Source organism: Lynx rufus, unplaced genomic scaffold, assembly GCF_022079265.1.
Source record: "Lynx rufus isolate CCGP_SWC_20201006 ecotype Redwood Valley unplaced genomic scaffold, mLynRuf1.p SCAF_11, whole genome shotgun sequence".
NCBI classification, from domain to species: Eukaryota; Metazoa; Chordata; class Mammalia; order Carnivora; family Felidae; genus Lynx; species Lynx rufus.
In genome coordinates, this window is record NW_025814825.1 from 11363765 (window position 1) to 11494016 (window position 130252).

Below are 130252 nucleotides of genomic sequence, written 5' to 3' on the forward strand. Positions count from 1 at the left end.
TCTTTCGGATACAAAATAGGTAAATCAAGGTTCCTAGCTCAAAGATATCACAGAGTATAAGTTAAAGAAAGAGTTGCTGTAGATTTACATAAGTTTACCTGTTAAAAAATTGAGACTGTGAAACATCAAGTAACAGTTTTATGTGAAACATGAAAATTTTCCATTGAACTGTCATTTTAAAATGTGCAGTAAATACAGAAATAAAACTTCTGCATTTACCTTTGTCATAAAATGATTATATTTTAAGTTCTCTTTCTAAACACCTACAAGTTTTAATGGCTGTCATTTATTGTGCTTTACGTGCCAGACACTGCTAATCCCTTTTCATTCATTATCTTACTTAATTTTCTCAGCCCACGAGAAACTCATTGATTTCTCCTGATTTCATGCAGGAGAAACTCAGGTTCCAATTAAGTAATGTGTGCAAAATCAGAGAAAGACCAAGCAGTGCAGGCTTTCAAAGCCAGGCATGATTTCAACGGATTTTTAAAAATTATTCCCAATTCTTTGGATCACTAGTTCTTCAGAGTTTAGTGACATTGTCATAGATCATTCTATGGATGATCATGGACCACTTTCCTCAACTCCTCGAATTAGTATATTGCCCCAATTATGCAAGATTTAGAGACCTGTATTTTTAATTAAAAATTTTTTTACGTTTTACTTAGAGTGCAAACAGGGGCAGAGAGAGAAGGAGGTAGAGCATCCAAAGCAGGCTCTGCACTGACAGCAGTGAGCCCGACCTGGGGCTCGAACTCACGAACCCCCAGATCATCACCTGAGCCGTCCCACGTTCAACTGCCTGGGCCACGCAGGTGCCCATAGAGCCCTGTATTTTCTTATAGAGGTCCGTGTGGTTTGGGTGCTCTTCCTACTGGTCCCAAGGACGGTTGGGGTGCCTCTCTGTGTCTTCAGAATAACTGATACTCCTCTATCTTCCAACAGTCTATAAAATTTCTTTATGACAAGTATTGTATATTCTCTGTTAACTGAATCCTAGCCTTGTTTCTCCTGACACCTGACACTGAATGCTTGGGGGATGTTTACGTGCATGCAATTAGGAATGACATATCCGACTGAATTCTAATTCTTATCCAGGCTTGCGAGTCTGGGCAGCTCCTTTCAGTGTCGACGTTTCCACAAGGTGATCAAGAAGACACATTTACCGCGTCTGTGCGTGAAAGGATCTTGCAAACTCCAGCAATCTAATATATACCCTGAAGAGACACCACGGAAAAACAAGTTATTTATCAGGTCGGGGGTTGGGGGAATCTGACTAGTGTTTACTAACTTTTGTGGTTCCTCCCAGTTGGTTGGACTCCTCAGGCGTTGTAAGCGGTCAATTCACTACTCGCAACCAGCGGGAGCACCACAAGCTCAGGCGCTACCGCGTGGGCCGTGGCGTCTCTGGGACTTTCTGCTTCCGCAGGAAATGCTTTGCTTCCGGAAGTGACGAAAGTGGGTGGGCTAAATGGGTAGTAGTGTCTCTTCCTCTCCACGCGGTGGAACTGACTGGTCGGCCTCAGTTGCTTGTGCTGAAAGATGCCGGGGAAACTCCTTAGTGACGTGGATTTGGACTCAGACACGGCCATGGAAAAACTGGAGACACCGCGAAAGCAGAATGCGAAGGTGCCATCGGGGGCTGAGGGTCCTAGGGTGCTGAGAGGAGTGGGGTACAGGATGGGCGGGGGTCCGGCTAAGGAGCCCGTGGCGCACACGCGGACCCGGCGCGTCCAGAGCCCGGCCGTGGGGCGCCGGGGAGCTGTGCCGGCGACGGGCGCAGGCGGACCCGAGCTGGGGTGAGCACCGCTCCCATGTGGTTCTGGAGTCTGGGCGCCCCGCACCTGGTGCGCAGTAAGATGTTCACGGTTGGGCCCCACGTTGCTGGCTCAGGCTCAGACCTGACCGGGTTTGAGCGTGCGCGGAGGGAATTGTCAGTCCTGGTAGAGACTGAAGCTTTAGCCTAGACTAGCCACACCTCAAACCCACCTGCACACGTGGGCGGCGTGAGCAGTGACATTTTACTGTAGTAGTTCGGGAAATACAGCTTTTCGGTAAGCAACCTTTAGAAGATGAAGTAATTCAGTTCGGTTTAAGGTCTATTGACCAGATTTCCCGTGGAAATGTAACGTGTTGTGGTGCTAACGGCACACCGTATTTTTGATAGAGGCCAGCAGTGCGTAGTGGTCTTAAGTTACCTTGATACCTGTCTGCCTCTTTACTGTTACTTCCTTAGCGATTTCACTTGTGACTGGGTGTCTGTTCTGAAATAAGGTCAGTCAGTGAGAACAAACATTGTCCCTGAATTTGTATCCTACATGATTTAGAATTTCCTTTCCTTGGCTGTTTATGGGTGGGGAGGAAGTGGTCCTGGTTTGCCTCCACAGGTGGGGAGGAAGTGGTCCTGGTTTGCCTGCTCAGCGTCAGTGAGGGTATTCAGTTGTGGGATGGTCAAGTGAAGAGGGACGCGGCCAAACTCCATTACATTCCAAGAGAGGCCACTGAGTTAGGAAATCCTCTTACTTAGTGGAGCGAAGGGATGAGAGAACTGAAATCTTGTGGGGAGACCAGATTATTTTTCAGATGTCTGAAAGATGATCATGTGGGAAAGATCACCCTCATCTGTGATTTGAGAGTGGAGGCGGGGCCTGAAGTTTCAGGGAGGCTGATTTCAGCTAAATGTTCTAGTCTTCATATTTCTGTGATTGGCCTTTCAGAAAGGTTTTAACAGAGGCTAAGCACCTGTCTATTTGATTTCAGTAATATTAAGTAATTAACTTTCAGGAATAGGAAAAGTTGGAAAAGGTCACACATTTCAGGTAGGAGCCGTAGTCTGATTTGGCTTTGAGGTTTCACCCATTCCATTTCCTAGTAACTTATGCTTTTTTATCCTCTTTAAATTAGATCATCTTCTTTATCTTATCGCGTGATGATTGTGGGGTGATAGATTGTGGGATTTTATAGCTTTTTGGTTCATAAAGTGTCTCTGTAAATTCATTTGCACTTGTCACATAGCCAAGACAGATATTATGAATTCTAGCAGAGAAAGAAATCTGCTTAATATTGTCCATCTGTGGACATATGTGGCCTTATTGCTCTATTAGAATTAAATTAAACTGTACTTGATCACTTTCTGTAGTTGTACCTCTTGACGACTCTTGGAGCATCCCATAAGAAACCCCAAATCTCTTATGAAAACTTGATTTTACAACTTGTTCAACCAACATGAATTAAATAGTTGCCAAGAGGCATTCTCTTCTGAGCTCATGAAGTCATTGATATACAATGTACTTATTTCCATATAACTAAGAAATGGTACTAAAAAGCATAGTGTTTTGTCTTATTGAAAGGAGAAGGTACAGACGTTGAAAAATGCCCCAAAATTGTGTTCTTCATAATTACATGATCTTGAAATAATCGAGAATTGATGCATCATACAAATGTATACATGCTTTGCTCAGTAGTTTGTATTTTTTAATTTCTTAGAAGGGTAAAAAAGAGAAGCCAAAGTCTAATAAGACTGAAGAGGCAACAGAAGTAAAGGAAGAAACTATTTCCCCCAAAGCCAAAAAAATTAAAAAGAAAGCCGAGTCTTCTGAGATTGACGTGAATTCTCCTAAATCCAAAAAGGCAAAAAAGAAAGAGGAGCCATCTCAGGATGACATTATTTCTCCTAAAACCAAAAGTGTGAAGAAACCAAAGGAGTCCTTTGAAAAGAAAGTTGTTTCTCCTAAAACCAAAAAAGTAATGAAAAGTGAGGAGCCTTCTGAAGAAGAAATAGGTGCTCCTAAGCCGAAGAAGATGAAAAAAGAAAAGGAAATGAATGGAGACATTGGAGAGAAAAGCCCCAAACTGAAGAATGGATTCCCTCATTCTGGACCTGTCTCTAACTCCAGTGAAGAAAGTAACAGTGAATTAGAGCAGGTAAAGTTGCATTTTCATATGTAGAGCGTATCTTTCATTGTGGTTTCAGATAAATAAGTAGGTAATTGCTACCTAGAGGCAACAGAAGCAGGAGAAAATTTGATGTGTTGACACTTTATGGGGGGTCCCTTGAGCTGCATGCTGCCTGCATTCAGGGTAAGACTTCATCTTAAAAATAGCTTAAAGTTAGAATGTTTCCTTTGCAAAGAAACAGACCTATTTAAGTTTAGGGAATGTCTTCTCTCCACGTCTGCTTATTTGCAAGTCAGAAATTAAAAGGAGAGATTATAGTTATGCAGATAGGCCCTAGCTTCCCTCTGAGGGGTTTCACCAAAAAATCTTAATTAGTAGAGCTACTGAAAAGGATTTTGTTTGATTTTGCATAAGTTTTTGTTTGGCCATTAACTCAAGTTGAACCCGATGATTGGATGTCCACTTGGAAGTAGTTCTGTTACCTTTCAGAAACTCAGTCATCAAAGAAATCCTAATTCTAATAATTTTCTGTTTGCCATAGGTCATAATCAACATCTAAATTTTTTTTCCTTGGTTCATATCCAGGTGCCCCTCAAAATAAATAGGTAAATAAATAAATTTTTTTCCTGATTATAAATAAGTGATTTACAGAATTAGGAAAATATAGAAATTTGGGGCACCTGGATGGCATCTGACTTTGGCTCAGGTTCTGATCTTAATGGTTCGTAGGTTTGAGCCCCAGGTCAGACTGTACTGACGGTTCAGAGCCTGGAGCCTGTTTCTGATTCTGTGTCTCCCTCTCCTGCTGCCCCTTCCCCACTTGCTGTCTCTCTCTCAAAATAATAAAAAACATAAAAACATTTTGTTTGCTAAAAACAAAAAGTTCCCTAGAATTTCAGCATTCATTAATTCAGTAAATATTAAATACTCATTAGGTATAGAGGTAACCTGTTGTTGAATGCTGTTTCTTTACAGTACTATATATATATATATATATATATATATATATATATAGTTATATAGTTATATAGTTATATAGTTATATAGTTATATAGTTATATAGTTATATAGTTATATAACTATATATATATATAACTATTTTTTATCAGATTAGGATTGTACTATATGCAATCTTGTCTCCTGCCTTTCCACTTTTATTTAAACATTATATTCTATTTTTTTAATGTTTACTTTTTGAGAAAAAGAAAAGACAGAACATGAGCGGGGGAGGGGCAGAGAGAGAGGGAGACACAGAATCCGAAGCAGGCTCGAGGCTCTGAGCTATCAGCACACAGCCTGATGGGGGCTTGAACCCATGAACCGCGAGATCATGACCTTAGCCGAAGTCGGCGCTTAACCGACTGAGCCACCCAGGCACCCCTAAATAATAAATATTTTCATTGGTTCCATAATCCATTATATAAATGTTTAGAAAAATCACTTAATTCCTGTATTGAGCATTTAAATTTTTTACTATCAAATAATGCCACAGTGACCACTTTGTCGTAAATGTTTGTTTCTTATTTTCTGTGAATGTATGTGAAAGATGTGGCTATGCAAAAGGGTTAATGACCTGTTCAGCAGTATAGTAGTCCCCCCTCATCTGATGTTTTTCTTTCTGGGGTTTCAATTGCCCCCTGTCAACCACGTTCAAGGGTAAATGATTCTCCTCCTGACACATTGTCAGAAGGACAGTAGTAGCCTGATGCTGCATCACAATGCCTACGTCATTCACTTCACTTCATGTCATCACATAGGCATTTTATCAATCCAGTATCATCACAAGAAGTATGAGTGCAGTACAGGAAGATATTTAGAGAGAGACCACATTTGCATAATTTTTATCATGATCTATTGTTATAATTGTTCCAGTTTATTATTAGTTATTGTCATTAGTTTGTTACTGTGCCTAATTTATAAGTTAAACTTTATCTTGGGTATGTGTGCATAGTAGAAAACAGTATATTTAAGGTTCTGTACTATTCAGGTATCCACTAGGGGTCTCCCCTGTGGATAATGGAGGACTCCTATATATTGGTATGGGATGGCAACAGAATAGTTCTTAGTTGAGACTGAATCTGCCTTTACTAGCCACACATAGTATATCCACAGTATATATTTGCATTTTCCTTTTGTTAGGGTTTTATAGATGATTATGATTTCCTTTTTGGATCTTAATTTACCTACCAAAGTTTCTCTGTCTTTGTGGTTGATTTGGAAGAGATGTTTTCGAATAGGTTCTTTTGTTTCTTTCTCAGAAGGCGTCTCTGTGACTACCTGTGGGATTAAAGTTACTGATTTCTTTCTGTGGCCCTTTACTTGATAGGAAATACCTGTGGAACAAAAAGAAGGAGCTTTCTCTAATTTTCCCATATCTGAAGAGACCATTAAACTTCTCAAAGGTAATATTTTGGAACTATTGTATAATGTTACTGTATATTATTTGGAAGCACTCCACTATTATTGTTGAGATGAAGGACAATATGTGGAACCGCATAACAACTTAGATCTGTATATATAGTATAGGACCATACTGGTGATGGCTTTGCTGTCTCTTAAATAGGTGATTAAATTTTATTCAAACCAATGTGTATATTCAGAAGTGTGAGGACTGATTGTTCTGGTACAAATAAATGGTTCATGCCATTTATTTGTATGGTTCGTATTTTCTTTGTTACTCTCTCCCGCTTCGTGAGGCATCTCTTCATAATACCAACTTGACTCAGAACTCAGCCTAGCGGTGTGCCTCTGAACAAACTAGGTAGTCACATGTGTGGGTAGGTGTTTTCTGAATCAGGTGTGGCATAGTCTGGACTGCACATCCAGATTTGGGGCTTCTGTTGACCTATGGATGAGATTACACGACAAGTAACTAAATTCTAAAAAAAAATGTTTGCTATAATTTGGTACTTTAATTTTTTTTTATTTTTTAGAGAGTGCAAGAGTAGGGGAGGGAGGCAGAGGGAGAGAGAGAGAGAGACAGTCTCAAGCAGGCTCCATGCTAAGCACGGAGCCTGATGTGGGGCTCAATCCCAGGACACTGGGATTGTGACCTGAGCCAAAATCAAGTTGGACGCTCAACCAGCTGAGCCACCCAGGCACCCCTAATTTGGTGCTTTAAAGTTTGTTGATATTTTTCAGTCAAGCAGATTCTTCACTACCAGAATACATTGGAGCCTGACTTTGTAGATATTGACAAGAAAGTAGAATTCTTTAATTCTCTAGGACCAGAAACATGGCTGGGATTTTAAGAACTGCAATGTCAGGTAACATGGTAAATTTGTTCACAGGCCGTGGGGTGACCTTTCTGTTTCCGATACAAGCAAAGACATTTCACCATGTCTATAGTGGAAAGGACTTAATTGCACAGGCACGGACAGGAACCGGGAAGACCTTCTCCTTTGCCATCCCTTTGATTGAGAAACTTCAGGGAGAACTACAAGACCGGAAAAGAGGCCGTGCCCCTCGGGTAACTATCTTTAACACAGACCTCAGGGGCTCCAACTCTGTAGTATAGTTTTTTTCTGGGTTCTCCTTAAAGTGTTTTTTCCTTTTCCTTTCCTTTCCTTTTTTTTTTTTTTTTTGGTATCTTGAGATCTTTATTTGAAGCTAAAGCAGGATTATTCTCTTAAGATTGTTGGCCACAAACCTGTGTATTTAAATATTGTAATCTGCCCCATGGTTGTGACTGCCTGTATTATTAATGCTCTTTGTGTTCCCTTCAAACTATTAGATGCCCCTGCAGCTCACAGGTTTGATCAAGTGTCTGACCATTTTTGCCTAGATGGAGAAAGCAGTTTTAAGTAGAGATGCATGAGTAGAAGGAGGGGTACTCAAAGAGGTGAAGAGGCCAAGCTTCCTTGTCAGGCTGGTGCTCATCAGGTTCATTTCTGGAGAAACTGGCATTTGACAAACCTTAACCTCACTGAAATGCCAATGTGGTCATCATGGTTATGGGTTCTTGTGCTTGACTTTCTGGCCCTGCCCCATTTGTTTACTGGCCTTCCAGTGTCCATACTCACCCCTCATTAATTCATTGTTTATTGCTGTAAACAAATGCAGCATTAAACAAATGAATTATTCCAGCACTTGGAGTTATTCCAGCCTACACGTAGTGGATGTTCAGTAAATATCTGTTGGGTGAATGTATCTGATGAATTAGTGAACATTGTTCTTAAGTCACACTTGCTTCATGCTGTTACCCTACTTAAGGATCTGTAGTAGTTTCACGTTTTATGTCTTGTTGGGTCAAACTCCGACTGCTCTGGGATTCAAAGCCCCTCACCATGTTGGTCCTGCCTTAACTTGTCTTTGTTCTACTTTAAGTTTACTGTAATGTAGAGGTTCAGTCGACAGGTTTTGGAGCCCAGCTGTTTGAATTTAAATCCAGGCTTTGCTTCTTAGCCTTTTGGTTCAAAATCTTGTGTGTGTTTACTATAGGTACAGTTGTCAGGTAGGTCAGTAACTTGTGAGAATTACAGAAGAATGTGTAGTAAGCGTGTAGTAGAGCCTGAGACAGTAAAAGCTCAAAGATTAGCTAATGTTGTTATCCTCAGTGGTGTTACTCCTTGCTCGAGTTGTTGCTTTTCCTGGAGTGGTTTTTTTAAGTAGTAACAGCTCCACGAAACTCCCCACTTCCTCCAGCCTACTCTGGGCAGCCCTCCTGGAGCACCACAAGTTTGGGCATCTACTTCTCTTCTGATTGGTAGGATCACAAACTTTTCTTCTGAGTAGATTTGTCAGGGACTGTATTACATTTATGATCCTTCCCCACACGAAACTATGTTGCAAAGCACATAATAGATGTTTTGAGAATACTTGGTAGGATGAGTTGAACCTTCTGATGAATTTCAAATTTGTTAAGAAACAAGTACTTCACGATACTTTGAATTCAATGATTAGTTTTTCCTTTTCAGGTACTGGTTCTTGCACCCACAAGGGAGTTGGCCAATCAAGTAAGCAGAGACTTCAGTGACATCACAAGAAAGCTGGCAGTGGCTTGTTTTTATGGTGGAACTCCCTATGGAGGTCAAAGTAAGTAAATCGAAAAGTGAGGGAAGGAAAATGTCAACCATTGTTGGGTGCCCTGGTAGGCTTTCTCTGACCTTGACATCTGTCTTTACCTGGTTTAGTCATTTATAGTAGTTTTCTTTTGTCATCATTCTTTTTAAAAAAGTTTTTTTTAATGTTTGTTTGTTTTTGAGACAGAGAGAGACAGAGTGTGAATAGGGGAGGGGCAGAGAGAGAGGCAGATACAGCACCAGGCTCCAGGCTCTGAGCTGTCAGCATAGAGCCCAATGCGGGACTCGAACTCACCAGCCATGAGATCATGACCTGAGCTGAAGTCGGACGCTCAACCAATACCACCCAGGCGCCCCTCTTTCGTCATTACTGTTTAAAGATGATCAAGAACATCGTCCTGCATAATGATGCGTAAAATCCTGTATATAGTTCTTTGGAGTTTTGTGTTATTTGCCTATGTTTATCTAAAGGAGGCTACAAAGGTATCTTACTGAACCCAAGAGGATAGAGTCCAGGGGGCTCTTAGAACTAGAAGGTCATGATTCAGAGTTACTCTTTTTAATCTGTCAAAGAGGATGGATCTGGCTGTTTTGGGGTCTTTGTTTCTTTCTTGCTGTAGGCGGGCCTTCCTCTGAGCCCAGGGGCCAAATGTTACAGGCCCCTATTGTAGGATTCCATTACTTACCAGTTCAAGACCTGGAAGCTTTATTAGGTAGAGCAGATAATATAATTCAGGAAGGGATTTAAGGCATTAAAAATGTTAGTATTGGCATGCAATGCTTGTGACTATTTCTTTCCAGCTTTGATTGAGTGAACTAGGCTTTGGCATCAGAAAAGTGTACATTTGAATTTAGACTCTGCTCACTGTGATTTGAAGTTCAGGGTGCTTGATTTTTCTTTTCGTTTGCTTGTGTGAAAAAATAAGTTTAGTGAATTCACCCTGCAGGGGTGTTATGAGGATTGAATTGGAGAATGTAGAGTGCCTGGTGAGACCCCTAGACTGCAAGAGCAGTTGAGTAAAAAATTGCATTATTAACCACCTCACCTCATTATACTGAATTCCATTTTCTTGAACATCTCTGTGCCTTCTGGGAATACTTACCCTTCTACCCTGTCTCATTCTTTCTATACCTGATTACCCTACTGTGTATACAGTTCTTTCTTCCTTTTTTTTTTTTTTTTTTTAATTATTTTAAAATTTACATCCAAGTTAGCATATAGTGCAACAATGATTTCAGGAGTAGATTCCTTAATGCCCCTTACCCATTTAGCCCTTCCCCCCTCCCATAACCCCTCCAGCAACCCTCTGTTTGTCCTCTATGTTTAAGAATCTCTTATGTTTTGTTTTTGTATTATTTTTGCTTCCCTTCCCTTAGTTCGTCTATTTTGTATCTTAAATTCCTCATATGAGTAAAGTCATATGATGTTTGTCTTTCTCTGACTAATTTTGCTTAACATAGTAACCTCTAGTTCCATCGACATAGTTGCAAATGGCAAGATTTCATTCTTTCTGATTGCTGAGTAATACTCCATTGTATATATATACCGCATCTTTATCCATTCATCTGTTGATGGACATTTGGGCTCTTTCCATACTTTGGCTATTGTTGATAGTGCTGCTATAAACATCGGGGTGCATGTGCCCCTTCGAAACAGCATACCTGTATCCCTTGGATAAATACCTACTAGCACAATTGCTGGGTCCTAGGGTAGTTCTATTTTTAATTTTTTGAGGAAGCTCCATACTGTTCCAGAGTGGCTGCACCAGCTTGTATTCCCACCAGCAATGCAAAAGAGATCCTCTTTCTCCGCATCCTCGCCAACATCTGTTGTTGCCTGAGTTGTTTATGTTAGTCATTCTGACAGGAGTGAGGTGATAATCTCATTGTGGTTTTGATTTATATGTCCCTGATGATGATGATGAGCATTTTTTTCATGTGTCGCTTGGCCATCTGGATGTCTTCTTTGGAGAAGTGTCTATTCATGTCTTTTGCCCATTTCTTCACTGGATTATTTGTATTTTGGGTGTTGAGTTTGCTAAGTTCTTTATAGATTTTAGATACTAACCCTTTATCTGATATGTCATTTGCAAATATCTTCTCCAGTTCCGTCGGTTTTCTTTTAGTTTTGCTGATTGTTTCCTTTGCTGTGCAGAAGTTTTTTATTTTGATGAGGTCCCAAGAGTTCATTTCTGCTTTTGTTTCCCTTGCCTCTGGAGACGTGTTGAGTAAGAAGTTGCTGCGGTCGAGGTCAAAGAGGTTTTTGCCTGCTTTCTCCTCGAGAATTTTGATGGCTTCCTGTCTTACATTTAAGTTTTTCCCATTTTGAGTTTATTTTCTTGTATGGTGTAAGAAAGTGGCCCAGGTTCATTTTTCTGCATATCACTGTTCAGTTTTCCCAGCACCATTTGCTGAAGAGACTGTCTTTACTCCGTTGGATACTCTTTCCCACTTTGTCAAAGATTAGTTGGCCATAAGTTTGTGGGTCCATTTCTGGGTTCTCTGTTCTGTTCCATTGATCTGAGTGTCTGTTCTTGTGCCCATACCGTACCGTCTTGATGATTACAGCTTTGTAATGCAGCCTGAAGTCTGCGATTGTGATGCCTCCAGCTTCGGTTTTCTCTTTCAGGATTGCTTTGGCTATGCGGGTCTTTTCTGGTTCCATACAAATTTTAGGATTGTTTATTCTAGCTCTGTGAAGAATGCTGGGTTATTTTGATAGAGATTGCTTATATTTCTTTAAGATTCTCATTCTAGAGGCACCGGGGTGGTTCAGTCACTTGGGTGACCAACTCTTGATTTCAGCTCAGGTCATGATCTCATGGTTTGTGGGATTGAGCCCCATGTTGGGCTCTGCTCTGAGAGCGTGGAGCCTACTTGAGATTCTCTCTGCTCCTCCCCCACTCGTGCTCGCTTGCTCTTTCTTTCTCTCTCTCTCTCTCTCCCCCCCCCTTCTCCCACCCTGTCTCCTTCAAAATAAATAAACTTAAACAAAAAAAAGATTCTCATTCTCAGTTTGTCTGTGAAACCTTGACACTTTGTGTTACCAAGGAAGTCCTTCTTTCCTGGTGCTTCCATCTCCCACTGGTGCATTTTTCTGGACTGTCACTTCTTATCTGTTCTTCCCACTAGATTAAGGAGTGCCTTGAGTATCTTTATCTTTGATACTTAGCATATTACCTTGTATTGTAGTTAACATTTTAGAATAAAAATATATTTAATTGGTACCTGAGACTAATAAAAGGATTTAAAACCTAGTATATCTTATTGATGTTTTTTATAGTTGAACGCATGCGGAATGGGATTGATATCCTGGTTGGGACCCCAGGTCGTATCAAAGACCACCTGCAGAATGGCAAGCTAGATCTCACCAAACTTAAGCATGTTGTCCTGGATGAAGTTGACCAGATGTTAGATATGGGGTTTGCTGATCAAGTGGAAGAGATTTTAAGTGTGGCATACAAGAAAGGTAAGCTCCAAATTCAAGGAAGTGATAAAAGGATTACAGGAAGGGTGGTGATTAAGTGGTCTTCTAAGAGTTAAATGAAGCCTTAAATTGGAGGATGATTTATTTTATTTAGGAAACTTAAAAAAAAAAACCCCATGATTTATCACATAATAATGGGGAAAGTAAAAGATAAAAGAAGAAAATTTGATACTCTGCCAGCTTGGCGTGTTTTGCTTTTGGTCTATTTCTTCCTGACTTTGTACTATTGTTGCATATGTGTGTGTGTTAATTATAATCTTATCGTGCATATAAAAATTTGGCATTACACTCCATGAAGAGGTTTTGCCATGATTTAATTCCATCTGTGTATTTTGATTTTTAGATAATACAAATAATTCTGCCTATAGACATTTGTATGCAAATAGCTTCCTTCACGTCTCAGTATTTGGAATTTATTTTTTAGGGTAGATGTCCAGAAATGAAGTTACTGAGTTGAAAGTTATAAATAGTTCATGTTTCTCGATGTACATTGTCAAGTTGCTCTCCAAAAGGGCTCTACTTATTTACCCCACCATTTGAAATACTGTATGAAAATGCAGTGTTATTCAAAGAGCAAACTAAAAAAGGGGGGCTGGGGTAGGGCTAGGGAAGTTTTTTAGTACCTGACCTGAAAGAATGAATAGACTGGAATTCTAAACTCAAAATACTCAGGAAATGCTAGAGAGTAGAGACGAATATAGAATCTAATCTGTGTTGGTGTTTATTGTAGGTTATTTACTTAGTGATCTAAACGAGGTGGTTACTGGTCTTGATGAACAGGTGTTTTCCAGGTGACAGGTCTCATAATGGACAGATTTCCTTCGTGGTTCATAAAGGCCAGGGTCAGAAAGCAAAATAATTTTAAAGTACTTTTGGTATTTCAGGTCTCCTTTACATAAATTACATAGGAAGTATTTCTTTGCCCATTAGGAATCTTTGTGTCTTTCATTTCTGTGTCATCAGTGCCTGGCTTGGCCTCAGGCGGTTGCTGTTGCATGTTGATTGGGGAAGAACTGGGTGAGGTGGAGTACTGTGTAGGCTTATTTGGGTTATTCATACTGACTTTTTTTCCCCCCAAAGATTCGGAAGACAATCCCCAAACATTGCTTTTTTCTGCAACCTGCCCTCATTGGGTATATAACGTTGCTAAGAAATACATGAGATCTACATATGAACAGGTGGACCTCATTGGTAAAAAGACTCAGAAAACGGCAATAACTGTGGAGGTAAATGATTTATTCAGTTAGAATTTTGTATATCATTTTTTCCTTGTCTGATAATATTAAGACTGGAAAATACAAACTGTTTTTCCAGATAAATACTAAATCCATGTGAGGATCCAAGTAAAGATCTATTTCTGTTTGTGTTGTGTGTGGTTATCTGTGTTCTCTAAGTTTCATTATCTGGTACTCTGATTTCAAAATCTTTCGGAATCTATCTGTCTGAATTTTGTAAATAGAAAGAAATTACACTAGAATTGATTGACTTTTTTTTTTTTTTTAAGATTATGTTTTTAAGTTGTCTCTACACAAAATGTGGGGCTTAAACGCACAATCCCGAGTTGCATGCTCTACCAATTGAGCCAGCCAGGTGCCCCAACACCTAGAATTTAAACACTCAAGGGCAGCAGAGATATCTAGTACTTTGTTTTGTAGCTATTTTCATTTTAGGGCCCAGCACCTAGAATTCCTTTCACCCAAGGAATAGACATGCACGCTAACTGACTAATCGCAGTTTTAAGTGGATGAAAGGACAAAAAAAATACTGAAATTTTTCTCTGGTCAATTCCTTGGTTTCCTGTAGGAATCAAGGGAATGGCATTTCTTCTTTTGTTTTCCTGGTTAGTTCAGAAAACAGAGGAACCAGATGCTCTTTGGAGAAAGGGGAATGGCTCCCTGTGTTAATGAGTTTGGGTTTTCTTCTCTACACAGTGGTGGCGGCAGTCTGCTTTAGTCCATATTAAACAATTGCTTCTAGCACCGCTAGTGTTGAGCAGGTGATTTCCGGTTCCAGGTGGGCTTTACTAAATAGATCTTTTTTCCACTCCTATAAGCACCTGGCTATCAAGTGCCACTGGACTCAGAGGGCAGCAGTTATTGGGGATGTGATCCGAGTATATAGTGGTTTTCATGGACGCACTATCATCTTCTGCGAGACCAAGAAAGAAGCCCAGGAGTTGTCACAGAATGTGTCCATAAAGCAGGTTGGTTCTTCCCCCTTTTTCCTGTAGGGAGGAAGCATCTTTCAACTGATAGACCCCATTAACATTTTAGAGTTCACCTGATCTGACAGTCTCCTCTCACAGATGAGGAAACAGTGTCTCAAACCCAAGGTTACACTGACAAAGTAGGTTTGATCAGTCTGTCTAGTGTTTTTTAACTAGTAAATATAGCTGGACACAGTTGATCTAACGACCAAGGAGTAGAAAAAATTTGAGGCTTGTCTGTGTAAGGCGTATGTTTTTCCCTTTACGTTATTTTCAGCAGAACTATCACCAAAATCCGAATGTCCTTACAGGCCTGATTTGTTGTGTTAAAAGTAGCTGGATTGTTGGATCTGGTGTTCTTATGCCAGTTTATTTCTTTGGCAGGATGCCCAGTCATTACATGGAGATATTCCCCAGAAGCAGAGAGAAATCACTCTGAAAGGTTTTAGAAATGGTGATTTTGGAGTTTTGGTTGCAACCAATGTTGCTGCTCGTGGGTTAGACATCCCTGAAGTTGATCTGGTTGTACAGAGTTCTCCACCAAAGGTAAGTGTTCTGTACTACAGTTTTGTTTTGTTTTGTTTTGGTTTTTGGGGGGAGAGGATACTAAAACAAATTGGAAGTTGTATGGTCTAGTTTCATGTGGTTAGTAATAGCTGTCTCTTTTGAGTGCTAGGAAGCTGTGGTGATTTTTAAAACAAACCTCTTCTGAGGTCCTTCTCTCAGAACTGATAGTTGAGTGGAAATGTGGTCAGTGGCCAGAGGCTGGAAAGATTGTTTCTTGTTGAAGGGAATTTTGGTTGGCTCATGCAGGTAGTGCAGTTGTGAACTGGGCTTTGAAGATGGGTAGGACTCCAGCGGGGTGAGGGTAGCATAAACCCATGAACTACAGGATAAAGAAGGGAAAAAAGACCTGTGATTAATAGCCTCTGTGGGTGATGAGAACCTCTTAGGGAGGGGGCCGAAGCATCAGGTTATGTGGTATGAACAGTGCTTCCTGTAAGTAAAAGTTGGTCTGAAGGAGCCTGCTCTGCTCCCATCACTTCAAACGTGAGGACCCCCACAAATTGGCAGATTCCTCAGGATTAAAGGTTGTTTTACAATGATAGAAAAAATACCTGATTACTGTGAAGTCACCAGTTCTTACAAAGGAAGTCTGATTAGTGTGTGACATACATGTTGTTTAAGGGAGCCTGTAGAACTGTGCTGTCTGATTTGATGGCCACAGCTATGTGTAGCTGTTCAGCACTGGAAACAGTCTGAATTGACATGTGTGTTCTAAATGTAATATACACATTGGGGTTTTGTTTATATTTTAAACTTTCTATTATGTACTCTGGATTTTGAAGACATACAAAAAAAGAATGTAAAATATCTCAGTGATCTGTTTTTCTATGTGGATAGTATATTGAAGTGATATTGAGTTAAAGAAGATATATCATTAAGTTGTTTTTTTTTTTTATAGCTTCTTAGTGGGTTACTACAAAGTTGAAGATTGAAATTACTTACGTGGTTCTGTAGTACAGTACTATTTAGATGATGCTTTTTTCAGATTTGCCCATAGAATAGGAACTGCTATTCTAGAGATTTTTTAAAAAATGGTCACAGTTCTTTAATTTAAATTGAAGTGCTAAAGAACCGCACACTCTGGGTGTAGATTAAAACCCCACACTTGCCTCTGCATAGACCACTCAGGTCTTTGTCTCTTTTTGTTCAGTGTCACTCATGTCTCTTACTTCAATAGGATGTGGAATCCTACATTCATCGTTCTGGAAGGACGGGCAGAGCTGGAAGGACGGGGATTTGCATCTGCTTTTATCAGCACAAGGAAGAATATCAGTTAGCACAAGTGGAGCAAAAAGCGGTAAAACTGTGTTCTTAGCTTTTCATTCAGCAAATGTTGAATTCTAAAGTCAGTCTTTGTTGTTATTCGATTTTTATTAATTTTAAGTTTTTATTTCTAGCCTGTTGCCATAACTGAAAGCTTGTTAGGTACATGTTGTTTTATACATTGTACTATAACATAAAGCCCCTTTTGAATGAAATAAGTTTGCATTTGAAAGCAGTGGTTTTGTTTTTATATTTACAATTGCATGGGTTATTTTTATGTTTGAAAGGCAGTTTTCAGACAATGATAACATGAACACACCCCAAATATTTAAGCATAGATTAGGGGGTTATAAGAATTACTTTAAAACCAAAAGGATAAATTTAAAATGGAGAGAGGAGACTGATTTTTCTGACAGATTAATCTCTCCCCATATCCAGACTTATGGAGGAGAGGAGCACTTTACAGTGCAGAAAGCAAGCACTCCCCAGCCAGGGTGATTGTCATTAACAGCAGTGATTAGCATATGCCTTGAGAATGATGTGATGAGACAGCATTCATCTCTGGTTTTCTTCCCCCAAATCCATAATCTCAGTGTTGAGCACGCAAAGAACCTGAGGCAGCCTCACAGTGAGGGACAGAATTCTATAAAATACTTTGCCAGCACTCCTTAAAACTGTCAAGGTCATGAAAAATCAGGAAAGGCAGAAACTGCCAGAGATCAGAGGAGACTAAGAACATATGATCACTGAATGTAATGTGTCACTGGAACAGAATAAGGGTATTTGGAGAAAAACTAGTGAAATTCGAATAAACTCTGGAATTCAGTTAATAGTAATGCTGCAGTGTTGGTTTCTTGCCTGTGGCAAATGTACCATAGTACTAATAATAGGGAAATTCGGTGCATAGTGTACAGAAACTCTGGGTACTATATTTGCAACTTTTCTGTAAACCTAAAACCATTCTAAAATTAAAAGTTTATCTTTTAAATGTGTAATAAGTATGTTTGGTAATATAAAAAATTAGAGAATTTAATCTCAGTGAAAACAATTGATGGCCATATTGTATATTAAACTATGGTTCTTTTTCTTGTAGGGAATTAAATTTAAACGAATAGGTGTTCCTTCTGCAACGGAGATAATAAAAGCTTCCAGCAAAGATGCCATCAGGTATGTTTCCTACCCACTGCTACGTCTGTTGTAGTGCTTGTTCCATTTACTGCCTAGCTTTGTGCAGAAATGAGATTTGGCTATCGGATTTATGTATTGACAACTTAAAACCTATTTGTTACAAAAATAGACTGTGCTTAAGTAAAATTTTACAAAACAAAAGTCCTAATTTGTATTTATCCCTACCCAATCCTGTTCACCAGAAGAAACCATTATTAATAGTTTGGTTTGTCTTGGGCGTTTTAAGGAACCGTATCTTAGATACAGTATGGGCACTTACCGTGTGGAGATTGATTAGATTGGGTCACAAGATTATACTTCACATCATCATCAATCTAGTTCCTCAACTGGTGGGAATGAATTGATTATTTCTTTAAGTTACTCCGAGATGGTGAGGATTAGATTAACTAACAGTGTTTGTTACTGGAGGTGCTACTGGCATTGGGGGCAAGAGAATTATTTCGTGAGATTGTGCTACAAATTGATGGATAGTTAGTTGTTTAGCATCTCTGGCTATGCGGTGTATGCTGGGGGGCGAGTGGGGTTGGTATTACGAAAACCAGAAGGTCCTGACTATTTTCCAAACGTTTCCAAATGGTGGCCTACATTCTCTGCTTAAGAGAACCACTGAATCTGGGGGCGCCGGGGTGACTCGGTTGGGTGTCCGACTTCAGCTCAGGTCATTAGAGCCCTGTGTTGTGCTCTGTGCTGACAGCTCAGAGCCTGGAGCCTGCTTCAGATTCTGTGTCTCCCTCTCTCTCTCTCTCTCCACTTCCCCCACTCACACTCTCTCTCTTCTTCAAAAATAAATAAACTTAAAAAGTAAAAAAAAAAAAAACCCCACTGAATCTGAGGGGCACCTGGGTGTCTTAGTCGGTTGAGCATCTGACTTCGGCTCAGATCATGATCTCATGGTTCGTGGGTTCAAGCCCTGCATCAGGTTCTATGCCAACAGTGCAGAGCCTGCTTGAGATTCTTGCTCTTTCCTCTCTCTCCTGCTCCTGCTTTCTTTCTCTCCTTTGACCTTCCCCTGCTCCTGTTTTTTTTTTTCTCTCTCAGAATAAATAAAACTTAAAACAATTTTTTTTCAGAGTTTATTTAGAGCATGTGCACTCTGTCTCTCAAATAAGTAAACATTTTTTATAAATAGAAGTCTGTGATCAAAGGAAATGCTTTGTGTTACCATATTAATTAATGGCTCAGGAAAGTTCTCCAAATGAAAATAATTTAACTCCGTAATTTTCAAATTTTTTTTTAGCATGGCATACTTTCAGTATTCTGTTCCCTATGACACTACTTAAGGAAATTTGGGATTAGATGGCCAGGAAGGAGAAAAGAGGACAAGCTGGTGTTGTATGTAAGATGTCCTGTAAAGGGGCAGTCTTGCTGAAAGAGGCTGCCTCGGGTGGCCTTGTTCATTTGTGTCCTTTTGAAGATGTGACATTTATTATCACCAAGATAATAGTGATTCTCTAACAAGTGTGTAGTCTCATAAAAAGTCCTTATCATTTTTAACCTGATTTAGAAGTCTTTTTTCCTTTTTATTGCAGAATGGAGGGGCCTCTGGGGGGCTCAATTGGTTGAGCATCTAACTCATGATTTCTGCTCAGGTCGTGATCCCAGGGTCCCGGGATTGAGCCCCACATCGGGCTCCATGCTGAGTGTGGAGCTTGTTTAAGATTCTCTCTCTCCCTCTGTTCCTCTACCCTGCTTGGGTGCGTGCACGCTCTTTCTCCGTCTCTCTAAAATTAAAAAAAAAAAAGTTAAAAAAGGGGCGCCTGGGTGGCTCAGTCGGTTGAGCGTCTGACTTTGGCTCAGGTCACGAACTCGTGGTTTGTGAGTTCGAGCCTCACGTCGGGCTCTGTGCTGATAGCTCAGGGCCTGGAGCCTGCTTCTGATTCTGCGTCTCGCTCTCTCTCTGCCCCTCCCCCGCTCATGCTCTGTCTCTCTCTGTCTCTCTGTCTCTCTGTCTCTCTCTCTCTGTCAAAAATAAATATTAAAAAAATAATAATTAAAAAAAAGTTAAAAAAAGAATGGAGATAGCTATAGTATTTTTTGATCCGTAAAGTAGCATATGCTTATTATTGTAAGAAATGTTCAGGGGCACCTGGGTGGCTCAGTCAATTAAGCATTGGACTTTGGCTCAGGTCACGATCTCACGGTTCATGGGTTTGAGCCCCATATTGGGCTCTGCACTGACAGTGAGGAGCCGGCTTGGAATTTTCTTTCCCCCTCTTTCTCTGCCCCTCCCCCACTCATGCTTTCTATGAAAATAAATAAATAAATTTAAAAAAGAAAAGAAATGTTCAACATCTTTAATATCACTTTCAGTAGCAGCATGGAGTTCCATTATATCTGTCTCATGGTTTATTTAACCAGTCCCATTTTCTTACATGTTTTGTACCCTTTAAAAAAATTTTTTTTTAATGTTTAGTTTTGTGAAAGAGAGAGTCCACGTGCCCAAGCAGGGGAGGGGCATAGAGATAGAGGGAGACCCAGAATCCAAAGCAGTCTCCAGGCTCAGAGCTGTCAGCATAATGCCGGATGTGGGGCTGAACTCACAAACCATGAGATCAAGACCTAGGCCAAAGTCAGTATACTCTTTCTATATCATAAATAACACTGTGGTGAACATCTTGATATTTGTTCTGTTATTTCCTTGGGATAAAACTTTGTTTAATTAATTTTAGAGAACATGCGAGCAGGGGAGAGGGGCAGAGAGAGAGGGAGAGAGAATCTTAAGCAGGCTCCATGCTCAGCGCAGAGCGTGACACAGGGCTTGAAATCATGACCTAAGCAGAAATCAAGACTCGGATGCTTAACCAAGTGAGCCACCCAGGTGCCCCAGAATGAAACTTTTTTTAATTTGATAGTAAAATCAAATTAGATGTAATCAAAGGGATGGCTTTCTTTCTTTTATCTTTTAATTAATTTATCTCTTTTGAGAGAGGGAGAGGGAGTATAAGCAGGGGAGGGGCAAGGAGAGAGAGAATCCCAAGCAGGCTCCACAATGTCAGTGCAGAGCCTGACATGGGGCTTGATCTCACAAACTGAGATTATTATCTGACCCGAAATGAAGAGTTGGATGCTTAACTGACTGAGCCACCCAGGCACCCTAAGGAATGGATTTATTTTTACAGAAATGTGGTGATTATACATATACATTGCATCAAAGTGATGTGTGTTAGATATATAAAAGATTTGGTTTGGAAGTTACTGATTTATCTTGAGATGCTATTGTCTTGAAAATGAAATATGTCCGCTCTTTCCTTTCTCCTAACAAATATACTCAATCACACCATAGGCTTTTGGATTCTGTGCCTCCCACTGCCATTGGTCACTTCAAGCAGTCAGCTGAGAAACTGATAGAGGAGAAGGGAGCCGTGGAAGCCTTAGCAGCAGCACTGGCCCATATTTCAGGTGCCACGTCAGTAGACCAGCGCTCTTTGATCAACTCAGATGCGGTAAGGCTTCCTGTCGAACTCTGACACTTGGGGTAATTTTGAGTTTGAGCAGGATTTAAAAGGGTTCAGTTAGACTTCCCAATTGTTTTAACTTTTGTATGAAGGTAGGTATATATACATATATATATATAAACAGATCCCATGGAGAAAGAAAGTAGATTACTCATTTCCACTGTCTCAGTTGGGGGCAATGACATTGACTGCTAATGGGCATGTGGTTTATTTTTTGCGTAATAAAACATTTTGGAATTTTAGTTAGTGGTGGTGGTTGAAACCTTGTGAATATACTGAAAACCCGTGAATTGTATACTTTAAAATGGTGTACGATATGGTATGTGAATTGTATGTCAGTTTTTTAATCCTCCAAAGAAAACCTCAACCACTTAAAGACCTAAAAGCATATGATACATTTGGTCAGTATACCTAGAAACTTAAGGTGTATGCATTTTTTCCTTTTTTTTTTTTTAATTGAAATTTTTGAGACAATTGTAGGTTTACATGTAGTTTTAAGAGGTAACACGGAGAGATTCCTTTGTACACTTTGTCCAATTTCCCTCCGTGGTATCATTTTGCAAAACTATAATGTCACAACTGGGGTACTAACATTGGCACAAACTGTCAGTCTTGTTCAGAGTTCCCAGTCTTACTTGTACTAATTTATGTGATTGTGTTGGGAGAGTGGTATATGCTTTTAGGAGGAACTTCTCCAGAAATAGTTTAGAAACATGAGAGCAATTTTTTTTATCAGTTAGGTTTGTTTTTGAGACTAATTTTGTTCCCCTCTTTTCTCTAAGGGCTTTGTGACCATGATCTTACGATGCTCGATTGAAATGCCAAACATTAGTTATGCTTGGAAAGAACTTAAAGAGCAGCTGGGTGAAGAAATTGATTCCAAAGTGAAGGGAATGGTTTTTCTCAAAGGAAAGCAGGTAAGTAATGTTGTGACCCTGCTTTGGTTCAGTAGCTTAATGTGGACAATAAAACACCAAATGTAGGCTTCTCCCTGTTGTGTGGGGATGGTGCATCTTTTTGCTCTGTATATAGTCTTCCCTGACCCTCAGTTGCCACTTAGTGATGGACAACTACCTCATCTGGTATCTTTAGCCTGAACTATCTGCGTGCAGTGCCGGACATGAAGTCCCAGCTGCTTCCCTGACATTTCTACTCAGATGGGGTTATTAAACAACATAAAATTATTCAAAATTGAATTCAGAATCTTTAATTCAAACTTAAAATTTTAATTAAAAAAATTTTTTTTAATGTTTGTTTATTTTTGAGAGATAGAGACACAGAGTGTGAGCGGGTGAGGGGCAGAGAGAGAGGGAGACACAGAATCTGAAGCAGGCTCCCGGCCCCAAGCTGTCAGCACAGAGCCCAACGCGGGGCTCGAACTCACAAACTGTGAGATCATGACGTGAGTGAAGTCGGACGCTTAACCAACTGAGCCACCCAGGCGCCCCGAAAACTAAAATTTTAAATCTTGCCTTCCAAACCTGGTGTTTTTTCTTCTGAGTCTTGCTGTCAGTTAATGGTAGACCAGCACAGCAGTTCTCAAACTGTTTGGTCTAATGACCCTTTTACATTCTTAATGAATGGTGAGAGTACCAAAAAGCTTTTGTTTGTGTGGGTTGTATCTATTAGTGTTTACTGTGTTAGAAATGAAAACTGGAATTCGAAAACCAAAGAATACCGTTCCATTTGCCATCAGAGCTGTGGTAGCATCACGGGTAAATGGTCTCCGGGAAACTCCACTTTGTGCTTATGAGAGCGTGAGAGTGGAAAGGACACATATTTTAGTATTAGGAAAATTGTTTTCACTTTGTGGAACCTCCGCAAAAGATCTCAGGTTTCCCGGGGGGCGTAGACTGTACTTTGTAAACCACTTGCTTAGAGCACCAGATCTGGTTTATCATCACCTCGCTGCATGTCTGTGTTTACCTCCTTAAGGAACTTAAGTATGGGTTACAGTCTCAGCTTTCACATGGCGGATGAGTCTTCACGAGCAGGCTCCTGCTCCCCTTACTGCCTCCTCACTGCTAGTACCTCCACTCTAGCAGTGCCAAGTACACCTTGCTTTCTGTCATTCTAAGTGGCTCAACCCGGTGTTCATAGTATTTTTTTTTCCTCCACATTATTTATGGTGTGGCTTAACCTTGAGTCTCCCTGTGAAGCTTTCCCTGGCCATACAGTAGAGTCGGGGGCACCATATCCATACTTCAGGGTTTTTAGGGCGTGCCTTTATTCAGGCAAATTTTATCTTGCTGGGCTTGCTTATTGACTGAGAGCCTTGAAGCCTATGATGTACTCAAGGGCAAAAACGATTTTTTAGTTATCTTTATACTTCAGTGAGTGGCTGGTGTTAAATACGTAATAATTTTGTGAATGATGATCCCCACAAGTGGCAAAATCCATCAGTACCTGATGCGACCTGTGGTTATGGTTGGGTGAGTTGTTGGGTGGAAGTGGGGTGTTCCTCATAAAATGTTGCAGTTAAAGATAGCTAGGGAAGAGGAGTGCCTGTGTCCGTTGCAGGGGTGGTTCTAACTACATTTGTGGAAACCAAGAAATAGGATCTCCTTAACTGGAGGTGATGGCACTGCTATGGTCCTATAAAGTGTTTATTTTTGTATTTTTAATATATATTTTTAAGTTTACTTATTTTTAGAGACAGAGAGAGCAGGGGAGGGCCAGAGAGAGAGGGAGAGAGAAAATCCCAAGCAGACTCCACGCTGTCAGCCCAGAGTCCAATGCGGGGGTCGATCCCATGAACTGTGAGGTCGTGACCTGAGCTGGAATCAAAAGTTGGATGCTCAACCAACTGAGGCACCCAGGCGCCTGTATTTTTTTGTTTAAAAAGAAATGTTTATTTTGTGAGAGAGAGCCTGTGTGCATGCAGGGCTGGGAGGGAAGGGCTGGGGGGGGGGGGGGGAAGGAAGGGAGGGAGAGGGGGAGAGAGAGAGAGAGAGAGAGAGAGAGAGAGAGAATGAATGAATGAGAATATGAATCCTAAGCAGGCATCATGCTGTCATCACAGAGGCTGGAACTCAGAAACCTGTGACATCGTGACCTCAGCTGAAATCCAGAGTCAGGCACTTAACCAACTGAGCCACCCAGGTGCCCCAAAAGTGCTATAAAAACCTTTTTATTAGAGCAAGGTGAATTGTGAAAACCTAGAAAATTAACAATGGAAAATCATTTAGTTTTCTACTTTTAGTTAGGTCATCCTGAATAGTAGACACTTTTTCTTACAGAAAGCAGTGTATTTTAATGTAGACCATTGGTTTTGGGGCCATACTGAACAGATGTTTAAAACCTGCTCTATTTCCCAGCTGGGGGCCTTTGACTTAGCCTCTCCAAACCTCTGTTTCTTCAGCTCTAAAATGTAGCTAATAGCTACTTGAGGAATTAGCAGTATGATAGCCAAGAATGATCTCTAGCCAGTTCTAAATCATTTTGACTCCCTTTTTAAAGTATCCTTGGGTTTTTGCTGTTGTGCTTTTGGGAGGTATGATATGTGTTGGCATTGGTTGAAAGTCCCATCTAAAATTCATACCTGGAGGGTTTTTTTGGTTTTGTTTTTGAATATAATTTTGAATATTATATGGTCTTTTGGAGCACACTGACAATTGTGGTGAAAGGCTGAATTGACTTGGCATTTGTTTTGATTTCCAGGGGGTTTGCTTTGATGTCCCTACTGCAGCAGTAACAGAAATACAGGTATTCTTTCTCTTGGATTTTGAAGTTAACATTTAAGTTATAAAACGTTCATTATTGAAAACACAGAATAATGGAAAAGGAATCAACAGCTCTAGTCCCTTTACTAAAAGACAATTAAGAGTTAATGAAGTTTAGTGTTTTTTTTCTCCTAGCCTTTTTATTCATATATTTTTCTTATTCAGCCTGTTTTCCTTCTTTCCTTTATCTATAGAGTTATGAACAGTATCTAGCTTTTTCCTCCCGTGTATGTTGTATGGGGTTTACATAGACATCTTCAATTGCTCTATCTTCATTTAGTACTGCTGTGAGATACGGGTTTGTGGTATATTTGCATGTTTTACTACCTGACAGCTGGGGATACAGACACTTAACTGACTCAGCCACCCAGGCGCCCTGAAGGTTGTGTTATTTTTAACCAGTGACCTTTTATTTATTCTTATTTTTATTTTATTAAAGAAAGCTTTTTTTTGATGCTTATTTATTTTTGAGAGCAAGAAAGAGAGCAGGGAAGGGGCAGAGAGGGAGGGAGACAGAGAATTCCAAGCAGGCTTCGCGCTTGTCAGCTCACAGCCTGGTGCGGGACTCGAATTCCCAAACCGCAAGAGCATGACCTGAGCCGAAATCAAGAATTGGATGCTTAACTGATTGAGCTACCCAGGTGCCCCTAACCAGTGACCTTTTAAATTCTAAACACTTAGGTTATCAATCTGGTTTTTCTTTAGAGAAAGGGCAAAAATACTGTCTTTCTCATGCTTTATAAAATCAAGTTCAATAAAAATCAGAGCAGTTAAATAATACTATCTCTCCACAGGAGAAATGGCATGATTCACGTCGCTGGCAGCTATCTGTGGCCACGGAACAACCAGAGCTAGAAGGACCACGGGAAGGATATCGAGGCTTCAGGGGACAGCGGGAAGGCAGTCGAGGCTTCAGGGGACAGCGAGAAGGAAACAGAAGCTTCAGGGGACAACGGGAAGGAAATCGAAGCTTCAGAGGACAGCGATCAGGAGGTGGCAACAAAAGTAACAGATTCCAAAACAAAGGCCAGAAGCGGAGTTTCAGTAAAGCATTTGGGCAGTAATTTCAAATAGAGGATTCATACGGCAACATGGAACTGAACACTGATTTTCCTATGAAGTTAAAAGCACATGTGTTTCCTTCTTGACCACTTGCCTTGTCCCCATCTCTCCCAGAGAGACAAGCTTCATGGAAATTATTTCCATCTGATGATTATCACTTGTAACTATTGCTGTTTCTGTATTAGGTTTGTCTTTTGAAAAGATGTATGAATTCGTAATATTTTTATTCTGATGCATTGTCTGTAGGTTAAAGACCAAGTCAAGCATGTATTTGCCCATACTTTTTAAGTTGAGGTGTCTCTGTATTTAAATAGTGTCCTTCCCTGAATACCTATGGGGAATGCAGCAGTCTCTGGAGAGGCACTCTGAGCAGTCGAGGCTTACCTGTAATTGGCATTCTTCAGCCACCTGCCTAACAGTGACTCACGTGGTCCTGTAACATGTCCTCTGAGAAATAGTACTGAGCAATGTTTTGAAGCAATATTTCAAAATTGCTGGGATGCAGTACATTTTATGCCAGCATGTGCTCTAGATTTGAAGAACAGTGATAAATTTGATGGGAGACATTATGTAGATTAGCCATCATTATGTACATTTTGATACATTTTTAACTCTTCAATGTAAGCTGAATTCATGCTTCAGGAATTCTTCACAGATTTTATCTATTTATGTATATATAAAGAAGTATTTTAATAAAAAACAAGTGTCTTTAAGGAATTCCAAATGTATAAGGTGGCCCTGTAACTTTCTTTGTAAGTAAGGAGGCTGAATAATAGGTGCTTGATGATAATGTACTCCACTTCCTGTTGGAAGATTAACATTATTTACCAAGAAGGAATTAAGGGAGTGGGGGGCAGAGATTTGCATTGATGACAAGAGTCAGGAAATCCACTGAAAATATTTTTTACATCTGAGAAAGAAACATTCATCTCAAGAGCAAAGAAAGGAGCAAGTGAAAATACATGAAAAGCATTCTTTTCATGGTAAACAACAGGTCATTAATGTTTGTAGAAATTGACTTCTAATGGGTAAACTGGAGTTTTAGGTAGAATGATCCAATGGTTTCTCAGAGGCCTAGTTCCTATAGTCACAGTATAGGATCTATTTCTGTTAGACTGCTATTCCATTGAAAGGTTTTAGCTGCTTAGAGACTTCCTTTTAAGATAATCTGTGTATGGTTATTTTTGGTTGTAGCTTTGAGGGAACTGACAAATTTTATATAGCCCCTGGTCAGGTAACTCTGTGAGTTCTCAAATACTACGTCTTTGGGAAACTTTCTGCATGGTGCAGGAGCTTAAGAGTGGCATTGTTTTCTTGCCTTAATTCCTAGAAATTCTGGACTGGGACTCTCAGGGAATAAACTCTGATAGGAGAAGTTAAAATACATGGCCTGTCTTGTTTTCATTTGATTATTTTTGAACAATTGAAGTCTTTCTAAGCCCTGGTTTCTTTTGCTCCATCAGATCTCTTTATCCAACTGCATTTTACTCTGTCATCTTGCAGTAAGGGGTTCAGATAGCCAGCTCAACTCTTTAAATGAAATTAAAAAAAAAAAAAGTTTTAACATTTATTTATTTTTGAGAGACAGAGAGAGAGCATGAGCAGGGAGGGGGCAGAGAGGGAGACACAGAATAGCAGGCTCCAGGCTCTGAGCTGTCAGCACAGAGCCTGGCACAGGGTCGAACTCAGGGACCACAAGATCATGACCTGAGTCAAAGTCAGATGTTTAACCGACTGAGCCACCCAGGTACCCCGCCAGCTCAACTCTTTGATGCTTGAGGCAATGTGTCCTTTCTCTGTTTGGACTTCAGTTCTGTCCTTCAGTCCTAACTGGATGTCTCTGTGTTCTCAGCAATTATCTTGGCTTTTATTTCTTGATCCTCTTGTCAATTTTACCATTTTCCTCCCATTCCTCATGGCTTCCATCAAGCCACAGGAGAAGGTGTTTGATAACAGACAACTCATGTGTCTTGTAGATTATAATTTATTAGATTTCAATTTTGCTCAAAATACTGAGCATATTTTAATAACAACCAAAGTATTTAATCAAGCAGATTCAGAGGACACAGTACCTGTCCTTTAGGGAAGAGCAGTTAAAACCTTGATGTGGATTAGCCCACAGAAAAATAATCAGGCATAAATCAAGAGTAAGGGAGAAGTTTAGTGGGAATTGCACTTGACACAACTTAATTTTATGGAAAACATGGCTGTTTTCAACAAATGAAGCTAAAGTTTCTCCTGGATCCCAGAATTCAAACCGTATTTGTAAATATATAATTCAGCTGTTTGATTTAAATGGGCTTGTTAGGCTGGGAAATATTACAGTTTTTACTATTTTCTACAGAGAAAATATTTTCCAATGTATCAGACTCAATGAACTTTTAAAATACAAACCATTTTTACATTGGAGTTATCTGTGCAGCAGTTTCTTTACAATTGTACATAAAATGCTATAAGTTAATGTATAAAATACTGCTTTATGCCAGAATAAAAATACTAGTATTTACTATTTAAGTTTTTGGTGGCTTTTTTCCTAAAAATGAGAATAGCATGAAATTTTTATTTTAAAAGTAATAAATTATGGGTGAAAAAATCCAAACATAGAAAAAATAATAGTCACTCCATAACCTTTTTGTGAGCATCTCTTGCAACAATTTATTTACGAGATTTGAATAATTCAGCTTTGTGAATTGCTTTTTTCCCTCAACGTGTGCATGCTTCTCTGTAAGTACAGATTTTACAATATTGTTTTTAACGTTTATTTATTTTGAAAGAGAGCGCACCCGTGCATGCAAGCATAATAGGGACCAGAGAGGGAGAGAGAGAGAATCCCAAACAGGCTCTGAACTACCAGTGCAGAGCCCAATGTGGGATTTGATCTCACAAACTATGAGATTGTGACCTGAGCTGAAATTAAGAGTCAGTCGCTTAACAGACTGAGCCATCCAATCTTGCTTTTTTTTAATGTTTATTTTTGATGGAGCACAAGGAGAGGAGGGGCAGAGAGAGAGAGGGAGAGACAGAATCTGAAGCAGGCTCCCGGCTCCGAGCTGTCCGCACAGAGCCTGATGTGGGGCTTGAACTCAAGATCATGACCTGATGAGCCAAAGTCAGACACTTAACCGACTGAGCCACCCAGGTACCTCTCAGTCTTGCATTTTTGATGACTACATGGCATGTAGTATAGAATGGATATGTAAATATATATTTATTTAACCAGGACTCTAGATGGCCATGTTATTTATAATTTTTCAATATTCTAAAATTTTTTTTTTTAACGTTTCATTTATTTTTGAGACAGAACATGAACAGGGGAGGGTCAGCGAGAGGGAGACACAGAATCTGAAACAGGCTCCAGGCTATGAGCTGTCAGCACAGAGCCCGACGCGGGTCTCGAACTCACGGACCGTGAGATCATGACCTGAGCCGAAGTCGGCCGCTTAACCGACTGAGCCACCCAGGCGCCCCAATTTTTCAATATTCTAAATAAAATTAATGTCCTTGTATAAATCTTTGCCTATTTGTCTATTACCTGGAAATGCAGAAGATCTCTCTGGGATAAAGCTTAGGAAGCAATCCTAAGGAATATTAACATTTAAAGGACAGACTGGGGGCGCCTGGGTGGCTCAGTCCGTTAAGTGTCTGACTTTGGCTCAGGTCATGATCTCATGGTTTGTGAGATCAAGCCCTGCATTGGGCTCTGGGCTGATGGCTCAGAGCCTGGAGCCTGCTTTGGATTCTGTGCCTTCCTCTCTTTCTGCCCCTCCACTGCTCGCACTCTGTCTTTCTGTCTCTCTGAAAAATAAACATTAAAAAAAATTATTAAAAAAAATAAAGGACAGATTATTTCATTTATCCCTTAAAATAATTGTTTCCCCCAATGTTAACATTTTACATAACCATAGTACAAAGATCAAAACCAGGGTATCAATAGGAAGGGTATTCTATAGATACTTTTTGGCACTTTGCTTTTTTTTTCTTAATGGCATATCCTGGAAATCACTACATCAGTTCATAGAAATCAACTTTTTTGTTTCATAACTGCATTGTACTCCATTGTGTGGAGTATCATAGTTTATTTGACCATTTTCTTACTCTTAATGTATGGGCACATAGATTATTTGCAGTATTTTGTAGTTAACAATGCTGCAGTGAGGAACCTGGTGTATAGTATTTTCATACTGTTGGAGTTCTGTCTTCAGGGTATATTCCTGGAAATGGGATGGCTGGGCCAAAAGGTAAGTACATATATAGTTTTGAAATTGTATTTTGTATGTAGTTTTATTATATATTGGCAAATTCCTGCCCTGCAACTTATTTTTTGAAGAAACCAGGCCATTTGTTCTATACATTCTGCCACACTGAATTTTGCTGACGCATCTGTCATTTAACAAGTTCCTTTCCCCCCTGTATTTAATGTAAGTTGATAATTAGATATAAAAAGAAGGCCAAGAAAGGAAATACGCCCCCCAAATGGCAGCCAGAATTCTTCTATTGCAAGTTTCCTAGTCTCACGTTTGTGTTTTTTACTGCAGCTGTGTAAGGATTTTCCAAAAATCTCCATTTTAGTTTTCATCTGGGTGTTGTTCCAGTTAGATGTTTTAGAGGTCAGCACCATATGTTGGAGGGTTATTTATTGAGCTCCTACTAGGGCAGTATAGCATACTAATTGAAGAATGTGGGCTCTGGAGGGGTGCCTGGGTAGGTCAGTTGGTCAAGTGTCCCATGCTTCACCTCAGTTCTTGATCTCAGAGTTAGAATTAGGAGTTCTAGCCCCTGTTGGGCTCTGCGCTAGGTGTGGTATCTACTTAAAGAAATATTGGAGGGAGCATGGCCTTCCCAACCCCTTGATTTTAAGGGGCACCTGGGTGGCTTAGTGGGTTAAGCATCCGACTTTTGATTTCAGCTCAGGTCATGACCTCAGGGTTGTGAGGTCAAGCCCCACCCTGGGGGCGGAACCTGCTTACAATTCTATGTACCCACCCCTCTCCCACTGGTTCCTGTGTGCTTGCTATCTCTCTCTCTTAAAAAAAAAAAAAAAAAAAGTGTGGGCTCTGGAGCAAAACTGCCTACTTATATATATGGTAAGTTATTACCTATCTATATATATATTTGGTAAATTATTAACCTCTTGGACCTCGATTCTTACTTTGCAGGATGGGAATAATAATAGTATCTCAGAGTTGTTCTGAGGATTAGATGATTTGTTTTCCAGTTTTTATTTAAATTCCAGCTAGTTAACATACAGTGCAATATTAGTTTTGAGGATTAGATGATTTTAATATATAGAATGCTATTTGGCTCATAGGAAGTGATTAGCTACTATTATTAACCATGCCAATTGCTTTCCTTTTTTTTTTTTAATGTCGATTTTTGAGAGAGGAAGTGTGCGAGTGCAAGTGGGGAAGGGACAGAAAGGGAAGGAGACAGAGGATCCAAGCATGCTCCAAGCTGTCAGCGCAGAGCCTGATGTGGGGCTCGAACTCATGATCCGTGAGGTCATGACCTGAGCCGAAGTCCAACGCTTAACTGATTGAACTACCCAGGTGCTCCTCCAATCACTTTCCTATTCATGAGCAGATAGGTACTGAGCACCTACTATGATTATTACAGTAGTTTCTTCACCAGTCTCCCTGCTTTTTCTCTGTTCCCCCTTCAGTTGTCTTGAGAATAATCCTCTAGGGTGCTGGGTGGCTCAGTTGTTGAGCATTGGACTCTTAATTTTGGCTCAGGTCATGATCTCACAGTTTGTGAAATCAAGCTTTAAGGTGGGCTCAACGCTGACAGTTTGGAGCCTTAGGATTCTCTCTCTCTCTGTCCCCCCCCCCCACACTCATGCTCGCACTCTCTCTCAAAATAAATAAACATTTAAAAAGAATAATCCCATAAATCAGATTTTGTCTGTCACTCCTTCAAAAACATCCAATGGCTCCCACCTCACTCAAAACATCCAAAGTCCCTATAAATGGCCTTATGAACCCTAAATAATAGGGCCCACATTACTTCTCTGATTTCCTCTCCTACTGCCCTCTCCATTCTCTCTGTTCCAGGCAAGAGGTCTCCTTGTTCCTTGAACACACTAGGCACACTCCTGTGTCAAAGCTTTCATATTTGTTATTCCTCTGTCTGGGATATACTTCCCCTAATGTCTTCATGGCTCACTCTCTTACCTTCAGATCTTTACTCAAATATTTGACAGTCCTCAAAAAGGGCATTTCCTGTTTAAAAACAGCAACCTTGCTTCACCTGCTAACACTCCTTATCTCCTCTTTTGTTTTATTTCCATCCCATACTTCCTCTGACATTACTGTATAGTTTTTTTTGACATATTTAATGTCTTTCCCTATACTGGGGCAGAGATTTTTGTCTGTTTTTAACTGCTGAATTCTCAGGGCCTAGAACAGTGCCAATTAACTGGCAAATTAACAGACAACTTTAAATATTTATTGAATGAGTGAATGAGTCATTTGAAGTGTTGTGGAAAATGCACTGGTAGGAAACCAGACTGGCAGCAAGGTTACCTATTAAAAGTCATTCAGATGGTGGTTGGTCTAAACTACTGGAGATGAGAAGTAAACAGATGTAAGCTATTTAGGAGGTGGATTGGCCAGTACTTGGTTTTGCATTTAAGGATGAGAGGAGAGAGTGAATGCAAGGAATCAGCAGCTCCTATAGTGGTGTCATTCACTGAGATGTAGAACATAACAGCTAATGTGTTGTGGGAGGGAGGGGGCAGGTAAAGAGGGAAAGAATGGTTTCCAATTTCAACACACAGTGGAACAGTCACTATTTTTTAAAATATTTATTGAGTTTTAAGAGAGACCTTGAGCAGGGCAGGGGCAGAGAGAGAGAGAGAGAGAGAGAGAGAGAGAGAATCTGAAGCAGACTTGGAGCTATCCGGGCAGAGCAAAATGAGGGGCTCCAACTCCAGAACCATCAGATCATGACTTGAGCTGAAAGTCCAATGCTTAACAGAATGAGCCACCCAGGCGTCCCTAGTGGAACATTTAGGTGTGGTGGTTCCAGTTGGGAGATGGATATTACAGTCTGGAGCTCCAGAGAGTCATCTGGCCTGGAGACCAAGTTTTGGAAGTAAACAGGACATGTGATAGAAACGGTGGAAATGCATAAGATCTCCCTGGGACAACGTTTACGAAGGAGTCCCGGGGGAACACTAACATTCTTCCTTAGGATAATTCTGTAGAGCTAAGTAATATTATTATCACTTATGTTTTACTGTGAGAAACCTGAAGCTTAGAAAAGTTAACTTATCAATTAGAAGATCTGAGAATCAAATTATGTCTATGAGCTTCTAAAATCGGTCCTCCTTTATATATCTCAAAGCGCACATAGCTATCAAGCGCCTAGTAGTTAAAACCTCTGCCCAGCCCTTTCCACCCACCCTTCGCATTTGACTTCATAATTTACGAAGGTGTGTAATGGAAAAAGCCACGCGTCAGGTGGTTTGTCACAGCTCTGGGACTTCTGTGTTACTTTGGGAAGTTGCACACATGCCTCCAGCCTGTACTCCAGGGCTGAAGGGAAAATATTGGTCGATCATTGAGTTCTTTTTACATAGTGAAAGCTATCTTTCACTCAAGAAGCTATACGTTAATAATAAACGAATCCTTGTTACATTTTCGTCCAGTCATGGGTTGAGTTACACACTAATATCAAAAGGTTTCTGTCATTCAGTGTATACCAACTAACGAGAGTAGTTAGCTATGTTTCTAAACACTATTTCCATGTGTCATGTTAAAGTCAGCCGATACTTATATGTAGGTAGAACTTCACGGGGTCACGCGAGAGAATCCACCACCGCAGAGGGCAGGGCTGGAGGTGTGGCTGCCCTCATTGACAGCTTCGTTTCTACGACAACGGTTGCTGTGGTGCCTACTACGCCTTTCCGTTGGTCACTGCAGAGCATATTGCGGTTCCTCTGGAGGACCTCATTGGTTACGGTTCTGCTGTGTCGGATCTGTCGGGGGCCGTAAGTGAAGTGTCGCAAAGCAGAAAGAAGGCGGGAGTCCGATTGCAAACATCCATCGAGGACGCCCAGGCCGTAGAGGCCGCTATGGCGAGTGCTCCGTGGGCCGAGATTCGTGAGAAATTCCAGGCCGCGCTGGCTTTGTCGCGGGTGGAATTGCATAAAAACCCCGAGAAGGAACCGTACAAGTCCAAATACGGCGCCCGAGCACTGCTGGAAGAGGTCAAGGCGCTGTTGGGCCCCGCGCCTGAGGACGAGGATGAGCGGCCTCAGACCGATGACGGCGTGGGCGCAGGGGACCACGCCCTGGGGCTGCCGGCTGAAGCGGTGGAGGCCGAGGGGCCCATCGCCCAGGGGGCAGTGAGGCTGGCGGTGATTGAGTTCCATCTCGGGGTGAACCACATCGACACCGAGGAGCTGTCGGCGGGGGAGGAGCATCTGGTGAAATGCCTGAGGCTGCTGCGCAAGTACCGGCTGTCGCACGACTGCGTCTCTCTCTACATACAGGCTCAGGTGAGAGCGAGCCGGGCCCGCTGTTGTCGGCCAGAGGCGAGGGATGGAGAGGGCCCCACTCTCGCCAAGGCCAAAGGCAACTGTTATGAGGCACGGTTTGGCCCCGTGTTTTGAAGCTTTGGAATAAACAGCTTGCAAACTCCGACATCACTTGCTGCTTCGCTTAGTCGTGGTCAACACATTGGTTTCCTGAGACCCTACTACATCATAAATGCCCTTTCCAACTCTTCTCCACCAGTCCAAATCCTGTTCATTCTATTAAGAAGAAATGCAGAGTAATTTAAAATCTTAATTTAAGGTCTCAAGGAAATGACAACGAATGACCCGAGTGCATGCTTAATTTAAAACAAATTGTTTAAAAATCTTAGCAAAAAAATATATATTGCAAATATATATACTTGCAATATATATAGCAAAAATATATATTACAAATATATATTTGCAATGTATATATTGCAAATATACATATATTGCAAATATATATTTGCAAATATACATATTGAAAATACATATATTTGCAATAATTGCAATGTATATGTATATTGCAAAAATAGAAACTGAAGATTTTTAAACAATTTGTTTTAAATTAAGCATGCACTCGGGTCATTCTTTGTCGTTTCCTTGAGACCTTAAATTAAGATTTTAAATTACTTTGGTCCCCCTCTCTCTCTCTCTATCTATCTATATATTCCTTTGCTTCCCAGGGAATTCCTGCCCATTCTTCCAAACCCATCTCAAAACAAATCTCATACTTTAGTAACTTTCTTTGAGCATTTTGTTCGAACTTGTATCTTTGAGTTCTTATAATACTCACTGTTTCCCATTTATATGGCACTTGGTTTTTTAAGAAATAAATCTGACATTCTCTTCAGGAACCTAACACTGCAAAATACAAATATGTATGAACTCTTTGTATGTGCCAGGAACTTGGGGTAAGCTCACAAACCAGTTCTTAATACATGTGATCCAGGAACATTTACCAAAAATGATGATGTGACAAGTGGGCCACAAAGAAAAACCTCAGAATTAAAAAGGAAATTGTATATGTCATTTTGTTTTATCATGGCTCAATAAATTTAAAAGCTACATAATCACAGGAACTATATATCTTTTTGCACACTATTTGTAACTTAGTACCTCCCTCCTAGTAGGCCATTCTAAATATTTGTCCATTGGATTAATGATCTAATGAAATTCATAAGAGATTAAACTCAAACAAAACCTCAATTATTTGAAATTTTCTTTAACCAGATGGCTGCCTGAGATCTTCATAAACATTAAACAATTTCAACATAGCAAGAAGAGAATTAGAAACCTTCCTAAATGTAATATAGAGTGCCCACTATTTACTGTATTTTTATTCTTTTTTTTTTTTAAGTGTTTATTTATTTATTTTGAGAGAGAGAGAGAGAGTACGAGCAGGGGAGAGGCAGAGAGAGAGAATCCCAAGCAGGCTCTATGCTGTCAGCACAGAGCCAAAAGTGGAGCTTAATCTCATGAACCATGAGATCATGACCTGAGCTGAAATCAAGAGTCTGTTGCTTAACTAACTGAGCCACCCAGGTGTTCCAGCTGTATTTTGATTTTATTTTATTTTTTTAATTTTTTTTTTCAACGTTTATTTATTTTTGGGACAGAGAGAGACAGAGCATGAACGGGGGAGGGGCAGAGAGAGAGAGGGAGACACAGAATCGGAAGCAGGCTCCAGGCTCTGAGCCATCAGCCCAGAGCCCGACACGGGGCTCGAACTCACGGACTGTGAGATCATGACCTGAGTTGAAGTCCGACGCTTAACCGACTGCGCCACCCAGGCGCCCCTGTATTTTGATTTTAATATGCACACTGCTTCATATCTTAGTATGTCTAAAATCAGGATGCATCTTATAGCTGTGTCATAATTTACCTGGCAGTGTTTTCTTGTTGATAGATAAAATAATTGTGTCTTATAGATGTGACATCTTACATTCAATAAAATACAGTATTTCAAACAGTCAACCTTTTCTGAAGAGTGAATTATTTTAGGAATTCTTACTAAAATCAGGAACAAAACTTTGATTAGAACTTCTGACCGTTGCAGTTATATAGAAAGCCATAAGAGTTATTAATTTTGGAAAAAATAATTTATCAAAGTAACCATTTGCATATAGGATCCTTGTATACCTAAAAACTAAAGTCATCAACTGAAAAACTATTAGAATGATCAGTTAAATAAAGTGGGGGGATATAAAGTAAATATATAATATCAGTAGTGTTCCTGTATATAAGAAACAGTGGTTAAAAGATATTTTTAGAAATTGCATATTATCGGGTAGTAGAACTGATAATTCTAAAAGGAGAGATATACCAAGTCATTGGCTTGGTATGAACATAATGGCTAAACACAATAGTCATTCTGATACTCATTTGTAGGTTTGTTAGTTTCTGCCAAAATCACAATAATTTTTGTCTTAGAGCTTGACAAAATGAATATGTTTATCTGAAAGAACAAAGAAGAGTGAACATAAAAATATAATAAGAAAAATAATGCACTAAAACTACCCTACCTGGTATTAAAACTATACAGCAGTAGTAATTTACTTAGATTCTGTTTGTGCTAATATGTTTCTGAACTCTGCTGTTCAGTTGATCAGTTTATTCCAATAGCATTACCACACTAGAATTTTATTACATCTAGTATTTGCTATACATGATGAGAGATTTGATCTCACTAATAATAAAGCAAACTAAAAGAATGAAATAGAAAAAAATTGTATCAGATTGCAGAGTTTATTAAAGATACAAACTAAAAGAATGAAATAGAAAAATTGTATCAGATTGCAGAGTCTATTAAAGATACCGCTTATACTTGTCATTGGAGAGACTATGAGGAAACAGATACTATCCATTTGCATTATTATTAGTGGGAATACAAATTCACAGAACTTTTCTGGAGATCAGTAGGTATTGAAATTCTGGAGTCAAGACTTTAACTTAAAAATTGCATATCAGTATCCTAAAATAATATTGGATCAGGCATGCAAAGGTGTGTCAAAGTGGATGTTCATCACAGCATTGTCAATTAAAAAAAACAACAGCATTGTCAATTTTTAAAAAATGAATGAAATAAGTATCAGTCAATAGATACATGGTTAAATAAATATGGATACATTCATCCAGAAGGACAGTGTACAGCCATTAAAAATAATGATTTATAGGGGCGCCTGGGTGGCTCATTTGGTTAAAGTGTCAGATCTTGATCTCAGCTCAGGTCATGGTCTTATGGTTCATGGGATCGAGCCCCACTTGGGATTCTCTCTTTCCCTCTTCTCCCCCCCCCATCCCCCCCACCACTTGCGCATGAGCTCTTTATCTTTCTCAGAATAAATAAACCTTAAAAAAAATAATGATTTATCTTTGTTAACCAAAAATATCAATATTAAGAGGGAGAGGGAAGAGCATAGGCATGTTTGGAATTAGGTAGAATGATTCCATTTTGTAAAAGACTACATGTGTGTGTAGGAAAAATTTTGAAAATAACACTTCATGGGAATTTATGATATTCTGACTGCTTTGTCTTAACCTGATATTTACTTCCTGGAAAACTACAAAAATACAAAACCTGGATCCACATTAGATTATTAAAAGAGACTATCCCTTTCTATCTTTGCTGAGTTCTGATGCCTTTAAGAATGATTTTTCTCCAGGTTTTCTTCTAGTTTAAAAAAAAATTAAGTTTATTTAATTTGGGAGAGAGAGAGCATGAACAGGGGAGGGGCAGAGAGAGGGAGAGACAGAATCCCAAGCAGGCTCTGTGCTCAAATCCACAAACCATGAGACCTGTGCCAAAACCAAGAGTCCGACACTCAAGTGACTGAGCCACCCAGGCGTCCCTGCAATTCTTGCTATCAGCAATATATACTTGCATTATCATGTTTTTTTTTTTTAATTAAAAAAAATTTTTTTAAGTAGCCTCCACACCCAACGTGGGACTTGAATTCATGATCCTTAGATGGAGAGTTGCGTACTCTTCCCACTGAGCCAGCCAGGTACTCCTCATCTTGAGTGAAATTTAACTACTTCACTTTGGTAAATTCCCTAACAAATTGGTAGATTATTCTCTCCCACTCCCAGGATATATATGTATAAAGAACATGCTGTGTGTGTGTGTGTGTGTGTGTGTGTGTGTGTGTGTGTGTGTAGCTTTATTGAGGTATAACTGACTTACAATAAACTGTACATATCTAAAGTGTACAATTTGATGAATTTTGACATATGTATATACCGATGAAACACTTGGTGCAATCAGCATATTGACCATATCCACTATCACTACAGGTTTCCTGTGCTCCTGTGTGATCCCTCCCTCCCTCCTTTATTCTCTCTTTCCCTTCTTGTTGGCCCCTTCCCTACATTTTCTGGAATTTCATAATGGAATCATGGAATGTATACTCTTCTTTGGGTCTGATTTCTTTCACTCTGCAGCATTATTTCATCCCTGTGTCTGAGACATTCATTTTTTTTTTATTTTTATTTTTTTCTTTTTTAGTCTGTTAATATGGTGAATAACCTTGATTGATTTTTCTGGTGTTAAAACCAACCTTTCCTTCCTGTGATAAACTCCACTTGGAGTTTGTACCAAGTAAAACTTGGGTGAAGTATTACCCTTTTTATGTATTGTTGGACTCAATTTGCTAAAATTTCAATAATTTTTTGTATCAGTGTTCATGAAGGATATCAGGCTATGGTTTTCTTGTTATGTCTTTGGCTTAATATGAAATGGAAAGTGTTCTTTCCTCTAGTCTTCTGGAAGAAGTTGTGTAGAGTTAGTATTATTTCTTCCTTACATGCTTGGTAGAATTTACCGGTAATACCTCTTTATATTTTATTTTATTTTTATTTTTTTTATTTTGTTTTAATTTTTTTTCAACGTTTTTATTTATTTTTGGGACAGAGAGAGACAGAGCATGAACGGGGGAGGGGCAGAGAGAGAGGGAGACACAGAATCGGAAACAGGCTCCAGGCTCCGAGCCATCAGCCCAGAGCCTGACGCGGGGCTCGAACTCACGGACCGCGAGATCGTGACCTGGCTGAAGTCAGACGCTTAACCAACTGCGCCACCCAGGCGCCCCAGCTGTTTTTATTTTATATCTAACTTTTTTCCTACCTAGTCTGGTATCCTGAGGCAAGAACATGATGATGCTCTAAATGATATAATAGTTTCTTGTGTATTTTAGGATTTATATTATATTTAAACATAATTTATGTAGAATGTCAATAGTAATTATCTTTGTGGAATAAACATTTAAAAAAAACCCACTAACATGTGTCAGTTATATCTCAATAAAAAGAATTGCAAAACACTAACACTATTAATTTTGAAAAATCAGATCAATTCCAGATCTGTTGCATGGTCCTTCAAGATCTCAAGCAGGTTATAGTTGAAAAGAAAAACCTTAAAAAAGAAAAAAAAGAAAAGAAAAACCTTAGTCATTTCTAGACACACTCTAGGGTTCTCTTTATCACACACCAGAGTCACTGCTTTCTGTGGCACAGCCTACCATGCATCTAGCAGGTTAAATGCATGACCATTCATCAAAATAGATGTGGCCAACTAGTTCTTGGTACTAGTAAATCTCTAGGTGAGATTTGATGTCTAGGCAAGATATAGTATGCTGGGGTTAGGCTTAGTGGTGTCATGGCTAAATGGAGTTTCTCGATGACTGTTGTCAGGAAAAATAAGTTGAACTAGAGAATTAGACAAGGTGACTTGTGGATCCATTTCTAAGATGACAGAATGAACATTAAGGGAGATTATATTCTCTGAGCCTGGGTGAGCAGAATAATCAGTAAAGTAAATAATCAGTGTGCCAGAGCCCTTCAGATTTCTCCAGTGTCCTGCAAAGGACTTTATAAGTAATAAAGAAGAGAGAACTGTCTAATCTCAGTATGTTATCCCTGTGACCTACAGTGTCAGATACTGAGGACTGATCACTTCACCTAAAAAAATTATAGAATACATACATTATATGAAGCCAGAAGACCAGAGGTCTGCTGTATTCCAGAGTAACGATCAAGTCACCTTTAAGCTGTAGGGTTTTTATTTTTTTTATTTTTTATTTTTTTTAAATTTTTTTTCAACGTTTTTATTTATTTTTGGGACAGAGAGAGACAGAGCATGAACGGGGGAGGGGCAGAGAGAGAGGGAGACACAGAATTGGAAACAGGCTCCAGGCTCCAGGCTCCGAGCCATCAGCCCAGAGCCTGACGCGGGGCTCGAACTCACAGACCGCGAGATCGTGACCTGGCTGAAGTCGGACGCTCAACCGACTGCGCCACCCAGGCGCCCCAAGCTGTAGGGTTTTTAAACACTTTTTTGTGCCATGTGCCCCTTTTGCGGTCTAGTGAAATCTGTGTTTCATAAAACAGAATAATGATTTTTTTTTAATTTTTTTAACGTTTATTTATTTTTGAGACAGAGAGAGACAGAGCATGAATGGGGGAGGGGCAGAGAGAGAGGGAGACACAGAATCGGAAGCAGGCTCCAGGCTCTGAGCGGTCAGCCCAGAGCCCGACGCGGGGCTCAAACTCATGGACCGCGAGATCGTGACCTGAGCTGAAGTCGGACGCTTAACCGACTGAGCCACCCAGGCGCCCCCAGAATAATGATTTTAAATGCATAGCATAAACTGTAAAGAGTATAAAAGAAACTGATAATATAGAAGTTTATTGAAATGTTTTTTAAAAATGCATTATATATGTTTCTTTATTCCCACATTAAATATCTAATGAGTTATTTGATAACTCCCATAATTTTAATGTAGTAGAGAATGTAGATGGTATGTTTGAACTATTTGCACATGAAAAATTTTCAATTCTGTAGGTCACAAAATCTCAGGTATTATAATACTGTTGCATTTTGTTTCCTGCATTTATAATGAAAAGAAATGCCAAATTTTAGAACACAGTGAAATACATTTGTCGTGTTTTGCCATCCATGTTCATAGACTCTGAATTTTTCTTTCTTTTCTTTTTCTTTTTTTCACAGAAGGAGTTATTCTAGATTCTGAACTTTTCTTCATGGATGGGCCCATGAGTCCCAGGTTAAGAATCTGCATTAAAATTTTATTTAAAACAAACAAACAAAAAAAACACCCCTGCTTCTTTATACTTTTCTTATACATACTTTCCTATATATCCCTTTCCTAGGGTAGTAGCCAAAGGTGGTAGAGGTATCAGAAGTATTCCTTGTGTCTGAAGCCCCAAGGGATGAGAGACAGTATAGCTCTTGTCTAAAGGGAAGCTAGGCATCCAGTCTTGAGTTCTGACTAAACAGGCCTAATTGCCCTGTAGAAAGCCTGATAGTATAGTCATGTAGCAGGGGACACACTGGCTTTGTTTTCACAGTGTTATTTAAGATATAACCTGTGTCAGGGCGTCTGGGTGGCTCAGTCGGTTAAGCATACAACTCTAGATCTCAGCTTAAGGGCTTGATTTTAGGGTTGTGAGTTCAAGCCCCACATTGGGCTCTGTATTGGGTGTGAAGCCTACTTAAAAAAAAAAGAAAAAAAAGATATAACCTTGTATCTAATCAGTTTCTCCTTAGCACCTTCATGATTCCAGAAAGAAGTTGGTGCTATGGAAATCAAAAGGAAGTGATCAACTCAAAAGGAAGTGATCAATACAAGAAAAGACACTATAAATGAGGCATCTTTGATTGAGTGGATATAATTATAAAGTTATATAATTAAAAAAATTTTTTCCTTTCCTTTTTATTTTTATTTTTTAATTTACATTCCAGTTAGCATATAGTGCTCAGGAGTAGATTCCTTAATGCCCCTTACCCATTTAGCCCTCCCCCCCCCCCCCACAACCCCTCCAGGAACCCTCTGTTTGTTCTCTATCTTTAAGAGTCTCTTATGTTTTGTCCCCTTCCCTGTGTTTATATTATTTTTGCTTCCCTTCCCTTATGTTCATCTGTTTTGTGTCTTAAATTCCTCATATGCATGAAGTCATATGATATTTGTCTTTCTCCGACTAATTTTGCTTAGCATAATACCCTCTACTTCTATCCATGTAGTTGCAAAGGGCAAAATTTCATTCTTTTTGATTGCCGAGTAATACTCCATTGTACATATATACCACATCTTCTTTATCCATTCATCCATTGATGGACATTTGGGCTCTTTCCATACTTTGGCTATTGTTGATAGTGCTGCTATAAACACTGGGGTGCCCCTTCAAAACAGCACACCTGTGTCCCTTGGATAAATACCTAGTAGTGCAATTGCTCGGTCGTAGGGTAGTTCTATTTTTAATTTTTTGAGGTACCTCCATACTCTTTTCCAAAGTGGCTGCACCAGTTTGCATTCCCACCAGCAGTGCAAAAGAGATCCTCTTTCTCCGCATCCTTGCCAACATCTGTTGTTGCCTGAGTTGTTAATGTTAGCCATTGCCATTCTGACAGGTGTGAGGTGGTATGTCATTGTGGTTTTGATATGTATTTTCCCCTGATGATGAGTGATGTTGAGCATTTTTTCGTGTGTCGCTTGGCCATCTGGATGTCTTCTTTGGAGAAGTGTCTATTAAAAAAATTAAAGCAAGTGTCTTTTGCCCATTTCTTCGCTGGATTATTTGTATTTTGGGTGTTGAGTTTGCTAAGTTCTTTATAGATTTTGGATACTAACCCTTTATCTGACATGTCATTTGCAAATATCTTCTCCAATTCCGTTGGTTGCCTTTTAGTTTTGCTGATTGTCTCCTTCACTGTGCAGAAGCTTTTTATTTTGATAAGGTCCCAAGAGTTCATTTTTGCTTTTGTTTCCCTTGCCTCCAGAGACGTGTTGAGTAAGAAGTTGCTGCAGCCAAGATCAAAGATGTTTTTGCCTGCTTTCTCCTCTAGGATTTTGATGGCTTCCTGTTTTACGTTTAGATCTTTCATCCATTTTGAGTTTATTTTTGTGTATGGTGTAAGAAAGTGGTCCAGGTTCATTTTTCTGCATGTTGCTGTCCAGTTTTCCCATTTGCTGAAGAGACTGTCTTTATTCCATTGGATATTCTTTCCTGCTTTGTCAAAGATTAGTTGGCTATATGTTTGTGGGTCCATTCTGGGTTCTCTATTCTGTTCCATTAATCTGAGTATCTGTTTTTGTGCCAGTACCATACTGTCTTGATGATTACAGCTTTGTAATACAGTTTGAAGTCTGGAATTGTGATGCCTCCTGCTTTGTTTCTCTTTTTCAACACTGCTTTGGCTATTTGGGGTCTTTTCTGGTTCCATACAAATTTTAGGATTGTTTGTTCTAGCTCTGTGAAGAATGCTGGTGTTATTTTGATAGGGATTGCTTTAATTTTTTAAATATTTATTTTTGAGAGAGAGAGAGTGAGTGAGCACAAGCAGAAGAGGGGCAGAGAGAGAATGGGAGACACAGAATCTGAAGCAGGCTCCAGGCTCTGAGCTGTCAGCCCAGAGTCCAACGCGGGGCTCGAACCCACAAACTGCGAGGTCATGACCTGAGCCGAAGTCGGACGCTTAACTGATTGAGCCACTCAGGTGCCCCTATAAAGCTATGTAATTTTAAGAACTTTGGAAAATATAAACAAACATTTTGTTGTTTGAAATGGTAAACATTAGGAATGTTGACTTAACTGATAATGAAAGGTATAATAGCATCTTCAGATTTTCATACCATATAATTTTAATTGTTGGAATTTAAGAGCTCATCACTCTTGCTTCAGGCTTCGACCAACCAGTAATTGTTGGGATACTCCTTTTTAGAGAGGTCCGTGGAAGAGATTGTAGATATTTTGAAAGCATTTTATGTGTCTGACTCATCTTTGTCTCTATGTATATTATTACCTAGGTAACATTTTACCCCCAAATTTAGCAGCTTGAAACAACAAACTTATATCAGGAATCTAGGCATGGCTTTGCTGGTTTCCTCTGTGTAAGGTCTCTCATCAGATTATTTGACTGCTGAAGCTGCACTTGAAGGCTCAGCTTGGGGAGATCCACTTGTAAGCTCATTCACATGGTTGTTGGTGTGATTCAGTTTCAGTTCCTTACAGATTGTTGGTCCGAAGACCTCAGTTCCTTGCTGGCTGTTGACCTCCCTCAGTTCTTGCCACGTGCGTCTGTCCATAGAGTGGCTCACAACATGTGGTCAGCTTCCCTCAGAGAGAACAAGCAAGAGGGATAGAAGATAGAACCGTGATGCTTTGTAACCTAATCTTGGAATGGACTTCCATTTACTTTTGTCAGAAAAAAGCCACTAAATTCAGCCCATACCTAAGAGAAAGAGATTATACGAGGGCATGAATGTTAGGAGAATCATTGGGGATTCATCTTAGTGGCTGTCTACCACACTACATAGGACAATATTATTATGAGTAATTAATTCATTGTTAATCTGACTCTAGTATTATTTGATAGGTAAATACTGACTTTGAAACTATGAAAGTTTGGGGCGCCTGGGTGGCTCAGTCGGTTAAGCGTCTGACTTCAGCTCAGGTCATGATCTCGCTGTCTGTGAGTTCGAGCCCCGCGTCGGGCTCTGGGCTGACGGCTCAGAGCCTGGAGCCTGCTTCAGATTCTGTGTCTCCCTCTCTCTCTGCCCCTCCCCCGTTCATGCTCTGTCTCTCTCTGTCTCAACAGTAAATAAACGTTAAAAAAAAAAATTAAAAAAAAAAGAAACTATGAAAGTTACTCTAATTGGAAGATTTATGTTGTCATTATTTCTCTTTTCTTTATTTTCCAGAATAACCTAGGTATCTTGTGGTCTGAAAGAGAAGAAATCGAAACTGCACAGGCTTACCTAGAATCATCAGAAGCACTGTATAACCAGTATATGAAGGAGGTATGTTGTATATCATAATTTTAAAAAATGTTTATTTTTATATATTTTTTAATGACATGTCTTCTTTTTAATGTTTATTTATTTTAAGAGAGAGAGAGAGAGAGAGAGAGATAGTGAGCAGGGGAGAGGCAAAGAGAGGGAGAGAGAGAATCCTAAGCTGGCAGCACAGAGCCTGATGCAGGGCTCAAACCCATGAACCGTGAGATCATGACCTGAGCCAAAACCGAGAGTGGGATGCTTAATTGACTGAGCCACCCAGATGCCCCTGTCACGTACATTTTAGATTTTTATAGGAACTAGTCAAGAATTGAAGGCTTTTATTCCTCACTTACATTATTAGTAGTATACTCGAGGACCTCTGTGTAGAGCTGTCTAGGTGGTCACCTAATAGCTGAAATTATTTTATATTAAAGACTTCAGGGTTCTTAAAAATAATCTTTAGTTAGGATCTAATGGCAGTCTTAATCCAAATATAATTGTACAGGAAATATTCTGATTTATCCTAAAATACTGATGTTGGCATATTTTTATTTATAATCTAAAAATTCTATTTTGATTTCCACTGAGAATAAGAGTGCTTAAAGGAAAGCAAACAACTACTTAAGTAAAGTATCTGAAATCTTTGTGGCACTGGTTTTCAGATTTCAGCATGCATCAGTGTGGAGGGCTCTGGAGGGCTGTTAAAAACAGAATACTCACTTCCAGACTTTTCAGTAGGTCTTGGTTGGGGCCTGAGAATTTGCATTTTTAACAAGGCCAGGTGATGTTGATGCCGCTGGTCAGGTACTGCACTTTGAGAACCACTGCTTCAGAGAAAGGTTTTCAGTGATTTTTTTTCCTACCTGTGAAACCCTTTTGAAATGCAATTTGTAGAAAAACTCTTCAGCCACTGTGGTAAGCAGGTCAGCAGTACCGTCAGCTCAGTCCATTACAGATACCTCCCTATCTCCCTACTGCGGTAGTACAAAAGAACTTCTAGGGCTCCAGGGAGCAGAGACGGAAAACTTTTACTGTAGAGGGTCACAGCCCTCAAGAGGGGGCAAATTATTGTGTTACCTTCCATTCCTTACCAAATTTTACCTACTAAAAATTGGCATGTGTGCAGGCAAGGGAGTATATGGGGAATCTGTATCATCAGCTTAATTTTTCTGTGAACCTAAAACTGCTCTAAAAAATAAAGCCTAAGTTTTTAAAATGTCGGCAGTCTTCCTTTTTAGAGAGAGAGAAAGAGCACGCGAGCGTGAGCTTAGGGGCAGAGGGAAAGAGAGAGAGTCGTAAGCAAGCTCCATGCTCAGTGTGGAGCCCATCTCAGGGCTCCATCCACAACCCTGGGATCATCACCTGAGCTGATCCCAAGAGTTGGACACTCAACTGACTGAGCCACCCAGGCACCCCTGAATGTTGGCAGTCTTCTAAAATTAAAATGGATTTTAGTTAATTTTGTTTTGAGAGTATGTGTAGCAGTGCTTTAAATAACCAGATATTTTGAGGTTTCTCACATTCAGAGTTAAGAGTTAATGTCTTTTTGGGGCATCTGGCTCAGTCAGTAGAGCATGTGACTCTTGATCTCTGGGCTGTGTGTTCGAGCCCAACATTGGGTGTAGAGATTACTTAAAAATAAAATCTTAACACTCATGTGTGAGGTGAGCAGAGCCAGTGTCGAGACCAGAGGCCAAACTTGCGATCTGACAAGATGGTCGGGCTGCCCCACAGGATTATCAAGGAAACCCAGCGTTTGCTGGCGGAAACAGTCCCTGGCATTAGAGCAGAACGAGATGACAGCAGTGCCCGTTATTTTCATGTGGTCATTGCTGGCCCCCAGGGTTTTCCTTTTGAGGGAGGGACTTTTAAACTTGAACTATTCCTTCCAGAAGAATACCCATTGGCAGCCCCTAAAGTGTGTTTCGTGACCAAAATTTATCATCCTAATGTAGACAAATTGGAAGAATATGTTTAGATATTTTGAAAGATAAGTGGTCCCCTGTACTGCAGACCTGCACGCTTCTGCTGTTGATCTCGGCCTTGTTAAGTGCTCCCAATCCAGATGATGCATTAGCAAGGATGTAGCAGAGCAGTGGAAGACCAATGAAGCCCAAGCCATAGAAACAGCTAGAGCATGGACTAGGCTGTGTGCCATGAATAATATTTAAAATTGGTCTGATCATCAAGTGTGCATCACTTCTCCTCTTCTGTCAAGACTTCTTCCTTTTTTGTTTGCATTTAATGTACACAGTCTTAGGAACATTACAGAATAAAAGCCCAGACATCTTTAGTCCTTTGGTGATTAAATGCACTTTAGTAAATCTGTGTTTTGTCCTGATTCACTGTTGTAAAACATGAACAGAAGCTAGAAGTATGATCTCAATTATTGTGAAACAATAGCATTGGCCCCTTTCTGCTTTTATTCATTTCCCCTGTCGTGGTTTAAGTATAAAGCACTATGACTGAAGGTAGTTGTCTTGGTTAGCTGCAGGGGTGTGGGTGTTTTTATTATTATTATTTCATTATTGTTTTTGAGGGGAAGAAGTAGTTTTATTTCAATTTTATGGGCTCCTTTCCCCCTTTTATGGTGATCTACTTGAATTGGTTAAAAGCAGCTAACCAGTTCTTTAGAATATGCTCTCTAGCCAAGTAGATGGACAAACTTGATGGTTTGAAACAAAATGGGGACATTAAACAAACATCACAGCTCTCACTAATAACACTGATTTTGCTGTCAAGTGTAGAATCCTTCCTTCAAGAAAAAGCTTGTGACCATTTTGTATGGCTTATCTGGAAACTTCTGTAAATCTTACATTTTAGTAAAATATTTTTTGTTATTCTACTTTGCCTTTGTATAGTTTATTTTGCTGTGTTTATCTCATTTTCCCAATGTGACAGTCATACTTAAAAATTACAACTGATGGGGGCACCTGGGTGGTTCAGTCCGTTAGACATCCAACTCTTCGTTTCGGCTCAGGCCATGGTTTGTGGGTTTGAGGCCTGTGTCAGGCTCTGCCTTGCTGGTGCAGAGCCTGCTTGGGGTTCTCTCTCTCCCTCTCTCTCTGTCCCTGCCCTGCTCATGCTCTCTCTCTCTCAAAATAAATAAATAAACTTAAAAAAATCATTAAAAAAATAAAAATTGCCATCTGACAAGTTGAATGGCAAGAAGTGGATTTTGCCAGTTTCTTTTCACGAATGAACATTTGTGCTAACATTTCATGTAAGCTGGCCCTGAGCATGCATAAAGCATTGGTATCTGCTATTTTTTCAAAATTTCCTAGAAATTTGAAATAAATGTGTTTGTGTTGTCTGAAAAAAAGAAAAAAGAAAAGAAAAAAAAAAGAATCAAGGTCTTACCAAGTTCACCAGTGCTTTATATGTTTCTAAAATTAGTGGTAAATTTTTAGTCCTCATCTTTTTTCACCTATCAGTAGCATTTGACGTAGTTGATCAGTCTAGCATTTGGCACAGTTAATTAGTCTCTCTTCCTTGAAACACTTTTTTTACCTACCTTTCACCTCTTTTTCTTCTCAGTCTTTGAGGCTTCCCCTCTATTTCCCCAGCCTCTACACTGGAGTACCCAGAGTGTAGTCTTTGAACATCTCCTCTTTCCATCTTCATCCATTCCCCCCTCCTTTTTTTTTTTTTTTTTTTTTTTTTAGTTTATTTAATTAGAGAAAGAGCGCATAGTGACAAGTACAGAGAGAGAGGGAGAGAGAGAATCCCAAGCAGGATGCGTGCTGTCAGCACACAGCCTGATGCAGGGCTCGATCTCACAAACTGTGAGATAGTGACCTGAGCCAAAATCCAGAGTCAGATGCTTAACCAACTAAGCCACCCAGGTGCCCCTGCATTCATTCCTCTGTTCTAAATATCATCTCTTCTCTGATGACTCCCAATAATATTCTAGTCTGTACCTGTTTAATTCCAGACTTGTCTGTCCTACTGCTGATTTGACATTTGCACTTTTTAAAAAAAATTTTTTTTTTCAACATTTATTTATTTTTGGGACAGAGAGAGACAGAGCATGAACGGGGGAGGGGCAGAGAGAGAGGGAGACACAGAATCGGAAACAGGCTCCAGGCTCCGAGCCATCTGCCCAGAGCCCGACACGGGGCTCGAACTCACGGACCGCGAGATCGTGACCTGGCTGAAGTCGGACGCTTAACCGACTGCGCCACCCAGGCGCCCCAACATTTGCACTTTTTAAGGAGCAGTTGTCTCTAAAACTACTAACATAGAGCTTCTGATAACCTTCCTCTTTCCTCCTCCCTTGCTGTAAATACCAACTTCTTTCTTCCAATTACTGAGGCCTAAACCTTGGAGATCCCTCTTCTCACACACTGTGTAATCTACAGCAAGTCCTGTTGGCTTCACCTTTTTTTTTAAGTTTATTTATTTATTTTTGAGAGAGGGGGAGAGAGAGAGAGAATCCAAGTAGGCTCCTCACTGTCAGTACAGAGCCCGTACTGTGAGATCATAACCTGAGCCGAAACCAAGAGTGGGACGCTTAACCAACTGAGCCACCCAGGAGTCCCAGCGTCACTTTTAAATTATATCTAGAATCAGATCCCCTGCTATTACCTGATCCAAACAACCACCCTCTCTTGCTAAGATTATTGCTGTAGTATCATAACTGGCCTCCTTCAGTCTGTTTGCAACCTGTTCAAAGGGAGATTACATCACATCATATCACATCACTGCTTCCCTCAGAGTCTGCTAATGGCTTTCCCATCTTATTCAGAGTAGACCCCAAAGACCTTATGAAGACTTCAAGTACATTATCTGATTTGGCTACCATTACTTCTCTAATTTTATCTTTTTCTGTTGTCTCCTGTCTTGTGCTCTAGCTACACTGGCCTTCTGGCTGTTCCTGAAACACACCAGACAAGCTTCTGGTTCAGGGTCTTTGCACTGAACTGTTTCCTCTGCTGAGACTGCTCTTCCCTCTGGGATCTACCTGGCTCACTCGCTTATTCCCTTCAGCTCGTGACTCATGTCTCCCATCCAGTGAGGACTCATTGGCCACTCCGTTAATGCTACAGACCACCCCTCCAACACTTCCTGTCCTCCTTTTCTACTTTATTTTCTGCTTCACACTTAACATTATCTAACATAAGGGTCATTTTAGTGATTTATCTTGTTTATCACCCATCTTCAGTACTAGAATGTAAGCTCCCTGGGGTGCCTGAGTGGCTCAGTTGGTTAAGTGTCCAACTTGATTTCGGCTCAGGTCACGATCTCACGGTTTGTGAGATTGAGCCCCATGTCAGGCTCTATGCTGACAGGTTGGAGCCTGCTTGGGATTCTCTCTCTCTCCCTCCCCTCTTCAAAATAAAAACAGACATTAAAATAAATAACTAAATAAAATGTGAAGATACCAAACACCTATAATATTTCATTAAAAATTAGTATTAGTATGGAACATAAAACATATATCAAACTCTTTGTACTCAATTATACCTGTGTTTTAATTCAGAGAAGAGAGTGCTTTGACTTAGGGTTATATATGACATGTGGTAGTCCTAACAGTGAAATAGGTACAGAAAACAATACATTCATTCCTTTCATCAAAAAAGAGTAAGCATATTAAACAGTCCTCAAAGTTATTGAGGAGATCTTAGAAGAATTACTTATCTATTGTGTGTGCCTTGGGCCTTAATTCCTGTTTTAGCCATTTTTACTTTCTGTGAATTCTAGGAACCCTAGTTGTGATACTTTTAGCATTTGCATTCAGAATGTAAAATCACATTTTTAAAAATGGAAGACATTTTTGCTATTTGGAGTTTAGTGAATTCACTTTAAAGCAAGGCTGGTCTTGCGGATGGGACTATCCTCATAGAAGTAGAATGAGGCAGAGGTTAAGTAGGTCTGCTTTTTGGAAGGCTTAAGATGGCATCATAAGTGATTTACACATAATAACTCATTGAATCCTCATAACGAAATTATGAGGTAATTTTATAAATGAGGAAACAGAAGCACAAGAGATTGGGTGACCTGGCCAAGGCAGTAAACAATAGAATCACTGGTTTTAATGTCTCTGTATTGAAAGTGGGTAATCGGTATATGTTTCTTATTCTCTCAAAAAAATTAATGGAGCAAATATTTAAAACTTTGATTTGATTTTCATTATTGAGCAGTTTATTGTATTCATTAAAACAATTTTTTTTTAACGTTTATTTTTGGGAGAGTCAGAGAGAGCGAGCGAGCATGAGTTGGGGAGGGGCAGAGAGAGAGGGAGACACAGAATCAGAAGAAGGCTGAAGGCCCTGAGCTGTCAGCACAGCTACTTATGGAGTTGTTTTTTTTCTAAGATTTTATTTATTTATTTATTTATTTATTTATTTATTTATAATGTTTATTTATTTTGTAAAGAGAGACAGAGTGTGAGTGGGGGAGGAGCAGAGAGAGAGGGAGACACAGAATCTGAAGCAGGCTCCAGGCTCCAAGCTATCAGCACAGAGCCCGACACGGGGCTCAAACTCATGAACTGCGAGATCATGACCTGAGCTGAAGTCGGATGCTTACCGACTGAGCCACCCAGGCGCCCCTTAAGATTTTATTTTTAAGCAATCTCTATACCCAACATGGGGCTTGGACTCACAACCCCAAGATCAAGAGTTGGGTGCTCTACTGACTGAGCCAGCTAGACATCCTACTTACGTAGGTTTTTATTTGTCGGGTTTTTAAAAAAGTTTTATTTACTTATTTTTGAGAGAGAGAGAGAGAGAGAGAGAGAGAGAGAGAGAGAAAGAGAGAAAGAGAGAATCCCAAGTGACAACATGGAGCTTGATTTGGGGCTCAAACTCACAAACTGTGAGATCATGGCCTGAGCCGAAATCGAGAGTTGGATGCTTAACTGACTGAGCCACCCGTGCACCCTTGTAGGTTTTTAAGAGATCTTTTTTTTACCAAACAAAATTAAGACTTAAAGTAGTTGAAGAATTATGAATCTCTAAAGACAAATTGGTAGAATTTTTTTTTTAGTGTATTTGAGGTTTACCTCCAACAGCAGTTAAAATTTTGTCAAGTGTGAGCTTGTAGCAATCTCCTTTTATTTGTTTGACTCTCTAAAATTTTATGGTTAAGAAAATTACTTCTTGGGTAAGGTGAAAATGAACTAGTAAAAAAAAATGAAGTATACTGGTTTTTAAAATTTTGATTTCTCCAGTTTCCCCAGAAGAGGGCGCTTGGTGTTCACAGTTTAAAATTTCAGAGTTTTGTTTTTCTTTAATTGTAGATTGGGAGTCCTCCTCTTGATCCTACTGAGCATTTTCTTCCTGAAGAAGAGAAACTTGCTGAACAAGAGAGATCAAAAAGGTGAGTAGATACAGAAATTAGCCCTCACAGGTAATTCTACATAGTATAGATAAAATGATTATTTCAAAAAGCACAGTATTTTCTTTTGAGACCCTCTGAAGGTAATAGAATGTGGTTTCTGAGATGGATTTAAAAACCTCCATTTACTATTTACTAGATATGTGGCCCTGTTCAAATAGGAGGCTCTGTTTTCCTTATCTGTCAAATAGATACAATAGCCATACCCAACTCAAAGAGTTGGTAAGAAGATCAAGGTAAATATATATGAAAGTTCCTTAAAAAATGTAAACCATTATGCAAATATTCACTTTTTCTTCATAGATTTGAGAAGGTGTATACTCATAACCTCTATTACTTGGCTCAAGTCTACCAGCATATGGAAATGTTTGAGAAGGCTGCTCATTATTGTCACAGTACCCTAAAACGCCAACTTGAACACAATGCCTACCATCCTATAGAGTGGGCTATTAATGCTGCTACCTTGTCACAATTTTACATCAATAAGGTAAGCTTCTCAAACAGTTATCTAACAAAGTTATTGATAGTGTGTATAAAAATACTACGAGAGAGAGAGAGAGAGAGAGTAGTACCTTGAAAATGTCATCTTTTAAAAACAGGTAGCTTTTATTTTATGGTTTAAACTGGACAGAAAAAGGCAGCCCAGTTTGCCAGTATAGTAAACTTTTGTAGCTTTCTATTGCATTAATCCTTTTGAATTGTAAAATACTGAGTTTTATCATTGTCTTACATGCTGCTAGCCCTAAAAATTACATGTTACCTAAGACCAATTCTTTTTTGATATAGCACACTATCAGTTCATTCTAGTGAGATGTTACCTTAAATTGCAGATTTTATCTGATAGATAAAACTTTATTTTTTATGCAGCGGTAATCTGGTAACTATGAGGATTTGTCTGAGGAAGTTGACTGTTAAATGTGGGCTTCGATAAAAGCATGTGATGCATTTCAGTTATTCTTTAGAATTAACTCCTCTGTAGTAATTTTTCCATGTTGGAAATATCTCTACTCAGTTCCAGAGTTGTAGCTCTTTATGATACACTTCTTCTGGAGTATCCCACAGGAACAAACTTGAGCTTCATGGTTGTTTATCAGAATTATTCAGAATCATGTTGGTATACTTTTAATTGGTCTGTTTATTCCTTTAGTCCCTAAGAGTTTTAATGCTAAAACACTTTTAAGCCACCTTTCCCAGCTAGATTTTCTGTTAATCCTCAATAATATATTCAGCAATAGAAATTACTTTTATTTGTATTTCTAATTCACTCTGAACTTTTGGTAAATCTTTGCTTATCAGAGTTCCTTCTTAAATCTCTCTGGTTACCTGCTGCCGTATCCTTACTGGGCCTTTATCCTTTCTAAGCTTTTTGTTAGTGCTGGTTCTGTAAATGCGCCCTATGTTTAAAGTATTGTCCCACAGAATTTCATTCAGAAAAGCTATTAGCAGGCGAGAAAGGGCTATGGTGACTGCAGCATCGCTTCTAGGACTTTGGTCTAAGATCAAGCGTGTAAGTAACGCTATTGCATATATTGGAGCATTCGGTTAAATCTAACTCTCATGAATCCATTTCATTGTGGTCATCATCAAAAGTGTTACCCGGTGCCTCTGCTTGTGGCACCTTTTTTAATAGCTTCCAGAGGCCCCTTTGTTTTGTTTAGCAACTTTAAAGCTACATACTCACTGTGATTTTAATTAAGAAAACTCCATCAATATTAATAGTACTAAGATACCTAGATATTAATTTAAAGCGTAATAAAAAAATTTAAAGTTGTTAAGCATTGCTTATGTGGAGCATGCAGTAATTTTCATGAGTACCTCCCCCACCCTGTGCTTTTTTTTTTTAAGCCAAAATGTTTTATAAGTTTTTGTTACAACTAGCTGATTTATATTGCAGAGATTTGAACCATTTTTACCAAAAAAATGCAGTTGTCATTTATATCATTCTCATCTTCATCTGGTTCCAGTGATGAGGTTTTGCTACTTGATGTGTCCATACCTGGCAGGTGCTAAAGTCCCACATTTACCAGCCACCTAGAGGGCACAAAGCACTCGCTGTTCTAGCAGTGGTTGCTTGCAGGAAGGCAATCTGGACAAAGCTGAAGTGATGGGTAAAGGATTGCAGAGGGACAGTTAAAGCTTCTTTATGTAAACTGTAACTTTCTTTGGGTTTTCAAGGTTTAACACCTTCATTTTGGTCTATAGATGTTGCTGGGCTAATACTGTACGTGGTACCCAGCTATTCGCAAGGTGGCTTCTGATTTGCTATAACAGAGAGATGCCTTTTGTGCTGAGATTTTAAAGTCCTAGCCAACCATTAAAAATCTTCTTAGCAAAATCAGGTATTATTAATATGAACTAGACATTTAATTAATGAGGGTGGCTTCCAACTAAAAGTTGGACTTTAACTTTGTATTTCTGCTGGGTTGGTCCTGTGACTTACATGATAAATGCAAAGTGTTTATATTAACAAGGAGATCTTCTCTAAGTGTTTGAGAACTTTACCATGCCCAGATTTGAATTAGGAAGTCTTCAAGTGTGTTGGTAAAGCAGTTCTATAAAGTTCATCTGTGGAAATCTGTTAACTTCAAAACTTGGTGGGAACCCTCATTCATCACATGTAAATTCCAAAAATTCTAGCAGACAGGAATCTCTTCCTATCAAAACTTACCCTTTTTGCCTTTGAATGACGGGATGTATGAAGATATCGCTAAGAAAATTAAATCTTCAAGTCCTCTGACAGGGTGTGAATGGTCTACAGTTTATCATGCATGGCATTTTGGCTATGTGGACTGAACCTGAAGGACTGTCTGGAACATTCTAAGTCTAGGATTGTAGCCGCTCCTGTGTTGTACCTACTGGTAACCTGAAAGAGCTAACTTTCCATCAGGAGTTGTTTTGCAGCCAGTTTGGATTATTATTAAGAGTTTGGGGGCATTGTTACTTGAATCTTTTAGGTAGCTTTTTAACCAGAGAAAACATGTCATCTACTGTCTTAATGTTCAGCAACCACACAGGGTCTCCTTAGTGGTTTTTACCTGTTTTTGTAGCTTTTCCCATACTAGACGTCTTTATATAAGTATTAATTGCAGATACGGCTGTGTGATAATTGCATTTACTCTTGTTTATTTCCTCAACAGCTATGTTTTATGGAAGCCAGGCACTGTTTGTCTGCTGCTAATGTTATTTTTGGTCAAACTGGAAAGATCTCAACAGAAGACAGTAAGTTCATAATGTGCATGTTTTATTATACAACTTTTAAAAAACAGTTTGAAATCATTTTAAATTTTAGAAAATTCAAGAACAGAACAAAGAACTGTCATATACCCTTCTAAATTCACCAATTCTTAGGGGCGCCTGGGTGGCTCAGTCGATTAAGTGTCCGACTTCGGCTCAGGTTGTGATCTCGCGGTCTATGAGTTTGAGCCCCGCGTCAGGCTCTGTGCTGACAGCTCAGAGCCTGGAGCCCATTTTGGATTCTGTGTCTCCCTCTCTCTCTGCCCCTCACCCACTCGTGGTCTGTCTCTCTTGCTCTCAAAAATAAATAGAACATAAAAAATTTTTTAATTCACCAGTTTTTAATAGTTGCCTCATTTGCAATCACATTTTATTTTTCATTCAGAACCATTTGAGAGAAGATTGCAAATATTAGGCTCCTTTACTCCTTTCATATTTTAGTGTATATTTCCTAGGAATATTTTCCTACATAATCATAGAACAGGAAATGTAACATTGATACAGTTCTTTTCTCTATAATGCATATTTCTATTTTATTAACTATCCCTGTCATGACTTTCACAGTAATTTTTCTAGTACTAGAGTATCCAGTTCATGATTTCATATTGCATTTAATTGTCACATCTCTTTATTGTCCTTTAAAAAAATTTTTTTTAAAATTTTATTTATTTTGAGGGGCACCTGGGTGGCTCAGTCGGTTAAGCGTCCGACTTCAGGTCAGGTCATGATCTCGCAGCTTGTGAGTTCGAGCCCTGCATTGGGCTCTGTGCTGACAGCTCACAGCCTTCAGCCTGCTTCAGATTCTGTGTCTCCCTCTCTGCTCCTCCCCTGCTTGCACTCTATCTCTTTCTCTCTCAAAAATAAATAATAAACATTAAAAAAATTTAATAATAAATTTTATTTATTTTGATAGAGTGTGCATGCATGCACATGCATGTGGGGGAGGAACAGAGAGAGAGGAGAGAGAAAATCCCTAGCAGTCTTCGTGCTATCAGTGCAGAGCCCGACACTGGGCTCAGTCTCACAAACCGTGACATCATGACCTGAGCTGAAATCAAGAGTTAGCCACTTAATCCACTGAGCCTCCCAGGCACCCCTCTTTACTGTACTTTAATCTGGAACAGTTCCTCAGCCTTTCTTTCTCTTTCATCACACAGATATTTTTGAAAAATATAAGCCAGTTATTACACTGGATTTCCATCAGTTGGTGTTTGATGTTTCCTTAGGCTAAGAATCAGAGTACAGGGTCACCTGAATGACACAATTGGTTAAGTGTCCGACCTTGGCTCAGGTCATGATCTCTCAGTTCATGAGTTTGAGCCCCACATCAGGCTCTCTGCCGTCAGTGCCAAGTCTGCATCGGATCCTCTGTCTTCCTCTCTCTCTGCTCCTCTCCCACTCGTGCGTGTGTGCGTACATGCTCTCTCTCTTGAAAATGAACATTAAAAAAAAGAATCAGATTATACATTTTTGGTTGGAATACTACATAAGTGATCTATCCAGATGTCTAGTTTTTTAAGTATAGTGTTTTATTTAGTCTTAAAAATCACAGTTAACATGTGTATTTGAGCACATCAAAACCACAGTGTGATACTATCTCATAATTGGGAGAATGGCTTTTACGAAAAAGACAAGAAATAACAGGTATTGGCAAGGATATGGATAAAAGGGAACCCTGTGCACTGTTGATGGGAATGTAAATTGGTGTAGCCACTGTGGAAAACAGTATGGAGGTTCCTCAAAAAATTAAAAATAGAAATAACATATAGTTCAGTAATTCCACTTCTGGGTATTTACCCAAAGAAAAAGAAAACACTAATTTGAAAAGATATATGCACCTCCATGGTTATTGCAGTATTATTTACAATCACCAAGACATGAAAACAACTTAAGTGTCCATCGATGGATGAGTGGATAAAGAAGATGTGGTGAGGCAATCCCTATCAAAATAACACCAGCATTCTTCACAGAGCTATAACAAACAATCCTAAAATTTATGTGGAACCAGAAAAGACCCAAATAACCAAAGCGATCCTGAAAAAGAAAACCAAAGCTGGAGGCATCATAGTTCTGGACTTCAAGCTGTAGTACAGAGCTGTAATCATCAAGACACTATGGTAGGCACAGAAACAGACACTCAGATCAATGGAACAGTATAGAGAACCCAGGGGCACCTGGGTGACTCAGTCGGTTAAGCGTCCAACTTTGGCTCAGGTAGTGATCTCATGGTTTGTGGGTTTGAGCCCTGCGTTGGGCTCTGTGCTAACAGCTCAGAGCCTGGAGCCTGCTTCAGATTCTGTGTCTCCCTTTCTCTCTGTCCCTTCCCCGCTCACACTCTGTCTCTCTCTCTCTCTCTCTCAAAAATAAATAAACATTAAAAAAATTTTTTTTAAGAATAGAGAACCCAGAAATGGACCCACAAACATATTTGACAAAGCTGGAAAGAATATCTACTGGAAAAAAGACAGTCTCTTCAGCAAATGGTGTTGGGAAAACTGGACAGAGACATGCAGAAGAATGAACCTGGACGACTTTCTTACATCATACACCAAAATAAACTCAAAATGGACGAAGACCTGAACATAAGACAAGAAGCTGTCAACATCCTAGGGGAGAAAACAAGCAAAAACCTCTTTGACCTTGGCTGCAGCAACTTCTTAGTTGACATGTCTCCAGAAGCAAGGGAAACAAAAGCAAAAATGAACTGTTGGGACCTCAGCAAGATAAAAAGCTTCTGCACAGCGAAGGAAACAATCAGCAAAACTAAAAGGCAGCCGACGGAATGGGAGATCGTTGCAAATGACATATCAGATAAAGGGTTAGTATCTAAAATCTATAAAGAACTTACCAAATGCAACACCCAAAAAACAAATAATCCAGTGAAGAAATGGGCAGGAGCTCCTGGGTACCTCAGTCAGTTAAGCATTTGATTTCAGCTCAGGTCATGATTTCATAGTTCGTGAGTTCAAGCCCCACATCGGGCTCTGTGCTGACAGCCTAGAGCATGGAGCCTTCTTCAGATTCTGTGTCTCCCTCTTTCTGCCCCTCCCCTGCTCACTTTCTGTCTGTCTCAAAAATAAATAAACATTAAAAAAAAAAAAAGAGGGGTGCCTGGGTGGCTCAGTCAGTTGAGCATCCAACTTCGGCTCAGGTCATGATCTCACAGTATGTGAGTTCGAGCCCCACGTCGGGCTCTGTGCTGACAGCTCAGAGCCTGGAGCCTGCTTCGGATTCTGTCTCCCTCTCTCTCTGCCCCTCCCCCGCTCATGCTCTGTCTGTCTGTCTGTCTGTCTCTCTCTCTGTCAAAAATAAATAAACATTAAAAAAAAATTAAAAAAAAAAAGAAATGGGCAAAAGACATGAATAGACATTTTTCCAAAGAAGACATCCAGATGGCTAACAGACACATGAAAGAATGCTCAACATAGCTCATCATCAGAGAAATACAAATCAAAACCACAATGAGATACCACCTCACACCCATCAGAATGCCTAAAATTAACAACTCGGGCAACAACAGGTATTGGTGAGGATGTGGAAAAAAGGGAACCCTTTTGCACTGCTGGTGGGAATGCAAACTGGTGCAGCCACTCTGGAAAACAGTGTGGAGGTTCCTCAAAAAATTAAAAATAGAACTACTCTACAACACAGCAGTTGAATTACTAGGTATTTATCCAGAGGATACAAAAATGCTGATTCAAAGGGGCACATGCACTCCAATGTTTATAGCAGTACTATCGACAATAGCCAAAATATGGAAAGAGCCCAAATGTCGATTGACTGATGAATGGATAAAGAAGATGTGGTATATATGTTCAGTGGAATATTACGTGGCAATCAAAAAGAATGAAATCTTGCCATTTACAACAGCATGGACAGTGTATTATGCTAAGCTAAGTAAGTCAAAGAAAGACAAATATCATATGATTTCACTCATGTGGAGTTTAAGAAACAAAACAGATAAACATAGGGGAAGAGAAGCAAAAATAATACAAAAACAGAGGGAGACAAACCATAAGAGACTCTTAAATACAGAGAATAAACCAAGGGTTGCTGGCAGGGTGATGGGTGGCGGAAGGGCTAAAGGGGTGAGGGGCATTAAGGAAAACATCGGTTGGGATGAGCACTGGGTGTTACATGTACGTGATGAATCACTAAATTCTGTCCCTGGAGATAATTGAATGAATGAATGAATGAATGAATGAATGAATGAATGAAGTGTGATGTATATATACAGTAGATTATTATTCAGGAAAAGAAGGAGAAAAAAAATCCTGTTTAGTGGAAGGTATAAACTTCCAATTATGATTAAGTCATGGGATGGTAATGTACAGCATGGTGACTATAGCTAATATTGTATTGAGTATTGGAAAGTTGCTAAGAGGGTATATCTTTTTTTTTTTTTAATTTTTTTTTTTAAGATTTTATTTATTTTTGAGACAGAGAGAGAGCATGAACGGGGGAGGGGCAGAGAGAGAGGGAGACACAGAATCGGAAGCAGGCTCCAGGCTCTGAGCCATCAGCCCAGAGCCCGACGCGGGGCTCGAACTCACGGACCGTGAGATCGTGACCCGAGCTGAAGTCGGACGCTTAACCCACTGAGCCACCCAGGCGCCCCTATCTTTTTTTTTTTAAGTTTATTTATGTATTTTGAGAGGTAGCAGGAGCAGGGGAGGGGCAGAGAGAGAGGGAGAATCCCAAGCAGGCCTCACGTTGTCAGCAGGGAGCCTAATGCGGAGCTCAAACCCACGATGTGTGGCCCAAACTCACAAACCATGAGATCGTGACCTGAGCCAAAATCAAGAGTTGGATGCTTAATGGGCTGAGCCACCAAGGCGCCCCTTATAGTAAGACTTTAAAGATATACCTCTTGGTGTGCCAAGAGTTCAAGCCCTATGTCAGGCTCGGAGCTGACAGTGCAGGGCCTGCTTGGGATTCTCTCTCTCCCTCTCTCTTTCTCTCTGCCTGCCCCTCCTCCGCTTGTGCTCTCTGTCTCTTTCAAAATAAATAAATAAATAAACATTAAAAAAAAAGGTCTCATTACAAGAAAAACTGAACTGTGTATGGTGAGAAGTATTAACCAGACTTACTGTAATGATCATTTCACAGTACATACAAACATCAAATCTTTGTGTGTATAACACTATAGTTGATCCTTGAATAATGTGGAGTGTCAGGGTGCCTATCTCCTGTGTAGTTAAAAATCCATGTATAACTTTTGACTCCCCAGAACTTAAATCACTAAGAGCTTACTGTTGACCAGATGCCTTACCATAACAATTAACACATATTTTGTATATGTATTATATACTCTAATCTTACAATGAAATAAGCCAGAGTAAAGAAACTGTTAAGAAAACCATAAGAAAGAGAAAATACATTTACAGTACTGTACTAAAAGAATTCATGTATAAATAGGACTGTGCAGTTCAAACCTGTGTTGTTCAAGGCTCAACTAAAATGTCATATGTCAGTTGTACCTCAATTAAAAAAAAATTCGTACTTTTTATTATTATAAAATCAGTAACATACTTACACAGGGCCCCTGAGCACATTTTACTAAATTTTCAACTGGGTAATTTTTGCTTCCAAACCTTAACGAAGTCAAGTACCCAGATCTACAAGCTATTTCTGAAAAAGAAAGAAAAAGGACTTCATATCTAAGTACAAGTTCCAAAGTGTAGTCAGTCCTCATTATTTATCGATTCCAAACTCGCAAATTCACCTGTTGCTACAAATAACTTGTAACCCCAAACACAGTACTTGGGGCACTTCTGTGGTCATTTGCAGACATTTGAGTCACCTGAGATGCACATTCCCAGCTGATGTTGAACAAGGCAACACTCTGCCTTCTTGTTTCAATTCTCATACAGTAAAGAAATGTCCTTTTTGTGGTTTATTTAGTACCCCATTTTTCACATTTTTGTGTTGTTTTTTTTTTGTTGGCGATTTCACTGTTTAAAATGGCCTCCAAATGGAGTGCTAAAGTTGCTGTCCAGTGTCCGTAAGCACATGAAGGCTGTGATGGACCTTATGGAGAAATGACAGTGTTAGCACAAGTTGTAGTGCTGTTGGTTATGAGTTCAATGTTAATGAGTCAACAATATATATTAAATAAGGAATCTTTAAACAGAAACACAGTCAAAATAATCAGTTAATAAAAATGTGACCAGAAGCTCAAAGGAGTCTAACCGTGTATTTTCCTGAGGAGCAATGTTTTAGCATTTGCTAATTCAGTGTTCACGGTGACTTCTTGGAACACGACTACCACAGATAATGAGAATCGACTGTACGTTGTTTCCTTAGTTTTACTGGTGGAGACAAAAACTACTTTTTCTGCTGAAACAAATGTTCATCTGAAGGAGATAATCAAACCATCAGTGACTTGTTTCAGTGCCATGTTTCTGTGTTGCACAGGATGTAGTGACTTGATTCTCTCCTTGGAGAGCTGGATACTGGGTTCGCTGTACTTGGTGTTGGTGGCACACCGTGTTGATGGGAAAAGGTGGACTACAGAGGAAAGTACACAGATTCATAGTAATATTGCATTAAATCTAATGTGGTGGAAAATGTTGCTTCACGTTACAAAGGATGTTACAAACTCTGACCCAGTAAATTCTCCTTCTAGGAATCTGTCCTAAGGAAATAATCCAAAATTCAGACAGATTTATGCACAGAGATCTTTCTGTTTAGACTTGCTTGTTATAGAAGAATTGGAAACAATGCATGCCCAGAAGTAAAAGAATGGGTGTATAAAGTAGGGAGCATCTCTTTAATTTTATATAATGCTGTACTTGAAAATGTTAGAGTTGATAAGATATGGGTAATTGTTAGTGGTATAATATATAAGGAAAAAGCTGTATTCAAAATGGAATATACAGTGTGACCTTAGTTTTTGCCTACAGATAACACATAAGAAAAAATTGGAAAGAAATGTACAAAAATAATAGCAGAGATTATTCCTACTTCCTCTGGTAGTAGGAATTTTGGGTGGGTTCCCCCCCTACCCTCCCTCCCTGTTGCTTCAGTGAGAATCTGTTCCTTTTAAATTCAGGAAGAAGTGGTGTAAAAAGAATGTCATACACAATGCAAATTACGATTGTGACCATTAACTTAGATAAATCATGTTATGTGATTTTAGCTACTGAAGCTGAAGGAGATGTGCCAGAGCTTTATCATCAAAGAAAAGGAGAAATAGCAAGATGCTGGATCAAATATTGTTTGACTCTCCTGCAGAATGCCCAGCTTTCCATGCAGGTAATGCCTTTTCTTTCTTAAATAAGCAGGATGTAAGTAAAAGCCTAAACTGGGAATTATGCCCATTGGGCTCATTGCATGTTTATTATGCAAAGCATGCAGAATGCTCTCAAATATTTCTAGCTCTCCCATCTCTGCCTTTTAGAATCTTAGTGTTCAAGGTCCATCTCAAATACCACTTCTTCCTTAGAGACTCTTCTTTGGATAGAATATAAATTTCTTGAGAGGTGGGGACTGCATCATATTCATATTATCATTATCTCCAGGCATTATAGGTTCTCAATAAATTAATTATTCAGTGAGTAATTCTTCATATTGTACAGATATCATTTCTCTCCTTTAAACTCCATAGAACTTTCATTGCCTTTCATAAATCACTTAGGTTTTGCTTTGTATTAGCTCTGTTCATATTTGTATCTTATTCCTTCACCTCTTTTTAGACTATAAGCAATTTGAGGGTAGGAAACAATTCTTACTAACCTTTATACACTTTATACAGTATATAAGTATATTTATATTATTTTTATAAAAATATATATCTGGAAACAGCCCTGCCAGTTTATAGCTGTATGTGTGTGGCAATTTGCTTAAACTCTCTTTGTCTCAATATTATCACAAAGAAGATGGAAATAATAATAGTACTTACTTAGGGCGCCTGGGTGGCTCAGTCGGTTAAGCATCCAACTTTGGCTCAGGTCTTGATCTCATGGTTTGTGAGTTCGAGCCCCATATCGGGCTCTGTGCTGACAGCTCAGAGCCTGGAGCCTGCTTCCGATTCTGTGTCTCCCTTTCTCCCTGCCCCTGCCCTGCTTGTGCTCTGTCTCTCTCAAAAATAAGTAAACATTAAAAAATTTTTTTAAATAATAGTACTTAATATTGTTATCAGAGTTAAATTAATATATATGCAAAGGGCTCAGAAAAGTGCCCTAGACATACTAAGTCCTCAATAAATGTTAATGGTTATCATCATCATTACTAATCCGTACTGAATCCTAGTTTCTAACCACTAAGGAGAAAAATAAATCATTTGGTTGCAATATACTAAGTGTAGATACATAGAAGACTTTCCTGGAGGAGTAACGCTTTTTTTTTTTTTTTTGCATGCATGCATGCATGCATTAAAGTACAATAAGTTTTACTAGCACTAATATAGAACCTATTAAACCAGTAGATGAAATGAAACTAAACAAACAAATCACAAAACCCCAGAAGGATATGTCGTGCAAAGATTAGAGCATTTTAGAGGTAGAGGGTAAAGATGAGGCATATTTGGGAAAGAAAGGAAGTGGGGAGAACTGGGAGTCTTTCGTCTAGAGAAGTTGGAGCCAGGAAGAGCTGTCGGTTTTCTTCTGCTCAGAAAGTGGTCTAAAAAACATGTAAATAAACATCCTGAAAGCAAGTGAGTAAATACAATTTTGGAGACTTAGGGCTTGGGTTTGAAATAATTGTGTGAGGTAAAATACACTGTAATTTAACTCATACCCTTCATTTAGTTGATATTTTCCAGACTGGACACTAGAACTTATCACCTGCTTACTTTAAACTCAAATAGTTGCCAGCTATTGAATTACTCAGATTTTCCTTAATCTGACTGTTAGTTTGATTTCATCCTTCGATCATCTTTTTACCTGAAAAGTGTTCTTCAATCCAAGCTTAAGACCTACACAAATTTATTTATGCCAGCTCTATGCTAGTCATTGTCCTGTGATGAAGAAGAATAGACCCGGCTTTTTACTTCACGTAAAAGTGCAACTTTGATAAGTCCACAGAGGAGAGACCCATGATGGAAGACATAATAGGAGGAAGTAACATTTGAAGGAAGCTCTGGGAATGAGTAGAAATTAGTTAGACTGGAGAAAAGAAGGCACAGCATTCCAACCAGCCGAAACAGCATGTTCTGTGGCACAGGGAGTGTGAATTAGACAGGATGGAATTAGACAGGCCTGTGAGTCTGGAGTGGAGTGAGAGAGCAGGTGATATTAGACAGAGGCAGAAAGGAGCTGGAATGAGCAGGGCCTTCGAGGAATGAAGACTTAAAGGGTTTTGGGACAATCATTTAGGTAGCAGAATGGAGAATAAATTGGGAAGCAACAGTGGAGGAGGGTGATTAGTTAGAAGACCACTGGAACAGTCTAGGTGAGATGTGAAGGGAGCTTGATCTAGGGTGGTGGCAGAAGAGATAGAAGAAAGAATGGATTCCAGAGGTATTTAGGAAGCAAAATGTGAAGGACTTGGTGATAGACTGAATGTGAAGGATAAAGGGGAGAGCAGAGGGACATCTCAAGGAGGATTCCTAGGTTGTTGGATGTCCGTGTTCATGGAGGCTTCTTCACTAAAACAACACTAGGACAGGAAACTGCTGAAGAAGAATAGAGTTCCATTGTGGACATCCCGTGGATGCAGAACCCCTGAGTGTTCTTAGAGGAGAGGTCATACAGGGAGCTGTAGTTACCGGTCTGGAGCGTGAGAAGAGGTGTGGGCTGTAGCTATACATTTATAGCTATACATCCTCCCATAGATGGCAGTTGCAGCCATGGGTGTGAACAGAGTCACCTGTAGAGCAGCGCTGTCCAATAGAAATAGAATACCAGCCATGTATGTAATTTTCAAAAATTTTTTTGGTTTATTTATTTATTTTGAGAGAGTAGGGGAGGGGCAGAGAGAGAGAATCCTGAACAAGTTCTGTGCCCTCAGCACAGAGCATGATGCAAAGCTCAAACCCACAGACTGTGAGTTTAAGACCTGAGCTGAAACCAGGAGTTGGACACTTAACCAACTGAGCCACCCAGGCAGCCCTGTAATTTTCAATTTTCTAATAGCCACGTTATAAAAGAAAAAAAGGTGAATTAATTTTATATTCTTTAAGCCCAGAATATAAAAAAATTGTTATTTCTATAAGTCATCAGTATTAAAGAGATTTAAAATTATTTTTGTATTAAGTCTTAGAAATTGGGTATATATTTTATACATACAGCCCACATCTCAGTTTGAACTTCCCACATTTCCAATGCCCAGTAGTCATCCAAATGTGGCCAATGGCTACTGTTCTGAACAGTGCAGATCTAGGGACAATGTTGAGTGGAAGGAACAAAGGGCTTGGGGGTTGAGCACAGAGGGATCTGATGTTCATGTTCAGTTTTATTGAGGAGGATGAGCTTAGTCTATCTTTTTTTTAATTTTTTTTGTTAACGTTTATTTATTTTTGAGACAGAGACAGAGCATGAACGGGGGAGGGTCAGAGAGAGAGGGAGACACAGAATCGGAAGCAGGCTCCAGGCTCTGAGCCATCAGCCCAGAGCCGGACGCGGGGCTCGAACTCACGGACCGTGAGATCGTGACCTGAGCTGAAGTCGGACGCTTAACCGACTGAGCCACCTAGGCGCCGCAAGCTTAGTCTATTTTTTAAACCATTTTACTTTTTTTTTTTTTCCCTGAGAAGTAGGGGAGATAACTTTAACTATGATGGTAGATTAAATTGTATCTTCAACTTTAGTGTCTTTGAGACCTAGAATGTTTCTCTGTATTTCACTGAATACCTTCTAGCATAAATATCATATCATTAATCTTAATGGCGTCTCTGCGAAATATTTAAAAAAATTTTTTTAATGTTTTTTTTTTTTAATTTTTTTTTTTTTTAACGTGTTTTTATTTTTGAGACAGAGAGAGACAGAGCATGAGCAGGGGAGGGTCAGAGAGAGAGGGAGACACAGAATCTGAAACGGGCTCCAGGCTCTGAGCTGTCAGCACAGAGCCCGACGCGGGGCTTGAACTCACGGACCGTGAGATCATGACCTGAGCCGAAGTCGGCCGCTTAACCGACTGAGCCACCCAGGCGCCCCTTTAATGTTTATTTTTGAGAGAGTGTGTGTGAGCAAAGGAGAGCAGGGAAAGAGGGAGACAGAATCAGAAGCAGGCTCCAGGCTTTGAGCTGTCAGCACAGAGCCCAACACGGGGCTCGAACTCATGAACTGGGAGATCATGACCCATAGTCTTTTTTTTTTTTTAATTTTTTTTTTTTTCAACGTTTATTTATTTTTGGGACAGAGAGAGACAGAGCATGAACGGGGGAGGGGCAGAGAGAGAAGGAGACACAGAATCGGAAACAGGCTCCAGGCTCTGAGCCATCAGCCCAGAGCCCGACGCGGGGCTCGAACTCACAGACTGCGAGATCGTGACCTGGCTGAAGTCGGACGCTCAACTGACTGCGCCACCCAGGCGCCCCTTTTTTTTTTTTTTTTTTTTTAATTTTTTTTTTTTTTCAACGTTTATTTATTTTTGGGACAGAGAGAGACAGAGCATGAACGGGGGAGGGGCAGAGAGAGAAGGAGACACAGAATCGGAAACAGGCTCCAGGCTCTGAGCCATCAGCCCAGAGCCCGACGCGGGGCTCGAACTCACAGACTGCGAGATCGTGACCTGGCTGAAGTCGGACGCTCAACCGACTGCGCCACCCAGGCGCCCCCATGACCCATAGTCTTACATATGTATAATGTTTCAGAGTCTCTAAAGTTCTTTCATATGCATTTGTCTTACCTGAAGAAGAAACTATAAATGAGTTTTAGTTCTCCAAAGAGGAAAGTCATATATAAGCAGCTTAATTTATTTAAATAATTTTTCCTATTTCTTACATTTTTAAAAATGTTTATTTGTTTTGAGAGACAGTGCAAGCAGGGGTGGGGCAGGGAGAGAGGGAGACACAGAATTCAAAGCAGTTTCCAGGCTCTGAGCTGTCAGCACAGGGCCTGATGCAGGGCTCAAACTCATGAACTGCAAGATCATGACCTGAGCCAAAGTCGGACGCTCAGTGGACTGACTAAGTCACCTAGGCGCCCCCTCTTACATTTTTTTAAATTTACCACTTTAACCATTTTTTAAAGTTTATTAATTTATCTTGAGAGAGACAGAATGAGTCGGGGAGGGATAGAGAGAGAGAATCCCAAGCAGGCTCCACACTGCCAGCGCAGAGCCTGATGAGGTGCTCAAACTCAGGAAACTGTGAGATCATGACTTGAGCCGAAACCAAGGGTTGGACCCTCAACCTACTGAGCTACCCCAGCACCCCTGTTTCTTACATTTTTAATACAATTGAAATATAATTAGAAGAAAGTTTTAAAAGGTATTTAAGATTATAGTACTTCCTGGGGTGTGTGGGTGGGTCAGTTGGTTAAGGATCCAACTCTTGATTTCAGCCTAAGTTTTGATCTCACAGTTTGAGTTCAAGCCCCGACTCAGGCTCTGTGCCGACAGGGCAGAACCTGCTTGGAGGAGTTCTCTCTCTCCTATCTCTCTGTCCTGCCCCCTGCTTGCATGCTAGCATGCATGTGTGCGCTCTCTCTCTCTCAAAATAAATAAACATTAAAAAAAAAAAAAAGATTATAGTATCTCTTTAACTCCAGCTGGAAGAGGGCTTTCTTTTCTTTACTCTTAAGTTTGCCATATTGTTTGAGAGCAGGAGATCAGTGTCCTACCTAACCATAATTTATGTTTTTGTTTCAGGACAACATAGGAGAGCTTGATCTTGATAAACAGTCTGAACTTAGAGCTTTGAGGAAAAAGGAACTAGATGAGGAAGAAAGCGTGAGGAAAAAAGCCGTGCAGTTTGGAACCGGTGAGCTGTGTGATGCCATCTCTGCGGTGGAAGAGAAAGTGAGCTATTTGAGACCTTTAGATTTTGAAGAAGCCAGAGAACTTTTCTTATTGGGTCAACACTATGTCTTTGAGGCAAAAGAGTTCTTTCAGATTGATGGTTATGTCACTGACCATATTGAAGTTGTCCAAGACCACAGTGCTCTGTTTAAGGTGCTTGCATTCTTTGAGACCGATATGGAGAGACGGTGCAAGATGCATAAACGTAGAATAGCCATGTTAGAGCCCCTCATTGTCGACCTGAATCCACAGTATTACCTGTTGGTCAACAGACAGATTCAGTTTGAGATTGCACATGCTTACTATGATATGATGGATTTGAAGGTTGCCATTGCTGACAAGCTGAGGGATCCTGATTCACACATTGTGAAAAAAATAAATAATCTTAATAAGTCAGCACTGAAGTACTACCAGCTCTTTTTAGACTCCCTGAGAGACCCAAACAAAGTATTTCCCGAGCATATAGGGGAAGATGTTCTTCGCCCTGCCATGTTAGCTAAGTTTCGAGTTGCCCGTCTCTATGGCAAAATCATCACTGCAGATCCCAAGAAAGAGCTAGAAAATTTGGCAACATCATTGGAACATTACAAATTTATTGTCGATTATTGTGAAAAGCACCCTGAGGCTGCCCAGGAGATAGAAGTTGAGCTAGAACTTAGTAAAGAGATGGTGAGTCTTCTTCCAACAAAAATGGAGAGATTCAGAACCAAGATGGCCCTGACTTAATAATCCTTGTTTTTAATGAAAGAAAATGTGCAATATTAAAGAGAGTTTCTCCCTTAGTCAAACAGGCTCAATTCCATTGTGAAGTTTACCTTTATAGCCAAGTGAGTGTAGTTTGAATTTGAGATAACAGACCAATTGAGTTTTTGCTAGGACCTTAATCAACATAAAGATAATAATTTATACCTAATTATGTAAATTGCCTTGTTAAGGTGATGTGTGATTGGTATGTTAGATTGCTTATTTCCTATTTAAGTAGAAACCTTTCTGACTCAGTTTTCTAAAGGTAGGTTCTTTGTTGGCTAGTACTTGATAGCTTTATTAAGAAGAAAAATTCTGTAGTTATATACCGGTAGACAAGCCTGTTAATTGAAAAGTAACTTCCTGTAGTTATTCTTCCCCAAATATTTACTTTCCTAATTTCCAGAGAAATCTTTCGTTTTCTGAAAACATCAAAAAACTAAGTTATGTTGTAAAGTACTGTAAAGTAGTCGTCTCATTTATAGAGGGAAAAGGCCTTGCTGGAAAATAATAAATTGACTTGTTTCACTAATAAAAGCTTCCATTTACTCTTTTGTTTTCTTACAAGAATTAGTTTTATTTTTGATACTTCAAAGGTATTCCTTTATTTGAAGCCAAAGAATGATATTTCTTTGGCATCATTGCACAGTTAGAAAACACTAAAATCTCATCCATTGAAGAATATTTGAGATCCTGTCTGTGCCAGAAAAATCTTATTGGTTGAGTTTCTTATCAGAGAATTTTGGTAAGTTTATAAACTTTTAAGCACTATTAAACAAAGGATATGTACTGCAAAATAACATTGATAATACTTGTTAGTCATTTCAAGAAATGCAGAATTGAAATGGAGTCCCTATCCAGCATAAAAATCAAGATCAGTTGTAAGATTTGATACAGAGGATAGCTCTGAATTTGCCTCCAGAAAGCCTAGGATTCAGTCAACTCTAAGATTCTGTAACATTTATGTATGTGTGATAAACACCTTGCTTTTCCTCTGAGATCAATTTGTCAGGAAAAAAAATCTGAGTATAAAAGCAATGTGTAACTCACTCAATATTTAATATTCATTATTAAATGTTTACTGTGGATCAGGTACTGTTCTCACTTTTCTAAGCATAAAGGATACAGTGATGAACAAGATAAAGAAGGTCCTGCTCTCATGGAGCAAGCAAACAAATAAGCAAAATGATTTCAGGTCATGAGTGCTGCTAAGGAAGGAACCAGAGTGATGTGGTAAACATTTAATGAGAAGGGGTGCCTACTTTAGCTATAGAGATCTGGAAAGGCCTCTGAAAATGTAGAAGGTGACACTGAGAACTAAATGGGGAAAAAAGGCAGTAAAGATTCTTTGGTAGAGTATTCCAGAGAGTGCTAGGCCCTCAGGCTGGAACAAATTTAGGAAAGGATTTGGGAAAGGCCACTGTGGCTAGAACAGATGGGGGTTGTGGAGTGAGGTGGAGTGGGGCAGGAGGAGAGAGTCCAAATAGAGACGGTTTTGTAGAGGAGAAGTTTGAATTTTATTGTAGGTACAGTAGAAAACCTTTGTAGAATTTTTAAAGGAGCGTGGCATGATCTGATTGGCATATGTAAGAAACCACTCCAGGCTGCTGGGGAGGGAATAGATTGGAGGAGTAGGGGAAGACACCAGAGAGGTAAGAGGGAGACAAGCTAGATTCTGTTAAGATTAATCTGAGTGGTTTGGACTAGGGTGATAAAGTAGGAATGGAGAGAAGTGGATAAATTCGTTATGTACTTTGGAAATAGAATCACATGACATGTTAAAGGATTAAATGTACGTCATGAGGGGAAAAGAAGAATCAAGAACCATATTAAGTTGAAGTGTGCAGGAGAAGCATGTTTTTAGGAGGGAATGGGGAGTTAGAATTAAAGAGTTCTGCTTAGGTCATGTGGAGTTTAGGATGTGAAGATGCTTGAAATAAAATGATTTCTGATAATATTCCTTAATTAGACTTGAAAGTGAAGAGGATCCAGATGGGAGGGAGGGTTCCTGGGGGTAGTGACAATGAGTCTGGATCTCAACTACTCTGAGTTCTTCAACTCTCTTGTGAGAACTGATTCTAGAACAGATCCCTCTGTTATAAGCCTCTCTTGATCTAGCCATTTTGCTACCAACCTTATTCAACTTTGTAACTTCATTTATCTAGTCATTCATTATTTGTTTAACAAATGCTGAGGTCTTTCTGTGCACTAGTCATTGTTTTAAGCCCTGAAAATGTGGTCTGTAAAGACACAGCCCCTTCAACCTTGATCATTCTTCTTCTTCGCAACTGTGTTTTTCAGCTTGAGTTCAAAAGATAAAACTCAGGGCGCCTGGGTGGCTCAGGTCATGATCTTGCAGTTCATGGGTTGGAGCCCTGCACTGAGCTCTGTGCTGACAGCTCAGAGCCTGGAGCCTGCTTCAGATTCTGTCTCTCTCTCTCTCTCTCTCTCTCTCTCTCTCAAAAATAAACATTAAAAAAATTTTTTTTAAATAAAATTCAGTTTTAACAGGCACTGGTTAAAACCAGTCTTTATCCTACTAGCCATCAACATACTCTACTATTTGTCATTTGCTGTCTGCAATGACTGTTCATATTTTAAAACTGCGTCCTTAGTTATCAGCAGAAAAGCTAACTGGCTGTTTTGTGATCCTGTATTCTGTACGCATGGCCTCCTCTACAAACTGCTTTTCCTGAGCCTGGCTTCCCAAAGACAGCTGTTCATTATTCTAGGCTAATTTTACAAAATCTTACACGAAATACTTATAACCCAGAATCCTTAGCAGTGTTGGCAGCATGATAGAATTTGGGCTAGAGGCAGTGACCTATCAAAGCCATAGATTTATTTCAAATAACCTTTTATTCCTCTTTTCCTTGTCCCTAAAACCAATTACTGGGGGCAAAGACTACATGCTGAATAAAAAAATTGTAGGGTTTGGGTGCCTGGGTGGCTGTCAGGTGGGCATCCAACTTTGGCTCAGGTCATGATCTCATGGGTCGTCAGTTCGAGCCCCATGTCCCTCTCTGTGCTGACAGCTCAGAGCCTGGAGCCTGCTTCAGATTCTGTGTCTCCCTCTCTCTCTGCCCCTGCCCCCCTCATGCTCTGTCTCTCTCTCTGTCTCTCTCTCTGTCTCTCTCTCTCTCTCTCAAAAATAAACATTAAAAAAAATTGCAGCTTGGGCTCCTGGGTGGCTCAGTAGGTTAAGCATCCCATTTCAGGTCAGGTCATGATCTCTTGGTTTGTGAGTTTGAGCCCTGCATTGGGCTCCACACTGTCAGTGCTTGGAATTCTCTCTCTCTCCCTCTCTCTCTGCCCCACTCCCGTGGCCTCTCTCTCTCTCTCTCTCTCTCTCGTTCTCTCTCAAAATAAACTTAAAAAAATAAAACTTTAAAAAAATTGCATTTTTTTGGGACATAGAAGTCCTTTGCAATTGTCTTTTCAACCTTGCTAGATTTAGACAACTAGTAAGATAAAGGCATTGTTCATTCATTCACTTATTCAACAATTGTGTATTGAATGCCTGCTATCAGAAGACTGCATGGTACCTGTCAGTCCTGAACAGTCATCTGAGAAGAGCACTGAAATCTATATGATTTTAGGGTCTTCCAGACAGTATAGGTTATGCTTTGGGGGAAATCCTAGTTATTAAGCACAGGTATTTTCTTTTATTCCAGTTTAGTTAACATACAGTGTTATATTAGTTTTAGGTGTACAATATAGTGATTCAACAATTCCATACATCGCTCAGTGCTCATCATGAAAAATGCATTGCTTAATCCCATTATCCATTTCACCTATCCCCCCCCCCACTTCTCCTCTCCTAACCATCAGTTCTCTGTTAAGAGTCTGTTTCTTGGTTTGTCTCTTTTTCAATTTGTTTGTTTTGTTTCTTAAATTCCACCTATGAGTGTGAGTGAAATCATACTTGTCCTTCTCTGACCAACCTTTTCTATTCAGCATTATACACTCCAGGTCCATCGATGCTATTGCAAATGATAAGACTTCCCCCTTTAAAAAACAAAAAAAGATTTTAACAATTATTTTTAAGTAATCTCTGTACCCAGTGTGGGGCTCGAACTCAAAATCCCAAGATCAAGAGTCACATGGTCCACCAAATAAGCCAACCAGGCTCTAAGACTTTAACCTTTTTAATGGCCGAGTAGTGTTCCATTAGATAGATAGATAGATAGATAGATAGATAGATAGATAGATAGATAGAGATATATCTCACATCTTCTTTATCCATTCATCAATCAGTGGGCACTTAGGCTGCTTCCATAACATGGCTCTTGTAAATAATGCTGCAATAAACATAGGGGTGTGTATATCCTTTCAAATTATTGTTTGTAAATGTTTATATATTTATTTTCAGAGAGAGAGCAAGCACACCTGTTCAGGTGGGAGGGTCAGAGAGAGGGGGAAAGAGAGAATCCCAAGCAGGCTCTGCACTGTCAGCACAGAGCCCAATGTGGGGCTTGATCTCGCGAACTGTGAGATTATGACCTGAGCTGATACCAAGAGTCGGATGCTTAATTGACTGAGCCACCTAGGTGCCCTGCCCTCTTTTTGAATTCTTTGAGTAAATAACCAGTAGTGGAAAAAGTGGCTTATATGGTAATTCTATTTTTAATATTTTGAGTAACCTCCAAACTCTTTTCCACAGGCTCTGCACCAGTTTGCATTCCCACCAACAGTGCCCGAGGACTCCTTTTTCTCTACATTCTCGCCAACACTTGTTGTTTCTTGAGTTTTTTTTTAGCCATTCTGACAGGTGTGAAGGTGATCCCTCACTGTGGTCTTGATTTGTATTTCCCTGATGATGAGTGATGTTGAGCATGGGAACAGGTTTGTTTAAATGCTATTCTCATACCTTTGCTGTTATTCTCAGGGAGACTTCCTTTTCCCTTGCTGCTCCTTGGAGAAAGTTTTGTTTTTGTTTTGCTTTGTTTGTTTATTTGTTTTGTTTTGTTTTTTTTAGAGACAGTATGAGTTTGGGGAAGAGGGGAGGAAGGAGAGAGACAGAGAATCTTAAGCTCCACCCTCAGCATGGAAACTGACTTGGGGCTTGATCCCATGACCCTGGGATCATGACCTGAGCTGAAATCAAGAGTCGGACACTCAATCGACTGAGCTACCCAGACATCCCTCGGAGAAAGTTTTTGCAATTGTCTATAACTTAGTGGAGTTGTCTGGGTTATCTATATTTGTTCATCTCTGCTCCTCAGATCACAATTAAAGGCAATGCTCAGTTTCTCCCAGAATCATGTGAGAGGAAAGGCTTGATATGTATTTTTCTTTTTCACTAGAAAATAGACCTGTCCACATTTCAAATGCTATTTTGTCCAACTAAATTTCTTCTTATACTCAGGGGTTGGCAAACTTCCTGTAAAGGGCCAGACGGTAAATATTTTAGACTTTTTCGGTCGTATAGTCCATTGCAACTATTCAATTCTGCTATAAAAGCAGCTGTAGACACTACGTAAATGAATAGATGTAGCTGTGCTCTAATAAAACTTTACTCCTAAAAACAGTGGCAGCTGGATGGGCATGGTTTGCCAACTCTTGCTTTTACTGGTTTATTTTTGGAGTTTCTTCATACCTTATATATAACATACCTATAAAAGCTAGTGTTACCGAGCACTATCTAATAATCTATATCAGGGGTCCTCTAGTAACACTTTATATACATAATTTAATAGAATTGCCTCAAGAGCTTTATGACATGGATACTATAACCCTCCTTTTACAGAATGTGAAACTGAGGCTTAGAGCTTTAATGACTTACCCAGGGTCACATAACTCTTAAGTGGCAGAGCTATTATTTAAACTAAGGTCAATATTCGTATGTTTTACAAAGTTCACAAACTGCTATCAGTTTTAGTTTGAATGAACAACTACATTTCAAGTAAAACTGCTGATAACCCATTAAATTAGTCAGATTAACCAAAAATCAGATATGTAGTTACATCTATATAGATTTTTTAAAAATTCTCTATTTTGGGGGTGCCTGGGTCGCTCAGTCGGTTAAACATCCGACTCATGATTTAGGCTCAGGTCATGATCTCACAGTTTGTGAGTTCAAGCCCCACATCAGGCTCTGTGTTGACAGTGCAGAGCCTACTTGGGATTCTGTCACCCTCTCCCTTTCTACCCCTCCCCCACTTGTGCCATCTCTCTAAATAAATAAATAGACTTTTAAAAAGGTATAAAAAAATTGTCTACTGTAGCAGTATAGCTGTTGCGGTATTTCCAAACTTTTCAGAGCTGCCCACATTGCCTGTCTGTTTTCGATTATCACAATCAGTTACTAATGATGAGATATGAAGAGAGAAAACTCAAGTATGTCAGGGCAACAATATTTTCGAAATGTCCTAGTTGACATAGGTGTACTCGTATTGTAGGTGGCAGTATATAAATAGGCCTTTAGTCCTTTTCCATTCCAGAGACGTGTAATCTTCTTAGGGAGAAAAATCAATTGAGGGCCATAATATCTGTTCAAATTGTTTTTATTATGACTTATTATTATTATTGGTCTTTGAAAATACCTGGAATGGGAAGACATTAAAGAAGGCATCCAGGAACTATGTGTCAAGGAGGAATCCCAGAAAAAGTACAGCTCTCATAAACCCTCACCTAGGTAACCCATACAGCTCGTGTAATCCAACCAGACTGTAAGCCAGTAACTTCTTTCTCAAGAAAGGTCATGACCTAATATGAATTTTTCATCTACAGGAAGTGACAAGAACATGTTCTGTATGAAAATAGGGTTCAAAATTATAGTTCAGAAAATCAAAAAACCAGGGTGCCTAGCTGGCTCAGTCATTGACGCACATGACTCTCAATCACATGACTCTTGTAGGTTTGAGCCCCACATTGGATGTAGAAATTACTTAAAAATGAAATCTTAAAAAAAGGGAAGAAAGAAAACCAAAGAACCTACTGGATGATAATGAGTTTCTGAGTCAGACATGACCCATGGCAGCACCAGCTATCAGCACCGAGCTCTTTCCCCCCAACTTCCTTCTGAATTATCTCACTCACTTTTCTCCACTGGTTATCTTAATCACTTTGCCTGTCCTGTTAACATCCTCAGTCAGGTTTGGTTATCAAAAGACTCATCACCCTTGAAAGTCATCTATAATCTCATTTAGATGAGTTTTTATGCTTTTAATTTTCATCCAAAACCTATTGCTTGGGCACTAAGAAGATGGTACAGTCATGTAAGGAATTGTAAAAATGAGAAGAGAATAATCTCAATCTGTTCTACTGATTATGCAAAACTGTGGGAAGGCTTTATGTAAAGAACTTATTGTCCTTTTAGACTCGAGTTTTAAACTCTGCTTCTGAATATTTAATCCTTCACAGGTTTTTCTGTGCATGGAGACCATAAAATCTCATTATGTTTATCTTAAAAACAAGGAGAAATGACTCCCAAGTGCCTCTGGAAGAATAGCTTAAGTTTCAAAGTTTCACTTGAGGACATGCCAGAGTGTTCTCTCTCTCTTTTTTTTTAAAGTTTATTTATTTTGAGAGAGCATGCGAGCAGGGGGAGGGGCAGAGAGAGACGAAGAGAGAATCTCAAGCTGTTAGCTCAGAGCCCAATGTGGGACTTGATCTCATGAACCTTGAGATAACGACCTGAGCCAATATTGAGAGTTGGATGCTTAACCAACTGAGCCACCGAGGCACCCCTGTGCCAGAGTGTTCTAAGTTGTAATTAATTCTATGGGCCTGCTTTTACCTTCTTACTTTGAAAATAGTATGCATATCTTATCACATGAAGTCAATAGAGCATGTATACCAAATATAGAAGGTATGTTTGGAATGATCTGACCTGATAAACGATCATGCATTATAAATCATTATAAATAAAAGTCCCTTTGGGATTCCTTGGGGTGCTTAGAGAACTAGGCAGACACCCTCCAGGGCAGCTGATAAGGTAGGAGAGGCCTGGGTGACTACTGTTCAGCAGAAATGGTACTAAGCAGCCAGAGACAAAATAAATAGGTTTCACATATGAGCTCCATATTCAAGTACTGATTGCTAATTAAGCAACTTCTCACATGGCAGCTGTGTTGTTCTGGGGTCAGAAGCAGGAATTTAGGGGCGCCTGGGTGGCGCAGTCGGTTAAGCGTCCGACTTCAGCCAGGTCACGATCTCGCGGTCCGTGAGTTCGAGCCCCGCGTCGGGCTCTGTGCTGACTGCTCAGAGCCTGGAGCCTGTTTCCGATTCTGTGTCTCCCTCTCTCTCTGCCCCACCCCCGTTCATGCTCTGTCTCTCTCTGTCCCAAAAATAAATAAACGTTGAAAAAAAATTAAAAAAAAAAAAAAAGAAGCAGGAATTTATTATTTTTATTTATTTTTTTTTTAATTTTTTTTTTTTTCCAACGTTTATTTATTTTTGGGACAGAGAGAGACAGAGCATGAACGGGGGAGGGGCAGAGAGAGAGGGAGACACAGAATCGGAAGCAGGCTCCAGGCTCTGAGCCATCAGCCCAGAGCCCGACGCGGGGCTCGAACTCACGGACCGAGAGATCGTGACCTGGCTGAAGTCGGACGCTTAACCGACTGCGCCACCCAGGCGCCCCAGGAATTTATTATTTTAATGATAGTTGATGAGTGTTGAATAATTGGAATCATTATACTTAAGATTGTATTTTTAAAAAAAAATTTTTAACGTTTATTTATTTTTGAGATGGAGAGAGACAGAGCATGAACAGGGGAGGGTCAGAGAGAGAGGGAGACACGGAATCTGAAACAGGCTCCAGGCTCTGAGCTGTCAGCACAGAGCCTGACACAGGGCTCGAACTCAAGGACCATGAGATCATGACCTGAGCCAAAGTCGGACGCTTAACCGACTGAGCCACCCAGGTGCCCCAAGATCGTATTTTTAATAACAGGTTGTATTAGCATAAGCTGTAGGGCAGTGTTTCCTAAAGTCCCAGGACCACCTACATCAGAATTATTTATAGGTACTTAGTAAAATGCAAATTCCAAGGCTCTAGCCCAGAGCTAATCTGAAACTCTGGGGGTTGGATCCAGGATTTTACATTTTAATAGAACTCCATATGACTCTTATGTGTGGTATATGCAGGAACCCGTGCTCTTAGAATTAAGAGAAGGAAGCTAGAGTGTACTGGGGCAACTTTTCAGGGAAAAGCATCCAGAACCAGAAAGTTATTCTGTGCCTTTGGTTCCCAAGGAGAACCCAGCCTAGGGACAGAGGGACAAAATGAGCATTCCCAGCAGTTTTAGGTGACCAAGAAGCTGCAATTCTCTCTTCCCACTTCCTGAGCACATCCCTGCAGTAGGAGAATTCTGCTGGGTGCATGCCAGTGACGCATCAAAACTGGTAACCACAGCTGTAGTTCTCTCAGGGCCCAAGGGGAAGCCTTCTAGTTGAGAGTTAGGGACTTTCTGATGACCCTTGAAGAATACTCTCGAATGCTGCTAGGGAGGTGAAGAAAAGGAAAGGAAAGGTTTTTTGGCAAGCAGCAATTCTTGGAGGATTTGAATGGAAATACCCAAATGGTTTTTCCAGTGGTGTGATATTAGCTATTCTGCATATAGAGCCAGGACCCTGTCTCAGGAAACTGACAAGTTTAGGGTGAAACAGATACACAGATTACTTCAGTCTCATATCCTAAGAAAGATTGTGTTCTGGTGACTTCTGGTTAAAAAGAAAATTGAGTGCCTGCTTATGAGGATGCAATCCTTTCTCCAATAGTAGACAGTGTGGCTTTTCCCTTGGGAAACCCCCAACTTGCAGAATGGAGACACAGGTTTGTAACTTGGACCTGCCATTAATACTGTCGGGTTTTTTTTGTTTGTTTGTTTTTTTGTTTTTTTTTGGAGGGAAGGAGATTCACATGCCAGGTGAATGAGAGCTTAGTACACTGTGAATGAGAAAAATACAATCATCCCCTCATATTTCTGTAGCCAGGTAGTCCAAGACACCAATATACACACGTACAATCACGTACAGTGCATATAATTCAATATACCAATATATGTGTATGTAGTATATGGTGGACTTAGCCATTGACCAGAAATCTAGGGACCTCCATTCTGCTGAGCCCAATGGAAACTTTTCAGTCTTCATCACTCCTGACTTCTTGCTAGTATAGCATTTGACAGACTGACGTTCCCTCCTTGAAACACTTCTGTCCCCATCCCTCCACAACACTGCACTACTTGTACCCTGCCAGCCATTTCTTGTGTTTTCTTTAACAGCTTTTTATATTTCTCCCTTCAATATGATGATGCTTAGGGTTTGACCTAGGTTCTCAGTCTCTCCAGGCTCCCTGGGGCAATATCATCCATTCTTAAGATATTGCTATCATCAATGTGTAGTTCTTAGTCTTTTTAGTTCACTGACTGCCGAGTGTTACTTACACTCTTACACAATTGCATTCATTTCCTTTAAAAAAAAAGTTATTGTTATTCTTTTACAAGTTTTTATTTATTTTTTTTTATTTTTTTTTTTTTTAATTTTTTTTTTTTTATGTTTATTTATTTTTGAGACAGAGAGAGACAGAGCATGAACGGGGGAGGGGCAGAGAGAGAGGGAGACACGGAATCGGAAGCAGGCTCCAGGCTCTGAGCCATCAGCCCAGAGCCCGACGCGGGGCTCGAACTCACGGACCGCGAGATCGTGACCTGGCTGAAGTCGGCCGCTCAACCGACTGCGCCACCCAGGCGCCCCTTTAATTTTTTTTTTTAACGTTTATTTATTTTTGAGACAGAGAGAGACAGAGCATGAACGGGGGAGGGTCAGAGAGAGGGAGACACAGAATCTGAAACAGGCTCCAGGCTCTGAGCTGTCAGCACAGAGCCCGACGCGGGGCTCGAACTCACAGACCGCGAGATCATGACCTGAGCCGAAGTCGGCCGCTTAACCGACTGAGCCACCCAGGTGCCTCTACAAGTTTTTATTTAAATTACAGCCAACATACAGTGCAGTATTAATTTCAGGTGCAGAATTCAGTGATTCATCACTTAAATACAACACCCAGTGTTTGTCACAAGTGCCCTCCTTCATACTCATCACCCATTTAACCCATCCCCCCCACCCACCTCCCCTCTGGTAATCATCAATTTGTTCTTTATAGTTAAGAGTCTGTTTCTTGGTTTGCCTCTCACCTTTAACCCTCATTATGTTCATTTGTTTTTTTAATTTCACATGAGTAAATCATGTGGTATTTGTCTTTCTCTGACTTATTTCACTTAGTATAATACTCTCTAGTTCCATCCACGTCATTGCAAATGGAAAGATTTCATTTGTGTGTGTGTGTGTGTGGCTGAGTAATATTCCATTGTATATATACCACATCTTTATCCATTGATCAGTTGATGCACATTTGGGCTCTTTCTGTAATTTGGCTATTGTTGATAATGCTGCTATAAACATCTGGGTGCATGTATCCCTTCAAATTAGGATTTTAAAAGTTATTTTAAATACTACCTTAAAAAATCAATTTAAGAAATATGCTTGGGCACCTGGGTGGCTCAGTTGGTTGAGCATCTGACTCTTGGTTTCAGCTCAGGTCATGATCTCAAGCCCCCATGTTGGGCTCCATGCTGACAGGTTGGAGCCTGCTTGGAATTCTCTCTCTCCCTCTCTCTCTTTCTGCCCCTTCCCTGCTTGCACTCACACATACACTCTCTCTCTCAAAATAAATAAATAAACTTTAAAAAAGAAAAGAAATATGCTTAGTTTAAAAAATAGTTTCAAGGAGTTTAAAATGAAAAGTAGCAGTCCCTGGTACTGTCCTTGCCCACACAACACCCTTAACCACTCCCAAGAGGGAACCTGTTTAACTGTCTTTTGGTGGCTACTCAGATATGTGGTAATAAAACCTTCATATCACCATTTCTTGATTTATCAATTTACAGCATTATCTATTCGCTTATTCCAATGACAGTGAAGAATTTAGCTCACTTACAGCACCTTCTTCCCTTCCTCACCTCCTTAATATCTCTCAGTATTACACTGTTTTTGGTTAAACTGTATATGTATTACAGGTGTACCTTAGAGATATTGTGGGTTTGATTCTAGACCATCACAATAAAGTGAGTCAAATGAATTTTTTGGTTTCCTAGTACAGTATAAAAGTTATGTTTATATTATTATGTAGTCTACTAAGTGTGCAGTAGCATTATATCTAAAAACAAAACAAAACCCCAAAACCCCAGTGTCCACACCTTAATTAAAAAATACTTTATTCCTGGGGCGCCTGGATGGCTCAGTCAGCTGAGCATCCGACTTCAGCTCAGGTCATGATCTTCCGGTTCGTGAGTTTAAGCCCCGCAACGGGCTGCCTGCTGTCAGTGCAGTGCCCGCTTCCGATCGATCCTCTGTCCCCACCCCTCCCCCTCCCCTGCTTGTGCTCTCTCTCTCCCCAAAATAAATAAACATTAATAAAATACTTTATTGCTAAAAAAAATTCTGACCATCATCTGAACTTTCATCGAATTGTAACCTTTTTTTGCTGGTGGAGAGTCTTGCCTCAATGTCAGTGGCTGCTGACTGATCAGGGTGGTTGTCGCTGAGGTGGTGGTTGCCACAATGATTGACTTCCTTTAATGGATGATTTCTCTGTAGTATGTGATGCAGTTGGATAGCATTTTATCCACAATAGAACTTCTTTCAAAATTGGAGTCACTTCTCTCAAACCCTGCCCCTGCTTTATCAACTAAGTTTATGTAATGTTCTAAATCCTTTGCTGTCATTTCAGCCATCTTCACGGCATCTTCACCAGGAATAGATTCTGTCTCCAGAAGCCGCTTTTCTTTGCTCATCCCTAGAGAGCAACTCCTCATCTTCAAGTTTTATCATGAGATTGCTGTGATTCAGTTCCATCTTTGGGCTCCACTTACTGTTCTCTTGCAGTTTCTGCCACATCTGCAATTACTTACTCCACTGAAGTCTTTTTTTTTTTTTTTCAATATATGAAGTTTATTGTCAAATTGGTTTCCATACAACACCCAGTGCTCATCCCAAAAGGTGCCCTCTTCAATACCCATCACCCACCCTCCCCTCCCTCCCACGCCCCATCAACCCTCAGTTTGCTCTCAATTTTTAAGAGTCTCTTATGCTTTGGCTCTCTCCCACTCTAACCTCCTTTTTTTTTTTCCCTTCCCCTCCCCCATGGGTTTCTGTTAAGTTTCTCAGGATCCACCTAAGAGTGAAAACATATGGTATCTGTCTTTCTCTGCATGGCTTATTTCACTTAGCCAGTTCTCACACTCTCCAGTTCCATCCATGTTGCTACAAAGGGCCATATTTCATTCTTTCTCATTGCCACGTAGTACTCCATTGTGTATATAAACCACAATTTCTTTATCCATTCATCAGTTGATGGACATTTAGGCTCTTTCCATAATTTGGCTATTGTTGAGAGTGCTGCTATAAACATTGGGGTACAAGTGCCCTTATGCATCAGTACGCCTGTATCCCTTGGGTAAATTCCTAGCAGCGCTACTGGGTCATAGGGTCATAGGGTAGGTCTATTTTTAATTTTTTGAGGAACCTCCACACTGTTTTCCAGAGTGGCTGCACCAATTTGCATCCCCACCAACAGTGCAAGAGGGTTCCCGTTTCTCCACATCCTCTCCAGCATCTATAGTCTCCTGATTTGTTCATTTTGGCCACTGACTGGCGTGAGGTGATATCTGAGTGTGGTTTTGATTTGTATTTCCCTGATGAGGAGCGACGTTGAGCATCTTTTCATGTGCCTGTTGGCCATCCGGATGTCTTCTTTAGAGAAGTGTCTATTCATGTTTTCTGCCCATTTCTTCACTGGGTTATTTGTTTTTTGGGTGTGGAGTTTGGTGAGCTCTTTATAGATTTTGGATACTAGCCCTTTGTCCGATATGTCATTTGCAAATATCTTTTCCTATTCCGTTGGTTGCCTTTTAGTTTTGTTGGTTGTTTCCTTTGCTGTGCAGAAGCTTTTTATCTTCATAAGGTCCCCATAGTTCATTTTTGCTTTTAATTCCCTTGCCTTTGGAGATGTGTCAAGTAAGAAATTGCTATGGCTGAGGTCAGAGAGGTCTTTTCCTGCTTTCTCCTCTAGGGTTTTGATGGTTTCCTGTCTCACATTCAGGTCCTTTATCCATTTTGAGTTTATTTTTGTGAATAGTGTGAGAAAGTGGTCTAGTTTCAACCTTCTGCATGTTGCTGTCCAGTTCTCCCAGCACCATTTGTTAAAGAGACTGTCTTTTTTCCATTGGATGTTCTTTCCTGCTTTGTCAAAGATGAGTTGGCCATATGTTTGTGGGTCTAGTTCTGGGGTTTCTATTCTATTCCATTGGTCTCTGTGTCTGTTTTTGTGCCATCCACTGAAGTCTTGAACCCACAAAGTCATCCATGAGGGTCAGAATCAATTTCTTCCATACTCCTGTTCATGTTGTTCATGTTCATACTTTGACTGCTTTCCATGAATCATGAATTTTTTTTTTTTAGATTTTTAAAGATTTTTTTATTTTTAAGTAACCTCTACACCCTATGTGAGTCTCAAACTTACAGCCCGAGATCAAGAATCACATGCCTTACTGACTGAGCCAGCCAGGCGCCCCTAGTATGAATGTTCTAAATGGCGTCTAGAATGGTGAATCCTTTCCAGGAGTTTTCAATTTATGTTGCCCAGATCCATCAGAGGAATTTCTATCAATGGCAGCTATAGCCTTTAAGAAATGTATTTCTTAAATAATAAGACCTGAAAGTTGAAATGATTCCTTGACCGAGGGCTGCAGAATGGATGTTGTGTTAGCAGGCATGAAAATAACATTAATCTCCTTTTACATCTCCATCAGAGCTCTTGGGTGACCAAGTGCTTGTCAGTGATTACCAGCAATATTTTGAAAGAAATCTTTTGCTGAGCTGTAGATCTCAACGATGGGTTTAAAATATTCTGTAAACCATGTTGTCATCTAGGCTTTGTTGTTCTATTTATAGAGCACAGGCAGAGTAGATACAGTATAATTCTTAAAGGCCCTAGGATTCTCAGAACAATAAAGGAGTATTGGCTTCAACTTAAAGTCACCAGCTGCATTAGCCCCTAACAAGAGAGTCAGCCTGTCCTTTGAAGATTTGAAGCCAGGCATTGATTTCTCTATGAAAGTCCTAGATGGCATCTTTTTCCAGTAGAAAGCTCTCTTGTCTATATTGAAACTCTTGTTTAGTGTAGCTACCTTCATTAATTATCTTAGCTGGATCTTCTGGGTAACTTGCTGCAGCTTCTACATCAGCACTTACCTTGTACTTTTATATTATGGAAATGGTTTCTTTCCTTAAACCTCATGTACCAACCTCTGCTAGCTTCAGACTTTTCTTCTGCAGTGCCCCTGTCATAATCAAGCTCTTATATCTTTGTAAGATTCTAAAAGTTAATGAATAAACTACATTAGGGGCCCCTGCATGGTTCAGTTGGTTGAGCACCCATCCGACTCTTGATTTCGGCTCAGGTCATGATCTCCCGGTTTATGGGTTTGAGCCCTGCGTTGGGCTCTGCGCTGACAGCACAGAACCTGCTTGGGATTCTCTTGCACACGCTCTCTCTGCCCCTGCCCTGTGTGTGCTCTCTTTCTCCCTCAAAATAAATAAATAAACTTTGAAAAAAAAATAAACTACATTACAATGAGTATGTAACATCACCCACTGCAGAATTAAGTAAAATATACTGTGATTATATTCTTTTTTGAGGGGGTACAGATTTATGTTCTTTTGGAGTTTCTAATGCCTTCCCTGCCCCCCATCAGTATCTGCCCTTATATTCTGGTTGTCAGACTCACCATCATAATCATCTATTCATTCTTTTTCCCCTCAAAGACCTCCCTCCAGGATCCCTTCTTCCTGCTTCAGTCTGCAGGGATTATTCTTCAGATTCCATGCTCAGCTGTCATCCCTGGACATTCTTCGGTGCTTTTTCAGGGTGGAGCCGCTCTTTCCTAGGTCCCATATCTGCCTTTTTCTTGGTTTATTAAATTTTTTAAATTAAAATAATAGACGCTGGTTATAACCAGTCAAGTATGGAGACAAATGAAAACCTCCCTTCGTTTTTCTCCAGCCTTGAACTCCTGAGGGAATCTAAGTTAACTGTGGTGGGTGCCCTTCTACCCCTATCTATGCTGAAGTACATATATTCAAACATATGAACACGGATGCAAGTTCCTTCTTTTTGTTCTTCTACAAAAATGGAATCATACCTTTTACTCTGCAACTTGCTCCTCCCCCCAACTCAATGATTTATCATAAACCTTTCTCCAGCTCAAGACAGATTGATACAACTTTTTTTTATAAGCTGCATCTGATTTCATAGCATGGATATAACTTGTCTATTCACCTGTTTCCCTTGGTGAACAGTCAGGTTGTTTTCAGTTTTTATGTAAACCAATCAACGTGCTTGTGAATGAATCCTTACGTATTGACACATATTGATGCTTTTATTTTTATAGGATAGATTTCTAAAACTAGAATAACTGGATCAAAGGAATTGTATATATTATTTTAACTTTCTATTGAAGTATAACGTATGTACCCAAAAATGCATCATAAGAAATGTGTGATTTAATGAATTCTCACAAATAGAACACAAAAGTGTGATCAGAACTCAGATCAAGAAGCAGAACAGGGGCACCTGGGTGGTTTAGTCAGTTAAGCGTCTGACTTTGGCTCAGGTCATGAGCTCATGGTTTGTGAGTTCGAGCCCGTGTCAGGCTCTGTGCTGATAGCTCAGAGCCTGGAGCCTGCTTCAGATTCTGTGTCTCTCTCTCTCTCTGCCCCTCCCCTGCTCACACTCTGTCTCTCTCTCAAAAATAAATAAACATTAAAAAAAAAAAAAAGCAGAACATTGGGGCGCCTGGGTGGCTTAGTTGGTTATGTGTCCAGCTCTTGATTTCGACTCAGGTCACTATCTCATGATTCATGGGTTTGAGCTCCACACTGGGCTCCGCCCTGTGAGTGCTGAGCCTGCTTGGGATTCTGTGTCTGCCTCTCTCTCTGCCCCTCCTTCTCTCTCTCTCTCTCTCAAAATAAATAAAAATAAAATAAAAGATAAAAATAAAAAAGAAGCAGAACATTGATTCAAAGCAATCCCTGTCAAAATACCAATAGTATTTTTCACAGAACTAGAACAAATAATCATAAATTTTGTGTGGAACCACAAAAGACTCCACCAGCCAAAGCAATCTTGGGAAAGAACAAAATGGGATGTATCACAACCCCAGATTTCAAGATATACTACAAAGCTATAATAAAACAGTATGGCACTGGCACAAAAATGGAGACATAGATTGATACAATGTAATAGAGTCCAGAAATAAACCCATGCTTATATGGTCAATTAATCTATGACCGAGGTGGCAAGAATATGCAGTGGGGAAAAGACAGTCTCTTTAATAAATAGTGTTGGAACAACTGGACAGCTACATGCAAAAGGATGAAACTGGACCACCTTCTTCAATCACACACAAAAATAAATTCAACATGGATTAAAACCTAAATGTGAGACCTAAACCCATAAAACTTCCAGAAGAAAACTGAGGCAGTAATCTTTTTGACATCAGCCTTAGCAACATTTTTCCAGATAGGTCTCCCCGGGCAAGGGGAAATAAAAGCAAAATAAACTATGGGACTATACCAAAATAAAAAGCATTTGCACAGTGAAAGAAACCATCAGCAAAATGAGAAGGCAACCTCCGACTGTGTGGGAGAAGTTCTAAGCAAATGATATATCTGATAAAGAGCATCCGAAATATAGAAAGAACTTATATAACACTAACAAAGCAAATAATCTGATTAAAAACAGAGGACCTGAACATTTTCCAAGGAAGACATACAGATGGCCAATAGATACATAAAAAGATGCTCTACATCACTAATCAGCAGGGAATTGCATATCAAAACCACAGTGAGATATCACCTCACACCTGTGAGAATGGCTAGTATCAAAAAGACAAAGAAATAACAAGTGTTGGCAAAGATGGAGAAAAAGGAACGCTTGTGCACTGTTGTGGGAATGCAAATTGCTGCAGCCACTGTGGAAAACAGTGTGGAGTTTCCTCAAAAAGTTAAAAATAGAAATACCATACAATCCATTAATTCCACTACTAGGTATTTATCCAAAGAAAGAAAACAAAAACATTAATTTGAAAGGATAAATGCACTCCTATGTTCATTGCAGCATTATTTACAATAGCCAAGATATGGAAAAACCTAAGTGTCCATTGATAGAAAAATGAAGAAAGAATATGTGATATGTGTGTATACACACACACACACAATAGAATATTATTCAACCATAAAAAGAATGTAATCGTGCCATTTGTAACATGGGTGAAACTAGAGGTATTATGCTAGGTCAGAGAAAGACAAATACCATATAATTTCACTTATATGTAGGATCTAAAAACCCAAACAAATGAACAATAATAACAACAATAACAAAGCAGAAACAGACTCATAAATACAGAGAACAAACTGATGGAGGGAGTGGTTAAGGGGATGGTCAAAATGGGGGGAGGGGAGTGAGAGGTAGAGGCTTCCAGATAAGGAATGAATAAGTCAGGGATGAAAGGTACATAGGGAATATAGTCAGTGGTATTATAACAGCATTGTATGGTGACAGATGGTAGCTACACTTGTGGGGAACACAGCATGATGTATAAATGTGTCAAATCACTGTTATATACCTGAAACTAATGTAACATCATGTGTCAACTGTACTTCAAAAATAAGATAAAACAAATCCCCAGAACATTGCCAGCACCTGAGGGGCCTGCCTTGTCCCCCTGTGGGTCAATAGTCCCCTAACAGTGCACATATTTTTCATTTTAAGATATTGCCACATTATTCTCCCCAAGAGTTGTAGCAATTCACATTTTCACAAGTAACACACAAATATATCAATTTCCCCGCATCTTCTCTGTTAGATGTCACTTTTTGCAGCTTTTTGCTTATCTGATGGATGAAAATGGGATCTCAGTGTTATTTTAGTTTGAATTTTTCCGACCAAGCTGTGAGATGGAACACACAGCACAAGCTCCTGACCTTACAGATGGGAAAAACCAAGGTCCAGAGAAGAGCACTGATTCTCCCAAGTCACTTTAACTTAGGCTTCGTTTCTGTGGTTAGTGGTGTCGTGGGACTCAGGAAGAATCACAGATCACTCCCTGGTTTGCAAAGCATCCATCATTCAAGCTCTAGAGGGTACAGGGGAAAGAGGACACACACACACCTCATTTTACTCTGCTGGGCCTGGAAGACAAAACTCCGTTCTGGTCAAACCTGTGATTTTGTAGACTTCACTCAAGGGGCCGTTTAGGGCACAGAGAAGCTTAGTCTCCACAGAGATCACTAGGCTGGTCTGAGCCTCACGTGGAGCTGCTCAGGCTGTTGTGTCACCATGTGGGGAGACTTCCTTCCTGAAAGCAGAGGTGACATGAGGAAAGCAGAGCCCACAGATGCAGTCAGATTCCTAATGGTGATGGTGACACCCAGCTGAACCCAGCTGTGCCTGAAGCCCCGATTCACCCAACAAATTGCCTCTCATGCTTAGATTGAGTATCCATCATCTTTTAAATTTAGAAGAGTGCAGACCAATAATAATAAGGACTCCTTATGCCATGCCCATGGAGGAGGAAGATATCAACTCTCAGTCACCAACCTCTTTGAGCTACCCATGTGTTCTCTAAGCTTCTCAGTTCTGGTGTCCAGCTTGAATGAGATGATACTGCTGTGCACATGAAGTTCATGTGAAGCAAACTGTGTATGGCAATTTGATTTAATAGAAAATTTAAATTGGAAGTTATTTCCTTAAAACAGTGGTTCTCAGAGTATGGTCCCTGGATCAGCAGCAGTAGCAGCACCTGGAAACTTGTTGGAAATGCAGACTCCTAGGCCCCACCCGGATCTACTCAATCAGAAGCTCTGGGGTGGGGCCCAGCAATCTAAATTTTCATCAGGAGACTCCCCCAAGAGGCAGCTGAGAGGCGGCGGGGACAGGGGTGCAGGGTTGTTGGAAGCAGGGGCAGAGAGGTGCAGAGGAGCGTGGGGCCACAGCCACAGGCCCTTGGAGGGGAAGGGCCAACACGGCAGAGCAACATGGAAGTTTTCTGCTTCTCTTGTCCCTGAAATGCAGCTAGATCAACACCAAACCATCTTGCACACCTAGAAAATTTATCTGAGGATTAACACAATAATCTACACAACTTGAGCCACAGAACTTGGCAGGTACATGGCACAGAGAACTGGTGGAGAGAGAAGCCATGGAGGGTAGGGAGCTGTTTTTGCTTGTGGAGAGAGGATGGAGACAGGGGTGAGAGTACAGGAAAAGCACTTCCCCTGAAAGTACCTGGAGAGAAAGAGTGGAAACACCCATAAAGGACTGAACAAGAAAGGGAGAAAGGAGAGGGTTTAAATACCATTAAGACTCTATAAACAGGGGAAGTGCAGAGTCTGAAACTCTGCAGCCTGAAACCTGGTGGAGCTCTGCCGGGAAGGGTGAATCCCCAGGAGCAGACAGCGAGGTCTGAGGGGTCCTCGGGCCACATGGGGAAAGGTGGTTCCCTTGCTGAGAGGACATATGGCAGAGGCTGTGTGGCCTCCCTACAGGCAAAGGTCCCAGCGGACCCTGGAGAACAGCCACGTTTGCTCGTGTTGCAATAAGAACATTAGCAGGTGGTGAAGACTCACACTAGATGTGTGTCGTGATTTACCATAATCCCTGAAACGCTGCTACTACATGATCGTGTGAACTTTTTCTGGGGCAGGCTGGCACCCAACCCACAGTCTCTGGGCATCTGCAGCAGCAATGTCAGGTGAACGTTCCTGTGGGCGGCTGGCACCTGGCAATTGCTCCACGAGACTCTCCCCCAGAGGGTCAGAGGCCCGTCAGAAGTGAGGGGTTTGGAAGCACATCGCCATCTGAGATAAAAACTCAGGAGGGAGGTGCCGTCTGGCAGGCTGACAGCTTAGTGGTGGACAACATAGAAGCAGGGAGTGGACAGAAGCCAGGGACAAAGGAGGGGTGCTTGATTGCCAGTGAGCGAGAGCATGGAGTTCTGATGGTAGAGACTGAGTAGTTGGGTGATGCCATTTTCACCTCTCTGGAGCATGGACATACATGCATACATGTGCCACAACTACCCACCCCAGGAAGCAAAGAAGCACCATCTAGTGGAGAATGGAACCGTTACACCAAGCCCTATCCAACTGTGCCAACTGTGCTCTAGAGGAAAACCACAAGTCTCTGCCTGGATAGTTTATGGACTATAAACTGCTTCATAGTTTGACTTCTAGGGAAAACTGGATGTAATTTCAATTGTATTTCATTCTGTTTGCTGGTCCATCTATTCATTTTTTTCCTTTTTCTTTTCTTATTATTGAATACAGAAAGAGAAAAAAATTATTTTCATTTTCCTTTTTTATAAAAAAGATTTTTATTTAATTTTTTATACTATTTTTTGTAAATTTTCAATTCTATTTTACTTTAATCATTTCATTTTATTCTATTTTATTGTATTCATTTTTAAATTTTCAAAGTTTTCCTACTATTTTTCCCTTTTTTCCCCTGTTCTTTTCTTTCTCTTTTTTCTCTATTCTACCAAGCTTCTTTCAACAAGCAGACAAAAACACACCTAGGATCTAGCATCCTTTATTTAATTTTTGTGTGTGTGTGTTGTTTTTAATTTTTTAATTTTAATTTTTTATTTTATTCTTTTCCTTCCTCCAAAATGATGAAATGAAGGAATTCACCCCAAAAGAAAGAACAGGAAGAAAATGACAGCCAGGGACTTAACACAGAAACAAGCAAGATGTCTTAACCGGAATTTAGAATCACGATAATAAGAATACTAGCTGGGGTTGAAAAAAGCATAGAATCCCTTTCTGGGGAGATAAAAGAAGTAAAGTCTGGTCGGGATGAAATTAAAAATGTTGTAACCGAGATACAATCTCGAATGGGTGCCACAGTGGCAATGACAGATGAAGCAGAGCAGTGAATCAGCGATATAGAGGACAAACTTATGGAGAATAATGAAGCAGAAAAAAGATGGAAACTAAGGCAAAAGAGCATGAATAAGAATTAGAGAACTCAGTGACTCATTAAAAAGGAAAAACATCCAAATCATAGGGATCCCAGAAAATGAAGAGAGAGAAAAAGGGGTAGAAGGTTTATGTGAGCAAATCATAGCAGAAAACTTTTCTAACCTGGGGAAAGACACAGCTATCAAATCCAGGAAGCACAGAGAAGTCCCATTAGATTAAACAAAAACCGTTAACAAGGCATATCATAGTCAAATTCACAAAATACACAGACACAGAAAGAATCATGAAAACAGCAAGGGAAAAAATGTCCTTAAACTACAAGGGAAGACAGATCACGTTCACAGCAGACCTATCCACAGAAATTTGGCAGGCCAGAAAGGAGTGGCAGGAAATATTCAATGTGCTGAATTGGAAAAATATGCAACCAAGAGTTCTTTATGCAGCAAGGCTGTCATTCAAAATAGAAGGAAAGGTAAAGAGTTTCCCAGACAAACAAAAACTAAAGGAGTTTGTGACCATTAAACCAGCCCTGCAAGAAATTTTAAGTGGGACTCTCTTGAGGGGACAAAAGATGAAACAAAACAAAACAAAAGACCAAAAGCAACAAAGACTAGAATGGACCAGAGAACACCACCAGAAACTCCAACTCTACAGGAAACACAATGGCAATAAGTTCATATCTTTCAGTACTCACTCTAAATGTCAATGGACTAAATGCTCCAATCAAAAGACACAGGGTAACAGAACGGATAAGAAAACAAGATCCATCGGTATGCTGTTTACCAGAGACTCATTTTAGACCTAAAGACACCTTCATATTGACAGTAAGGGAATGGAGAACCATCTATCATGCTAATTGTTGCCAAAACAAAGCCAGAGTAGCCATACTTATATTAGACAATTTAGATTTTTAAAATAAAGACTGTAACAAGAGATGAAGGGCATTATATCATAATAAGGTGTCTATCCACCAAGAAGTCCTAACAGTTGTAAACACTTATGCCCCCAACATGAGAGCACCTAAATATGTAAATCAACTAATCACAAACATAAAGAAACTCATTGACAATAATGCCATAATAGTAGGGGGCTTCAATACCCAATTACAACAATGGACAGACCATCTAAACAGAAAATCAACAAGGAAACAATGACTTTGAATAACACACTTGACCGGATGGACTTAACAGATATATCTGGAACATTTCATCCTAAAGCAGCAGAATACACATTCTTCTTGAATGCACATGGAACATTCCCCAGAATAGGTCACACACTGGGACACAAATCAGCCCTCAACATGTACAAAAAGATTGAGATCATAGCGTGCATATTTTCAGACCACAATGCTATGAAACTCTGAGTCAACCACAAGAAAAAATTTGGAAAGACAACAAATATTTGGAGACTAAAGAACATCCTGCTAAAGAATAAATGGGCTAACCAAGAAGTTAAAGAGGAAATTAAAAAGTACATGGAAGCCAATGAAAATGATAACACCACAGCCCAAAACTTCTGGGACACAGCAAAGGTGGTCATAAGAGGGAAGTATATAGCAATCCAGGCCTTCCAAAAGAAGAAAGAAAGGTCTCAGAAACACGACCTAACCTTACACCTTAAAGAGCTGGAAAAAGAGCAGCAAATAAAACACAAAACCAACAGAAGACAGTAAATAATAAAGATTAGAGCAGATATCAATGCTATTGAAACAACAACAACAACAACAGTAGAACAGATCAATGAAACCAGGAGCTGGTTCTTTGAAAGAATTAACAAAATTGATAAACACCTAGCCAGTTAGATCAAAAAGAAAAAGGAAAGGACCCAATAAATGAAATCAAGAATGAAGGAGCAGAGATGACAACCAACACTTCAGAAATACAAACAATAATAAAAGAATATTATGAGCAATTATATGCCAATAAATTGGGCAATCTGGAAGAAATGGACAAATTCCTAGAGACATAAACTATCAAAACTGAAACAGGAAGAAATAGAAAATTTGAACAGATCCATAACCAGTAAAGGAATCGAATTAGTAATCAAAAATCTCCCAAAAGACAAGAGTCCAGGACTGAAATGGTTTTCTGAGGGAATGCTACCAAACATTCAAAGAAGAATTGATACCTATTCTTTTGAAGCTGTTCCAAAAAATAGAAATGGAAGGAAAACTTCCAAACTCATTCTATGAAGCCAACATTACCTTGATTCCAAAACCAAAGACCCCACTAAAAACGAGAACTATAGACCAATTTGCCTGATGAAGATGGATGCAAAAATCCTCAACAAGACACTAGCCAACAATACATTAAAAGAATTATTCACTATGACCAAGTGGGATTTATACCTGGGATATACAGGGCTGGTTCAATATCTGTGAATGAGTCAATGTGATACATCATGTAAATAAAAGAAAGGACAAGAACCACGTGATCCTCTCAATAGATGCAGAGAAAGCATTTGGCAAAATACAGCATCCTTTCTTGATAAAAACCCTCCAGAAAGTAGCAATAGAAGGAACACAACTCAAGAGCATAAAAGCCATATATGAAAGACCCACCACTAATATCATCCTCAATGGGGAAAAACTTAAAGCTTTCCCCCTAAGGTCAGGAACACAACAGGGATTTCCATTCTTGCCAATGTTATTCAATGCAGTATTGGAAGTCCTAGCCTCAGCAATCAGACAACACAAAGGTATAAAAGGCAACCAAATCAGCAAGGAGGAAGTCAAATTTTCTTTTCACAGATGACATGATACTCTGTATGGAAAACCCAAAAGTTTCCACCAAAAAAACTGCTAAAACTGATCCATGAATTCAGCAGTTACAGAATATAAAATCAATGTACAGAAATTGGTTGCATTCCTATACACCAATAATGAAGCAACAGAAAGAGAAATCAAAGAATCAATCCCATTTACAATTGCACCAAAACCCATAAAATAACTCGGAATAAATCTAACCAAAGAGATGAAAAATCTATACACTGAAAACTATAGAAAGCTTATGAAAGAAATTGAAGAAGACACAAAAAGATGGAAAAATATTCCATGCTCATGGATTGGAAGAACAAATATTGTTAAAATGTCAATACTACCCAAAGCAATCTACATATTCAATGCAATCCCTATCAAAATAACACCTGCATTCTTCACAGAGCTAGAACAAACAATCCTAAAATTTGTATGGAACCAGAAAAGACCCCAGATAGCCAAAGCAAGCCTGAAAAAGAAAACCAAAGGTGGAGGCATCACAATCACGGACTTCAAGATGTATTACAAAGCTGTAATCATCAAGACAGTATGGTGTAGTAGACTCTGGGTCTGGAGTTCTCTCTTGTCCAGCAAGAAAGCGGGACACAGGATTAAAAATGAGAGAGGCTAATGTCCAGGAGAAGACAACAGCCCTGAGTAAGGGTCCTTGCTCTGTTTTTATTAGGATCAGAAGGCTTACAAACGTGGTGACGGGCGTGTGCAAAGAGACAATGAAATCGTGAACAATTAACTCATGAGCATGAGGGAAAGGGAGTTTTGGAGATATGCGGTGTTAGTGGTTTGGGTTAATACAAAACAAAATCCTGGCACCAGGCAGAAGATTGGTTACAGCAGACATGAAGCACCACCTCTGTTTACCTAAACTGGTTTAGGGGAGAAGAAAGAACATGCTACCTCAGGGTCAACAAGGCACCTTTCTTTTGCTAATTAGCTCCACTCTGGGCAACTTCCACCCCGCAGTGGTCTATAGTCCTATTTACCTGTTTACTTAATTTGGTCCTTCCTTCTTGTGAAAGCAGCTTTCTGCTATTGTACTAAATTGGGGAGGTGTTTCTGCCCTGAATACCTAATCTTGTTTACCTCATCTTGGATGTTTTCATCCTGAGATTTCCTATTCCTATACCTTTGTCCTGTACTGGGACCTTTGCCCCGATTTATCTATACTGGGGGTCTTTGCCCCATTTACCTATATTAGGGGTCTTTGCCCCACTTACCTATACTGGAGGTTTACCTAGTCTTATTTACCTAATCTTGTTTACCCAAACTTCGGTGTGTTCATCCTATGGCTTTCTAATTCTTTATGCCTTGTTAACCCATCGGTGCAAGCTTAGGGAATTCCTAAACTTATTCCCCACAGTATGGTACTGGCACAAGAACAGACACTCAGATCAATGGAACAGAATAGAGAACCCAGAAATGGACCCACAAACGTATGGCCAACTAATCTTTGACAAAGCAGGAAGAATATCCAATGGAAAAAAAGACAGTCTCTTCAGCAAATGGTGCTGGGAAAACTGGACAGCAATATGCATAAAAATGAACCTGGACCACTTTCTTACACCATACACAAAAATAAACTCAAAATGGATGAAAGACCTAAACATAAGACAGGAAGCCATCAAAATCCTAGAGGAGAAAGCAAGCAAAAACCTCTTTGACCTTAGCTGTAGCAACTTCTTATTCAACACGTCTCTAGAGCAGGAGAAACAAAAGCAAAAATGAACTATTGGGACCTCATCAAAATAAAAAGCTTATGCACAGTGAAGGAAACAATCAGCAAAACTAAAAGGCAGCCAACGGAATGGGAGAAGATATTTGCAAATGACATGTCAGATAAAGGGTTAGTATCCAAAATCTATAAAGAACTTATCAAACTCAACACTCAAAAAACAAATAATCCAGTGAAGAAATGGGCAAAAGACATGAATAGACACTTCTCCAAAGAAGACATCCAGATGGCCAAGCGACACATGAAAAGATGCTCAACATCAGTCATCATCAGGGAAATACAAATCAAAACCACAGTGAGATACCACCTCACACCTGTCAGAATGGCAATGGCTAACATTAACAACTCAGGCAACAGCAGATGTTGGCGAGGATGCGGAGAAAGAGGATCTCTTTTGCACTGCTGGTGGGAATGCAAACTGGTGCAGCCACTCTGGAAAACAGTGTGGAGTTTCCCCAAAAAGTCAAAAATAGAACTACCCTACGAGCCAGCAATTGCACTACTAGGTATTTATCCAAGGGATACAGGAGTGCTGTTTCAAAGGGGCACATGCACCCCAACGTTTATAGCAGCGTTATCAACAATAGCCAAAGTGTGGAAAGATCCCAAATATCCATTGACAGGCGAATGGATAAAGAAGATGTGGTACACACACACACACACACACACTGGAGTATTAGTCAGCAATCAAAAAGAATGACATCTTGCCATTTGCAACAATGTGGATGGAACTGGAAGGTGTTATGCTAAGCGAAATTAGTCAGAGAAAGACAAATATCATATGATTTCACTCATATGTGGAATTTTTAAAAAAAAAATTTTTTTTTTCAACGTTTATTTATTTTTGGGACAGAGAGAGACAGAGCATGAACGGGGGAGGGGCAGAGAGAGAGGGAGACACAGAATCGGAAACAGGCTCCAGGCTCTGAGCCATCAGCCCAGAGCCTGACGCGGGGCTCGAACTCACAGACCGCAAGATCGTGACCTGGCTGAAGTCGGACGCTTAACCGACTGCGCCACCCAGGCGCCCCTCATATGTGGAATTTAAGATGCAAAACAGATGAACATAAGGGAAGGGAAGCAAAAATAATATAAAAACTGGGAGGGGGACAAAACATAAGAGACTCAAATATAGAGAACAAACTGAGGGTCTCTGGAGGGGTTCTGGGTGGGGGGATGAGATAAATGGGCAAGGGGTATTAAGGAAGACACTTGTTGGGATGAGCACTGGGTGTTATACATAGGGATGAATCACTGGGATCTATTCCTGAAATCATTATTGTACAATATACTAACTTCGATGTAAATTACAAAATAAAATTAAATAAAAATAAAAATAAAACAAATTTTCACCACCCCTTCAGGTGACTCTGATGCAAGTTCCAGTTTGAGAACTACTGTCTTAAAGAGTTCTTTGTTGTATAGTTCTCCTGAGTACTTTAAATATGATTCACTTTGAACAAATGGATTGAACTATAGATTTTCAGGGGATATAAATTATTGCATAAAGTGCCATATGATATACACATGGGAACACTATGTGCCATATTAAATTATTTGCCTTAACATTTTTAAAATAAAAATAATATGTAACCATAATTAAAAAAAAAAAAAGCACAAGGAATGTTGGGTAGAAGACAGCAAGAGAAATCCACAAATAGCAGCTGCTGGACAAGATGGATCAAGGGCAGCCCGGAGGCCAGAAATCATCTGGAGGTTCTAAACAGACTTAGATGTGAGATGTTGAGGGATAAGAAGGAAAGGCAGTAAGAGAAACTTTAAATTTTTTTAATATTTATTTTTGAGAGAGAGAGAGAGAGAGCATGAGAGCAGGGGAGGGGCAAAGAGAGAGTGAGACAGGGAATCTGAAGTAGGCTGCAGACTCTGTCAGCACAGAGCCCAATGTGGGGTTCGAACCCATGAACAAGGACATCATGACCTTAGCTGAAGTCAGATGCTTAACCAACTGAGCCACCCAGGCACCCTGAAACTTGAATTCTTAGGGAGAGAAATTTCTTTTGTGCTTTTGCTATAAGCTGTGTATTTTTAGACTTAGCTTTCTCGTACAAGGTGAATTCTGGTGAGAGCCTCTTAATGATGGCTCATCCTTCCTGTAGGGTGACAAAGGGCACAGAGACAGGTCACTGGAGTTGGCTCTCCTCAGAATGGAATATTGTCTCCCCTCAGCTAGTGCATTAGCATCGCTGCCCTCAGGGAGGACTCAAAAGTGACCTTATGGTCAGGCCATGTAGAGAGAGATGACTCTTACCTGTGGCTTCTGTGTTGCCAAAAGGAGTGAGTCATGAGGATGTGTCCCTGCTACTGAGCCCCGCAGGAGGCGTGTACCTGGTTGTAAAGGTGGCTCAGCTGCTCCTGACACATTCATGAGAATCCAGAGGCCTGGCCTCCCTTCCTAACTCCACTGCTGGGGCCCCACTCAGACCCGACCCCTCCACCATGTGCTGGGTGCAGCACTCATGTATGGGCCCCTGCCTGACCCTGCCAACAACTTTACGAAGCAGCTATTGTCACTGAGGCCCAAATCGCAAAGCTAGTAAGTGTTCAAGAGAGTTAATTTTATGTGTCAGCTTGGCTGGGTATTTATTTGGTCAAACACCAGTGTAGATATTGTTGGGAAGCTATTTCTGAGATGATGCCTTAGTCCATTGGGGCTGCTATAACAAAGTACCATAGACTGGGTGGCTTATAAGCAATAGAAATTGATTTTTCAAAGTTCTGGAGGCTGGAAGTCTGAGATTAGGGTGTCAGCATGGTTGAGCTCTGGTGTGAACCCTCTTCTGGGTTGCAGGCGGCCCTTTTCTGGCTACAGGCTCAGAATGAGACAGCTCTCTGGTCTGTTCTTATAGGGGCATTAGTCCTATTCATGAAGGCTCTACCCTCATAATTCAATTACCTCCCAAAGTCCCCAGCTCCTAATACTCCGATACCATATCACTGGAATTAGGGTTCCAACATATGAATTTTGAGGGGTGCACAATCGGTTTATGGCAGATGAGATTAATATTTAAATCGGTAGACTTTGAGTAAAGCAGATTACCTTCCATAATGTGGATAGGCCTCAACCAATCAGTTGAGATCTTGAAAGAAAAGACTGAGGTCCACTAGGAGGAAGGAATTGAATTTCCAGACTGCCTTGAACATAGCCCCCCCCCCCCCGCCCTCTTTCTGTATATATATGCACATTCTGTTTCTCTGGAGAACATTCACTAGTACAGTGTCTGAAAGGGGAACGGAGCGCAGTTTGGACTCCAATGCCCTGGAGTTTACTCACTATGCTATTCTGCCTTCCAATTGTTAATAGTGCTTATTGACTAAAAGCGTAATCAGGGGCTCAATGGAGCAAAAATGCTGGGAGTGAAAAGTCCAGAGACTCCCATGGCCTTTCCTGGTGACGGGCTCCCCAGGAGCTGATCCCCCGTGTCTTATTGATTCCATGTCAGCCTGGGCTCTCCTGACTGGCAGAAACCAATGTCCCAACCATCTAAATATGAACTGCCTACTTAGGCCCCTGGAATCTTCTACTTTACCGTAGATATAAAATAGCTTGCTATTTTTTTCCCTTTTCACTAAAATTTGAAAAACTGTGTAGCACTTATGTGAGCAATGTTATAATGGAAAAGGCAGGGCCTTTGTAGGAACCTGTGAGGACTGAATGTGTCTGTGTGTCTGTGTTATGTATGTGATCAGAATACATTTATGCGGGTTTGGGTATAGCTCTCTTCGTGCGCACAGTGCCAGAAATGATTGTGAAGTGTCTGTGAACTTGTTCACACATTTATTTATTTTTTAATTTTTTTCTAATGTTTATTCATCCTTGCGAGATAGAGAGAGAGACAGAACATGAATGGGAAAGGGGCAGAGAGAGGGAGACACAGAATCTGAAGCAGGCTCCAGGCTCCGAGCTGTTAGCACAGAGCCTGATGTGGGGCTCAAACTCACGAACTACGAGATCATGACCTGAGCCGAAGTCAGACGCTCAACTGACTGAGCCACCCAGGCACCTCTCACACATTTACTAATTTAACACTTATTATAACAGCCCACTTCGGGCCAGGTGCTGTGCTAGAACAAGACACAGTCCTTGTCCTCGGGGTGTGCAATCCCAGTGTCACTTCCAAGGTGTGGGTTTGGGAGCAATGGGTGGCATTAGAGTTGGGGGACCCACAGGCTTTTTTGATCTTAGCTATTTGTCATTACAACTCAGGTACCGAGAACCTAGTGATATTCTCTGTGGCATTCAAAGATATTGGCAGACTTTAGTCTTTTTAGACTTTTAGTCTTCTTTCTAGACTTACCAGAACTCTCTAACCCTTAATTCCACAGACTCTCTGTGAACTTCAAAAGGCTCCTTCACTCACATGTGATTTTGTAGATTTGGTGCCTTTGGTGTCACCGAGACCTGGGCTTGGGTGCCAGCCACACCATTCACCAGCTGTGTGATGCTGACCTCTCTCATTGCCCTTTCCTTATCCATAATACTAATTTGGGGGAAAATAATAGTTCTGTACTTACCTGGGGGTCTGTTGGGGACTTTAGTGAGATGATATATATCATAGTACCTTGAATACATGCTACATAAATGTTAACTTCTGTAATATTTTCATTATTGTTACTTATGCCTTTATATATCTATTCTCGATTCCTCAAGGATAAGGACCATTTTTTTCCCTTCCTCCTTTTACCCTCCTCCCTATTCTAAATTTTTTTTTTCAATGTTTTTAATTTATTTTTGGGACAGAGAGAGACAGAGCATGAACGGGGGAGGGGCAGAGAGAGAGGGAGACACAGAATCGGAAACAGGCTCCAGGCTCCGAGCCATCAGCCCAGAGCCCGACGCGGGGCTCGAACTCACGGACTGCAAGATCGTGACCTGGCTGAAGTCGGACGCTTAACCGACTGCGCCACCCAGGCGCCCCAACCTCCCTATTCTAAATAGGACTTAAGGATGGTGTGCCTGGGTGGCTTGGTTGGTTAAGCTCCAGACTTTGGCTTAGGTCATGATCTCACAGTTCATGAGTTCAAGCCCTGCGGCAGGCTCTGTGCTGGCAGCTCGGAGCCTGGAACCTGCTTCAGAGTCTGTCTCCAACTCTCTCTGCCCCTCCCCCACTTATGCATGGTCTCTTTCTCTCTCTTTCTCAAATATAAACATTAAAAAAATTTTTTTAAATAGGACTTAAGGCAAATTTCAGCAAGGTGATGAGCAAAACGGAGGAAAAAGTGAATATGGGAATATAAAATGGAGGCAGTCAACAGTCTAATACAGAAGTGGACAGTCTCACTTTGTGGGTCACAGGATTGACTCTGAGCTTCCCAGCAGCCAATGAAAAAAGGGAAACTAAATCAATACACAGTTCAACACTGTGTCCATAAGGTAAAACAAGCTGATGACTCAGGAAAAACACACCCTGGACAGGGTTTTTCCCTTCTTAATATAGTTCCTCCTCGATTTTGTGATTCATTTTACTGAAGGGAAATCCCTTTATAGAAATGTGTTTCTGAATGCGACAAGGATCCAGACCCTTAGTAGAGGCCCACTCCTCACTGTCTCCAGCTGATCCAATAAACATGAACTAGTTCCTGGCCCAGAGAACTAATCTTGCAATAGGTCTATGTTTCTGAAACCAAAAGCGTCACATACAGATAACAAACAAGATGTGTGCGCACTGTGGTTAGGCTGTTTTGTAGTAACTCTTGTTTCCTCTCTTTTGCAACTTCAAATTCAGTGGGACTGGACCTAAACATGAGTCATACAGGCCCAGTTCTTAGGCTGATATAATTTATGTCTAGGATCTAAGTTATTTGAATGTTCACTGCTCTTCCTTGAAGCAGCATTATCAAACCCAGTGATCAGTAAAACCGTACTGAGGACTTCTTTTGTGCAGGGTCTCCACCCTGGCCCTGCCTGGGAACCCAGGCTTCCAGCTTCCAGCACAGAGGCCAGGAGAAAGTGCAGGTAGTTCAGGCTTGGGGAAATCAGAGGAGGGAGCCTGCAAACTCAGGAGCTGGAGTGGCCTGGAAACTTCTTGAAGGAGGTGGGACTTGAAGGCTGAGAAGGGGCAGAGAGGAAAAGGGGGACAGTGATGATGAGGACTCGGGCTAGGGCAGTCTAGCAGTGCTTAGGTGCCAGGAGGGGTCTGGCCTGCCTGGAGTGGAGGTCCACAACCAGGGGGAGGGGAGTAGAGTGGGGATGTCAGGACTTCCCAGGACATCAAGCCGGCTAGAGCTTCTCCCCGCTCCCCCATTATCTACCCAGCAAGAGGGGAATCCAGGCTTATTTCTCATGTCAACCCCCTCAGGGGATCTTTCTGAAACAATCTGTTACTTGGGAATTTATCGACCTTTACAAATAAATCATCCCTACGTGAATGTGGCTGATGGTCAAGGTTAACATTTTTGTTGATGGAAATCATAGGATCCCAAACACTGGCTTTGTGGGAAACCTGCAGTATTGGCTTGGGATCACATCAAGGCTATGAAATTGGTTGCACAAATATGCTTTTTCCATCCTTTGGGGGAAAATAAACATGGTTATCTTTATTTTGGCATCTTTGGAGGAACTCAAGGAAGTGTCTTGACCGTAAGTGAGCTGGTGTCTGAAACATTTGGTTCTTCTTCAAGCCACTGAGCTTGAAAGGAACTTCCCAGTTAGATAGGGGAGAGTGGGAAGTCAGGGGGGTGGGACAGAGGTGGAGGGGTGTGTGTGGGGAGAGCTGGGCCCAGAAAGCTGGCATCCAGGAGGACTGACAGCAGGGGTCCTACAGCTGTGGATGATTTAATGTCACAGTTTATCTTCATTCTGCATGCAAGGAAATGGAGAGGCAGAGAGGTTAAAAAAAACTTGCCCAGGGGCGCCTGGGTGGCGCAGTCGGTTAAGCGTCCGACTTCAGCCAGGTCACGATCTCGCGGTCCGTGAGTTCGAGCCCCGCGTCAGGCTCTGGGCTGATGGCTCAGAGCCTGGAGCCTGTTTCCGATTCTGTGTCTCCCTCTCTCTCTGCCCCTCCCCCATTCATGCTCTGTCTCTCTCTGTCCCAAAAATAAATAAACATTGAAAAAAATATTAAAAAAAAAAAAAAAAACTTGCCCAAAGTCACAGAGCTAGACTATGGCAGGAGTCCAGCTTCAAAATTCAGGTGACTGCAAAGTCCAGTTCTCGCTCATGCCATGCCACTTTCCTTAGGAAAAAGAAGCAAGTCCAAAGTCCCCCGCCCCGAAAAACTCAGTATCGGTAGACGGCCCCTGGGTCCTTTCCCCAGAGACTCAGGTTTAATAGATCTGGGGCCCAGGCACCTGTATTTTCAACACCCCGACTCCAGGTGATTCTGATTTGGGGACCCTCTCTGTAAAGAACCTTCCTCGTAGGCCCGCCTGGGGTGGGGGTGAAGGGTTGCTACAAAAAGCCTCACTCTGAGAGGCCAGCGGAAACAGGACAGACTCTTGAGGAGGAAGGTGAGGCCAGAGCAAACAAAGAGGAAGCCGTTCTTTCCGTGGAAAGTTGTGTGACAACTAAGACGAGCGCAGAGATGTGTCACACGTGTCGCAAGAAGCCGGGGAAACTGCTGCTTGCTGACTTCGGCTCACGCCCGCGCGCGCGCGCCCCCGCCGCTGACATCACCCGGCGCGGGGGCGGGGCAGCGGGGGGAGCGCGCCCAGTGAGGCGCGCGGCTTCCAGTCCCCAGACGCAGGTGCTCCCGGAGTGCCGCGCCGCTCTCTGCCTGCGCGCTCCCTGCTGCAAAATGAAGGAGCTGGCCTCAGGCTTGGGCCTTTAAGTCTGCACCTGCTATGGGGGTTCCTAACCTGCTTGGGGCCCAGGCACCTTGGAAAGACTAATAAAGCTATCAGCCCTCTCCTCAGGAAAAAGCATATACACCCCGATTTTGGCTAACAGTTTCAGGGAAATTAATGGACTTCCCAAAGTTCTTTCGTGAAGCCTTAGGGGTCCGTGGGCCCCAAGTTAAATACTGCGCGTCTGTCTGGAAGCCTCTGTGTTAGCCGTCGTGGCATCTTCTAGCGCCGTGTGGTCACCGAGCGCTTGAAATATGTCTGGTCTGATTTAAGATGGGCTCGAAGAGCAAAGCGCACCCTGGATTTTGAAGACTTAATATGGGAGAATGAAAATATCTCATTAGTAATTTTTATTTTTATTTTTATTATTTTTTTCCTTCCCAGTTTTTATTTAAATTTAAGTTAGTTAACATATAGTGCAGTACTGGTTTCAGGAGTAGAACTTAGTGATTCATCACTTACCTGTGACACCCAGCATTCCTGCCAAGTGCCCTTCTTAATGCCCATCACCCATTTGGCCCATCTCCCCTCCCCCCCCCCCCCAGCAACCCTCTTTTCTCTAGTTAAGAGTCCCTTATGGTTTGCCTCCCTCTCTGTTTTTATCTTTTTCCTTCCCTTTCCCTGTGTTCATCTGTTTTGTTTCTTAAATTCCACATAGGAGTGAAATCACATAATATTTGTCTTTCTCCGAAGGACTCATTTTGCTTAGTATATCATTAGTAATTTTTATGTTGATTACATATTAAAAGATATATTTGACATTTGGGGCTAAGTAGAATATTTTATTTTTTTATTTTTTTAACGTTTATTTATTTTTGAGACAGAGAGAGACAGAGCATGAACAGGGGAGGGGCAGAGAGAGAGGGAGACACAGAACCTGAAACAGGCTCCAGGCTCTGAGCTGTCAGCACAGAGCCTGACGCGGGGCTCGAACTCACGGACTGTGAGATCATGACCTGAGCCGAAGTCGGACGCTTAACTGACTGAGCCACCCAGGCGCCCCAATAGAATATTTTATTAAAATTGTTTTTACCTGTTTCTTTCTGCTTTTTAAAAATGTGACTACAACATTTGAAATGACATATGTGGCCAGCACAGTGTATCAATTGAACAGTGCTGCTCTGGGATGACATCCTGTTGGTGGGAACTCAGGCCCTTTCCCCTCAGGTATCACGTGCTCGTCACAACGAGTATGGCATGCTTCACATACAAGGAAGTGATGCAAGCTTCACATCCTCTTTCTGCAGGAAGCAGTTACAAGAATGGGCAGAGAAATCTTTGCAGCAACAAGCTGTAAGTCATGTCTTCTCCAAACTAGACTGAAAGCTCCTTGAGGGCAGGGACAGGTCTGATGTTTCTGGGTCTTTCCAAGGTTGGGCATCCAGCAAATGAAGTGGCACTTTTGGGATCAGAATTCCCAGTAACACTGGTATATTAGTATCCCAGGGCAGCCCTAACAAAGTTCCACGAATTGGCTGGCTTAAACAAATGTATTCTTTTACAGTTCTGGAGATGTGAAGTCAGAAATCAGGTGTCAGCAGAGCCGTGCTCCCTTTGAAGCCTCTAGGGAAGGATCCTCTGTCCTCTTCCCAGCTTCTGGCGGTGGCCAGCAATCCTTGGCTTGTAGATGCATCACTCCAGTCTTTGCCACCGTGAACACATGGCCTTCTCCCTCTGTCTCACATCTTCTTCCCTCTGTGTCCAAAATTTCCTCTTCTTATAAGGACAATTGGCATAGGGCCCATCCAAATCCAGTATGACTTCATTTTAACTTGATTACATCTGCAAAGACCCTATTTTCAAGCAAGGTCACTTTCTGAGGTTCCAGTAGATATGAATTTGGGAGGGACCCTATTTAATCCAGTACAGTTGGTGAGTATCTTTGTCAGGAAAATATTTCCAAAGAATCTGGTTAGTGCTTGGGTAGTTTCCCCATCATCCCCTAACCCCAGGAAAGGCAGAACTGAGTGTTTAGTGTATGTCAGGCACTGGTCTAGACTCTAGGGACACAATGATGAAAATGGCACAGTCTTTACCTCCATGGAGCTCACTTTCTAGTGATGGAGACAATCAATACATCAGTATATAATACAATGCTGGGTTGAGGTAAGCAGCGTGTGTGGTGGGGCAGAGATGAACAGGTGGCAGAGGTGCTGGGTAGAGGGGATGGGCAGGAAAGACCATTCTGAGGCAACACTTGGGAAGAGCACAGTGAGTTACAGAAGTATTGGGTCAGAGATTCAGGGCCCAGATAAGAGCAAGCACGAAGTCTTTGGATTAGGACAGTGCTTAATTAGCTCAAGGAACACAGGGAGAGCACAGGTGATGGGTTACCCGCCAAAGGTGCCAGGGCTAAGATGAGCTGAGCTGCCAGAAGGCCTGGGCTGGGAGCAGGGCATCCAGCCTCTCTGTCCAGAGCTGCTGGCCTAGGGTCAGGGTGGCAGTGGGGAGGGGCCTTCCAAGGCTTCTAGCTCATAAGTTTCACTTCCTCCAGCCTTGTTTCCCCCATTGTTTGACTGGGGTGGAGGCTGGTTAGCCCTGACTATTACCGGACTGGTCCAATGCCATTGTCATATTGTCGTTCCCAGACAATAAGAACAGAATTGGGGTTTTTCTTTGCTACTTACTCTTGAAGCTCAAGGTCCTAAAACCCCTTCTTCCTTTTCTTCCTTGTTTCCCTCAGCCATAGGTCTGACACTTTCAGTCTCTCCCGAGTTTGAGGCTGGCTTCTGCTTTTCTCTGAAAAGGGGCAAGTGGCCCGCAGGCTTCTGCATGCGTGGGTTCTCCATCTGGCTCTCTCCTTCCCCTCCTTCAGGTCTTCACTCAGATGTCCCCTTCTCGGGTGAGCTCCCCTGACCACCTCATCTAAGAGTGCATCCCACTCCCATTTCTCCCACAACATTCTATAATTTCCTTAAGCCTCATGTATTTCTTTGTGTCTTCCCTACTGCCCACCTCCAGCCTAATAAATTATAAACTCCACGAGGGCAAAGATTTGTACCTTTCTTCACTGATATACCCCAAGCACCTAGAATAGTGCCTGGCACCTGGTAGGTACTCACATATTTATAAAACAAAATGAATAAACAAGTGAACAGGTTGTGGAGAAGAACCTTAAATGGTCAAACTGGGAGAGTCCAGAATGATTGATTACTCCCTGTGCCTTCTCGCACATGAGAACTGAGATGCAGAGAGCAGGAAGGAATTCTTCTTCTTCTTTTAATGTTTATTTATTTATTTTGAGAGAAGAAGAAAGAGATAGCATGAGTGGGAGAGAAGGGCCAAGGAAGAGAGAGAGAGAATCCCAGGCAGGCTCCATGCTCAGCCTGGAGCCTGATGTGGGGCTGAATCCCACGACCCTGGGATCATGACTTGAGCCAAAATCAAGAGTCAGATGCTTAACTGACAGAGCCACCGAGGTGCCCCAGGAAAGAATTCTTTAGACCTCCTCTAGGGTGTGCCAGGTTTGGTGCCAGAAGCAGAGAGGCAGCAGGAAGAGAGCCGGATGCAGAGCTGGACGGGCAGTTTCTGTCCTTGCACAACTCTAGGGGGCGCCATTTTCATAGAACACAAAGCAAGTGGTGCTCCTGGAGTTGTTCAAGGCAGTTGCCTAGGGGTGAGGGAGGTGAGGAGAGACTGTGGAAGGACCAGGGTGTGGAGCTTGAAAAGAGAGTGGGTGGTGGGGCGCCTGAGTGGCTCAGTCGGTTAAGTGTCCGACTTCGACTCAGCTCATGATCTCGCTATTCCCGAGTGCGAGCCCCGTGTCGGGCTCTATGCCTACAGCTCAGAGCCTAGAGCCTGTTTGAGATTCTGTGTTTCCCTCTCGCTCTCTACCCCTCCCCCGCTCACTCTTTGTCTCTCTCTCTCTCTCTCTCAAAAATAATAAAATAAACATTTAAAAAAATTAAAAGCAAAAAAAAAAAAAAAAGAAAAGAGAGTGGGCACTACCATGAAGGCTGTGACAGCTCAGAGGGAAGGCCCTACCCAAGAAAGAGCATCACCAGCCCGAGGCCAGAGGGAGTGTGGGTCTAAGATGGCCTCCATGGTGTTCTCTATGCCCAACACAACACCCAGACTGGACCAGCACCCAGTCGGTAAAGACTTGATGGTGGGCAGCAATGCGCATGCTCCAGTCATGGGAGCAGAGAGTTCAGGCTTGCTCTTGTGCCCGGCCCTTTAACCCATTGGGGCTCATTCCCTTGATTCTGCTCTTCTAAAAATTTTTTAAATCTTTATTTATTTTTGAGAGAGAGAGAGAGAGAGCAGGGGAGGGGCAGAGAGAGAGGGAGACACAGAATCCAAAGCAGGCTCCAGGCTCCAAACTGTCAGCACAGAGCCCGACGCGGGGCTGGAACTCAGAAACCATGAGATCATGACCTGAGCCGAAGTTGGACACTTACCTGACTGAGCCACCCCGGCGCCCCAGATTCTGCTCTTCTAGCTGGTGGCTCTCCACCCTGGCTGCAAGGTAGAATCTAAAATCCCCTGGGGAATTAACAAAACAAAGCATAACAGGATGCCAGGACCCACCCTCAGGGACTGCATTCAGGAGGTCAGGTGGGGGGGGGGTGCTCCTAGTGTGCAGTCAGATTTGAGAACCACCGCTGTGGTTGAGAACCAGTGCTGTGGAAGGACCAGGGCTGAGGATACAAAAATTGATTTTGAAGGTGTCTGTGAACTTGCCTGGGAAAAATTACACCTCAATTTCTACCAACCTCTAACTGAAATTGAGCATTTTATTCCATTATGGATGTAGGTGTCAAACCACAGTAATGTCAATGGTGACTTTGTCACCCTTAGAAACCACAGATATTTTCATATTACTTTATGGTTGTTGTGGGTATCTTGAAATATCATTTAAGTTTACTCTCACTCAAAATTAAGGGAAGTATCAGACTTGCTCCTAGATTTTGTTAGTTGATGCATGGATAAAGTTGCACATATATCACTATATCACAATTTAAAAATATTTTGATTACTAGTATTCAATATGAGTGTTTTAATTAAAATTTTATGTATCTCTTATGTATTTTATTTTATTTTATTTTTTTATTTTTAAATTTTTTTAATGTTTTTATTTATTTTTGAAGGAAAGAAAGAGACAGAGCATGAGCAGGGGAGGAGCAGAGAGAGAGGGAGACACAGAATTCGAAGCAGACTCCAGGCTCTAAGCTGTCAGCACAGAGCCCGATGCGGGGCTCGAACCCACAAACTGTGAGATCAAACTGTGAGATGACCTGAGCGGAAGCCAGACGCTCAACCAACTGAGCCACCCAGGCACCCCTCTCTTATGTATTTTAAAACAGGAATCTGAGGAGGGGTCCATAGGCTTCCCCAGATGGCCAAAGTGGTCCCTGACCAAAGTGAAGATGTACCTTCAGAGGAGGGTCCCTGCTGACCCCAAGAGGAGACATATGGCATTTAGTAGAAATAGTAACTCCCTCTCTTGTCCCATGTGGTCTGCAGACAAAGGTCACACATTTGTGGTTAGGGTTGTCTGACCCCCTCTTTGTGGTGGGAGCCCCCCGAGGTTCACTCTGATTACCATCGCTTGGCAAAAGTGCCCCCTTCAGCCCTTGGCAGTCAGGGGGAAGCCCTCCTGTTTGTCACTGGGACTGGGGGAGAGGGATAGTGCCGAGCCCTGCCCAGCTGGCGTTGGCTCCTCGCTGCCTTCTGGCCCCTCTGTCTGGTCCTGCCCCCACTATCAGGGAAGGAAACGGGAGACCCACGGATTCCTGTGGCATTCCTTTAGAGCTCTTCTTCAATGCAGCAGGTGCATCCAACCTGACCCAGACTTGGTCTCTGCACTGGGGGAGCTCCTGGTTTGGTGGTGGGGGAAGCGGAGCTAAGCACTCAGAGGAGGAAGAGACTAAAGAAAATCTTAGGAAGGTTTGGCGCTGGGACGGTGTGGCGTGTAGAGCAAACCAACAACTGGGTTCATTTTAGATGATGCTTCCACATCCACCCACCCGTTCCTGGGCTGTCAGTGGGTTGCTCAGTGGGCTGAATCTGTTTAGAGGAGACAAGAAGCAGGGGCACAGGGAAGGGCTGGGAAGAGGAAGCCGGGCCCACTTCCAGGGCTGCTCAGCTCCTGCCGAGAAGCACCACTTCCAGGCAGCCTGGATGAAAAAACCTTTGGCCTACTTTCCTTTCAGATATTTCAATGGGGGCAAACACTCTGGGTCACGGTGGTTTTCTTTCTTTCTTTCTTTCTTTCTTTCTTTCTTTCTTTCTTTTCTTTCTTCTTTCTTTCTTTTAACGTTTTATTTATTTTTGAGACAGGGAGAGACAGAGCATGAACAAGGGAGGGGCAGAGAGAGAGGGAGACACAGAATCGGAAACAGGCTCCAGGCTCTGAGCTGTCAGCACAGAGCCCGACGCGGGGCTCGAACTCATGGACCGTGAGATCATGACCTGAGCCGAAGTCGGCCGCCTAACCGACTGAGCCACCCAGGTGCCCCGGTTTTGTTTTTTTTTTAAATCCCGAACCTTCTCCCCACTTGAGGAGGAAAGTCTTGGGTGGAGCAAAGGCTGGGGTGTCTGCTGCCCAGCTCCCAACAGTGTCCTCGGGGCTCACCCCCCACACTGCCGAAGAACACGCTGTGGAAGGCGCATACACTGGTGACCAGCTAATGAGAGGTGGCCGTGTCACTCTGGGGGCACTTGACCTCTTGACTCAGCAGCCATAAACAAGGCTTTGTTAAATGAAAAGAATAGTAGTCGTGGGTGGCAGGAGTCCTGGAGGGCGATCAGAGGGCTCTGGGCAGATGTCTGAGTGGGAGGTCACTGAGAAAAGAGACTACATAAAACCCTGACAAATGGCAAGTCCAGGAAATGGCCCCTGTGGTGCCCAGCGTCAGAGAACAGGGCTCTCAGGGATGACCTTGTGTCCTCACGGGGTCAGGGGACTCTTTCAGCCACTGGCGAAAGCCACAGACCCATCTCCATTTAGAGTTCTGCACAGCATTTCAGAGGTTCTCAACCAAAGGGCGGAAGCTCCATGTTTGGGGGAGAAAAAAAAGGTAGATTGTGCACTGAATCCCCCACGACCCCCTGCACAGCTGGTGGCAGAACCAGGGCCCCAGGGTTGGTGCTGGTAAGCCAGCCTTTTTTTTTTTTTTTTTTTTTTATTTTTATTTTTTATTTTTTTATTTTTTTTTTTTCAACGTTTATTTATTTTTGGGACAGAGAGAGACAGAGCATGAACGGGCGAGGGGCAGAGAGAGAGGGAGACACAGAATTGGAAACAGGCTCCAGGCTCTGAGCCATCAGCCCAGAGCCTGACGCGGGGCTCGAACTCACGGACCGCGAGATCGTGACCTGGCTGAAGTCGGACGCTTAACCGACTGCGCCACCCAGGCGCCCCGGTAAGCCAGCCTTTTGATGCCCTCTCCCCTCCCTGTCAGCAGCTCCTTGGGGAGGAGGAAGTGGGATTGAGGGCAGGCCACACTTCCGGTTCCACATCAAACCGGGGACACTAATGGGTAGAAATAAACACAGGATACCACAGGCAGCAGGGGCTCTCCCCTCCTCTCACCCTCCCTCCCAGTTCTCCATTCCACGGCAAAAGAACAGGTTTTCTCCCTGAGACATAACCTGGGGAAGTTGTAAAGTTTCCTAGACTCTCCTGGACCCAAGACCTTCCTCCTCAGTGAGAATGTTCAGGCTTTTCACAAGAAAGAAACCACAGAGACCCAGACTGTTCACCCTTGCTGAAATCTGAAAAGAAAGTAGGCCGAAGGCTTTCACCTCCAGGTTGCCTGGGAAGTGGTGTCAGGAGCTGAGCAGTCGAGGACAGACCCTTCTCCCCAGATACCTCTTGGCAATGGTGGCAGGGCTGCTGTTGACAAAGCGAACATCCTGGAAATAAGTAGAGGATGAACCACAACCTCCCAACCGTCTCTACCTACAAATAGGGAGGAGAGGCAGGGGAGTGTGCCTCTAGTGAGCTAACCCCTCTGAGTCAGGGAAGACCTGGATCCCCAAAGGGATCAAGAATGATTCAGGCTGCAAGCATCTGAGGTTGGGGTTTGACAGAGCTGTGCCCAGAGGCCCTGGGTTATCTGAATCAGCGTGCATTTCAGATATGCCATTTCCCTTCCCTTGTGTGTCCTAGTTATAGATTCAGAAACTTGCTGTTACAAAGGGTCTGGGGGCAAAGCCCCAGGGTGCCCCAGGTATGGCGGGGCTCAAGAGTGTGTGGATTCCTGAATTCCGTCCCCAGCTTTCACTCTGGGGGTGATTGGTTTCCCTTTAATATCACTTCCATGTGGACCAGAGTATTCTTCTCTGTTTTCTCCCTTCTTTTCTTCTGTATTGCCCAATTTAAGCCATGACCAAAGGGAAGCCAATTCCCTTTTTCTGCCTCCAACCAATTTTTTATTTCATGGTTAGATTTGACCAATTTGAGGCAAAATATAGACAGATTAGTGAGGAGTCTGAAAGAATATTTGAAAAAGGGAATCTAGATAAGATTTTTTAAAATTTGTTTATTTTTGAGAGACAGAGAGAGACAGAGCGGGATCAGGCGAGGGGCAGAGAGAAAAGGAGACACAGAATCTGAAGCAGGCTCCAGGCTCTGAGCTGTCAGCACAGAGCCCAACGTGGAGCTCGAACTCACAAACCGTGAGATCGTGACCTGAGCCGAAGTCAGACGCTTCACCAACTGAGTCACCCATGCGTCCCGAGATAAGAATGCTTTATAATTAGAATGTGCCTTGACTAACCTGGGGTCTTGGAAGAGTTTGTTCTCCTAAATTTTCTTAAATCATTAGGGACGCCCCCAACCATCACCCACCAACACACACTTGACCTTGTTTACACAATTAATTCACTCTGTCTCTGGAGTTTGCTAAATAAAGGTGAATTTCAGGTCCATCCCTACCAAGATGAGAGATTTCTCTGAGTCTGGAATTATACTTGGGAGTTCCTTCTATGCAAAATTCTCCTGGTTTATTATTGCCTCTGAATATAAAATGGACATGAAGCCAGGGCTGCTGGGGCCTCTTTTGACACCCCAGGAAGCTCAGGTACCACGTTGAGACTTGCAGGGACAATAACCCTCCCCACATGGGTGCTGCCTTTTGGAATTGCCATGGAAAAAAGTGGGAAGCCACTTAAAAAATAATATAGGTATGTATTTTTTTAATTGTGTGTGTGTGTGTGTACGAGTGTAAGTTGTGTATATATATATGTATATACACACACACACATATATATATACAAGTTACATTTTTAGTTCCTTGCTCATTGCAATAGACAAATTCTGTGACTGCTTTTTTAAAAGTGTTTTTATTTATTTATTTTGAGAGAGAGAGAGAGAGAGGGAGCAGGGGAGGGGCAGAGAGAGAGAGGGAGAGACAGAATCCCAAGCAGGCTCTGTGCTCAAACTCACGATCCGTGAGATCATGACCTGAGCGGAAATCAAGAGTCAGATGCTTAACCAACTGAGCCACCCAGGCACCCCTGTGACTGCTTTTGATACAAATAAACAGTTCATCCTTAATGAAGCCCACTTGAAGAAAAGACACATTTTAAAGGCAACATGTTATTATTCCTCACAAATTTCTGAATATTAAATATAGGACATGCACTGCTGATGTGTGGTCACCTTTATAGGACACCGTTGACCGGGAAGAATTTATTTTTATTTTTTAGTGGGAGGAATTTTTTAAATACCTTCTGTCATAATTCTTGAGTAATGCATTAAAGCCAACCCAGGAAATGCCTTAGAAACAGTATAGTTCAGGAGTTACAGTATTTCTCGGCTAGCGGGCTGATGATGAGGCACGGCAGTTTGGGGATTGCACAATCCGTTGCTCATGTGCATTTCTTAATAGTTTACTGGATAGCGTGAAATGAATACTTTCTGTTACCATTTGCATTTAATGAAAATAGCGAAAGAAGCATCTGTGAGGTTAGGAGGAGACAAAACCCCCAACAGCGAATTTTGGCCCATTCTACCCAATGTACGTGACCGTGCAGAGGACATCTCTCAGAGCTGGTTTTCCTTTTGACCTTGCGTGCCTCCTGCACTTAGCTGCCTCTGCCTGGCGTGCTGCCCCTCTGCAGCGTTGCCATAAGGAGACTAGAGAGTATCTACTCTGCCGGAGCCAGGCGCTTCTGCCGCTCATTGCTGATCCCCACCCACCGTGGCTCTGAGAGGCAGCTGCCCTAGCCACATTTTGCAGATGAGAAAAGGAACATTTCACAGACGAGAAAAGGAGGCTCCGAGGGTCTCAGCGACCTGCCCCGGGTCGGGCGGCTGTAGGGGGCAGAGCAGGACTTAGGACCCAGGTCTGTCTGGCTCCAGAGCCTGTGTTCCGGAGCCCCTGCCACCTACTCAGACTTTGTCTCTATTTGTTTTTCCCGCCAACATGTTTTAGCACTGGAGGAGTGAGAGAGATTGGTTTCAAGGAGCTTGTAATCGAGGTAAGGAGAAAAGATGAACAGATAAAAAGCATTTCCTTTTCTGTACGACAAGGAACTTGGCAGCATGAAACCAGCTGACCTGCTGACCCTGGAACAGAGTGCTGTGGGAATCCTGGTTGATTCTGGCCAGGGCCGTGCGTGTGGGGTGATGCAAGGGAACAGTTGAAACGGTGCAAGTTGGAGGGACCAGGATTCACCTCCCTGAACGATGGTAAGGTGTAGACAGTCTAACAGCAACCTCAACCGCTGGTACTTCTTTGGGGGTTACCAGTACCAGGTTTTAAGTGATTTACAGGTTTCGAGGCACTGAGTCCACCATCCACACCCCTCAGAATAGATACTATTACTCTGTCTGCTTTCCACATGAGAAACGGAGGCCTGGGAGCTAGGGAATTTGCCTGGTCCCCCAGGTAGCATGCGGGGAGCGGGGATTTAAACCTGGGCGGGCTGGCTGGCTCCAAGCCCAGGCTCTTATGACGCAAAGGGGCAGAAGGTGCCTTGCTCTGGCACAGTTGTGAATACCCTCTCCCAGACGTCACCGCCTCACCGTCGAAACTGTAATCATGTGCTCACTGTCTGTTTTCCCCACCAGACTATGGTTTCTAAGAGGGCAGGGATTATGTCTGTCTTGCTCTCAGATATCCCCAGTATCTCCAGCACCTACACTAGTGGCGGGCACATAAAAGACGCTCAAAAGTGTTGAATTTTGAGATCACTGTTGCACTATATGCTAACTAATGTGGACGTAAATTAAAAAGTAAATAAACGAATGAATTAAAAAAAAAAAGTATTGAAGAATGGGTGAAATGCATTGCGGAGAAGCAAAGGACTCCTTCATATGAGCAACACCCATCTGCCCCCCCAGGTGCGCCCTCCAAAACCTGGCGAATATGAGCAAGTCGCCTCACTTCCTCCCCACCTCAGTTTCCTCATTGGCCAAATGAGGATAATAACAGAGGTGAGACTTTACAAAACAGTCTGTCAGTTCCTCAAAAAGTTCCACGGAGAGTTACCGTGTGACTCAGCAGCTCCCCTCCTGGGCTCATGCCCAAGAGAACTGAAATACAGTTGATGGCCACACAAGAACTTGTACAGGGAGCTCACAGCAGCATTACCGTCATAGCCAAAAAGCAGAAACACCTCAAACGTCCATCCTCAGGTGAGCGGATAAACAAAATGAGGTGCATCTATAATATGGTTCGGCCACAGATAAATGCTGCACCATGGGCAAACTTCAAAAACATTACGCTAGGTATAAAAGCCAGCCACAAAAGGCCACTTATTGTACGATTTCATGTATATGAACATATCCAGAATAGACAAATCCTTAGAGGCAGAAAGTAGATTAGTGCTTGCCAGGGCCTGGGACAGGGGGGCAGGATGGGGAGTGAATGCTAACGGGTACCAGGTTTCTTTTTGGGGTGATGCAAACATTCTGGAATTAGATAGTGGTGACTATACTAAAACCCACTGAATTTAAAAGGGTGAATATCATGGTATGGGAATTATATCTCAAAAAAAAAATGGAGATGAAAACAATATACTAAGTTCTGTTGTAAATTTAGGTTAGCTACTTATTTATGTATTTATTTTAAGATTTTTTTAAATCTTTAAAATTTCTTGTTAAAATATTTATTTATTGGGGTGCCTGGGTGACTCGGTCAGTTTTAAGCATCTGACTTCAGCTCGGGTCATGATCTCAAGCCCTGTGTCAGGCTCTGTGCTGACAGCTTGGAGCCTGGAGCCTGCTTTGGATTCTGTGTCTCCCTCTCTCTCTGCCCTTCTCCTGCTTGCACTCTGTCTCTCTCTCAAAAATAAACATAAAAAATTTTTTAAAATGTTTATTTATTTTTGAGAGAGGGAGAGAGAGGGAGGGAAAGAATCCCAAGCCGGCTCCCTGACGTGGGGCTCGATCTCACAAACTGCAAGATCATGACCTGAGCCAAAATCAAGAGTCGGACACTCAACTGACCGAGCCTCCCAGGTGCCCCTAAAGATTTTATTTTTAAATAACCTCTGATAAGGGAGCATGAGGTGGGCTGAGGACAAAATGCAAGCTGGCACCAACATGGGACATGTATGATATTCCTCAAGCACTCCTGGCTGCCCAAGGACAAAGGAAAGGAAAGAAAACAAATGGTTACTGATAGAGATCACAGTCATGCAGGACATGAGTCTCCATCAGTTTACAAATATCTTAATAAATTATAAGAAAAAGGCATTCTTATCAATAGCCTAATCTCCAGAAACCTATAGACACAGTTTCCTGGAACCCCAAGATCACACCTCCATAGTGATGTGGGGAACAAAGGCAAGAGGGAAATAGCAGGTAAAATTAAATTTCCTTGTAACCTGCAGCCCACTGACAGATACTTGAGGCAGGCAGAGTAAAAGGTTTCTCCAGGAACCCCCTACTTTCCTAATGTTAATGCCTTACTAGAGGGAAAAACAACCCTATCTTAACAATTAGCAAATCCTCAGGTATCTTAGGAGTCCCCTTTAGCATATCAAAGTTCTTCTGGAAGCCTCCTGTCTGTGTTTACCTCCCCAACTCCATAGTAAATAACCAGTCACTCTTCACAACCCCAGTGCAGCTCTTTCTGCCCACGGGTCCTGCCCCCATGCTTTAATAAAATCACGTTTTTGCACCAAAGATGTCTCAAGAATTCTTTCTTGGCCGTCAGCTCCGAACCCCACCACTCCAAAGCCCCATACAACCACCTCCTAACAGCTTCATTCATTCCAGAAATATTTATCAAGCACCTTCTAGTGTTGGGCACTGTTCAGGTACTGGGGATCAAGAGGGAAAAAAACACACAAAAGGGGCGCCTGGGTGGCTCAGTCGGTTAAGCATCCGACTTCAGCTCAGGTCATGATCTTGCACTCCGTGGGTTCGAGCCCCGTGTCGGGCTCTATGCTAACAGCTCAGAGCCTGGAGCCGGCTTTGGATTCACTGTCTCCCTGTCTCTCTGCTTCCCTCTCCCACTTGCACTCACTCCCTCTCTCTCTCAAAAATAAATAAACCTTAAAAAAAAAAACCTTAAAACACACACACACACACACACACACACACAAGTTTCCGCCCTTAGGAGCTGACATTTCTGCAGAGAGACAGATGGCAAGCCAACGAAGACACAGATTATTCCATGTGTTAGAAAATGGTGAGTACTCTGGGGCGCCTGGGTGGCTCAGTTGGTTAAGCATCTGACAACGCAGGTCATGATCTCACGGGGGTTCATGGGACTGATCCCCGTGTCGGGCTCTGCACTGACAGCACGAAGCCTGCTTGGGACTCTCCCTCTCTCTCTGCCCGTCCCCTGCTCATTCTCTCTCTCTCTCTCCCTCTCTCAAAATAAATAAATACGAATTAGAAGAAAGAAAACAGTGAGTGCTCTGAAGATGAGGCAGAGAAGGAAAGTGGGGAGGGAATGGTTGGGTGGAGGAGGTACAAATTTAGGTTGGGAGGTGAAGAAGTCCTCACTGAGCAGATATTGTCTGTCTAAAGACTGACACTGGTGAGGGAGCGAGCCATGTGCATCTTTGGGAGAAAGCTGTTCCAGGAAGAGGTGGACAGCCACCTTGGGAAAACTCAAGGTAGGAGTGGCCTGGAGCGTTCCTGTTTGTAGAAAGGCAAGGAGGCCTGTGTGGCTAGGGGAGGAGAGGGAGGCAGGGAAGCAAGGAGGTCAGAGACCTAAGGGGAGGAGGACACACTTAAAGGCATCCATTCTCTCCTCTCTGCAAAGACTTCCAGTGGCTTCCAGCTCTTGGCCTATAAGGCCCCACCAGCTCCTGGGCTAAAGGCCCCACTGCCTCTCAGCCTCCAGTGCCTGCTACTCTCCTCATCACTGCTTTGCCAGGCTCATTCCCACCTCAGGACCTTTTACTTTGCTGCTCCCTCTGCCTGGAAAGTCCCTCTCCCATCTTCTCCTGCCTGGCTTGTTCTTATCATTCTGGTATAATCTCCAACATCACTTTTTTTTTTTTTAATTTTTTTTTTAACGATTATTTATTTTTGAGACAGGGAGAGACAGAGCATGAACGGGGGAGGGTCAGAGAGAGAGGGAGACACAGAATCTGAAACAGATGCCAGGCTCTGAGCTGTCAGCACAGAGCCCGACGCGGGGCTCGAACTCACGGACCGTGAGATCATGACCTGAGCCAAAGTCAGACGCTTAACCGACTGAGCCACCCAGGCGCCCCTCAAACATCACTTTTTAAGTGCACCCTATGTAAAGTAGCCCCCACTCCTAGATTATCCCATTACTCTCTATTCTCTACTCCTTTATGACTACTTAAAAGGATCTTGCTTATTTAACATGTGAGTGGTCTGTCTACTCCTCCGGAAAGGAAACCCCACGCGTGGCATCAGGGGCCTCCTCTGGCTTGTTCACCTTGGTATTTCCGGAGCATTCCTCAATAATTATTTGTTTAGTGGATGAGGGATTTGGTGACCTCATCCTCCTGGGAATTCCTCTGATGAAAGGGGTGGCTTCTGGGTGTCATCATAGCATTGAAACTTTCCAGAGGGACTTAACTATTGCCCCATCCAGACCACCTTTGTCCTAGGGGAAGACTAATTGTACCTTGGGCTGGGACAGGAGCATTCTTTCCTTCTATCTCTCTTAAGGACAATGCTCTGTGACCTCCACTTTTCTAGTCAGTGTCAGGTACTTCCAAGGTCATACATGCTTTCCTCCTCCTAATCTCATTCAGTAGCCAACTCTCTAAGAACTGGGGGTGGGGAGAGGGCACTTCTGAAATCAGGGATCTCTGAGATCTGAGAGGTCCTCAGGGACCATTTGGCCAAGGGAGTCCAGAGAATTCATGTTATAGATGGGGAAACTGAGGCCCACAGTAGGGAAAGAATGTGTCCAGGAGCATTGGTGGCAGATCCCAGGAAGAAGTCACCAGTCTGAGAGGTATAACTTTGGGGGTTCACTGAGACCCCTAAAATTTTATGGTTAGTCATTTTTCTGAGATGAAGTTTCATCATTGTCTTAAGGAATTTCTGTAACGGCCTTAGAAGTTAAGAACAGTTTAAGGGGCATGGACTCCTTTGAGAAAACCATAACTGAATTCCTTGGGGGTATCTCATGACTGTCTTCCTAGTAAAAGCAGTGCCAGACTCATAGCAGTTGCCCAAAAACTATCTATTGAATGAGTGAATGAATTAAGGAAAGAATGGGTAAGGAATGGATAGATTAATGAACTGATCAATGAAACCATCTTGTCCCTTTAATTCCAGTGCTCTTTTGACCAAGTCACAAATGCAAGAAGTTAACCTTAGCCCAACAACGACTGAGGACCTTGGATCCATTGCCCGACTGCCCTGCCTCTCCAGGATGATCTCCCAGACTGGCTGCACGTCTGTGCTTTCTGGATTGGGCAGACCTTGAGAAGCAATCTCTGAGCCCTCTGTTGGACCAGACTGTCAGCTGACCTAAAGATAGTGCTATTGTATGTAAAAGGCTCAAGCTTTCCCTGTCTGACTTTGCCAGACCTCAAGAAGCCCAACCTTCTGCTCAGCTCTGGTGCTTGGCTGTGCAGTTCGGGCAGGGGAACAGACAGAGAGAGGAGCCAGAGAGAGAGGTGAGTAGCTAGAAGTCTAAACTTTCCTGCCTTTTCTGGGCATGGACTAGTGATTGTCCTAGGGGTAATCTCTACACGCAAGGTGGGGTTCAAACCCAAAACCCCAAGGTCAAGAGTCACATGCTCTCCAACTGAGCCAGCCAGGTGCCCCTAGGGTCTATTTCTTAAAAAAAAAGAAAAAAAATTCACCAACCATGTTGTATTTATTATTTATTTTATTTTCTTATGAAAAAAAATTTTTTAACATTTATTTATTTTTGAGAGATAGAGCACAAGCAGGGGAGGAGCAGAGAGAGAGGGAGACACAGAATCCAAAGCAAGCTCCAGGCTCCGAGCTGCCAGCACAGAGCCCCACGCGGGGCTCGAACTCATGGACCGCAAGATCATGAACTGAGCCGAAGTCAGCCACTCAACCAACTGAGCCACCCAGGCACCCCATTTATTATTATTACTTTTAAATGTTTATTTATTTTTGAGAGAGAGAGAGAGCGCAAACTATCGGCACAGAGCCTGATGCAGGGCTTGAACTCACAAACCTGAGCAGAAGTTGGACGCTTAACCAGCTGAGCCGCCCAGGCACCCAAGCATGTTGTGTTTTAGACCTCAGTCACATTGGCCCAGAAATACCCAGGCCAAGGGTCTGGGAACAACTGAGAAAGGAAGAGTTGGACCCGGGTCTGGGGAAACTGAGAGGTGGAGAGTGCATGGGGGGCCAGGGGCTGCTGACTTGTAGGAGTCACTGTCACCAACCCCTGTTCTGAGGAGAGCTTGGTGGTTACTTTCATTCTGAGACCTTCATGCATTATCTGATAGCAGCTATTGGGGAAAAGCACTGGACTTGGAGTCGGGAACCTTAGATCTGAGTCTTACCTTGGCTGCTTAGAAGCTGAAAGGTCCTGGTCTTTGGAGACAGAGCTGGGTTCAAACTCTGGCTCTCACTTTACCTGGTGTATAACCCGGGGCAAGTGGCTTCATTTTATGTACTTCGGTTTTCTCATCTGGAAGAATGGGACCCTGATCCATTTTGATCCCCACCACCCTGTTAGCTCCTTCCCCTGGTATTTGGTGACATGCTCAGGAGCAGGACATGTCCCATGTTCCACTGGATTGCCCTGAGGGCAGTGGATGCTTCTGGATCAGGCAGTATACTAGGCCCCATGGCTCAGGGTCTAGGAAACCTAAATGCTTGCTCTGTGTTACTTTTCCTCCCCTAGAGTCTTGGGTCCTTCTGCCTTATTCTCTTCCCCACTTTCCTAGTTGCCCTTCACAGCACTATTTTGAGGACACTATTCTTTTTAAATAAGGAAGATGAGAAGGAGTGCCCTGCCAGTCATGCCTTTTTTTAAATTTAATTTTTTTAATGTTTATTTATTTTTGAGAGAGAGAGAGAGAGAGAGAGAGAGAGAGAATGAATGGGGGAGGGGCAGAGAGAAAGGGAGACACCGAATCCAAAGCAGGCTCCAGGCTCTGAGCTGTCACCACAGAGCCTGACACGGGGTTCGAACTCATAAGCCAGGAGATCATGACCTGAGGCAAAGTTGGACCCTTAACCAACTGAGCCACCCAGGTGCCCCCAGTCACTCCTTTTTTAAAAAAAAATTTTTTTTTTAACATTTATTTATTATTGAGAGACAGAAAGAGACAGAGCATGAGCATGGGAGGGGCTGAGAGACGGGAAGACACAGACTCTGAAGCAGGCTCCAGGCTCCGAGCTGTCAGCACAGAGCCCGATGCAGGGCTCGAACCCACGAACTGCGAGATCATGACCTGAGCCAAAGTTGGACGCTTAACCGACTGAGCCACCCAGGCGCCCCCAGTCACTCCTTTTAATGACTTCTCCAGGCTCCTTGGTGACCCCAGGGAACCAAGGTAATGATCCAGGGGTGAGCAGTGGCAGAGCAGGAAGGTAGCTCTACTTCTCATGCTTAGATCCCACAAATGCAGCTGGTTCATCAACTGGATGGAGCAAAATGAGCAATTATCAGACAGCCACAGAAATCCCTCCTCGCTCACCTGGCAGAGGCTGGCTGCAGGCCTGGAGAAAGAGGGGTTTATGGTAGAGATGGAAGGATACCAGAGGACATTTTCTGTACTCCACTGAAGGCTTTCTGGATCTTTTAAAGCTCCCAGGTGATCCCAACATAAAGCAAAGCTTGTGAAATGGGAGGCTTGAGTAAGGGAGCTGGTTAAGTCTGGGCTCCCACAAGACCAGCTGATTGACATAAATAACAGGGAATAGGGCGCTGGGTGGCTCAGTTGGTTAAGCATCTGACTTCGGCTCAGGTCATAATCTCACAGTTCATGAGTTGGAGCTCCACTTGGGGTGAGCTCTGCTTCTCTGTCTTCCTCTCTCTCTCTCTCTCTGCCTCTGGCTCCCTTGCGCCCCCCCCCCATGTCTCTTTCTCTCTCTCTCTCAAAAAAAAAATAATAATAACAGGCAATATACAGGAGGTGGCAAGTTGGGAGAGCGGTGGAGCTCGGAGCCAAGAGACCTGGTCCTAATCTTACTCCTCCTCTGGGACCTTGCTGCTGTGGCCAAGGCACAGCCCTCCCAGGGGCTTAGCTCCTTGCTGGCATGAGGAGGGGCTTGAGCCCAAGCCTTGGTTAATATCAGAATCACTGGGGTGCTTATAAAAGAGTACAGACTCCTAAGGGCCTAATTCAGGAGGTCTGAGGCTTGTTCTGGAAACTTGTTTATTGTACCCCTCCCCCTTGCCCCCCATACACACCCCTCTTCCTCTTCCCCTGTAAAATTCCTCAGGTGATTCCAATGTGCAGCCAAGTTTGGGAACCACTAGCTTAACCTAACCTGCACCAGAATCACTGGAAGATGTTAAGTATCAACTGGTCCACCCCCAGAGTTTCAGATTCTGTTAGATCTGGGTTGTGGTCCAGGAATTCACATTTCTAACAAGTTCCCAGGTGATGCAAAATTTGCTGGCCCAGACCAGAACAAGGGGATTCAGCCTTGGCTGGACAGTGGAATCACCTTACAGCTCTGCAAATCTCAATGCACCGGGCTGCACCAGTTAAATTCATCTTTGAGGTGGAACCGGGCATCAAGATTTTCTTTCCAACACCGCATTTATGAAAATATTCAAATATATAGCAAAATCGAGGTAGCCTTTGGAGCCAGTCCTGGAGGGGGAAAAAAATAAGTTCTGCTATGCAGAAGCTTCCAGAAGGGCAAACCTGACCGGTAACCATCCCTCCTCCCACACCACTGTGGATACAGTGGTTCCTGTGGAGCCTCAGAGTCTTGAGGAAAAGGCAGAACCCACAGGCACATAAACTTACCCCAGTCTGCCTGAGGCCCAGAGTTTCCCACTGGGCTGCGTACCTTTAGTTTTTCTTCTACATCAGTTTCTGACAGCTAGTGTAGGGTGGGGACCAGAGAGTGGGACTTTATGGGAGAGGTAGGCTTGATGGGGTAGAATAAGTGAGAGCGTGTACTTTTATTTCTAAGGTAAGAGTAGGAAAGCCAGTCAGTGGGGAAACCAAGCCGTGGTTCTCCTTCCAGGGGCTCCTTTCCCACCCCGTTTGGAGGGAGAAGTGGAGCAGAGAAAGAAAGGTGCACAGAAAGGCATCCTATGCTGGACTCGGGCCTGAACTCCCTCTCCTCTGTGTCGGAGGGGTTCTGGGGTTTCCTGGCCTGTCAATGGGGTTAGGGAGTTCATTCTGAAATAAACGTGGGTCTTCCCTCCGTTGCCCATGAAGTCAGGTGAGTTGCCACTTAGAATTACAACTTTGTGCGGAGGTGGCTTCAGCCCTGCTGGGGACTGAAACTTGGGAGCTGGGACTTCCTTAAACATTTTACTTGTGTCATTTTGAAAATGTAGAATTCTTTTAGGCCCCTCAGGCTTGAGTCCCTCTTAGTAGGGCTTTTTAGTGTGATTTACTTTGCATGTCTTACAAGGTGTGTTTGCATTTTTTTTCATTTTAAGTTTATTTATTTATTTAGAGAGAGAGAGAGCACGGGGGGAGGGGCAGAGAGTGAGGGAGAGAGAGAATCCCAAGCAGGCTCTGCACTGTCAACTCAGAGCTCAGTGCGGGCTTGAACTCACGAACCATGAGGTCATGGCCTGAATCAAAACCAAGAGTCTGGATGCTTAACTGACTGAGCCACCCAGATGCCTCTTTGTCTTTGCATTTTATTGAAATGATTTGCTGGTGTTCCTTTAAGGACTTTAAGGGCCAATGGGACCTTGATCTTAAGCTCTGTGAGGACTGTGGCAGGCTGGTGGCCCCTTGGGCCCCAATGCTGTCAGCACAGGACCTGGATGGAGAAGGTGCTCGACAGGCATTGCTAAGTCAATGAACACTACTGCACTGTTTCCCACACCTCCAAAACCCCCACAAAAACATGAAATGACAGGGGAATAGTTTGTAACTCAAGCCCAGGACTCAGGGTAGAATAGCACGTAGGCTTTTGGAAAGGCTTATTCTTAAGGGTAGGCAGGAATACATAAAAATACAAATGACAGAAAAATACTTTCCAGTAAGTATATTGTGATTGCTTCTGCTATAAAACATTGCTTCTGTGATGTGTATGTTGTAGTAAGGAGCTGGAAGGAAAGACAACTGGAAATAGCTGTGCTAAGAGTGAGATTATGGGCAGCGACCGTTAAAGGTTTTTCTTAATTTTAACTGTTGCAACATCATTATAAAAACCAAAGCTCTGTGGCAGTGTTCCGCGATAGGCATAACCAGGATGTGGGCGGCTGAAGTTCTTTACTTGAGCCGGCTAGACAGAGCTTCCTGAGGGCAGGTTTCCATTTGTTCATGCCTCACACCTAGCACATAGTAGGTGCTCAGCAAATAACTTGTTCAACTAGTGGCTCCGTGGGCAGCTTGGAGTGAAAGTTGAGGTCTTTTTTGCAGGCACCCAGAGGTAGTTTGGTTGAAGAAAAACACTTGGAAAAAGAAGCACATGTGATCCACAAACCACCAACCAAAGGGAAAGTTTAAGGTCCGTGGTCTCTTGTCTTGCTATCGCGGAAGTTGGTTCTTTTCAGCTAAAGTGGTTTAAGTAAATGTATAATAAAATAATTTCATTTTTAAACAAATCTCTAGCTTCTTGTGTGTGAATAAAATCACACACACACAAAAGAGAAAACCTCTTTGTCCATACAAAATCCCATTCTTGGTTCAGAGTCCAGTGGGGGAGCACTGGTTGCCTAACTGACCTCCCCCTTTGGCCTTTCAGTCGACCTCATCCTTGCTCCAAGTGTGGGCTTCTGTGGAGCTGGGAGGTGGGGCATTTGCTGCGCCTTTTCCCTTCCCAGGGTCCTGTGCGTCTGTTCACGACTTTGCCTTTCTCACAGGGGCCTTTTTGTCAGAACACGGGAGGACTTGTGGACAAAGAACGAGTAGGGTGTTTTGGGTTTGGTTTGGCGTTTGCTAACGGGTAAAGGTCCTGCCTCAGAATATTCCCTAACCAACCACCCCCTGTCTAAAATACAACCACTACTTCCTCCTTGAGGGGAAGGTTTTGAAGACTCCTGGTCAGGCACAGATCTGGAAAGGGAGACTCTCTGAGCCATTTCTCCAGTGGAAGAAGAACCACAAGGTGACTCAACTCTGGGAAAACGAACCACGAGATCAAGTTGGGGGATATTGTACCTGGGAGGTGGGGGGTGGCCTGATCGCGTGTGGGCCCGTGGCATGGGCAGGGAAAGAATTCACCCAAGGCAGAACAAAGGACATAGAAGTTTGTTGAATACACTGCAAAGGAACGGCAGGCAGGACGGCAAAGGAGAGACTCTCTACCACGAGGTGGTGATGAGGGGCCACAGTATAGGGCAGAATGAAGAGGTATGGGAACGGATGGAATTTTCCCTTTTTTGGTAACTGTGCCTGGTTGTAAGTGGCCCACTGGTTAGTTAGGGCCTATGGCTACTTGGAGGTGGGTCGCTTAATGAGTCCGTTTTGCATTCAGGTCAGTGGTGTTTGGTGGTAGCTATTGGCCCTTTTGCCTTGATGGAGAGTTTCCCTGTCACCTAAAACCACCCTCCACAGAAACTCCTCAAGATGTGCCCCTAGCAAAGGATGCCCAGAGCAATTGTTCCTTCTAGAGAGTCTACCTTGACTACTAATATTACGTAACACATTCAGCCAGTGGTGCCTCAACTAGCTAGACCCTGAATGAATAGGAAACAACGCAGGTTGACTTCTTACCCATTGTTCTCCAAGCAGTGCGCTAAGCCCTCACACACAATATTCTCTTTCCGTCTTCCCAACCACTACGTGAAGTAGGTAACACCCCTACTTTACAGGAACAAAAACCAAGGCTCAGAGATGTGATTTGCGCAGTTCCCTGCAGCTAACTGTAGTAATGCTAATTAACAGCTAACGACCATTGAGCACTTACTACTGGAGGGTTTCCTGTTTCCACTCACTGAATCCTCAAAACTTCCTTACGAAGGATGTTTCAACATCCCCATTTTAACAGATGTGGGAACTGGAGTACAAGAAGGTTAAAGGGTCCCCAAGGCATTCAGCTAACAGATGTCTGGGTAGGGATTCGACAGGCATCTTGTGGAGCCTGGGTTCTTAACCCCCGCGCTGTATGCCGTAAGGGCTGGCTCCAGCTGCGTCTGGTCCACAAAAATGTACTGAGAGCCTGTTGTGTGCAGAGCACAGACAGCTGTGCTGGTGATCAGACCCAGTCCCTTGCCCTCATGGAGGGTCCATGCTGTGTCATTGCACCAGGCCACTGTGGAGATGGGCCAGAGTGGACAGAGGGTTGGGACAGCCAGAAGTGGAACATCCAGAGGACACGGGGCCCAGGATGGGGGCAGCCCTGCCTGGGGAGGGCAGTTGCGTGACCCTAACCTCATCCTTGTGGCTACCCTTAGGTACTGATTATCCTCTTTGGGGGACTGAAGCAAGAGGTCAGATGTCTCTGAAGCCCAGTTATCTCTGGGAGTTGGATCTCTGTGGGGTCTTGCCTCACACACCAGTTGTGGCGTTCTCCCTATCTCTGTTTCACACACACACATCGCAGATTAGGAGGCGGGGCCAATGGATCATATCAAGGAAGCTCCTCCCAGGAAGATTTTGAGGCCAGGATCGAGAGACCTTAAATTAAAATTTCTGCTAGGAAGGAATCGTGCTTCATAGGTGGCCCTGCCTTCGGAGGGTCTGACGGGGGTGTGACAGGATCTGATTCTCACTGTAACAAGCTGGCTCCGGCCGCGGGACAAGATTAGTGGGGCTGAGTCTGTACTCTCCCCCCGCCCCCCAGAAGGTCAACCCTATGGGAGCCCACCTTGGCCCGAGTCCTGGATTGGAGAGGTCCCCTCTGTCAGCCTCCTTGGAGCATGACTACAACTGATCAAATTCTATCCTCAGCTTCCCCATCTGCACAAACCTCAAAGGATTGAATGTGTTAAATGTGAAAGGTGCTTAGAGCGGGACCTGCTCATATTTTACATGTGAGTGATTATTATTATAATTCCTCCTGGCCTCATGAACAGAGATGGACAGAAACTGGAGTCTGTCCTGTGTCCCTCCTCTTTACCAGCCAGCCCTGCGCCTCAGTTCTCACCGTGAGGTGGGGGATGGGAAGGCCAAGCTGGCAGAATTATGTGAGGATCAGACCTCACCCTCAGGCCCTGCCTGACCCATGGTAGACCCCTCTGCACCCAAGATCAAAGAAAATGGGTTTAAGATTTCTCAGGGAGGTTTAGGGCGCCTGGGTGGCTCAGTCAGTTGAGCGTCTGACTTCAGCTCAGGTCACGATCTTGCTGTTTGTGGGTTTGAGCCCCGCGTCAGGCTCTGTGCAGATGGCTCGGAGCCTGGAGCCTGCTCCGGATTCTGTGTCTCCCTCTCTCTGCCCCTCCCCCACCCACACTCTGTCTCTCTGTCTCTCTCAGGTAAATTAAAAAAAAAAAAAATTCTCAGGAAGGTTTGCTCCTGCTGTTTTCCCTTCCTGGTTTCCCAATTGTCCATGCTCTTCCCCCCAGCCCCGCCCTGCCCCAAGCTACCCCCAGCTTTCCCATCTTCAGTTCCCGGATCTAGTGTGGCTCCTTGTAGCTTCTGTGTCAGCTAAGATTACCCTTTTGGTGTCTCTGCCAGCCCTCTGCCTCTGGGAAATAACATATACTTTTAAGGACTTCCATCCAAGCACACCACGCTCAAATGGTAGGAACACCTACTTACCGGATGCCGACTGGGCGCTGACTTTGTTCTTTATCGTCTTGTGCCAGGCCTTCACCCGCATACACTCGTTTGATCCCCAGTGCTCCTAGGTGGTTGGCGCAATCATCGCCCCATTTAATGATGGAAAAACTGAGACACACCTGACATCACAGCCAGGAAGTGGCAGGTTTGAACCTCCACAGTCTCAGGCCAAGCCCCGGCCCCAACCACTCCATTTTTCTTGCCACCGTATACCCCTACCGTTTAGAATCCACAGGAATTGGGTAAATGGAACACTGACTTTGTCCTATAAATATCAGAGCTTTATTTGTTTGTTTTTATTTTTTTTTTATTTTTTTTTAAATTTTTTTTTTCAACGTTTATTTATTTTTGGGACAGAGAGAGACAGAGCATGAACGGGGGAGGCGCAGAGAGAGAGGGAGACACAGAATCGGAAGCAGGCTCCAGGCTCTGAGCCATCAGCCCAGAGCCCGACGCGGGGCTCGAACTCACGGACCGCGAGATCATGACCTGGCTGAAGTCGGACGCTTAACCGACTGCGCCACCCAGGCGCCCCTATTTGTTTGTTTTTAAAGTGTTTTTTAAAATTTTATTTTATCCATTTTTGAGGGAGACAGTGCGAGCAGGCAGAGAGAGAGGGAGACAGGGGATCCCAGGCGGGCTCCGTGCTGACAGCGGGGAACCTGATGCAGGGCTCGAACTCATGAACCGTGAGATCGTGACCTGAGCCAAAGTCAGGTGTTCAACCGACGGAGACACCCAGGTGCCCCTCTTTGCTTTTTTTTTTTTTTTTTAACCCCAAAGATTACTTTAAGGTTGGACATCGCAAATTTCCCCTGGTTCTATTGTATCTCCTTCTAAGGACGGCCTTCTTTCTAAATTTCATTGAACTTGTTTAGAAATAGGCACATTTTCTCTTGTTTCTGTCACCTGTAGAGATGGGAAACTGCTGATGAGCCCATTCTTTCACGCGCTGGAAAACAGTCCTACGATGTCTCAAAACCTCTCTGAGCCTGTTCCTCTGTGAAGCAAGAGGGCCCTGGCCCCTTCCCACTAGCCTGGTTTCCTGTCCACGTTTCTGAGAAAAGTGTTCAGTGTTTTCCAGGCTCTCTCCTTCCTCAGAATTTTATTTTACCTTAGTTTGCTATTTCCATATACCAGAGCATTTAGAAATGAAATAAAAGTGTAAAGAAGTAGGGAAATAAAGTAATGCCTAAGATCTCTCTCCTGACATAGTTATACAGATTAGGCTTGACCTTCAACCTGAGGGAGGCCTGCCTATATGCTCAGCACTGCAAGGGCCTTGCCCTGAGATTCTTACAGTCTGAGCTGATGAACGTGGAGAACAGCTTTGAACATTTCCCATTGCAAACAGTATTTATAGAGCATCTACTGTGACCACGGGTTCTTTCTCGTGTTTGGGGTCCATCTGCAAACAAGATCCCTATCCTCACAGAGCTTACATTCTAGTGGGGAAGGCAGATGATGAGTTGATAAATGTTATAGAAAAAAGAAAAGGAAGAGGGTCGGGTTGCAGGGTGTGTGGGGGGAGCCTGCAGTGTTTTTTTTTTTTTAACTTTTTTTTTTTTTTAACATTTATTTATTTTTGAGACAGAGACAGAGCATGAATGGGGTGGGGGGTGCGGGGCAGAGAGAGAGGGAGACACAGAATCCAAAGCAGGATCCAGGCTCTGAGCTGTCAGCACAGAGCCCCATGTGGGGCTCAAACTCACGGACCATGAGATCATGACCTGAGCAGAAGTCAGACACTCAACCAACTGAGCCACCCAGACGCCCCGGGGAGCCTGCAGTATTAAACGGGGGACAGGGGTGGCCTTCTTAAGGTCAGATTTGGGGCACCTGGCTAACTCGGTCGGCAGGGCATGTGACTCTTGATCTTGGGATCGTGAGTTCAAACCCCATGGTGGGCGTTGGGCATAGGGTTTACTTAAGGGAAAAAAAAAAAGGTCAGATTTGAGTCAAGACTTGAAAAAGGTGAGGGATTTGGCCAGGCGGATGTCTGAGAATAGAGTGTTTTAGGCAGCAGGAATAGCTAAATTCTCAAAGAAACAAAATCCAACACAAACATCAGGAAGGAGCCACCCGAAAGATAAGAAGTCTGAGAAAGGGCCAAAGGGAGGAAGGAGGTCTTCTTATGCTAATCACATGCTGGTGGCTCTGTTGGGTGGGGTGACTTATCCGCCCCTGGGGACCACTCTGCCCAAACCTCTGGGCCAACGGAAATCTGCTGTGACCCAGGCTCTCTCATAACTGGGACACGGCCTTGAGGGAGCGCGTACTCCCAGGGCCTCA

At 42.0% G+C, this 130252-nt stretch overlaps 2 protein-coding genes, 1 non-coding gene and 1 pseudogene across 3 annotated transcripts; all 4 read left to right on the top strand.

The window, feature by feature from the left end:
- Positions 1-1492: 1492 nt before the first annotated feature.
- On the top strand, positions 1493-27250 carry DDX21 (DExD-box helicase 21). The gene is made up of 15 exons (XM_047072867.1): positions 1493-1629; positions 3487-3924; positions 6224-6299; positions 7188-7366; positions 8814-8931; positions 12202-12387; positions 13486-13631; positions 14459-14608; positions 14996-15157; positions 16356-16475; positions 17535-17608; positions 20913-21072; positions 21867-22001; positions 24745-24789; positions 25601-27250. The coding sequence occupies exons 1-15, from the start codon at positions 1543-1545 to the stop codon at positions 25868-25870; spliced, it is 2346 nt and encodes a 781-aa protein (XP_046928823.1). The 5' UTR covers positions 1493-1542; the 3' UTR covers positions 25871-27250.
- Positions 19385-19469, top strand: TRNAQ-UUG (transfer RNA glutamine (anticodon UUG)). The gene has a single exon. It is a non-coding gene; the product is annotated as a tRNA-Gln (tRNA).
- Positions 27251-33917: 6667 nt separating the features above from the next.
- Positions 33918-69965, top strand: KIFBP (kinesin family binding protein). The gene is made up of 7 exons (XM_047072868.1): positions 33918-34368; positions 45102-45200; positions 52423-52502; positions 52824-53007; positions 55658-55739; positions 62896-63011; positions 68508-69965. Exons 1-7 carry the CDS (start codon positions 33943-33945, stop codon positions 69381-69383), a joined length of 1863 nt encoding a protein of 620 aa, XP_046928824.1. The 5' UTR covers positions 33918-33942; the 3' UTR covers positions 69384-69965.
- LOC124506860 (ubiquitin-conjugating enzyme E2 N-like) lies at positions 46894-47350 on the top strand (annotated as a pseudogene).
- Positions 69966-130252: the final 60287 nt, after the last annotated feature.

Coding starts and splice junctions, on each gene's coding strand:
- DDX21 (XM_047072867.1), top strand. CDS start 1,543: ATGCCGGGGAAACTCCTTAGTGACGTGGATTTGGACTCAGACACGGCC. Junction 8,932..12,201: donor AACTCCCTATGGAGGTCAAA/GTAAGTAAATCG, acceptor TGTTTTTTATAG/TTGAACGCATGCGGAATGGG. Junction 22,002..24,744: donor TTTTTCTCAAAGGAAAGCAG/GTAAGTAATGTT, acceptor TTTGATTTCCAG/GGGGTTTGCTTTGATGTCCC.
- KIFBP (XM_047072868.1), top strand. CDS start 33,943: ATGGCGAGTGCTCCGTGGGCCGAGATTCGTGAGAAATTCCAGGCCGCG. Junction 53,008..55,657: donor CACAATTTTACATCAATAAG/GTAAGCTTCTCA, acceptor TTTCCTCAACAG/CTATGTTTTATGGAAGCCAG. Junction 55,740..62,895: donor AAAGATCTCAACAGAAGACA/GTAAGTTCATAA, acceptor ATGTGATTTTAG/CTACTGAAGCTGAAGGAGAT.